At 38.9% G+C, this 143,704-nt stretch overlaps 6 protein-coding genes and 1 long non-coding RNA gene across 8 annotated transcripts; 5 read left to right on the plus strand and 2 right to left on the minus strand.

Moving 5' to 3' along the window:
- Window positions 1-204: 204 nt before the first annotated feature.
- SLC7A13 (solute carrier family 7 member 13) lies at window positions 205-9,396 on the minus strand. Its single transcript, XM_014870779.2, has 4 exons — window positions 8,568-9,396; window positions 5,965-6,096; window positions 3,575-3,939; window positions 205-2,862 (listed from the first exon to the last, which is right to left on the minus strand). The coding sequence occupies exons 1-4, from the start codon at window positions 9,289-9,291 to the stop codon at window positions 2,617-2,619; spliced, it is 1,467 nt and encodes a 488-aa protein (XP_014726265.1). The 5' UTR covers window positions 9,292-9,396; the 3' UTR covers window positions 205-2,616.
- Window positions 5,003-10,870, plus strand: LOC148225522 (uncharacterized). The gene is made up of 2 exons (XR_015807877.1): window positions 5,003-7,232; window positions 8,379-10,870. It is a non-coding gene; the product is annotated as an uncharacterized LOC148225522 (long non-coding RNA).
- An 864-nt stretch (window positions 10,871-11,734) lies between these two features.
- On the plus strand, window positions 11,735-30,544 carry LRRCC1 (leucine rich repeat and coiled-coil centrosomal protein 1). Its single transcript, XM_014870742.2, has 19 exons — window positions 11,735-11,992; window positions 12,067-12,272; window positions 12,624-12,689; window positions 13,440-13,607; window positions 15,429-15,598; window positions 15,696-15,908; window positions 16,626-16,819; window positions 17,539-17,698; window positions 18,014-18,162; window positions 19,207-19,411; window positions 21,727-21,866; window positions 23,131-23,332; window positions 24,386-24,571; window positions 25,729-25,903; window positions 26,622-26,785; window positions 27,632-27,840; window positions 28,036-28,173; window positions 29,508-29,643; window positions 30,256-30,544. The coding sequence occupies exons 1-19, from the start codon at window positions 11,916-11,918 to the stop codon at window positions 30,385-30,387; spliced, it is 3,090 nt and encodes a 1,029-aa protein (XP_014726228.2). The 5' UTR covers window positions 11,735-11,915; the 3' UTR covers window positions 30,388-30,544.
- A 3,923-nt stretch (window positions 30,545-34,467) lies between these two features.
- On the plus strand, window positions 34,468-49,339 carry E2F5 (E2F transcription factor 5). Its single transcript, XM_014870743.2, has 9 exons — window positions 34,468-34,687; window positions 40,694-40,803; window positions 41,503-41,664; window positions 42,873-42,916; window positions 44,692-44,756; window positions 45,682-45,946; window positions 46,668-46,868; window positions 47,297-47,341; window positions 48,607-49,339. The coding sequence occupies exons 1-9, from the start codon at window positions 34,562-34,564 to the stop codon at window positions 48,714-48,716; spliced, it is 1,128 nt and encodes a 375-aa protein (XP_014726229.2). The 5' UTR covers window positions 34,468-34,561; the 3' UTR covers window positions 48,717-49,339.
- Window positions 49,297-55,129, minus strand: RBIS (ribosomal biogenesis factor). Its single transcript, XM_014870744.2, has 3 exons — window positions 54,971-55,129; window positions 50,901-51,017; window positions 49,297-49,464 (listed from the first exon to the last, which is right to left on the minus strand). The coding sequence occupies exons 1-3, from the start codon at window positions 55,088-55,090 to the stop codon at window positions 49,396-49,398; spliced, it is 306 nt and encodes a 101-aa protein (XP_014726230.1). The 5' UTR covers window positions 55,091-55,129; the 3' UTR covers window positions 49,297-49,395.
- Window positions 55,130-55,933: 804 nt separating this feature from the next.
- Window positions 55,934-75,445, plus strand: LOC106849877 (carbonic anhydrase 13-like). Its single transcript, XM_014870780.2, has 7 exons — window positions 55,934-56,020; window positions 61,676-61,873; window positions 65,554-65,672; window positions 69,001-69,096; window positions 70,233-70,295; window positions 71,140-71,295; window positions 73,426-75,445. The coding sequence occupies exons 1-7, from the start codon at window positions 55,990-55,992 to the stop codon at window positions 73,537-73,539; spliced, it is 777 nt and encodes a 258-aa protein (XP_014726266.1). The 5' UTR covers window positions 55,934-55,989; the 3' UTR covers window positions 73,540-75,445.
- A 44,278-nt stretch (window positions 75,446-119,723) lies between these two features.
- On the plus strand, window positions 119,724-132,963 carry LOC106849879 (carbonic anhydrase 3-like). 2 transcript variants are annotated; one of them, XM_014870781.2, is made up of 7 exons: window positions 119,724-119,760; window positions 119,842-120,039; window positions 123,385-123,503; window positions 125,424-125,551; window positions 127,159-127,192; window positions 129,380-129,535; window positions 130,726-132,963. In XM_014870781.2, the coding sequence occupies exons 1-7, from the start codon at window positions 119,724-119,726 to the stop codon at window positions 130,843-130,845; spliced, it is 792 nt and encodes a 263-aa protein (XP_014726267.1). In that variant the 3' UTR covers window positions 130,846-132,963. The 2 variants fall into 2 exon arrangements, with proteins under 2 accessions (XP_014726267.1, XP_014726268.1); XM_014870782.2 differs by having other exon boundaries at window positions 125,424-125,516; window positions 127,127-127,192.
- The last annotated feature ends 10,741 nt before the right edge of the window (window positions 132,964-143,704 follow it).

Below are 143,704 nucleotides of genomic sequence, written 5' to 3' on the forward strand. Positions count from 1 at the left end.
TAATTTACTTTCAGCAAGCAAAGATGATACCACTGACAGAGCTCATGAGAGTCAAGAGAAATTAGTGGTTGTTTATTAAGTGCTTAGGTGCTGTCATGAGGAACATGATAGAAAAGTCTGTAAGATATCAACACTGTCTATCAAGAACAGCATTTGAGAAGAGAGTGATAAATAAAATGCAAGATCATATGTTGAAATGGGGAGAAAATGATAGTGAATTATTTGGCGGGTATATAGAAAGAACAGTTTATTATCTGATAATGCAAGCAATTGAAAAGTGCCTTTGCAGAGGGGCTTAAGCTTGCATGGACATGTTAAATTCTGACCTACTCTAAACTTCTCATCTTATATGATTATGGGCCATTTCCTAGATGTTTGTTAAAATAAAAACTATCTACTATCACACTCCAGAAAGATACATGCAATTTATTTCATATTACATTTCACTGGGACTTTTGAACTCCCTGGTTGTTTGGAACTGCTAAGCCTCTACATTTGAAGTTTGTATCATTAACAAATACATGCTTCAATCACCCAAACATACCCTGACATATGTAATGAGTAGTTATGGAATTAAACAGATAGTTGACACACTGACAAGAAATTACATGGAAATAACACACTCAATTGAGCAACTTCCTCTGGATGCTGGCGTTTCCCAACCATCTGGTCTACAACACAGTATTATTGTTACATAAAATTTTTTCCTTATAATTTCCACTTTTCTTTTACATATTAAAATATAGATTTAAATAAATTACTTGAAAGTTCAGTTGCAAATCTGTGGCACTGCCACACCTGCATTTACAAATCTGTGATGGATGGTCACAGTAAAATCATTTCTTCCTTTTACAATTCAGTCCTTAAAATATAACTCCTTTACAATGTTGATGAGTCTCATGATTTTTGAATTTAAATAGCAAGATAAATGTTTCTCCAATAGCACTATTAAGTTAAATTAAACATTGATTCCTTTGTTGCATTCAGCGGGATCCAGCCTCCAGTTCAGCTGTATACACTGCAGTCCTCACTTGTATGAACTTTTCTTCATACAGCATTTTAAAAGGTAAAATTTTTTCTTCAGATTTTCATTCTGTGTGCAATATCACCTCGAGAAAAGCCACTTGCTTCATCTATTTGTTTTCATTTGGGGGCTCATTCCAGTGCAAAATCAAATCCTCTTAAACCTTTGGTTGACTCCTGGTTTTATTAATGGCCACCTTAGACTTTGGGTAGCTATGAAGAATTCTTTATCATTCCGATCTCTAAATTTTTATACATCAGTGAATCGAGTATTATAGCAAGATTTTTTTTATTTTACTGTGTTATAATACAATGCCCTGTAAGACAGTTTCACCAGTACAACATCCATCAAACCAGAGATCACGATGTAAGAGTGATGTTCGGCTGGGGCCATCTACTGGTTGTGATGCTCATCTTTCATTGCCAGATTTGGAAAATCACATTATATTTGTAGTTCTATTTTAATTACAAAAATAGCGCCATATATTAATAATCACCTACATACATGATTTTTAATGTATTTTTATTTGTTTTTAAGATTAAATATTCTGTGAACTTTTTATCATCCAATTATGAGAAGAAAAAATAATTAATTTATCTTGTTTTCATAAACAAAATAAAAATGGGGGGGAGAAGGCCTAAAAAAGCTCTTTCTTCTCAATAAGACCAGAAAGAAAGCAAGGAATAAAGTAATATTAAGACTAGGATGTAAATTATTTAGTAAAGGAATCTACATATCTTTAGCTTTTATTTCTGTGATGAAAAGGATAAATGATTCTTATTGTCTTACTTGATGCATTGTAAGATTTCACCTTGAATTTGTATGTGGTGTTATAAAATTGCTAAGATGCACCATATCCAGTTTTCTTGGGATTTAAAAAGATCTCAGCCAACTTTATGATATTTTTCAAAGGCTTTCATTAAAAATAAATTAATGCCAAAAAAGTAGCAGATGAAAAGAAATACAAAGTCTGTAAAACCAGAAGTTCTAATCAATGAGCTAGCGCAAACTAATAATCCAGAAAATTTAGTTCAAAGTATGAAAGTGTACTTTTATAATGATGCTATTATGTATTTATTCACTTATTGTATGATAATATTGATCATTATTTGTGCTGTGATTGAGTCTCATTTGTATTATTTCAAGACTTTACACAACTTTTAACTGTGTTTTCAGGAGCAAGAGAGCATTTTACAGATTTTGCAAGTTTAAGATAGATCCTTTGCACCTGCTAAATTAGTATATATATACACTATTGTATTTATACAAACAAAACCAAACATATATACATATTAACTTGTTATGCTAATGCCATGGTTTAGTTGATGAGGAGGTGTTAGGTTAGAGGTTGGACTTCATGATCTCAAAGGTCATTTCCAACCTAGTTCATTCTGTGAATCTGTAATTCTGTGATCCTGTGTCTATACATACATATATGTGCATGTTTGCAATATATGTGTATGCATCTACATATGTATATGCATGCATGCACACCTATATATCACACCAACATCTAAATTGTACTGTTTACAGTCTCAGATAAACAAAATCCTCTGCTGGCTCTTAGTTGCACTGAGATTAAATATCTGCCATTATTCACATTTGCCCTCAGCACATCCATCAGCAGGACAAACTTCTAACAGGAGCTGTAGGTGGCAAGTAATTTTATCAAGAAATGCAAGACGCAATTTAAAATGTATAAAAGGTAGATAAATAATAAGACTTCCAAGCATAAATAGGAAAGCATAAACATATTGCAAGTTTGGAGACCAGATTATAGGAGCTAGAACTAGGAAGAAAGACATCGCCACCATCATAAATGGAATTGGTAAAAACACCTGAAAGAGAAAGAAAAAAGTGGATTAGGAAATAAACAAACCAACTGTGATTTTATGCCTCATTCACTAGAGTAACAATGTGTTCTTTTCCACAGTAAAGTACCATTTCTCATGCTGCTATAAATTCACCCAGGACAGGAGTCATCTGACTCAAATTGCCTATATGAGAGGCATCTTTTTAAAGTATTTGTTTAGGCTCCTTCTACTGTCAAGAGGGAGAGACAATCTATTTGTTCACATATGATATTGTGGGTTCCTATAAGACACTCAGGGCTGGGTGCCTAGAAGCCTTCACAGCAAGCATACACTTCTAACCCAGCTTTCTGACTGCCAGAGTAAGAGGAAATTCAACCTATCCTTAATGCCTGTTATTGTGTCAGGGAAGATGAGAGCAGATCAAAGTTTAATTAACTGTGAATGGCAATGGGTCTTATTCTGTTCTTGTTACTGCTCCACACTGGTATGGTTCCACATTGTTTGCACATCTCCCCCATTCTGCAAAGAACCATCTCCTGTTTTCAAGTTCTCTGGGGCAGAGACCATCTGTTTGTTTCTCTTCTTTTTACAGTGAAGCAAAATTTTCAAATAAGGCTCTAAGCACTGAGATTATTATTTGTATTTTTGTGACTATCTGCTTTGGATTTGGACTTCTTCTATAACCTTTGCAAGCTACCCAGGATATAAAAATATTTTGTAACTTAGACCCATTTACTTTGTATGGTCGGTGCAGGTGAGGTTCCCGGTATCGAAGTACAATCAGGCTTGTGCAAGTCAATCCAATCATAAGCCAGGCAGAAAATCCAAAGTAATTTGTTAACATAATAAGGTCAGAGGGGATGATAAAAATGGATGCAATGGTGGTTGAAAAAATCATGGCTGGTGCTGGAGTACAGGAATGGACATTAAGCATGGATATTAAAAGAGGTAAATGTCCTGACTGACTTCCAGCATAGCTTAATCGACCGAGTGTGAACATGCTGCTGTTGAGGGCACCAAATATTGAGACAGCAACAGAGAGAGGAATGATCCAGGCAACAGAGGGGATGACTCGATCAGCCCAAGTGACTGCCACAGCAACTGCAAGAAAGCAAAGAATTAGTGTAGTACAAGTAGCATGTTCTGAATAACTGACTGGCTCAACAGGAACTAAACTTAAAATACAAAAAGTACCCATTATTTACCAGCAATGCCTGCTTTTCGTTGCAGTAGTCAAACACTAATCCAATCCTAAGGGTATTTCATTCAGGAGCTAAGTATTTCCTAGGAGGATGACAGCAAGGAGTACTGCCTGCAGAGCAAGTCAGGGAAACCACAGGGGCCAATTCCACAGTCATGGACTGCCCAGCAGGAGTGAGCTGCATCTCACAACCTGCATCACAAACACACACACCTGGGCAAGGAAAGAAAATTAACTCCTTGGTCCCTGGCATGACCACGGTGGTGACACAATCTGCTGTTACAGGAAACTGTCAACAGGAGCACATGTACGTTCAGAGATGAGCTATTAATGAGATTTTGCTTTGGGTAGAACTGGGAAATGTGAAAGATTGTTTCTAAACAAGAGATATTCAATATTGCTTGGAAATAAGCTATAGTTGATATTGTAGTGGGGACAATATTTAGTGGGTGTATAACCAAATGCCACGAGGAACATAGGTCTTGCAGTGTCCTGTGCAGCAAAGGAATTTATTAGAGATGGGGTAAACAGTACCCTCAACTTGGGAAAAAAAAAAACAAAAAGAGGAAAGGAAAGGAAAGGAAAGGAAAGGAAAGGAAAGGAAAGGAAAGGAAAGGAAAGGAAAGGAAAGGAAAGGAAAGGAAAGGAAAGGAAAGGAAAGGAAAGGAAAGGAAAGGAAAGGAAAGGAAAGGAAAGGAAAGGAAAGGAAAGGAAAGGAAAGGAAAGGAAAGGAAAGGAAAGGAAAGGAAAGGAAAGGAAAGGAAAGGAAAGGAAAGGAAAGGAAAGGAAAGGAAAGGAAAAGGGAAAGGGAAAGGAAAAGGGAAAGGAAAAGAAAAGAAAAAAGAAAAGAAAAGAAAAGAAAAGAAAAGAAAAGAAAAGAAAAGAAAAGAAAAGAAAAGAAAAGAAAAGAAAAGAAAAGAAAAGAAAAGAAAAGAAAAGAAAAGAAAAGAAAAGAAAAGAAAAGAAAAGAAAAGAAAGCTATAATTTTAAGGTTATCTTCTCAGCTGGCATAGATGAACACAGTTCCCCTGGCATGCATGGAGGTGGTCATGCCAGCTGGCAGCTGCTATTCATGGATAGTCTGGTATTTGCTGCCTCCTTCATTGTAGCATGCAAATGATCCATCTCTCCCAGGAGACAGCCTGACACTGGCTGAGCGATAATATGAGGTTACTGAGTGACAGGTACACTGTTCTCATTTATATTAGTGAGCTTTTTTCATAGGAAAAAAAAAAGATTCATCCATCCAAATGAGGTATGGTTTTTGTCAGGCCTGTAGGCAAGGTCTGACAGCTCAGTCTCATTACAGTGGGATTTAGAAGGTGCTTCTTGGACAACCAAGGAAAAATATAGTTCTCTTTGGAGCTTTTCATGGCCAGCTTATTGGTACAGGATCTGAGACAGTCTTTACATACACTGGAATTTTGTACAGGCTCTTCTAAGAAATCACAATATTTATCATGAATAATACACACTCAAAATAGCTACATTTTTGTGTCAAGAGAGTGTCCACAGTCCTTTCTATATTCCTGAACATGTTAGACTTATCCACCTCCTAAAGAGTAATGGCATTAGTCTGAGACTTCATGAGATAGGGAAAGAAGGAGGAGATAGGATTAGAACTACGGAACAACAAATATTATCTTTATACTTGGGGCCTGCCTTTCACCTTATTTTCTAGGTTTTAATGCACTTCTGATTTTTTTTTTAGACAGTGTAGGGAAAAGTCAACAATTTCAGCAACCTGCTTGCATTCATCCAACTAGTGTCATACAGTAAAATTAAAGAAAAATTCTCTTAAAAGAAAATGAACCCAAATTTCTGGACTGTGAAGTTAGGTGAGCAGAAGTAACCCAGGGCATTGACATCAGATGGATATGTCAATGGGCCATTCATTTTTAATTAAAAAAATATTTAATACATACCTGAGGAGACAATTTCCTTAGGTGTGAGCACAGTGAGATATGAGATATTCACTAGTAAATAAAAAACAATTACTGCAGGAACAGCAGTCATCACAGTTAAGGGGATATTTCTGCTGGGTCTTTTCATCTCCTCTGAAAAATACAATTAAAAACAACAAATGAAGCAAGCAGTGTAGCTTCTGCAAGTGTTTTTCAGTGGTGAAGCTCTGAAGAGTTTGGCAAACTGATACCAAAGTCCTGCCCCAATCCCTAATCATGGCTGCTAAATTCTCTGCTTGTGAAGTCCTACAGTGGTTCTCAAATATGTTAATATCAAGGATTCTTAAACAATTTATTTTTATTTAGCTATTGTTTAACTATTTTGGAAGGAGGGCTATATGAAGAGCTGATTGATTAAAACAATTACAAAAGAAATTATAATTTCCCTTTGATTTATCACATAATTGACTTACATTAGAAAAGTGATTTGGTAAGAAATTTTCAAGTACCCTTACTTGAAAATCACTAGTTTGAACATGAAACTCTTTAGTCATGTTATTTATTCTTACGTCTCCTCATGAATCCTGATCTGAAACTTATTGAGCATATTTGCCTACTCCTATTCAAAACCCTTCTCTTTGCTCTTGTATCTTGTAAATACAGAAGAAGTAACAGAAAAGACTGAAGGTATAAACACAAGAGCAATAATGCAGTGGCTTTAAAAGGGGACCATTCCCACATGGATTCTGATGATTATTATGTTTTCCAGGGCAAAGATGGTGGAGGAAAATTGTTTAGTGCTAATAGAATAGCTGATAGCTTGGAACTACTCTTACGTAACAAGAAAAAAACCCAAATTTTGCAGGTGAATAACTCAGGCACCGGCACACATTCCTGGGCGTCATAGTCCCAGCAAAAGATGGAGCTGGTTTCCAGAAGCTTAATCTCAATCACCCTTATCTCAATCAAAAAGGTTTTTTTAATCTCTTTCACTCTTTCCTCTTGTTCCACTTCCCACTTCCCTCAGCATTTACAATTTCTTGAGTATTACTAGCAAGTAACTGATAAGAGGAAGGGAAAGGTGAAAAGTCAAATGTGCAGCTTACTTGAACTTTTTAGGAGACAGAAACCTCTTTCCTCCTTCACATTTGATTTCTATCTTCTGATCAGGACATCAGCCTTGAGCCATGATCCCTGTGCTAGCTGTAGTGCACGGAGACAATGGAATAGTGGAGTAGTGGAATAGCGGAATTCAGATACTATCAGAGAATTTGGGATTTATTTCAGAGGTAAGAAATACACTTAGTAATTTTTAGCACAGAAGAGGATAATCACCAAAATTGCCAATTTAAATTTCTCTTTCCAGTCGTTTTGTTGCTTGTTGCAGTCTTGCCTGCCAGCTGGCACCTGATCCATCAGCTGAAGCTAACAGAAATGAAGTTATTGTTGAAGAATAGGAAACTCAGTTTAGTTCAGAACTATTGCATAGTTTACATCTGTCTAAACAGCTGTGCTGCCCAGTGTTTGTCATTTATTAGTACTGCTAACTGATCAGAATAAATCAGTATTTTACCACAAGGCTCGTATTTTCTCAGGTTTACAAAGCCAAGTGCTTGCCTTTAAGGAATCCCTAAGGTTTCAAAACCATACTTTCATGATTTATATCACTTTTTAAAAATTGCAGCCTATTTTTAAAGCTGGAGTACCTGGATTATAAAGACAACAGTCAGGTTTTTAAACATTAACCAAATTTTCACACTATCCTCACCACTGAACTTTGTGGTATGCATTTAACACATTCGGTTTATTTAATATTTTACACGATAGAGGTCAATGGATACAAATGGTTAAAAGTATAACAGCAATATCCACTTGCTTACAGTGTAATTCCATAAAACTGATGATACTATAAAATTCTATTAATTTAAATTGTGATGTGAATAACTAACGTTATGAACATCATCTCTGTAGCTTTCATGAAAGAATGCTCATTTATTACTGCCACATGTCAGCAGATACAGAATAGGGAAGTAAATACATTTTCAAAAACCTTTAGAATGTTAAAATTGAATACAGGTTCTATTAAAAAAATTTATACCATCTTCTATAGACCTCTCTTTACCTTCTATTAGACTTCAAAAGTCTATTTTCCCAGGAAAATATATCCCATAAAATTACTAAATTCTAACAAAACTCAAAATTAATTTGTCCATGTTCAAACCAGCTGCATAACCTCAGAAAAGGCACAGATATTTAAATAGAAATGATATATGCACAGTTTGGCATGGATAACTTAAATACTTTCCTAAAAATAAACTGACATGGACACTGAAAAAGACAAAATACAAATTTTTTAAGGCATGAAAAATTCTGTTTATGCATGAGATTTTAAATTAACTATTATGATTTCTCTTGTATTTCCCTGGAAATGTCAGCTTGATTCTGCACAAAAAGCAGGAATTTTCTCTAGAGAGGAACAACGATTCTTACCAGCCCCAACAAACACCCATGTAAAATGTGAAGGACCCTGTGGTCTTGAAGCAGAGACAAGTTCTCCCAAAACAGGCTGAGGAACTCAAGAATGAGAAGTGCAGAAGTAGATCTAAAGAAGAGGAGCGCAATACCTGCCATGTAATTGAGGGACCACCATCCACCGTACGCGTACAGCCCTTGGAAGAAGGCTTCGGCAACCTGTGAGGCGTTGGGGATCTCGGAGCCAAACATGTCCTCAAACCTGGCCAGACTCTCCTTTTGCCTGGCAACCAGGAGAACTATGCCACCGACAGCAATCACAGACAAGGCCATCATCTTCAGCAGAGTGAAAACCGCCTGCACCCACGCAGCCATTTTGACACTGAGGCCATTCAAGATCCCCAGGGACCAGAGGACGGCCAAGGCCAAGCACTTCTTCAGCACGTCTGGTGCAGGACAAATGCCATAGAAAGGCTGTGTGGCATATTCAGCAAACAGCAAGGCTCGAGCAGCATTTGACGCCGGCTTGGTAAACGTTGATGTCCAGATAAACACGAAGGCAGGTAGGGATCCGAGGCCTCTTTTAATATGGCTGTATTCTCCTCCGGAGAAGGGCAGAGCGGTTCCAAGCTCTGCATAGCAGAGGGCACCCATCAGAGAAACCAGCCCAGACGCGGTCCAGATTGTTAGTGCAATGCCAACATTGAGTAAGGAATGTTTTAACACCCCTGTGGGAGACACGAAGATCCCTGCTCCAACAATTGATCCTATAATAAAACTTACCCCATCAAAATAACCTATATTTCTTTTGAGTTGCATCTTGTCTTTTTCTTTTCTTTGCACATCTTTGGGGCCATTGTTTTCTCCTTTTCCCATTTTTTCCTGCTTCTTTTTCACGGCAGATTTTACTTTGTTTTCAGCAGTCTGTCATAGCCCTACTTTCTAGTGAAATGTTATGGGAAGCTTGGCTTAATCATTCAAAAAAAGAGCATACTTTGGGTTTTGATGCCTCCTGTGTGAAGATAATTAACCAAACACTTCAAAAAGCACTGGCAAATCATGCACATGTCGGTTTAATATGTACTTCAGGAATTATTAAGGTCTGCAGATATTTTTAAAGAAAAGACTATAAAAAATAATGCACAGCAAATGCTAATTTCTCAGATTATTTTCATCAACAGATTTCACTTTGTTTTATGAACATCTTCAGAGACAATCACAGAGGTAAATGTGACTTCTACATCAACCCTAGGGAAAGGGGGAGGATATGGCAGCACGAGGAAAGAAATCAACTTTCTGTATATTATTGACAGTGATGTGGACATTAGATGAACAGCCTGGAACTATTTTTCCACCACGCATATTGAAAATAGACGGTGATAACCAATGATCGTCAGTATGTTTTCCCAAAATCTCGTCAATCACTGAGTATATTGTTTATATTTCACTTATTAAACACTGTCCTAGGAAGAAAATTACCAGTTTTACTCCCAGTTTTTTTCTGAGCACTCATTGTTTGACTAGTACTCAAGCAGGTCCTAAATGGCACTAATCTTCAGAGAATGCTGTGAGGGAAAGAAGCTGTATCATAATTTTAATTTCTGCACGGGGGCTGTGGAACAGAAAGAGGAAGGTTGGAAGTTCCCACCAGTGTGGCATGTGTCTTTTAAGGTGTGGCTGCTGATTTTTCTACATATTTATCAATCTGCGGTATATTTTGTGTTAGGAGCTTCTCTTCAATCAGATGTAGAGATATCATAAACCAATTATTTTTGTACCAAAAACCCACAATTTTTCTTTTAAAAAGATGTAGAGAAATATGGGCAGAAAGAAGAAAACTAACAGAAAAGAAGCTCAGCTTGGACCCTAACGGCCTGTGTAAGTGCTCAGACTCTTAACTTCGAAGTTCTTACTTTTGTCAGTAAAGTTGCAGAACCAGTTTTGTCCTGCAAGTCAGAGGTCAACAGTGCAGTGAACAAAAGTCATGCTTTTACAGGGACCAACTTGAAAGCACAGTGGTTCACACCAGTCCTGAACAGGATTTTCACTCAAATACAAAATATATTAATCTGAAAATTTAGTTTATATAATATGCCATCGTGTAAGAAACCTTTGGCTGAAATAGGCATGTGCACAAACTGTTCTTTTAATTGTTTCAATGACTTAAAGTGGGTTTTCTTCACCACACAGAAACTTTGCAGCATGGTCAGTGACAGAATCTACAGCTCCAGAGCAGCTTATAACCATTTTCTCCAAATCCCTGTGGTACTCACTAAATCCTTTCACCCACAAAAATTGTAGTTCTATAAGAAGCACACCTGTACTTACTAAAACTTGCATACATTTTAAATTGCACTTATTAATTTCATAAATTGTAGCATGTATCAAGTATTCACTTACCATGCATTATTAATAATTAATAATAATTAAAATATTAATTTTCTAGTATTCATGATTGGGAAATCCAGCATGTCATATGTTTTAAATAGTTAAAATACAATTTTTTTTTGTTTTATTTCCGTGTCTTTTCTGAGTCTCCTTCTCTGGGAATGCACATGTATTTTTTGACATCCAGCAGTCTTCCAACTCTGTGTATTCTGCCATGTGCAGCTGGATTCGGATCACTATCTTAGAACAAATCAATATAACACTAAATGGCATCTTAAAGTACACATGCAACTGATTTTTATTTCACTGATCATCCTAGCATACGATTTCTATACAACAAAGGATTCTACAGAACCTCTCAGATAACATATTAATAAGGATTTTTTACTTCTGACAAAGCTGCCTGATCTCAGAAAGCCTCACTGAGGTTATCACTTGGTGGCTGGGCACGGGGACAGGCTGTCCAGGGAGGCGGCCACAGGTCCGGGCCTGACAGAGCTGCACAGGCACAGCCTGTGACTCCTGGGGACGGCCGGCGATCACTCCCGTGCGCTCCGTCCACCTCAGGATATTCCGTGATTCTCTGAAACTTAACACCGGGTGAGCACTGTAAACTACCAAAGCCCCGCCCATGTCCCCCCGCAAAGAATTCAAACCAGCCCGCTCTGTAAACCCGGCCCCTTCCTGGCCGGTGGCTGGAAGCGGCAGGAAAGCGGCAGGAGGCGGCAGGAGGCACCAGGAGACACGGCGCCCGTCCCCCGTCCCCCGCTGCCCCGCGGGCTCCGGCAGCGCCGCCTCCCTGCGACCGTAGCGGAGCGCGGCAGCGGGGCCGTGAGGCGGGGTCCGTGGCGGGGGCCGTGAGGCGGGGCCGTGAGGCGGGGCCGTGAGGCTGGGTTGTGCGGTAGGGGCCGTGAGGCGGGGCCGTGAGGCTGGGTTGTGCGGTAGGGGCCGTGAGGCGGGGCCGTGAGGCTGGGTTGTGCGGTAGGGGCCGTGAGGCGGGGTTGTGAGGCTGGGTTGTGCGGTAGGGGCTCTGAGGCGGGGCCCTAATACGTTTGTGTCCCGGCCTAAGGCGGGGAGCGCTGCCGTGGGAGACGAGGGAGGTTTGAAGCGAAATGCAATCAGCGCGGGGGCCCGGCAGGATGGCGGGGATCCCCGGCGAGCTAAGCCTTATGGATAAGGGCATTAAGAGGTGAGTGTGGACCGGCTGGGGAGCGCGGGGAGAGGCCGAGCTGCCTGGCTGATGGTGGGCGCCTCTCTCCGCAGCCTGCGGGATGTGTCCCTGAGCTCGGACCTGCACACGCTCAACGCCCACTGTAACCTCATCGCCAAGATCCAAGGGCTCGACCACCTCCGGAATCTGCAGCACTTGGATCTGTCATCAAACCAGATCCGCCGCATCGAGGGGCTCGGTTCCCTGGCTAAGCTGCGCAGTCTGAGCTTGTCCTGTAACCTGCTAACCAAAGTGGAAGGTCTGAAATGTTTATTTCTGTCCATATAACAAATTGCAAAGGTTTTCTAAGAGTCGTCTTAAATTTACTTCGGAATGTTTGCATATAATTAGGGTTATACCAAATTAGAATGGGTTAGTATGCTAACCGTTTTATAAAGTAAATTTTAAGATGTATATACAGTCTTCATAAGCCTTATCATAGCAAAATGCCTTAATTTTGAAGGAAAACCTGATTATTATGGTTATAGTTTAATATCATAATTCGTAGTTATGATCTTCAAAGGTTCACTTTGCCAGCTTTGAATTTGATGAAAGAAGAGCATTCTTCTGAAAATCTTACTGTTTATATTTTTTCCCTCATTTTGTTTAGGACTGGAAAAACTCTTCAATTTAACTTTGCTGAACTTGTCATATAATCGCATAGATGATCTCTCTGGTAAGTGATGTTGCCATGTGCTGTGCAGTACAAAGCATTTGTCTCACTTTAATTTTTAAAAACTTGACCTAGTGTATTTTGAGAAGTTTCTAGCGCTTCAAGTGCCAGTTCAGTGAATAATTCTAATAAAGGTGGCAATTGCTGCTCTTCTCAACTTTAAAGTTTTTAACACCAAAGATTGTTCTGAACTGGAATTTATTATTTAGTGTTTGGTGAGGCCAAGCTTGTTCAGAAAGTAATACAGTAAACGTTTCAGACTTACTTCAAAGATATTAATACCTTTCATTTTTATAGAATAAAAATGCAACTTTACACATGATATGGAAGTTCTCTTCTGTATCTCTTTGTTGAAATGGTCAGCTCTTACGATTTCATGCTAGAAAATCAAGAGACCTTGTAATGGAAAATTAAAATAACATTGGTAGCAATTTTGTTAGTCAGCTTGTGTTATAAAATGAAACTTCAAGGAAAAGGTTTATTTTTACATGTTTTTTAACAGTCAGATATTATTAATCTGTTTCTTTAAAGTTAGCTCACATAACTAGCTTAAGTGTTGTACTTTGTGGTAGAGTAGCCTAGGTAGTTAACATGTGGACAAGGATATGGAGCAAGTGTTCTCTCATTTCTAGTTATGGTATATTATTTAGTGAACATTTTTCAACAAGATGCTGTTTGTTCAAAACGCCACAGTCTAGGACTGTAACAGAAAACATTATTCTGTGGTTGTTTGTTTTTTTTCTAAATTTCCAGGATTTCAATCCCTTCATGGAACCAGACATAAGATTAGGCACATTGACCTTCATAGCAACTGTGTAAGCGATATTAATCACTTACTGCAGTGCACGAAGGGGTTGCGTTGTTTGACAAACCTCACGCTGGAAAGAAACGGAAAAGCCAATCCAGTTTGTCACACAGCAGGTATGGATCTCAGCTTACGTAGATAATTTGTGCTCATTAGATCAGTGATTTCCTTTAAGCTGTGAGCCATTTAATGGAGCTTACAAGTTCATTCATAAACTGGCTAGACTGCAGTAATCTAAATTCTGTTGAAATTATTTCATTTTCCATTTTAAAAAATCTTCCCCCCCCCGCGATGTATTCTCAAAATTGTAACTTGTATGCTTTGATGAGGCTCAACATAATCACTTGTGAGTCCAGAGGAGTGCCACCAACATGAGTAGAGGGATGGAGCAGCTCTCTTATGAGGAAAAGCTGAGAGAATTGGTATTGTTCAGCCTGGAGAAGAGAAGGCTTCAGGATGACCTGACTTTGTCTTTGCAGTACCCGAGAGGTGTCTACAAGGAAGGAGAGAGACTCTTTCCAGGGGCATGTAGTAACAGGACAAGGAGGAATGACCTCAAACTGAAATAGGTTTAAATTAGGAAAAAATTATTTACTGTGAAGGGTGGTGAGGCACTGGAACAGGTTGCCCAAAGTGGTTGTGGATACCCCACAGGTTGGATGGGGCTCTGAGCCACATGGTCTAGTGGAAGTGCAGGAGTATTAATATTATAAGCTGGAAGGGTGGAGAACTCAAAGAATGTGCGTAGAGATATTGAAATTTATAGACAGAGGGCAGGCACAGGAAGTAGGTAGTCTGCTACTGATAGAGACTACAAGAGAAAGATCAGTAACCGTTGGCTTTTCCTTCTTTTCCCACTGCTTTGGTCAGCAGTGACAGACTCTAGGATCCTCTGCAGTAAGTAGCATTTTCATCCAAATAGGTGGCAGGTGTTTCACTGGGCAGCATGGAGACAAGCTGTGGACGCATCACTTTCAGTTGCATTTGAGCTTCTGGTTTGGGGGTAGGTTTTTCAGGCCATTAAGATGTTACACTCTTAAGTTCAAACAAGTTAAATTGTAGCATTCTAGATTGCTGTAGGTTTTTTTAATTTTATTTGTGTGAAAGAGGAAGAATTCTTGCAGGAAGTCGGAACTGGAAGATTGATGCTTTTGTGAGAGTTTAAAGATAATTTCATTACAAAGAGTAGGACAGTAGGAATTACAACCATATAAAATAGCAACCATATCATAAGCATACAATTGATACAGGTGTAATGTATGCACAGTTCAAAAGAAACATCAGAGTTTATCGAGGAAAGCCAAATAAGGTTTTAAGTAATGTTTTTAAATGCACTCATGTTTTACAAATACATTCAGGCACTACCGAAATAGTAACAGGACTATTAAAGGTATCTGATTAACTTAGAAAATGGCACTAGTTTTCTTCTGCAAGTATTCACATGCCTCTTCATACATATGTATTTTGTGGCACTTTCAAAACTGCAGTGTTCAGCCCAAATTCTAATATATTGTAAATGCTAACTTCAATGCTTTACAGTTTCATAATGCCTTATTTCATTCACTGACAAAGACTGAAGTTGTCTAAGCCCTTTCAGAACTTTTCCATTTCATTTGCCTGCCCTTCCACTTGGTACAGCTGTTTGGGTGCAGTAGGCTGATGTTGAAAGGTCGTCTGTGCAATTGCAACGTGCTGGTGGTGGCTGGGAAATCCCTGTGTAGATCCGGACTAGACAGGCAGTTTCCCAGTTGATGTAATTTGTTATGTTGTCTGTTGAAAGCCTTAGGTGGGGAACAGTGAGATAATTGTAGATAATTCACTACTTTTTTTCTTACATTAAAAATGCAACTAATCATTTAAGATAATGAGGTACCTAAAATACACCAGACATCATCTTGGAAGATTAATTTCAATTTAAATGTGATTTTTTTCTCAAGGTTATAGAGAAACCGTTCTTCAGTCATTGCCCCAGCTAACAGTTCTAGATGGAAGAAATATTTCTGGTGAATTAGTGGATCTGACAGAAGAAAACTGTTCAGATTTGCAGTGTTTAGAAGACATTTTGGGCTCTTTGGTTTCATCTGGATGCCCTTCTTCTAGAGATCAGGTGCCATAGTTTGTGTATACTGGTTTTAAAATTGACACATTATGCTTTTATATTGCATGCAACATATTAATGCTACGAGGGTTGTCTTTTCTGGTAGAACAATGTTCCCTTACCGCTGGCGACACCGCACATCGACCAGGCACTGGCTCAGTTTCGGCAGCGTACAAGGATGCCACCAGTGCAAGGTGCCACCAGCTCCTCCACAGAGCTTGTCTCATCTTCTGAACCCGAGAAGACCCAACTTGATAAAATATTCAGTGAGATGAGGATTAAAAAAATAGAAGATCAGATTTTACAGATACTGCAAAAGGTGATTTTATTTTTTTTTCTGATAACAAAGTAATTCCTGAACCAGACTAGAGCATTTCTACTGGTATATGTGGACTGTGCTAATGTGTTCCTAATAATTTTGAGAACTTGGGAATAAAATAAAAACAAGTTCTTAAAACTGAAGATTGCACTCGGTTTCATGAATCATTCCATACAGAATAAAAACCATAGTGTATGAGAGCTATCTGATCATGTTATATTAGAAAATTCTTTTTATGTTTGTTTGGGTTTTTTTTATCCTGAAACTATCAATATACTAACAGAACCAGAGTAAAATATGAAATGCACCAAAGTGCCTGGATTATACAGTTGGTGAAAATTAATTTCACCAATAGGTGAACTTGGTCTGATATGTTTGTCATGTAATATAGTTTGTGTTGTTAACATAGGTAACATAAGTTTGTCAGGTTTGTTGGGTAGTGGTGTTTGCCACTGCCTGAGGATTTTACCAAACCTCAAGTATTTCAAAATGAAACAACTATATGTTCTCAAGCATCATGGGTTTACTTTAGCTTTAAAACAACATATTTCAGCAAGGAAGGAAGGGATTGTAAAAGTAAAGAACTGGAAGCAATTGTTTCGTTTTTGTCAAAATTATTTTGTGTGAACTTTTTTAAAAATATCCCCTGAATAAGTGTTAGAAATTAATCATTCAGAAATTGTAAAATTTCTACCTAAAACTTTGATCTCTTCTTAGGTATCTGAAAGTTCAAGACAGGAAGCTGCTCCAAGTGCTCTCAAAGCTAAGAGAGACACAGATCCAACCTCTGAGAGTGAAAATGAGAGTGGAAAAGAGAACAACAGAAAGATCATAAAAGGAAGCAAGATCCCCACTTACCATAAAAGTGCCTTATCTACAAAAGGTCATCGAAAGAAGAAAATAACTGACAGGTATCTCAGTGTTTACTATATAAAGCCAAAATTAATTAAACTGAATATTATCAGCATGAACATAGTTTTAACTTCAAACATTTCACTGAGAGTGGCAGGTTGAGTAAATCACGTCAGTTAATAGTGCCCTGAAAATGAGTAGCTAATGAGTTCAGTTGTTTCTCCAGATGAGCCATTCCATTCTTCAGGTGAGAAGGAAATTGAACTGAAGATTCCAAAACACTTTCAAAATCTTAACAACTTATATTTCCATTTTTTTAAATTGTGGTGACAGAAGAGTTATCCACAGATGGCACTGAGTAATTAGAAAATGAAAGATTCATGGTGTCAGAACAATGGTCAAGAATATATATCCTTGATGAAGCTGAGGAAGCCATTGTGATTTGTTTGATTTATTTGGTGAATATCAGATGTGATGAGTAGAAGACAATACAAATTGGAATATATTTGTTCAGTCAGCCACAGCAGTTCTACAGCTACTCTACTCTTACGTAATTATTTCATGTGTATGTGATCACGAGATGGTTTTGGGTAGCATCTACTAGTTGTAAGTGTCTTTTAGAGCTGAATATTTGAATTTAACTGTCTCTGTGGTTTGATTGAAGATTATTTTCTAAATGGTTTTGAACTCTCTAGTATTCAGCTGCTGCACAGAACTGTAATTTTTTTTCATTTAGAAGTGTCTGAATCTGCCATTACTGTTTAAACTCTGCATATAGGGAAGAGAAGAAGAGTTCCTCGAAATGTTCATGCTCCAGTGAGAAAGACTTTAATTTTAAAGTAGTGGGAAGAAAAGCTGAAATACTAACTGGAAAACAGAGGAATATGGAAAAAATAGAAGAATGTAATTCGAATCCCATAGAGGAATCAACATACAGAGTAGGTTTTGCATCATTTCAAGTTAAATATGAGTATATCGTCATCTGAAGCCTGGTCAAACTAAAACTGGAGGTGACAAAAATAATTGCATGTAGATATTACCAAAAGTAGTGGAGTTCTTGTAGTGTCAACTGGGAGAGGATATATTTTTTTCACTTTTATGGGAGTTTTTGGCCTGGTCACTTGCAATTCCTTCTGTCATCCATGAATTCCAGAAAGACAAAATCTTGTTCTACAATTATAAATATTGTTTGTAATTTTTGGCTATACTTGAATGTTTCCTAGTAAGTTGATGCTTATCACATTCTTACTAAGGCACTGATTCAAGAACTGGATCAGGAGAAAGAAAGGAGGTGGAAAGCAGAGCAAGCAGAGAAGAAATTATTAGAGCATGTCAGTGAGCTACAAAAGCATGCAAAAGAAGAAAAGAATATTCAGAGTATGGCTATATACAACACAGACAGGTAGGGAAACAATGCTGTAGTCCAAGAGTTTGTTTTGGGATTTTTTTTGGGTTTCCAGTAATTCATTTCATAGGCTTAAGAAACAAGGACAGCTTTAAAAAATATACTTGAGAATATAGAGAAGTAGAGCTTGAATTTCTCTCAGTATTACCTAGTGAAATTCCCTTCTGCAGCTTTTGTCTTGTTCTTGTCATAGAACAATATCAATGTGCCACTTTCCTCCATTTTTAGCCATTGCTTTCCAAACAATCTGTATCATAACTGTACCTTCAGTTCAAGCTCTAGTAGCTGTCCCGTATCATACTTCTGCCTTCTGTGTCCCAGTCTCCCTTTCCATATATACCTAGAGTGTTCTTTTCTTTTTTCTGTGTGGCACGTTAGAACAAAAATATTTCTGGCCAGCCAGAGTTGGCCAACAGGCAGTGCAGGGCAGGCCTAGCACATCTTCAGAGACTTGGTTGTCACCATGTTTGTGTGTTCTGAGCATCAGCCTTTTTTTAAAAGATCTCCTTACTTTTTTTTTTCAAGATCTCCATATTTTTGGAGATGTCTGCTCCATTTGTCTTTTTCTTAACTGTATTTGTCAAAGCCATATTTTCTTTCTTTTAGGAAGAACCAAGTAATGTGCTTCCTGAGTTACCATCCATGATTGACTCTGAATATTTCTTCTTTTTACCTTTTTGTTTTAGGTTAACTTCCTACCTTTATATTGTACTCATCTAATTTATACCATCTTCTATAAGAGGCTTATTATGTTCCTGTAAAGTAAAGTAATACTGGAACGTCATTTCCTAAAGATGTATCTATGAGGTTGTCTCCATCTCAGGTTTTTTAAAATGAATCTCCATATAGTAATGCTACACATGACTTAAGTAATAGTTTATGTCTCTTGAAACAGTTTTATATGACTGCTATAAATAGTAGAACTCAGTAAAAAACAAGACATGTTGTTACAACAGCTGCTAATGCCTTTTTCTCAATATATTTGGCATCAAACTTATAAGTAAAATGTTTGCAATACAACTTTAGTGTGTTTATTCTCAGGTTAAAGGAATTGATATTGGAAGAAAGAGCTGCCAAAGCAAGACTGCAAGCATATGTCCAACAGTTGAAAGGTGAAACTGAAAGGCTTACTAATGAGCTAAATCAGGCAAAAAATAAAGAAGCAGAATATCAGAAGGCCATGCAAGCTTTGGAAGAAACACTATCCAAGATGGAGACACAGAGATTGCAGCAACGAGCAGCAGAGGTAAATATTTTTCATGACCAAATAATGCAATGGCAACCATAGTTCCTGAAAGAAATACTAAATTTTACTAGCATTGAGTCTGAGTTGTCCACAATAAAACCTGGGGCTTTTTTTCTGCATAGTAGTAGTTGATAACAGGTATCCATTTTAATTGTCAATGAAGGTATTTTATAGATGGTGGCCTTAAGATAAAGGAGAACAAGTCCTATATACTTAACACTGAGAGTTGATATTTTCTGAAAATACAGAGTGACAAAGACAAGTTTTTAAAGTTCTAAAATCAATAGACATCTTACTACTGGGATGGAAATCTGGTGGTTCTGTTTGCTTTGCTGATCTAAAGAATTTTAGATGCTTCTAATTGCAACCAGAACAAAACACTAATTGCTGAGAACGTTAAAGATTCTGGTTAGTTTATGTGATGTTTTGTGTTTGTTTGGGATTTTTTGGTTTTGTTTTTACAGCTGGAGAAAATAACAATGCTTTTGTAGTGAGAGGCTCTTTGTGTATACAAATATGAGATGAAGATGGACCAGATACTGCGACTGTTTATTTCTGAAAAATTAATTGCTGAATTTTCAGTGTCCTCCAATATCTATTCCTTTTGTTTGTTTATATTACTGTGTTAGTCCATTCCTGTGTCACTGAGTTTAGAGGAAATGAATATTAACACATCCATCCTGAAAAGTCTTTGAACTGATAGTGTGGCGCTCTAGAAGCAGTGTTGTTCAGGTTGCCTGAAAGGAATGCGAATCAGGGAGTGTGCTGACAGACAAAGTGCAAAGTACCATCCAAAACACCCTCTACTTAGGCTTCTCTTTGGGCACTTGAGTGGCTCTTCCATTTCTTCTTTAGCTGTAGATATCCTAGAGCTACTATGGAATCTAGAAGTGGCCTTCAGTTTAGATCAGGTATCCAACTGTCAGTTTGAAAAGTACTAAATTTAGTGATTTGGAGAACAGGAGAGTGGGATTTGCATATGTGTGTGTGTTTTTCTTCTGTCCCATAAGAATGGAAATGCCTTATTAATGTATGAGGCTTTTATTTTCCCTTCAATGAGTTTGTAGAAATAAGCAATCTCTTTTGGTGGTAGTAACATTGTTTTTATTAAGGGAAGGTTTTTATTCCTGTCTTTAAGATTTGTAGCAAATACTCCTTAATAATTATGTTTCAAAGAATAATCACGATGCTCTCAAAACTAAATCCTCTTTTTGAATGTTCAGATTTAATATACTTTGGGCCTCTTATCAATTCCAAGATTAAGATATTCTAGAACATTTCATAGAGCTTTCTTATTGTACATCCTGGCATTTACTTTCAGTGGTAAATTATGGTTACTCCACGTAGCCACCACTGTTTAAAGCCTTCAGTCAGCATTACTAGATGACTTCTTGAAGGGATTCAAGATGAGTAAGTTTACTATGCATCTAAATGTGTATCCTATTCCCTTGTTCTTCCTTTACATTTTTGTCAAAATGTGTTCCTGCTTCATATTTTTAAGTGCTTCAATTTAGGAGAGAATTGATTCTCTTCTTCCACAAAATAAAGGAATACAGTGTGGTGTGTCTAAAAGTTACTCATTAAACTATTGATGAAAAGGCTTAACATATAGAACATAAGAACTTAGCCTTCTGAAGTGTCCTGATTTTGAATTACCATTTAATGAGTAATCAAAACCCTTTTTATAACTTTTTTCATGTCTTTTTTCTTCATATTGAATCAGAACTGAGTCTTATAGACTTAAGCCTTTTAAATACAAAATGGAATTACTCATAAAAGCTTGGAAAAATGGAAAAAGTGGAGTATGCCATCTGGTGTTTATACTGATTCTACATTTTTTGTAAAATCATTAGAAAGCAGCTCTGTTCAGCAACTCTAAACTGTACAAATCAGAAAGATGGAGATTTTTACAAAAGTGGAATGTTAAAAAAATGAAGTTAATGTTGAATACATCTAAAAATGTTTCGTTTAAAACTAAAACAAGTCTTACAAGAAAAGAGTTTCTAATTGAGGAAATCATTATGCCAATGCACTTCTTGCACTTCTGCAGGACACCTTAAAGTTCTTTACAAATTAAGTAAACACCCTTGGTTCTTTGTTAAGGTTGCTTTTTGAGTTGTAAGTAAGTCTTTATTTTAAACATCTTGTCTTAAATTTCTTGAAGTGTTACAATATATTAAGAAGACAAAAAACCAAAACCAAGCAAAAAACCCCAATCAAAAAAATACTTAGAAAATACCTGTTCCTTTATGTTCTAGTATAGAACCTGAAGACTAAAGTTTTAAGAAAATCTTGCTCTTGTCTTTATGACACAGATGAAACAGGTACAAGAAGCAGAACTCAAAGCATCAGCCAATGAAAGAGAAGTACAGTTACTTCGAATATCTGTCCGACAACAGAAGGAGAAGGTAAAACATCTACATGAGCTTCTTGTATTAAGAGAGCAAGAGCAAAGGTATGGGGTCATTATGTTCTTTTCACAAGTTAATAGAGATGCTTGTGTTGCCAACATGTCTTTTTAAATGTGTCCTCCAGTATGGATGTGTTTTTCTTTGGGTTTGGTTTCTTTTACGTTTTTTTGATTAATGGGAGAGATGGTCTTTGTGAAAATGTAGAGGCCTTCCCACACATTTTCTTGCTCATTTAAGAATATCGTGTAGATTCCTGACTCATAAGTTCATGTAGGTGACTCCCAGCCTCTCATGTAAAAAGTTCTTGTCTTATAATATGGCCTCATTCTTTATTTTAAATACTTGATCTGTAATCCAGGAATAATCAGATAAAAATAAATTGTATTTGAATTGCTGTCTGAAGAGCTGTATATGCTACAGTAACACAAAGTGTTCCAAAAAATCGATCAGCCTCTGCAGTATCTTTCTCATTGGGTAGAGGGTGAGCTACTTCCCTGGCTGTTTTCCTCTTTGAAAATTTCCATTTTCTGGAGAATACTTGAGGTCAAGTTCTGTGGTGTTCAGCTAATACAATCAAATATATAGACAAGCTATATCAAGAAGTATTATGTATGGAAGGTTCTTAATAAAATAAGGTGGTTAAATTTGCTAAATTTTACAGGGAAAATGTATTCAGATACCAAGAAAATTGCACGTTTAGATGGGAAGAATCTTACAGCTTTTGTTTTGAAAACTTTCAATAGTTACCTCATAAAGCTCCAAAAGATATAACATGAAGGACACTGGATGTTTTTAAATTTTTTTTTTTTTTTTTTTGCTTTAAAGTAGATGACCAGAGTAGTTTTGAAGGGTGCATTTGCTTCAACATTGACCTTTTAGGTGCCTGTTGCTGCTATTTTTCAGTTCTTGGGTCTAAGTGAATAGCAGCAGTTGTTGGGTGAGGGTGAAAAGAATGACTGCAAAAGAGGGTGTCTGGCTGTACAGGGCTTTTCTCTGACTTCCAGATGTTTGTTAACAGGAGAGCAAACAAGTGCTAAATCACAGCAAAAGCACAATTGAATAATTTCTACAAATGTTTGAATTTAAAAAATAGGATATTCTTTTGGGTGTTTTTAACAGTAGTCAATAGAATTTTCCTCATGCCAGGGCCATTGTCAGAGATGATTGAAGGCTGTCTGTGAGTTGAAGGAATTTATCTTATTTATTATGTAATTCATCATCCTTGTTCAGTAAGACCAAGGAAATGAATTAAAACAGCATTGTGAGATCCTGCAGTTCATGTCTCAAGTGTATGCTTGATAATTTCAGGAAAGAACTTGGAACCCGAGTTACTTTAAATGGACCTGAATTTCAAGATGCTTTGTCAAAAGAAGTGGCTAAAGAGGAGCAGAGGCATGAACAGCATGTTAGAGAACTGCAGGAGAAAATTAACATGTCAAACCAGAAGTATAAAGAGTTAGAAAATGAATTTCATTTAGCTTTAACTATCGAAGCAAAAAGGTTTAATGAGGTAAGACTAAGAGAACATTTCATCTTACACTAGGTGGGGTTGTAGTTTTCTTAAATGTGTTGAATTTGGGTGGATATTCTGGGTGTGGTTTTTTGGTGTTTTGTTGGATTGGTTTTTTGTCCCTATGATCTTTGCTCCAAGGATTCATGCAAAAATACTGGTAGATAGGTTTGCAATATCAGTGATTAGAACAATGACAGCAAATGCCAAGTCAGCACTCAAAAACCCCAAAATCAAAAGAAATGTTAAAAATCCTTTCTGATGTTATTAATTTCTTTTAAAATATGTTGACCTTCAATTAGAATATATTTAATTACAGTAAAATCTCTTCTTTTGTTTTTATCTTCGTAAGGTTATAATTAAATATATACAAGCGTATTTAGTAATATAGTTCATTATTGTGTAAATTTTCAAAATTGAATTTTGGATATGCATTTTGAAACTCAAATTCAAAACTTACTTGCTAAATTCCTTAGAGTATTTATTTCTGTGGCTAGTATTTACATGTTTTATATGTTGAATAAAATATTAAATACTTCACCTTAAACTTGGCTTTCTTTGTTTTAAATAAGTTTTAAGTAGATGGGAGAAGAGGGGAAAGAAAAGACAGGGGTTGTACCCTTCAAATCTTTCTGTTGCAAGAAAAAAAGGCTTGAATTGACTTTGTCCTTCTTTTGAGATTTTAATGTCAATTTTAACAATAAAATTAAATGAAGGCATTGCTTTTAGTTTCCAAGTCTGGTTTTTCTGCTCTGCTTCCCATCCACCCATGATTTTTTTTTCTGTGTCTGGGGGTTCTTTTTGTTTGTTTGGCTTTTTTTGTTATGTTTTGTTTGGTTTGGGAGTCTTTTTACAAATATGTAGCTGGGTAGGACCAGTTTTTCAAGTTGAAGTTTCACGAACAAACCAGGAGAAAACCGGTTTCAGATATTCATTAACTTTTCATATACATTTGGTGTCTTCACTTGAAATTCAAATGTCACTTTTGTTTATATATGCACTGTTTTTTTCCAAATGTTAGCATTTTTCAAGTCTTGTCTTTTAAAATTTTAGGTAAAACAGGGTTTTGAAAAAGTTTCTGCTGATCTAGTTGAACACAAACAAGCCCTATTTGAGTTAGAACTACGGGAAAAAGACATGACAAGTCTGATCCAAGACCTGACAAATTTAGTGGAAGAACAGAAAACAAAAATTGCAGAATTAATAAAATCAAACGAAGAAGCCACTGCAAACCTAAAGGTATTTGTTTCAAAACATTTCACTACATAAATTATTTTTTGTGATGTTTCATCTATAAAAGTGAATGATTCCATACAAGCTTGATTAACTAAAAGACACAGGCTTCCTGTTGCACTAAAACCCAGTAGTGCATGTCAGCCTTTATTCTTGCATCTTGCACTTCTATTGCTCACAAACACTGCTCGCCGTACAGAAGAACGTTGACTTGTTCATGAATGTGCACTCCTTGCCCTGTGAGCAGTAGCAGTTTGTATATATCAGTTGGTCAATCAAAATTGCATTAATATCCCTGACCCCTTGTAAATTCAAAGAAATGGAACATGCTTCTGCATTGCTCACTGTGTACGAAGTAAACATGTAATTGAACAAATAATGCAGCTTAGTATCTCCTAGTTGTATAATATTAGAAGTGTTATTCATTATTCACTACTTGTCAGATTTTAATCTTAAATACCGTGGGCAGTTGCTTTGTGGTAACATATTCTAGTACTATTCTATTATCTGTAAATAATTTTTTTAAATCTAAAGGATATAATTTTGCAATGGTTGTGAGATCCAGTCCAGCTTTGTGATAAAACTTGAGTGCAGTACAACCTCTGCACAGCTGTTACTAATCTCCCCTCTACATGTTGTTAGGGTGCCCAAACATTTTGTTGTTATGCAGAATAGGATTCTGCCAGTCAGTGATGCTTTTAAGAAAAAAAAATTGAAAAATACTTATATTAAATAGCTGTAATCTGTAAAACAAAAGGTAGATTGGATAATTGAAGATACATATGTATCACTGGAAGTGAAAGTACATCCCAGCTTCTGTCTTCTGATTCAGTTTTTAATATCTTTACTTTCTCTTGCTTTTCTTGATTTGTGCATTTATAATTCTAAATGGGTTTTTATGATGACATTGATATTTTAGAGTGGGTATTTAGAAGTAACCTTTACATTTTTCTGGGATTGAAGTATGTCTTTTTGAAGCAAACATTTGTGTTTCACAACTGGAATGAGATGCAGCTAGAACCCTCAATGCAAGCAGAGTATTTCTCAGTTAACTTAATTTGGTGTATATAAGGATTACTTTCCTAACCCCTTAGTATTGATTTGAAATTTTGAATATTGTTTTAAATTATCTTACTGTCTTTTCCCAATGTTTGTTCATACAGTGTCGAACTGGAGAACTTGAAACTGTGGTTGAGGAGGACAAACAAAAGGCTGTTCAAGTAGAACTTCTAAAAAAGGAAAATGGAAAACTTATTTCCCAGCTGACAGCCCAGGAATCTGTGATTGATGGATTAAAAATGGAAAGAAAAATATGGGGGCAGGAGTTGGCAGAACAGGGTAAAATAGTGGGGTTTTTTTCTTTTGCAGAGAAAATGGTGGTGTTCAATATCTTACATGTTAAATAAATACTCCAATATAGTTTTAATCATGACAGGGTCCTTGAATGCCTTCCTGATCTTATCCAGTTGTAAAGATGATGTGCAAAAATAGATGTTCTGTGGCACATGGGCTGATACAGGATCTGTAACAGCAGTTGTGGGAGTCAGCTGTGAATACAGTTTATCTGTTTCCTGAAAACGTGAAAGTACCATAAAGTTGTACAAAGAACTTTTAAACATGAAACTAGAAAAACAAGGATTTGTAAATAATGTTATGTAATGCTTCTTGTCTAGCAAGGAAGTCTAATATGGAAATATCAGGATATATCTTAAAAGAGTGTTAAATGCTGAGACGAATAAAAGTTTGGGCATTTTTCTCTGTTCCTGTGACTCAGCACCACCTTGTGGTCTTTTGGGATCTGTAATAATTACTGTCAACTATTTTTCAGAGAAGTTTTTAGAAAGGATAAAACACAGGCCTTCAGTTCTGCTTTTTCTCTTAAGTGTTACCTACCTACAGATTCAATCCCTACAGTGCTTCCACTGGGCAAAGTAGTCTATACTTTGGTTTGTAAGGCTCTTACCTTCACCTCCCCCAGCCCAATCTCCCATTTTTCCACATCTTAAAATAATCTACAACATGAGTTGCAGTAATGTGAATATCCTGTTTTGTTCAGGAGCTCATCTTGCACAAGATCGAGGGAAACTGGAGGCAAAAATTGAAGCTTTAACAAATGAGATTGACACGTTAAAAAAGCAAAAGGAACAGGACAGTGATACCATAAAAATTAAAAACAAAATAGTGGATGATCAGACAGAAACAATTAGGAGACTAAAAGAAGTAAGTGCCATATCTGACAATTTGTATGCTTAACTTTCTCTGCAAGTCTTAATTTTAGCTATCACAAAGCCTATGATAAAAGCTGGGTCTGCACTCGTAGTTTTCCAACTCATAAATCACAATCAGACTGTCAGTGGCAATTCATTTCACTGAGAGCAGAAGAGGGTTTTTTATTAAATTGATGCACAATGATGCTACTTTGAACCTCTCATTGAACTATATTTATGTACAGACTTTCTTCTCTTTGCCTTGCTTCAGTTTATTCTTGATAATGATTTTGAGAGGTAAAACTAGGATAGCATAATTCTTCCTGAGTGTTTACAAGAAAAGGAAAAATAATTTTTAAAAGTTTATTTCACATTTATTTTATGACTTAATTTTTATTTTGTTCTTATAAAACAGTATTTTGGCAGCAGAGGTAATATGTTTTGTCCTAGTAATTCTATTTGTCTCATTTAGAGACTTAAAACTTTACCTTATTAATCAAAATTTTGTAGCATGTTATGTCAGTTAAAGTTAGATGCATTACTCATTGTTAGATTGTGAGCTCAGGGACTTACATATAAGTTGTTTATTCAACTCTTATGTAGAAGAAGAGTTCAAAATAACTTTTTTCTCGTCTTGCTTTCAGCCTCAGATTTATGTTTCGATGAGTTTTTTTAATTCAGACTTCTTTCAGATGAAGATGAAGTAACTATCACTTTACTAAGTGTTCTTCATACATTCAGAAGAGTAAACTTTTATGTTCTTCTCTGCTGTATTCTGTTGTAGACTAAACACATACTCTTAAGGGCTAACAATAAAGTTCAGGAAGTTTATGCATTTTAAAATATTTCTCTTCTAAAGGGCTTACAAGAAAAAGATAAACAAATTAAAAAAAAACATGAAGAAAATCGGGAAGCTCAGAAATTGCTTCAAGTACAGTTGGATGAAAAAGCTGCTGAATGTGAAAAGCTAATGGAAAAATTAGAAAGGCAAAATGAAAGAAAAGAGGAATTAAAGCAACTGCTAGAAGAAAAAGAAGTAGAACTTGATGACATTAAGAATGCACACAGGTGATACATACAAATCACAATAATTCTTTGGGATCATTGTATGTAACACTGCTCTGAAGTTATCCTATAATCAGAGAGTACTCACTTGCTATTAAAACCCACAGAAATGAGGGAAAATGGAAGCATGATAAAATTTTATGCCTTCCTAAGAAGTGGTGTTTACATTCATTGTAAATATATGCATTTTATTTTCAGTGCACTGAAAAAGAGGTGGCAAGGTAAAGGAGAGCTGTTAAGCCAGCTGGAGGTACAGGTTAAACAAATGAAGGAGAACTTTGATTTCAAAGAGAAGAAGCTGATTGAAGAGAGGAATAAAAGTCTTCAAAGTCAAAGGTGAACACTGTAACAGTTTATTTTGTGACTTCTCAGTTACTGCAGAGTTATAGTATTAATAACTGCAGAAATGCTTGATTATGTGGTGAAAGAATGTGTAATAGCTTTTTAACTACTTGGTGAGACCAGTTACAAATGGCCTAGAAGGAATTCTTGCAGTAATGGTGACTTAACTTCATGGAACTGGCATTCAGTTACAGCATTTGGCATCTGAACTTCTCAATTTCCATTTTCTTTACAAATAGCCTCATCCCATCAATCCAACCTGCCCCAATCCCTTCTGTAGAGCCTCCCTGCCCTCCAGCAGATCAATACTCCTGCCCAACTTGGTGTCTGTTAATCACTGTTTGAGTCTGACTGTTTCTAAATCACTTGTCATTCTTTTCCCATACAAATAGCAAGATTTTTAATTTATTGTCTTATTCCTTTTGTACTGTCAATTTCTTTGATCAATTCATAGTTAAATATGAGATGATACAGAAACAAGTACTCATAACCCAGACAATTATTTCATATGCTTCTGGAATGATGAAGAAGTGTGCTAGACTGATGCCTGTGATAAGTTTAGATTCTTACTGTTATTTTTACTTTATTCTTTGTCCCCTTCTCATGTTTTTCTTGCTTCCTCCCAACTATTCTTGAGAAAATACCAGCTAGTTAATAAGACTGCATAAAAAGAAAAAAACAGAACCACAACAAATTAACAACAAATAACAATAACAAAAAAAAACAAACTAAACAAATCACCTGAAATAGTCAATAGTATTGGGGTTTGGAATTGTTAGAAGATCAATAGTGAAACAGAAATTTTTGTTCTAAATAATTCTGGTTTGTTTCAGAATTTCGTTGTACATTAATTGTATAAATTTGCCTTGTTTATTGTTCCTGCATATTTAAGAATGATCCCCTAAAAGCAGAATTTGCTTGGAGTTAAAGAAATGCTTCTTTGCAGTGAAGGGCACACTTTTCTATTTCTGTGAGAGACAGGCTCACAGGCTGTTCACAGGATCACACAGTTCATTCACTCCTTGGGAACCAAAAGCATTATAAGGAGATGTTTGAAAAAAACAGGTGGACTTCTCAGCCATGTTGACAGTAGCAAGCCCTAATCTTCATATCCATTGCTAGTGATTAAATGCCTCTTCTAAGAGAATGCCAGAAGTCCTAAACACAGTGCATAAAGCTAGAACATCTACTTGAGAAAACAGAACACTTCTACCAATATATGTGTCTTCATGCTTAAGTTATTGAAACCTTATCAAAGGCAGAGTTGGACAAAGCAAAATACTTCAGTAATTGCAGGACTGTGATTTTTTTTTTCAATCTTTTTTTAGGATTGCTGTGGAAAAGCTTCATAAAATGGATAATGCTTTCAGAAAACAACTTGAGTCAGTGTTGGCAGCACATCAAGAAGAACTCTTGCACCTGGAAAATGAAAAGGAAAAACAAATTGAAGCAGCAAATGAAAAAGTAATTTTAATACTCAATTTATACATTTATTGTATTTGCATTTTTATTCTACAGCTGCTACAAGAGTGCTGCTTGGAAGTCTCCTGTTTGAATCTATCAGTCTGACTCTTGATGGAAACAGTCCTGGTTTAGTACTCAATCTTTGCATAGCAAGAAAATCTCTAGGCTTGTGCCATTGTAATGTTTTATATTCAGGCAAAGTAAAGCTCCATGCTAGGCAGCTATTATGAATCAATAACTAAACATTTCCTTATCTATACAGGCAAAAGTAATGATGACTATGCCAGATTATCCATTTAACTCACCTATGCCAACCTTAACTGTTATAGTTTCTGTCATCTACTGCATTCTTCCTTAACATGACAATTGGTGGTTTTTTTCCATAAGTTTTCTGGATTGATACAGTACTTACTACCTCCTAGCAGATTAATACATTTTTTTAAAGAAAAAATTCCGCTACTGCATCCAGTAACAAGAGTAATGCATTGTATATTCAAACATAAGCATATAACTCTTGCATTGCTTATCAGTGTTAAAAATTGCCAAGATTATATGGGTTTAGGTCTACTAAGAAAAGCAAGAATTCTACTTCATCTCTGTGTGCTCTTTCAGGTCTACTCTGTTGAAGAAGAAATGCGGGAACTTCTGCAAGAAATGGCAAACAATAAAAAAGCCATGGAAAGTAAAATACGACGACTTACACATGCGCTGAATGATATTCAACAAGGCTTTGAAGGTTATTAATATTTATATTAAAAATGTATATTACACAAGCAGTTTCATCCACTGCAATGCACATTTCCTTGTTTTGTAGAGAATTAAGTTTTTGTTGTATATTTTGATAGTTCAAGGAGCAGACAAATGTTTTTACATTATTTTCATAATAAATAGTTATTTCGAACCTTGGTTTACATTCAGCTGCTGTCAAAATAGGTCAAAACGTGTACAGATGAAAAGCATCATATGTAATTAGGAATTAGCATTTTTAATAAGAGAAAAGGAGGTTGGAAAGTTCTAAGCCAAGAGCTTGAAGCTTTGCTTCAGTGAGGTCAAGATTCTTGTAAAGAGAGAACCAAGAATGTTGAATCACAGAAGGGCTTGGTTTGAAAGGGACCTTAAAGATCATCCAGTTCCAACACCTCTGCCATGGGGGACACCTTCCACTAGATCAAGTTGCTTAGAGCCCCATCCAACTTGGCCTTGAATACTTCCAGAGGTGGGGCATTCACAACCTTTTTGGACAACTTGTTCCAGTGCCTCACCACCCTCACAGTAAGGAATTCTTTCCTATTAGCTAATCTACACCTACTGTCTTTCAGTTTAAAACCATTCTCTCTTGTGTCACCACATGCCCTTGTAACTAGACTCTCTCCATCTTTTTTGTACCTGAAAACATATTTAATCTGCCACTGTTGGAGAATGTGCAACTACTGCAACTTACAGTAGCTTTTTTGGCAGCATAGTTTGGTTTTCTCTGCAGCAATAAGCTTCCTACCAGGCTTTTGAAATAGAGGAGATAATAACCTACAAGCTTCTTATAGAAGCAAAACATAAGCCTCATGTTAATATTTTGTTATACTTATTTCATGGTGGAGGCTTTACCATCTCCACTGTACTCAGGCATTTACTTCATTTGCTTGTTCTCCGAAGATCATAAACTGTTACTGAGCTACCCTGTCCTCTGAAGCATTTTCATGCTGCTCTAGTAAAGAGATCTGTGAGCAGTAAAACCATGGGGACACGCTGGTACACCAGGCGGAGCTGCTTCCTCCTCCCCTTGCACCTCCCCCTTTCAGTAGCTGAAGCAGAGTCCTGTTGCTGCAGTGACCATAGCAGCCCTAAGCTGACTTTACCGTCAGTTGTTCAGAACCCAGGCTTTAGCACATTGGCACAGTCTAACTGAGAGTGCATTTTGGTGCCCAGCAGCCCTGTAAAAGTGCTTTATTTAGTGCTAGTAAAAAGCCCTAACCTTTGGGGACCTGGGGGTACTGGCCGACAGCCGACTGAACGTGAGCCAGCAGTGTGCTCTGGTGGCCAAGAAGGCCAATGGCATTCTGGCCTGTATTAGCAATAGTGTGGCCAGCAGGAGCAGGGAGGTCATTCTTCCCTTGTACTTGGCACTGGTGAGGTCACACCTTGAGTGCTGTGTCCAGTTCTGGGCCCCTCAGGTTAGGAAGGACGTTGAGATGCTTGAATTCATGCAGAGAAAGGCAACGAGGCTGGTGAGGGGCTTGGAACACAAGCCCTATGAGGAATGGCTGAGGGCTTGTTTAGCCTGGAGAAAAGGAGACTCAAGGGTGACCTTATCACTCTCTACAACTCCCTGAGAGGTGGCTGTAGCCAGGTGGGGGTTGGTCTCTTTCTCCAGGCAGCATCTAACAGAATGAGAGGACAGCCTTGAGCTGCATCAAGGGTTAATATAGGTTGGCTATTGGGAAAAAGTTTTTTACAGAAAGAATGATCAAGTACTGGAATGCCTGGGGAGGTGGTGGAGTCACCATCCCTGGATGTGTTTAAAAAAAGACTGGATATGGCACTCGATGCCATCGTTTAGTTGAGGTGTAAGGGCATGGGTTGGACTCAGTGATCTTGAAGGTGTCTTCCAACCTTGTGATTCTGTGTGAGCCCTGCTGGATTTGTTATCAATTTATTAATGAAAGCTTGTTGTGTGAACCAGAGCTTGATACTAGCTGCTTCTTGTTATGAGGTGCAACTTAAGCGTGGGATGAAAGGACCTTTGAAAACATGGGCACAAGTTGAAAGCAGAGGTCATGGCAGTGAAAACAACACCCTGATCATCAGTGACTAGTCTTTGATAAAGCACAACCTTTAAATCTGGGAACAGACTCTTTGTATTAAGAATGGAAGTAGCAGTAGCAAAGCAAAATTTTTAAAAGCAGCCCAACAACTGAATAAAGTACCTGCAACAGCGTGGGAAAACAACTCCCACTCTGCTTTGCACAGGGGGAAGTGTGTGGGGCTGGGAATTGTCTAGAGGTTGCATGGTCTTATAAAAGGGTAAAATTCCAAATTTGTGGAGGGGACAGAAAGCAGACATCTGCTTCAGCTCTGATTCCCTGCAACGAATTCCCACACCTGACCCATGAAAACACCAGGAGTGAGGCATCAGCACTGATGGGGAGGTGTCTGCACTGCGGTACTGTCAGGTAAGGTAGGAGAGAGCTGCTAAAGACTGTTTGGTTGGAATCTGTGCCATCAGTTCATAGTATGTGAAAATTAATAGTGGCAATGACTAGCGGGATGTAAGGACTAACTTTTAACTATCAGTTCTCTAAAGGCAGAAGAATTACTTTTTACTCTTGTGCTCTATGTACTCCATACACCGTATGAGAGAAATGCTCACCTGGAAAGCTGTTCAATAGTACTTTCATGGATACCATTGGTGCAGAAAACTTGCATTACTTCAGAGTGCTTTTCTGTCATGTTGATCAAGTGCTTCCTGGGGCACTTCTTTTTTCTTTGCTTATTATTTGACCAAGCTACACTTCGGGTGAAGTAATTGAATACCTGGAATGCACCAGGAAGTTAAAGGAATTTGTTCTTACCCTGATTCAATTTCTTAATTTCGCCTCTGAGTTTTAACTCCAAAACTGTTGTTCTGAAATTTATATTCTAATCTCATCATATGGAGTTGTTAATATTTTTAACATTAATTCATTCTATTCCTTGCTCTTGGCTCAGGAATTTCATATTACAGTACTTGGGAAAATGTACGTCTTAGTAGTGCTTGGAACATTTGTTTTTCTTGCAGATGACTCCATCTTTGGCACCGTTTCCCTCTTTATGCTTACATGGCTTCCTTAGAGCTTTTAAATAAGTGTTTAAATGATTTTTACCTTTTCAAAATGGTAAAATAATAAAGATATGGTGCAGGTGAAAGCTGTACCAAATTTTCCGAATTTAAAAATTTCAGCCCATCATGACTGAAAAACATAACTTAATAAAAGACATAAATAAATTTAATTAAATAAAAATAGAAAAAATGTGAGCACCGACCCTGTCAGATGCAAGTCATGTTCTTGTGCATTAATCACAAATTTAAAATCAATTCCATTGTTAGACTTGGTTTTCATTTCCCAACTGGAGAATGATCTATTTCAACACTGAGTATGGAACCAAGAAATTCTTGCCTTTCTTGAGACCAGGTCCTCCTGTGATGCCAGGTGCAGAGAGAGCGTGTTACCATGCACATATTGTCCTGAACATGCTATTGCACGTGCAGGTTCAGCTCCTGTGTGCCATGGCACACCCAGGGTACCGTACTCCTCTGTGATGGGTGCCTGAGGCTCTGCTTTTCTTTAAGTGCATCTCCGGAATTCTTATACAGCATAGATTTCAAAGTTTCTTTGCTTTTCTTCGATGGTAACTGAGGGAAAGAGGCGTACCTGAATCAAGGCCAAGTATATTTGAACACCAGTGGAAGGGGTTGGTAATTCCCTGTGCCCCTGGCCAGATCAATAGCGTGTCCTGCGCCTGGCCTGGGGGGTTGTGAGAACATCGTTCGCAATTAATGTGTGTGTTTTTATATCAAATACAAACAGTGAAATGAGCGACAAGGAGCTATCGAGGCGGGGGCAGGCAGGCTCGCGGGACGTATCTGGCCGCCTCCAGGCCTGCGCTACCCGTCCTGAGGACCCTGAGCGAGAGCCCGGAGCGGGCCTCGCCAGCCAGGTGTAATCCCCCTCCAGACCGCGGGGCCGCCAGCCCTGTCCCGGCCGGAGAGCGCCGGGCCCGTCCCCGCCGCGGCCGCAGCCCCGCGGCCGCACCGCGCCGGTGTCCAGGCAACGGCGGCGGCGTCACTTCCTGCGGGCCGCCCCTCCCGCCGCCGCGCTGGGCCGGGGGCCGCGCTCCCGCTCGGGCCGTTGCGGCGGTCGCGACACGTGGCCCCGCCGGCGGCATGGCCGCGGCGGCCGAGGCGGCGGGCGGCGGCAGCAGCCGCCACGAGAAGAGCCTGGGGCTGCTGACCACCAAGTTCGTGTCGCTGCTGCAGGAGGCTAAGGACGGCGTGCTGGACCTCAAAGCGGTGCGAGGGCGGGGGGGCTGCCGGCGGCACCGCCGGGCACAGGGCCGGGCGCGCTGCAGCCGGGGCGGCGCAGGGCTACCCCACTCCCTCCTTCCTGCCGTCCGTCCTGCCTTCCCTACCGCCCGCCCGGCGCGGCGGGGCCTCCCCCGGCCACTGACGGGCTGCGGGTGCCCGGGGATGGCTGACAGCCACCGCGGTCGGCTAAAATACGCGTTTCGGCTCTTTATAAAGGGGTGTAAGGGGCATCGTGCGTTAAGTTTAACTTGCTGAGAGTGGTCTTACTATCTCCTGTTCCGGGCTCCTCAGCAGAAGAAAGACAAGGAGCTGCTGGAGGTCCAGCGGAGGGCTGCAAAGATGGTGCGGAGTCTGGAGCATCTCTTTTACAAGGAGAGACTTCAGGAGCAGGGCTTGTTTAGTCTGGAAAACACTGAGAGCAGGTCTCATCAGTGCATATATGTATATATATTTTATAGGTGCACGCCGAGAGGATGGTGCCAGACTCTTTGGTGGTGCTCAGTGACAGGAGGAGGAGAAATGGCCATAAAAAAAGCTAAATCACAAGAAGTTTAACCTCAACACGAGGAAGAACTTCTCTACGTTAAGGGTGGCAGAGCACTGGAACAGGCTGCCCAGGGAGGTCGTGGTGTCTCCCTCTCTGCAGACATTCAAAATGCACCTGGATGAGTTCCTGTGCACCTGCTCCAGGAGACCCTGCCATTGTAGGGGTTGGACTAAATGAATTCCAGAGGTCTTTTCCTGCCCTAACAATTCTGTGATTTTTTTTTTTCACTGCCCTAAGTTACTCCCTGCGCTGATTCAGTGTATGGGCTGCTGTTTAAACCTATTTCTTGCCCACCCCCCTCCTTTTAGCTAGATAAATCATGTTGAACAACAGACCATTGCCGCCTTAAACTTTCTGTTATGCGTGAATGAAAGAAGCTGAATTGGCACATGAGTGACAAACCATTGTCAGCCAGCTCTGCAGCCAGCCTGCTGCTTCCATGAGGGCATTGGGCTGCAGGGGCTGGAGCATCTCCAATGATGCCCTGTGACCAGCCCACCTGGGCGAGGTCCTCGTGCCAGGAGGTCACTGTGTGGCAGAAGGTGTCAGTGTCACTTGGCACTGTGTCCTGCCAGTTCCCTGGAGCGTGCTGCTGCTCTGATTGTGCTGTTGGATATGCGGTGCATTGAGGCGAAGATGTGTTAGCCTAACTGGTTAAGGTCGTCAGTGAACAGCTGAGGTGTTCAGCAAAGTGCAGTAAGAGGCTGGCTTGGTGCTCTGCTTAAAGTCCTTTCTGGAAAACTGACCTGCTTTTTGATTACTCTTAATAGGCCTCAAGAGGTGAATGGTGTTCTTGGAGCTTTTTTTGTGCACCCCTGTTCAGAGTGGATGCACTTTGGTGATGTTACCGTGGCTAATGAAACTTCAGTGTGAATAGAGAAGGACACTGATAGGCTTTATATTCCTCATTTAGTTATGCTGTGGTCTGGACAAGTTGATGAGCTCCTTAGTATTAGTTGCCTCTTTATCTAGCAAAACAGAATGAAGATGTCCAGATCTTTGGGATTGCTGTGTAGCTTACTTTATTGTCTGTCATGTCCTGAGAGATGTTCCAGGTCAATCTGAGAAGCAAAACATACTCAGTTTGTAAGACATCAGGCCCAAAAGCTTGGCTTAAAGTGCCAAATAGGATTGACCTGAACAATAAAGTTGGGCTGTGTAGTGGGATGGAACAATGCTTCTTGTTCTCTTTAGTGAGGAAGGTATCTACTCAGAGGGAATGAAAGGGTTGATAGCCACGGAAAAGTTAAGTGGCCATTGCAACCAATCACAGACATTTCTGCTGAGACATATTGGAGACTGGTTTCTGAATGACAGGTTACAGTTTGTTGAAAGGAAATAGTAACTGCAGTGCATAAATTGTTGGTACTTTCATAAGCAGTGACTCAGAACATACATTTCTGTAACTGGTTTTCTCATATATAAGCCATATATATCTGAGGAAAAATAAAGACCACTTTTGTGTTTTGTCAGTGTGCTCAGCAAACTAAAGAACAGGACAGTCTTGAAATGGAACAGAACATTCCAATAAATGATTCGTGCAGTGAACACCTCTAAGTGTCTCCGTGCTGGCTAGTATTGACTGTCTCATGTTGTGCTGCTGATTAGTATTTCTGTAGCAAAACCAGCGCTAGAAGGAAAATAATAAATTTGAAAACAGGTGGACTTCCAGCTTTGTGATTTAGCAATTGAGAAGGAAAATCTGTTCTATGGGCCATTTTCTGGTGATTTTTAATGCCTCTATAATTATAGTTTAGAAGACTGTGAGAGGAAGAAGCTGTGAAAATATTTTAGTGCTGGACACTTCCCTGGTAACATCTGAGAAGTTATGAGAGTGGAAGTGAGAATTTTCTTTACTTGAAATTTGAATTTGCATTTACTTTAAAATCAAACAGCTATTCTAAAATAATGACATACTTGTCACAATAGCCCTGTATAAAGGAATCTAATTATGGAATTAAGTTTAAAACACTAAGATATAGATAGTGATATAGAAGGGAAAGAAAACTAAATTTCTATCTGCATCAACCCATGAATTGCAGGGAAGAGAGAAAAAGAGCAAGATGAGTGAATTTAAGGGATAAACCACATGAATGGATGCTGTTCATAGTGTATGATACTTCTGCCCTAATTTATTAAGTGGGCTTTGTTTCTAGCAGAATACCATCCCTGCTGTAATGATGGTTTAGTGTTTCTGACCATCAGTGCAAAACATGAGATATCTTAAAATCGACTTGTTTTAGAAGTGTACTGGTCAGGGGCAAGTAACTGCCTTACACTTGCTGTACTCCACAGAAGAAGAAAGAGCCTATCTATTAGATTTTACATTCCCTTAATGTTTATATTGCAATGACATTCAGGATTTTTACATAGAATTTGACAAGAGCGCCATTCTCTCACCAAACTGTTGACAGGCCTCTTGGGGAGAAAATGCTGTCATGTGGTACAGACAGAGTTTAGAAGATGCAGGACCTCTTTGCTTTGCCACATGGAGAGGGCAAGCAGTCAGCGCTGGCCCCTGTGCTTTGTTAAGGTGCTCCTCTGCCGGGGTTCCTCTGTTCTCTAGGGCTAGCACAGCACATTTGCAGCTGATGATTTCCGCTGCCTTTTGTCATCTCCCAGGGAGCAAACAAGTTGGGGGGGGGGGGGCGGGGAGGGGCCTACAAACTCTCAATTGCCCTTTTCCTGGACTTTCTTTCTTATTTCTGGCCATGTGTCTGTGCATGCCTACAGCTGAACCTGAGCTGTACAGTGTTTTCTGTATTCCAGGAGCTGCATGATCAGAATGTACACAGAACCATAGATAGCTCTGTGCTTAGATACTTATTCTAGCTCTGAACCTGTCTATGAGACACTCATGAGTCCTTGGTTTGAATACATACTTGATCAAAGTATGAGGGGATATTAGGAGGAATAATGATAGGAATTCAGCAGCTTAACATTAGAAAGATTTTAAGAAAGGACTCTGAAGGTGGAAGCTACATCCACCTATGTTAGCAGGGCCACTGTTGTAGAAGTCCGTTTCTTGACATAGGCTGAGAAGCAATGAGTTTTAAGTGTTTTTGACAACAGATTTGTCTCAGGAAGCTCTTTTAATTTACTTAAATTATTAGTGAATCGTTTATGTGGAGGACTGAACTTTATTTCTGATCCATGTACCAGGCAGAAGGTATCACACTGCTAGGTGCTAGAATGTCAGGGAGGAACTTCTCAATTGCTTTTTAAAATATCTGTGAAATTTTTAAAAGATAATTAGATTACAAAGTCTGTACCAGAAAGCTAGTGAATGTCTGTATTAAACTCCTCAGCTTGGGAACTGGCACCAGCTTGTGTTGGAATTCTTGTTTTAAGTAGTTGAACTTCATAACAGTGATTGAATTTTTTACAGGGCTAGTCAAGCCAAATAGATATGTAACTGTGTTGTTCATTTTCCTATGAAATGAGCTCCTGTCTTGGGGATCTGGAGCTAGTAGTGGTGAATCTGCTGCTGGTGTTCATGGGAGCTGTGCTTTAGGCATACAAAATGCAGTAGCATTTAGAGTGGAACAATTACTTCAACTTTGAAACATTTGAACTTGGACAGTCAGAAAAAGTTACTTCTTTTTTTTTTTTTAATCTTAAGCTTTGGTTTCATAGCTTCAGATTTATGTACATTGATATCTTTTGCTAGCCGTACAGTTTGAAAATATATTAAAATTATAAAGTATTGCTATTTTGTAGACAGGCCTTTGGGAAAATCTTAAGAGGTAATGAAATCTGTCTCCAGAGCAGTTTCTTTATCATTCAAGCCGTGAGTGGTAGACTAAGTCCTAGGTCAGTATGTGGAGCAGTGGGAACAAAGCAGAAAGTTAAATAGCATCTAAGTGTGTGCTGTCCGTTCCTTGCACTGTAATAATGTAAACAGCTTGTAGAATAACTGAAGACTCTGACATGTATGGGGTGCTGATTCAGCATTGTGCAAATGGCATCAGCTCTGTCACTTGCTAGATTTTTAAGACTCTCTTGCAGTCTTTGGAAGCAGTGTGTACATATGCAGCAAAAACAGCAGATTAAGGTAGCAGGTGCATACCTACTGAAACAAGTGATCGAAGAGCCAGATTACTTGGAGAGAACTAAACTGCACTTTATATATATTTGCATGCATCTTGTTTTGTTAGTTAAGAAAATATTTTAAAAGACGCATACAGGTGATACAAAAGATAAATGCTGCTAATGGTGTCAGTCAAAATAGTGTCAAGGAGAAAGAGCAGTGTTTATACTTCATCGCTATAAGAGTATTTTTTTAATCTCTGTTCTTTCTTTTTATCCTTTCAACTTTATTTTAGTAGCAAAAGGTAACTGTACTATTAAGCAAATAAATGTGGTTTTCCTTCCAGATTATGGTTGTCTCGAGCTGTACCTTTCTTTCATATAGACTGCTTACAAAATGCATACATTTCGTGGAGTGTTGGAACAAACCGAAATAAATAATTTTGTTCCTGTAGTAGAAATTATTTGCCTTTATGCATTAGTTCAAATTCAGAAGTCTTTGCCTACCCTGCTCTTTATTTTTCTTCTCTTTTGTTTTAATACATACAATCCCATGTAATCATTGTATTTAAGTGTCCCGACTAAATACAGAGTCAGTCTCCTCTCTGCTTTCCTGTCTTTTAGTGAGTAGTCTTTGAACTTGAGCTGCCTTTCAGGTGTGGAAGGCATGACTAGCCCATTTGCTTATTTTATCTTTACTCTTTGCATCAGTTACACAAAAGTCACCATGGAGAGAAAGCAGTAAGGCATGAAGTGGGTGCCGCTGCGTGACACCGCCTTGCTCGGAAGGGCGAGGAGTGACAGCCCTCAGACACGCTGCACGGCTGGCTGTGTCAGCAGCAGCATCCCCGGCACCTGGACCAGGCTCAGTGTCACAGATCCAGTGAGCCCTTGTGCCCTGCGAGGGGCGTTTGTGCAAGGACAGCGCTGGCCTGAAATCCCGCGGCTCTCCTGCAGCCACTTTGTGAAATTACAGCCCTGTTGTTCCGTATCCTGGCACCACTGAATCCAAACAAAGGCTGCAATACCTCCAGTGTCAGTGGAAGGAATGATAAACTTAGTATGTCCTTGGCTTCAGAGGCTTGCCCCACTGCAGGGTGTCGCTGCCTGCCTTCCAGACCTTTTCCTGCCCTCCAGAAAGAGCGTGGCAAGCTCCTCCATGCAGTTGAATGTGCTGCAGATATTGGCCACGGACTTTGTGACCTGTGAGCTCCCCTCTCTCGGGAATGGCCAAGGGACTTCTCCCTGTGCTTTGTAGCACTGTGTGCAGGTGCTGAACTCAGAATTCATGATGGTATCTGGCTCTTGAAGAGTGGAACCTTCTCCCTTCGAAGTTATGTTAGATGGCATTTTTCCAAGGGAGTGGTCTGTCTTTCCCTCAGCATGCAAGTTTCTGATACTTGTTCTCCCCACAGGCTGCTGATACGCTTGCTGTGAGGCAGAAGAGAAGGATCTATGATATCACCAATGTTCTGGAGGGGATTGATCTCATTGAGAAGAAGTCAAAAAACAGCATTCAGTGGAAGTAAGTTATGTCAGTTCTGCAGATTTTCACATGCCTAAGAGCAACAAAAATTGCCTCCTTCTACTTCTTCTGACTAGATATGGCACCATAAAATTAACATTTTGCTAATCAATGAGCAATATGATGTTGTAGAAGTACAATTAAGTTGCAAATGAACTGTATTTGTTTTCCCTTTAACTTGTGTCTGTGATACATAAAATCAAGTTTAAAGCACACAGAACGGAAATTTTCAGAAAACTTTTAGTGCTACTTTATAACTAGCATGTGTAGTTGAAAAATTCACCCTGAATGAATCTGGGGGGGGATGTCAGGACACACTGTCTACACCTACCTGCCCTACCACAGTCCTTGCCTATTTTCTCCTTGGTGTCTGAAGGTAAAAGCTCAAGATAAGAATTATAGGGGAAGGAAATAGACCCTGCCAAACAGTGCCAACACAGGAAAAAAAACTGCATTCCAAAAGATGTACTTTTGTAGAGGGAAATTCTAAATTTGATCTGAAGTTGAGCATTTTCATTTTCTTGTCAAAACATTACTGGGAGGTTAAATGCTCATTTCCTTCATATTGAATAATAGTAGATTTTCCAACTGATAATTTAGACTATTATTCTAAGACTATTAAAAATAATCTTAAATTATCACTGGATGTTTGCTATAGATTTTCACTTGTGATTTCATGAACCCTTATCCCTTTTTAAGAGGAGTAGGTGCTGGCTGCAATACAAAAGAAGTCATAGACAGGCTGAGGTATCTGGAAGCTGAAATTGAAGATTTAGAGCTAAAAGAAAAAGAATTGGATCAGCAGAAACTGTGGCTTCAGCAAAGTATCAAGAACGTCATGGATGACTCTACAAACCACCAATATCCTTTTAAATTAACTGTGGGCATTTTGGAAATAAAATTAAAGCAACAGTTGAAGTGTAGGTAATGCATAAAGCATAACATAACTCATGTTACCCTGAAACAAGGTAAGGCAAATATTTTATCAGGTTTTACTTCAATGAAAGAAGACATAAATCTTATTTACATGGCTTTTTTACCTTCTGTGACTGTGATTAGTAACATGAAAATAATTTAACTTATATATATGTGCAGTAGTAACTATTGAGTTAATAGTATAATCCTATTGTCTTACCTGGAGTTAGTTATATTGCTTTCCAGAACTTGAATTTATATTTTGTTACCAGTGCTTTACATGAATATTTTTTGTTGCTTCATTCTTTCAAAAAGATTAAGCTGTCACCTAAAGATAAATGGAACTGACAAAATCCTGAAGCTTGTTGAGGTTCAAACTGGAAAAAAAAATCTTATATATAAATACCAGAGGGTTCCAGCTGCATTGCTTGTAAGCATGTGTTTAGCTGTCTTGCAAAACAGACACCTGAGAATGGGAGCAGGAAAGTGCCCCTCTTATCTATAGCACTATTCATAAGAACTTAAAAATTACTGGAGTTTCTGTTCAGAAACTGTTTCTGTAAAATGGATTTAGTAGCACTGGAGATTAAAAACTAAATGTTAGGAGGAACTTTTGGTACAGCTAGCACTGAAATTGATCCCTCAGGGAGGTGGTGGAATATCTGTCACTGGAGGTTTTGCAGAGGAGGAAAGATAAACGTCTGTCTGGAATGTCTGAACAGTGGATTGATCCTGCCTTGAGGCAGAATTCTTGAGGATGAATTCTGAAGTTCCCCCTAGCAGTATTTTTGTGTGATTCTGGGAATTGCTGACATATATCTGAAATCTGTATTGTCTCATTAGCAAGGTAAATGGTATTCTTCGAAACAAGATTTTACATGTTCTCCTTTTTTAGAAGAATCTCTTCTCATTCAAGCTACACAACTATTTCTCCGTTTGTTTTTTTTTTTTGCTGACACAGGCATTTTCTTTAAAACACAGAATTTGTTATTTGTAACGAGCCATTCTGAACGTCAAAAATAATGCCTTGATTACACCTCTAATAATAATAATAACATTATAGTTTAGGCTCAGTTTGGACAAACTTCTGAAGGGCAGCAATTACCAGTTCTGCATTGTTTTAAGAAAGAAAAATGTTCCTTGACGTAAATTACATTTTCATATGTCACCCATGAAGATATCTGCAACTGTTTCAATGGTAAGTTGCTGCTAGGCTGTATTTCTAAAGTGAGGGATTTCTTGAAAAATAAATTGATAATTAACCTGCTTTTCTTGCACATATTTTGAATTGAGTAGTAGGTAGAGGTCTCGCAATGTTCATGGCTACCAAGTTCTGTCATTTTCTAGCTGTAGTCACAGGTTGTATAGAATGGAAGCTCAGCTGGAGTCCTGGTTTTGGATGTCTTTTTTGGTATTCATACTTTTCAGCAACTTGCCACAGGCCATTAATGGAACCAAACAGGACATGTTGGTCCAACCCTCCAGAAAAACCCAGGAAGATCCAAAATTTCCATCAGTTTTCTAGTAGTAACTGTGGCCAGACAGAACTTGTGGTGCTGTATAAATGGAGCCAGCAGAAGGTCAGTGATGGGGCATTGCTACTCAGTCTAAAGGATTCCTGTACAGGTAGTTTGAAGACATTCCTGGGAAGTGCTGGCAGAGGTTCCATTGACATCATCTCCTGATCCTGGGGCACTCAAGGGAAGATTGTTGTTCAGCCTCCAGCTAGGCTCAAAACCGTCTTTTCTTTGCCACATGGAAGATTTTTTTTAAATAAAAACACAAGATTAGAAAACTACTGCAGAATTTAACAAAAATGAACTGTTACTGAAAAGAGTTAGTCATTACAAAGCATGGAGGCACCTGGCATGGTGCTCACATAGTACTTCACCTCAGTGTTTCTTAGGAGGCAGAAAAAGAAAAGTGTTACTCCAAATTAGTTATGGACAAAGAGGAAATTATGTGCAGGTAGGCAAGTGATCTGCAGTATTGTGCCAGTGCTGTGCATGTAACTGTGGTCCTCAGTTTTAACCAACGTATTTTAATGTGCATAGTAAGCCACAGATGAGTGTGACAGACAATTGTTACATCCCAGTTGTAGGTGGTATGGAAACCACGAGCTTAGATACTTGGAAGTCTGGCACTGAAGATGAACATTAATACCTCTTCTTCCTTCTGTCAAATCTCTGTAGTAACACCATTCATCAAAGTCATAAAGTGAGCTAGTCCAGAGAGAGATCTGGTTTAGCTGAAGTTTTATGAGGAGCGGCTGAGGGAGCTGGGATTGTTTAGCCTGCAGAAAAGGGGGTTCAAGGGAGACCTTATCATTGTCTACCTGAAAGTACCTGAAAGGAGGCTGTAGCCAGGTGGGGGTCAATCTCTTCTCCCAGGCAACCAGTGACAGGACAAGAGGACATGGCCTCAAGCTGCACCAGGGAGGTTCAGGTTGGACATCAGGAAAAATTTCTTCAAGAAAGAAATTGGATCAGACTGGCCAGGAAGGTGGTGGAATCACTATCCATGGAGGAATTCAAGAAACAACTGGACATGACACTTAGTGCTGTGGTCTAGTTGACAAAGTAGTGATCAGTCAAAGGTTGGACTTGATGATCTTGGAGGTCTTTTCCAACCTAAATGATTCTTTGATTCTGTGAAAAAATGAACTAGTTAAGTATTTTCACTTTATGTTTTATATACAACTAGAAGAAAAATGGGTAAAGAACATGGTAAATCTTGTACTGTTGTGAGAAAATGCTTCTGGAACTATGATCTAAGTATTGGAATTCTGTCATTTATACTATGCAGTATACTTGGATCTTAGAGGGACTACACGTCCTACCATAAGTGTATATATGCTAAATTATGCAGTACTTTAAGTGGCCCTAGGGAATTTCTAGATCTCATTTGAGTGATACTATACAAGACTTAAGAAAAATACACTTAACACTTTCTTAAAAATTGCTGTTTAACCAGGAGATACACTTCTAGCAATTCAAGCACCTTGTGGTACACAGTTAGAAGTACCTAGACCTGAAATGGTATGTACTGGTTTCTTGTTTACCTAAGCGTTCTAGAGCAATAGTGGCAAAGAAGAGCTGTTTTAGAGCAGAGGACTTGCCTCTACCCATTTGCAAGAGGAGGGGAGAAAGGATTAGGATTGTTGCAGTTGAGAAGAGAGAGGCTGGACAGAAAAAAGTGGGTTTTGTACACTTAAATGAACTAATAATAACCCTGCCTTCTATTAAAACCAAAATATACAAGTGGGCTTCTTTTTCTCTCTTGCTTTTAAATGTTACGGCTTTCAAAATAATGCATAGTTGTCATGAATTCTCTTGAGAACTCAATGACTTTTATGTGTCAAGTTTCTCTGTTATATTGTTAAAACAGATGTCTTATGAAAAAGCCTTTTAGATTTAAGTTTTGATGTAATTTAGATTTAGTCTCATGATACTAGATTGGAAAGAGAAACAGACTGCAATCTTACTTGAGCCAAAAGGATTAAATTGGCAAGATTAAAATAGACCTAATTATTTACTTCTGTCCATCTTTAACTTTTTTTTGTTGTTGTTGTTGCAGTGCTTGCTTTTAAATAGTGTTTACATAGTTGGGAGAGAACATTGTATGAAGCATCATAGCCACTGTTCTTACAGAAGGCTGAAATTCACCTGAGAAGTTTCACAAGCTATTTTTAGTGAGGCTAAGCACAGTCTAATATCAGTAAAAGCATCCCAGGCTAAAGCCATGAAGTTGATCAATGGTACTGTCTTTGTCCGTCTCTGCTGAAATCAGTTCAGGCAATGGTAAGGTTCTCTGCAGGACCCAAGTTAGCAGCTGTGATGTTGGGTTTTGTTGGGTATTTTTTGTTGTTGTTGAGGACTAAAACAGCTGATCTAAGTCTTCATCACCTTGCACAGTTCCAAGTTCTCAAGGAACAGTAACTTTTGTAATACACAATCTTTACAGGGACAGAACGGACAGAAGAAATACCAGATCAATCTTAAAAGTAATTCAGGACCTATCCATGTGCTGCTTATAAATAAAGAATCGAGCTCCTCCAAGCCCACGGTGTTTCCAGTTCCTCCACCCGATGACCTTGCACAGCCCCCATCTCAGCCTGCAGCTCCAGCAACTCCGCTTAAACCAGCTGCAGCTCCTCCAAATCCCCCAGAACATGACCCGAACCAAGGACAGGAGTTACCACAAACAGCAGTTGCGGACACACCATCAGGTGGATCCAGGGGTTTTCCTACCTCTGATGGGTGGGGGAGGAAGGCAGCTGGAGGGAAAGAAGAAAGTGTTAAGAAAGGTGGTAGACAAATGAAAGATAAAAAATTTGCATAGGGTTGTAGCTGTTCATTAAAAAACTACTCCAGGAGCTTAGTAACAGCTGTCAGGAGGTTACAGACACCTCTTCCTCTTCTGTCTGGTGAAACAGATGCTTCCCTCACATCTTACCATCTTACACTGAACAGGTTTTGGATGTAATCCTGTTAATTATTCTGAGGTGCTTCTCCAGAATGCATTATGGAGCAAGATTGCAACCTCTTGACGGAGGATATGATTTGAACGTGTACCTTTTAATGAGACTGATAATACAGGCACCAGTTCCAGCTATTGTACCACAAGGTCGCTTACTTTCTTCCACATAGCCACAGTAAGAGACTGCCTGAATATAAAGTATTTTTTTCATAGTAATAGTAAATTAATAGGAAAATATTTCAGAAAATGCTGTATTACAACTGCATTCCTGAGGGGTCCTGGTTCCTTCATTTATTAACCTTTAATTAATTGACAATTAGTTAAATTGTGCCTGTGTCTGTGGAAGGGGAAGATTTCTCTCACCTGATCCCAGACATTGGCCATGCTCTCCTCAAAAGACAAAGCCAGGGCAGGTGCTGTGTGTTCTGTTTCACCATAACAGACTTGTAACACGCCTTCCTTCTGTGTAGATGGCAGTGCCCAGCAGGACAGTGCAGCCCCCGCGGCTCCCTACTCCAGCCTTCCGGAGCCAGAGCTGTACCCCAGCCTGTCTGGAGACAGTGCCCAAGCCTCAGCCAGCTCCAATGACTACCAGAGCTTGCTGCCTCTGGATGTCAGCTGTATTCTCAAGCCAAACTCATTTGACATTGCAAAGATGGAGGAGCCCGCAGGTAGGAAGCAGTAGTTCCTGTTTAAATATTTCACTAGTTCCCTAAGCCCATCTTTGTGACCAAATTACCAGTGAGTTACACAGAGGAAACAACAGGTCTCTGTTTATCTTCTAATGAAGCCACTGAGCCAGCTCTGAGAAGCATACTAATTTTGAACAAATTAGTTTCTTTGCCCCCATATAAGCTTCAGATATATAGCTCTTGGGTTTTAAGAGATAAGTGGGAAAAATGTACTGGGGGCAAAACTGAGGGATACAAAGATAAGTATATTTTACATGTATATGGCATAGTATCTCTACAGCTTCTACACTGCACAAGCCATAGCGTACTTTGCAATTCACTGTTTTAATGCAAAGAATGTGTTGACTGCTATAAACAGGTATTAAAAACCCCCACATACATAAAGCATGTGCTCCTGTCTTTCACAGGAAATATCAGTGGAGATATTATTGATGAACTCATGTCTTCTGATGGTAAGTATTTAGCATCTTTTCTAATAATCACAAGTAGCAGCATGGTTTTTGTGTGAATAGCACTTAGAAGGCATCTGTTAAATCTGATGCCAAGAGTCAGTATGAAACTATTTTCCGGTGTTGCCTCCTCTGTCACTCTTGTCTTTGCTCCCCTTTCTATTCCCTGCAACAGTTTTATTTAACAGTCAAAATATGAAAACCTTAATCCAACAAGCACTTACATGCATGAATAACCCACTTGTACTTAATTTAGGGACAAACAAAGAACAAGCTGATGATTATGTGCTGCATTAAAAAAATTAAGTCTGGTTTAATTCCGTTCTGCCTAAAGCTTTGTGCAGGCGCTTTAAGTATTTCAGAACATAGTTCTGGGTGCAGACTGATACATGTCCAGCTGTGATAAACTAACAGAACAAATGTCACCCATTTCTTTGGCCATAGTGCAGCACTGAACCACAGCTGCTACAGAATTCATGTACTTTCTACCTCTCTGCCTCTCACTGAGGTGCCAGGCAAGGAGCTGAACTCGACTTGCTTTGTTCCTTTTGCCCTGTGTTCTGTAAGGCCAATAATATCTGCCCCTCAAGCAGACAATCTCAGGGGTCATCCGGAAAGAGACATGTGGTTATAAGATCCAAGGGGGCAGTATGGGATTTTGTGAACGTGCCAGTATGTGGTTAACATGGAAACAGCCTCCACTTCTAAAACAGGGATGGCATACTCAGCTCATGTACACTGTATTAGATTTCCTACAGTGCAGTGAGAGCTGAGGCTTCTCTTCTTGCATTCCCCCCACAAAGACAGCTTCGAGTCCATGCCTGAAATGCAGTGTACAGACAAACTGCTAGCTTCCATTTCCCTTCCATAAAAATAGAGATAATGCCAAGTTCCTTACTTTTTTAAGGCCGATACATGCAATATTGTAACAAGACAAAGGAATATAAATTATGGCTTTCTAGCTAAAAGTTTTCAAAAGCTGCTCAGGAACTCCTTTGCTGCAGAAGAAATTAAACCTATATTCCAAGGCTGTCACTCCACTTCAGCAAACTGACTTAAAATACCAAGCAAAAAATGGCATATACATCACTTACTACCTTAGTTTGAATGCAGTACAGGATTTCATGGTATGTATCCCAGTGAGCTTGTCAGATCATCAAGACTATTTTAATTATTAAGACTAACACTGATGACAAACATACTGAATTATGATAGGGCTGATTTTCCGAAAGTGTTTTAATTTAAACTAAACTATTCCTGCTTTACAGTTTTTCCTCTCTTACGACTCTCTCCTACTCCCGGAGATGACTACAACTTTAACCTGGATGATAATGAAGGAGTCTGTGATCTCTTTGATGTGCAGATACTAAATTATTAGATGTTGTGTCAACCAGACTACTTATCTACCTCTAACTGTAACATTCTAGACTTCTTCATAACCTAAGTATTTGAATAATGAATGTATAACTTCTTAGTTCACTGACTCTGGGAGTATATTTCCTTTTGCTTCCTTTTAACTACTTCACAAAACAATTCAAAAACAAGAAAAGGGCTCTTATCAAAAATTCTGGCACTTTTTCACCCGAGTGTTTTTCTGTCTAAGCCAATTGGCTGGAGCTTTCTTTAGTAAGAAAAGTGAAAATACTTCATAGCCTTTTGATAATTAAAAAAAAATGATTAGGCTTCTTGCTCACAATTAACAGCATTTTCTTTGAAGCTTTACTGCCAAGAAGCTTTCTATATTCTTTCTTAATTTTTCAAACAATTTTGAAGCTTTCACTGCCAAGTTGAAAAGTGAAGGGTATCAACTTGAGTTATGCTAAATTGTTTCAGTGAACCAATTTTGTGAAGTGCCTTCTGTTTTAGCACTTTAAGTTTCTCACACTGACTTCTGACATTCCACTTTCCTAGATGATAGGAAAGGTCTGTTTGTAGTTTGTATTAAAGTGTGCCAATACTTGTATATTAACAAGATTTTTTTAATAAAATTGTGCAAACAAAGCCATCAGTATTTGTAGTCTTTCATTTCTTGCAACCCCTTCATTGTCCATTTTGCATTACAACTGAGATAATAAGCTTGCGGCAGCATCCACATTTGCTGGTTCCTTTTCCATATTTGTGGAAACCTAGGGGAAAAAAAGAGTTTCAGTTTAAAGAAGAAAACAATTTTTTTTAATTCTGCTTGAACCCTAGACTAATACTCATTGTCCAGAAGATTAGTTCGTCTTTTATATATTTCATTTAGGCTAATTTTGCAGTCTTACTTCAATAATTTGGGGGGATTGCAGAATACACTGAGGTTGAGACAGAAGCAGGAAATGCTTTGTGCTTTGAGAGCATTCTACCAGTAACATAATTGTTCACAACTGCAGTTCACAACTGCTCTCAGCAACACTTTTGCAACTTTGGAGAAAATACTATTACAGCCTGAGTGATTAAATTCAGCAGTCATGTAGAGCTCTACTAGCATAGGAGCACAGTCTGAGTTCTTGGAGGAATAAATGACAAGCCAGCAAGGACAGGATCACTGACTCCAACTGCCTTGAAATCCTGGCTTGGCTTCATCCTGTGCTGGTAGCACTGCCACTTATGTTTCATTTTTCCCTCAGCCTCTCCTTAAGGTATATGACACTTGTTTAGTTGCTCCCAGCTGTACAGAAACTTGATAATCTCAGGCACACTTAGAACTCATGTCCACTTCTCCAAACTCCACCTTCCTCCAACAGCCAGGATGGATTCTTCTGCATCTCATTCTGAAGCACTGCTTTCTCTCCCTGAAACTGTGCCTAGAGCATCAGTCAGCAGAAAGAGTTTATATGGAGGAGCTTGTCAGGAATTAAGCTTTATTAATTAATTCTTGTGCAAGACTGCAAGTAGGCCTGTATTAAAAAAATAGACAAAGGTAAAAGAAACACTGTCTTGAACTTAACTGCTGCAGGCAAAAACTCTACTACAGAAATTGCTGTTTCACGTGTTGCTCCTTCTGATGAGGTAATATGAAGGCTCAGGAGTTGGGAACAGAGAGGCAGAACTGTTTGTTTCAAAGCACTGTCAGGTGCTTCAGGTAGTGAATAGCCAGGTTCATCCTCTCTATGTATTCATGTGGAGCTAAAAGTTTCAAATCAAGGGGACGGAGCTGGGACTAACTTAAAAGAAGCAATTGGAAATCAGCTAGAACGTAAATTAAAATTATGCTTTTGAAGCCTGCTTCAGCATGGCTACCCACCCTCTTCTCTCTCTAATTTAATAGAATTTTAACTTGCCAACCAGGTTTCAGAATTACTACACAAATGAAATTCATAAAACTGAGATTCTAACTTTAAAGCAACTGCATGAATTCACAGATTCACAGAATATTCTGAGGTGGAAGGGACCCACAAGAATCATCAGGTCCAGCTCTTAAATAAATGGCCCTTACAGGAGTTATACCCAACACTTTGGTGTTACCAGCACCATGCTCTGCCCAACTGAGCTAATTGCCTGCAGTCTTAGAGACACATTATAATGCTTCAAACACACACATTCATTTCACCCTCCTCAGACTTTTACAAAGGGAAATTACCTGCTGAGTCTTCTGAGGTTCAGCCGTGGTACCTTTTGATAGCTGCTGGATTTCTTTCTGAACTTCGTCAAATGCTTTATTTATTGCGCTAACTTTTTCTGCATTTTTGATGTTTATCTGGGAGAGAAAAAAATACACACATTGGTATTTTTAACAAAAATTCCACTGATGTGAAACTGCCCCATTTTTGTGCAATTATTATTCAGCCAGTGTTACATGCTTTTCAGTATGTTTTATTGGCTACTTCATTAGGTCATCTAGCTGTGTACTAATAAATTCAAAATTAAGAGTTAAACTTGCTATATTTGAATGAGAGCCCATAGTGATCCAGAAAGAGAACACAGAGAAAACAAAAGTCAGGCTTCACAGGCCCTGCTACACCACCCTCAGCTCCTCTTAGGTGGAGTAAAGAAAGTTGCAGGAAGGGTTCCTTCATCCCTCTGGTGGACTGACCCTGGCTGGATGCCAGATGCCCACCAAAGCCACTCCACAGTTACCTTTTTCAGCTGGACAGGAGACAGGAAATACAGTGAGAGGCTCATGGGTAGAGATAAGGGCAGGGAGAGATCACTCACCAGTTGCCATCGTGGGCAGAACAGACCCAACGTGGGGGAAAAATGAATTTCATTTGTTGTCAAATGCTGCAGAGGAATCTCAGCTCTGACACCTGGAGCACCTCCTCCCCCTCCTTCTTCGCTGACCATGGTATCTTTTAAAAATTCTCACTCCTCTGTTCTGACTGCTGCTGGTGGTGTGTTTCATAATTATATCATCCCTGAGGCACTGCCAGTACCTGATGGGCTCTGCCCTGGCCAGCAGCACATCCATCCTGAAGCCAGCTGGCATTGGCCCTTTCAGACACGAGGGAAGGCTGTGGCAGCTTTTTTGAGGAGCCACACCTGTAGCCCCTCAAACCAAATACAATTTGTAAAGGATTTTACTATTTTGAATTTCTTCCAGTAGCTTACCTTTCATCATCACGCCTTGTATCCTCATTGTTCATACTATAGGTCTGGCCAACAATGTCTACCAGGTTTTACCGCAGTACTTAAAGAAACTGTGGCTGTAGCAGAGTGGAATGTGTACCTCAGCCTCTCTTTTAGCCCAAGTCTGCCTTTGTAAGTTATTGCATCAAAGATTTTGCTTTCAAAAAGGAAGTGCTAGAATATGGACATGTGTTGCACTCTGAGGACAATTGTCTGTGGTAGAGGAGCAGGTTGGATGCAAGAGGGCATAAACTCCCACCACTGCAGCAAAGTAAGATTCAGCTGATCTCAGCCCTAGCACCTGCTGCTTCCAAAGTCTGGAAGAGGATCATAGCCAGGTAATGACCTATTACAACGCAAACATTCCAAAAGCATGCTCAAAGGTCTTCGGGCAACCCCTAATTTCAGGACACCTACTGCTGTTTCAAAGGCTACCCCTGTAATTCATCTCTGAGCAATTTAAACAGGCAGAAGCAAACTGTGAATGGTTACACGTATTCGTTTTGCTTTCAAAGCCTCCATAATTTCAGAGCACGTATACAGTAACAGTAACTCCATTCTGACTGACCACGGAAACCAGCATTAAAAAAGCAGTGGCAATGAGGCTGATAAAACAAGTCAGATGAACACTTTAACTGGGACAGTGACTGGAGAAATACAGCCCGAACTCCCAGCTCTGATCAGAGTGGATGGACTGTTGGTAATGATAGCATAGGGTTAAAATGTTTCTAAAAATCATGGGAATTGCATACAATAGATTCAGGAGGGTGGAAGGGAAGATTGGGTCTGGTAGGCCTGGGAAAGAGAACTAGGCCCTGGGAACGAATATTGAGCTTTGTTTTTTCTAGATCATGTGAAGCTACACCTGCGTAATCATCACATGATAAATGATATGACTGTTAAATGTAACGATTGTTTGGTAACTGAATGTGATTATTGTTTAATCGTAGTAAGAATCATGAGAAACGATGTAATCATGAGAAAGAATATTGGGGGGGCCTAATGAAAATTACAAGAATACATGCTTGGGTAAGATCAATATGTATATAGTATAAAATAGAACAATATGAGTTCAATAATTAATATACAGCTATATAACGAAAAGGGTATAAAAACACGTTCATCTCGGATCCATGTGGGAGTCAGATTTGGGTCTGCACCCCTGATTCCCAGAGCTCTTCAATAAAGTACCTGCATATAATCATTCTGTGATTATGTGTTTTCAACGCTATCAGTAACACGAGGTACAAAGACCATGTGTTCAATCAGGGCCTGTCACCATCTTCCAGCTTCACAGGGGTTTTAGAAGGTTCCAGTCGGTTTTAATACGGCATATCCTCAGGTACTCAGGCAGGACTCCTCCAAAGAAAGCACAGGTATAGCTAGCACAGGTATCTACATCAAAAGTTGTCTGAACAATGGGCTTTTAGCTATTAATGAATAAATGTATTTTAGTGATTTTCTTTCTGAGCATCTTCCTATACTGCTTAATGGTAAGTAAATCACATTAAGCCCAAAGGCTTAATGCATTAAAGAATACAGCTTAAAACATAGAGAATAAAATTTTACTCTTAATAAGCTACTGACTTTTCATGAATATGATTTTAAACCTGTTTCTCTCTTCATTATACAGAACAGTCTAGACTAGGAGGAGATGCGACGCCAGCAACATGAAATTGTTTTTCTGAAGTTTGTTACATTCCTGTCTGTCCATCAGATTAATTTATTGAGTGGCTTTGGCTTGCAGGAGAAAATCTGAAACAGCCTTCTTTTAAAGAGCCTTGACTTTTGTTTGTCCAGCAGACTGCAACTGCACCAAATGGAAAAAAATAAGCCACTATCTGCTTTTATTATTTTTATTAACAGATGCTTTTCTAGAGGGACAGCTGAACACCTGCAGAACACACATCGCAGGCTGGAAGCAGGGTTTGAGAAGATACCATATAATGACTCACTGCTCACAATAAGAAAACTCTTGCTTACATCACCCCCATCCCTCTTCCTCTGAACTGCTCCCTGCTCTATGACCCACCCTCTCCCTCCTCTGGGTTATGCTCCTCTACAAACAGGAAAATAACAACGTTATTTTTGCTTCTTTGTTTTTCCAGTGCTTTAGTATGTTAAACTGGCTCACAGAAACATTTACAGAACATCACAGCCCATGTAAGGTGCAAGAAAGGGGTAGAGAGGAATTAAGAGCAAAGCATCCAACAGTGCACACTCCTGTCCACTGCATCTCACTGACAGTGTAACTTGACAGCTGAGGCAAATAAAACAGCTACTGGATCAGAAAAGGCTCCATCCTTTCCGGTTCTTCCCCACCAAAATGCTTCACTCTGCATTCATTCATTCATTCATAATTAAGTTTGTTTAACTCACCAACCCAGCCCATAAAAACTCCTAATGTATTTTTAATGGCTTTTGCTGCTGATTTAGCAAGTTGAGTCACCTAGTGAGCGAAGAGCTCCTGAGCCAGCATCAAGCAGAGCTGTGGGAATACAGCCCAGAGCCTGGCAAAGGGATCCTTTCCTGGAACCAGGAACGTGATGGAAAGGAGCAGGACTTCCCCTTGTTAGTTGTACTAACTATGCCCGGTGGTTTGGATCAAGGCATTTTGTTAAACTGTACCCTGAACTACACCCTCAGCGAAGCTGTGAATGCAGCCCAGTGAAGGCGAACTCGCTGAACTGCTGATGCGCCCTTTAGCATCGCATTCCTGAGGACAAGGCGAGATACTATCAGACATTTCCCAAACGACACCCCTCAAGCACAGCCGGATGCCTTCTGTGGCATATACCTGCAGATTAGTCAAATGAACTTGCAGTGCTTCTCTTTTTGCAGATGATACATCTGCATATAAACCTAATTTTCCCATGAAAATCGTGCACTTTGCCGTTTGGTGCCCGGACGCACACTGCCCCTCAAACAGCTCGATTTAACCAGTTCCTAGGGCTTGCTCGGTCGAAGGGGAAGAAACCCCGCCGGGCCGAGGCCTCCCGCGGGCGCCGCAGCAAGGCCGGGGCTCTCCCCGAGGTGAGGCGCTACCGCAGCCCGGCCAGCGCCTCCTCCCGCCGCGGCACTCACCTGCTTCAGCCCGGAGGTGACGGGCCGCGCCTTGCCCTTGGCCTTGGTCCTGAGGACGCCGCTGCGGGCGATGCGGAACACGCTGCCGGCCTTGGCGGCCCCGCCGCGGCTCTTGCCCATGGCGGCGGCTGCGGCGCGCGGCCGGGTGACGTCACGCGGCGCTGTGACGCGGAGAGCGGCCAATGGCTCACAGCGCTGTCACGGGCCGGCGCTGTGGAGGCGCAGCGGGGGAAGTGTCCCTGTCCCTGTCCCTGTCCCTGTCCCTGTCCCTGTCCCTGTCCCTGTCCCTGCCCCTGTCCCTGTCCCTGTCCCTGTCCCGTCTCGGCCTCAGACTCGGCCCTGCTTGTCTCTCTCGCGTCTTCCGCAGCCAGCTTTTGCGGCACGGGAAGGCTGAGAACTCCTCGGTGCGCGCCCGCAGCCCAAGTGCCGATCCCAAAGCTCCGCGTTGCCACAAGCACGTGCCCACGGGCAGCTCCTGCCACACGCTTGGATAAATTCCCAGTGGGATGTGGGATACCCTCTTGCTTCAGTGCCCCACTTGGGAAAACGTGAAATCTTCCTGCAGCCTATCCCAAAGGGAATTGGGTTTACACCCCTGGGAGAAAAACGGGACGGGATGCAACGGTGCGCACTTGGCTTTACTTTCGGGGGTAGCCCCAGGAATGGACACTTCGGTCTTTCCGTGCTGCGCAACTCGTGCTCTGGCGGGACAGGGGCTGGCGGAGCCACCTTCCCTCTGTTGGAGCGGTCCCTTGAGAGATGGCACTGCCTCTCCCGGGCCACCCCGAAGGTGCTGGGGGGAGGCTGGGGAGAGCCTGGGTGACGAAGGGCTTGGGGCGACAACAGGCACGGACGGGCCGGGAGGCCGGAGCGCCGCAGGTCTTCTTATCAGCGCCCGAGGATCGGGGCGTCGCCGCCCGTCGCCTTCAAATGGGGCGCAGCCGCCTCTCCCGCCCCAGCCCGTCCCATCCCATCTTGTCCTGTCCTGTCCCGTGCCGTGCCGGCAGGAGAGCAGAGCCATGCTGCACTGGGGATACGACGAGCACAACGGTAGGGAACGGCGGCCGGGGCCGTCGGGGCGGCCAGCGGGGTCCCACGGGCGGCGCTTCCCGCTGGGCTCGGCAGCTCCCGCGCCCTCGGGAGAGCTGGATGAGCTGAAATGCTTTCCAGCCTGAGAGCGATCCTGTTTTTGTCTCGACAATCTGCAAGGCAGGCGGCTGAGAGGTGTCCGTGCGTGCGGCATCGCCTGCAGAGCCGGCCGGGCTTGGCTGCGGCTCGGGTGTGCCGCGTTCCCGGTTGGGATTTCGTTGGCTCGTTTAGCTGAACAGTTGCGTGCACAGATCGAGTACGTGGTAGACAGCTGCGCTGATCGGAACTGCTGTACCAGCAGTGCTTTTCTGATTCCAGCTGTGTTCTGCTTCTGCTACACGGTGGGAAATCCTAGTTACTTGACGGGATTATTTAAATGTATAACTATGCACCTAAGAGGAGATGCTTTTGGATTTTAGTTGTTCGTGGTTTCCTTCATCTTGTTAGTCTTTGAAGTCCCAAGATGGGCTCATCGGCAGGCTTAAAGACTTTGCTCTGTTTTGCATCTTCAGTCATGCAAACGCTACTCCAATGTGCACTCGGTCTCACAAGTCATGCAAGTAGAAATGAAAGTGTTTTTGTAAATTGTAGGTTCAACTCTGATAAAATACATGGAATATATTTTATTGTCTGTACACAGAGAAATGAAATGCCGTGACAGTAAAGGGAGACAGCTATATATTTGCATATACTACTGCCTATAAGAATATGCTTTGTGTATGTTATTACTTATACTTTGGAATACTGTTTGTGCAGGTACTACCTTTCCTTCCTGGCCCTCTTGTTCCTTCTTTTCTGGATGGATGTACTTTTCCTGAAAAACTGGGTGGTGGTGGTGGATCACAGGGATGTTGCAATGATTGGGTGTGTTATCTGCTGTTGTGCAGTTTACCCTACCCCTCCCCTGAAGACGTAAATGGGTCTTGTTTTTCAAATTTTTTTCTCCGTACGTTTGTATGCTTTGGGCTTCACCTGCACTGTCCAGATAAGAAGCCCACTTTCACTCCTTTATCCTATCTCTTCTTGTTTGCTATTCTCGACTTCTAGCGAGGGGAGGCCACCAGAATTTCTATTGGGGTGGCCCTGGACCTTGCTTGAGGCCCCATGTCTCCTATAAAACTATCTACTCCTATGTTTCCTCCCCTTCCTCTTGGTGTCTGCAGAGCTGTTTCTCTCTTATTCTCACTCCTCTCTTTTGGCTGCTGTTGCACAGGAACTTTTTCCTCTTCTTAAATCTGTTATCCCAGAGGTGCCAGTGCTGTCCCTGATGGGCCCAGCCTTGTCCAGCAGTGGGTCCATCCTGGAGCCAGCTGGCACTGGCCCTTTTGGGCATGTGGAAAGCTTCAGCAGCTTCTCACAGAAGCCACACCTGCAGCCTCCCTGCTACCTGTATTGTGTCACACAAACCTAATGCATAAGTTCTCGGTTACTTTGATGCACGTATTTCTGAAATGCAAGAAGGCATTATTTCATATCTGTGAAAACCTTGGCCTTTGCTGTCATGCCACTTTTCTTACCTCATAGTTTTGATGTGTTTATCTACAGAGACATAGTACTGAAATCTTGAAAATTGTTTTCAGTGTGGCATCGTGTACTCTTTTCACTGCTGCTCAAGGTTCCTGTCAGGATGGGAATGTTCTTGTCCCTTGAGTCCATTTTCGTTTACAGGAGAATTGATTTAGTTAAAGGCAAATCATAGATGAGTAAGGTTGGAAGGGACCACAGTGGGAAATCATTGCCTTCAGTTTACTATTTGTTTAATGAAATATGTAGTAATTATTTACATATATTATCTTTTACTGCGAAATTTTCTCTTGATCTAGTTACTACTGTAATGCTGAGGCATCTTATCTATAAAAGGGTTATTAATTCATAGAATCATAGAATCATTTAGATTGCAAAAGACCTTTAAGATACTTCAGTTGAGCCGTGGCTTATACATTTTTTCTGTCTGAGAATAATCACATCATTTCAATATCTGCTTTAAAATGGTGCTTAATTTTACCCATAATGAATTTTTAATTGCTTTTGTTTGAGCTCATCTTGCTGTAACCTAATATGCAATCAAATGACTTGCAAACCTAAGTTTATAAATTTATGCACTCTGTGTTTGATAAACTGGGCAATGGGTTCTCTTTAGAAATAAATGAGGATGTGATCCTGTCAAGGTCAGATCATACTAAAATAATGAATTTTCTATATATAATAACAAACTGGAAAAAAGAAAACAAAACCAAAAACACACACAAAAAAAAAAAAAACAAAACAAAAAAAAAAACAAACCCAAACCGAAAAAAAACATAAAAACACAAAAAATCCAAACCCTTTTTCACCTGCACATTCTCCATTTATGCACTTATAGAGGCTCACTGAAACTCAACTGTATCCTGCAGTGTCTTCACTGGGCTTGTCTCAGGTTATCCTGTTGATGAAATTTGTAATCTTTAGCTTCAGCTGGATCAAAATGCGACACTGTGAGGTGCTATTGTGAGTTCTATTTCTTGTCAAATTCCTATCTGCCTTCATTGTCAGATCTCTTTCAGGAACTGGATGTGTGCAGTGCTGGTGAGTGGTATGTGCAGTGATTGCCTGACCTAAAAGTATCAGACAATTCATTGCCTGTGGTAATACTGTGTCCAAAATAAAGGCATGAAATCTTCAGAGCAGATGGTTCAGTTTTTTGTCATAAATCTCAGTCACCATGGCTTTGATTGTTAAGAGCTACTAGAAAATTGCCTCCAGCAAGAGAACATTTTCCCAACAGCAGGAGAGGATTTCATAAGTTCAAAAATTGGTATATTAATCACTTTCATTCAGTAAAGGAAAAAATGAAGGGAGGTGAATTAATGAGTTATGCTCACTGGATATATCCTAAAGTGCTTATTTAGAAAACTGAAGTGTATATTTTAATATGGAGGGATCTAATTCAGAAGAAATTTTCACCCTGGAGGTCCCGCTGGCTTAAATTTTATTGTATGACATGTATTCGAGCATCTGTTTCAACAGTAATGACTTTTTTTTTACAACACCCATTCACAAAGTTTGCATTGAGCTAGGGTCTGTAGAAATTAATTGAGTCACAGATTACCTGGAGTGGCAAAAGCATGATAATTGTAATAGATTGCTGATTGATTACCTAGTAAGGAATACTTCTTGATATAACCTAATGGTACAAAATGAGCTGAAGTTTCTTGGTATTTTCCTGTATATTTTGAAAGGTCAGATGTCTGGTAGTTTGTTTACTGGTAGATGTTTAATCACCATAGCAAAACAGTATTTTGGTCATCTGATCCAAGAACAAGTGCCATACCAGCAATAATGTCTTTTTAGAACTGGATATTACTGTTAAATAATTTGGTAGTGACAGAATCACAGCCTCGGGTCTTCTTTTTGGCAACTTTGTATTATTTCTGAATGCAAGTCATACTTTTTTTTTTAATTCAAATAACTATAGTTATTTCTGGGGTAGAACAATAGGAGACCAAGTAGTTAAGCGTATAAAAATATTTTTGCCTTTTCTCAGTTAAGGAGTATTAGAAATATTAAAATTAAGTAGCAATAAGCTTTTTCTAGGCATCCCAAATCATCCCAAATTATGGAGTGATGCTTCTTAAAAAATAAAATTTTGTGTTGCATCCCTAACTATAGGGTACTAGGATCTAAATACAATTAAAATTATATTCTAAGTTGTATCTAATTAGAATATTGAATAGCTTTGATGACCATTCGTGAACTGAGAGGAATTAAGTTTAAACAGTTTTATGTTTCAAACCAGTAGGATTTTTATCTTCTGCCTTAGAATCTATTTCTTTATTGAGTTTAGTTAATGAAGTAATTAACAAAAGTACTTTTTAACAAATCAAGACTGAAGTCTTTGTTCTGAGGCTTAAGCCTTAGGCTATTCTTTACAAGTTTTTCCCACTTCTGTTTTCCAGTGCTGCTTGGGGGAGAATCGTTCTCTGCCCAGGTGCTGTGCAAGCTGCAGCCCCCCAGCGCCGTGGGCTCTTCCTCTCTGATTTATTGTTGGGGTGCATGGGTGCTTTTAGCACCTGTGAGTTTCTGAGATGTGTTCACTTCTATTGAAGTCAAGGAGAGAAAAATATCTAACAGCATTTGATGTTAGACTATTAACCACTGCATCATATGTTTTCATCCTTTTTTGTCATCATTTTTATTTAAGTGCTCTGCCATCCAGAAATACTCAATCGAAATTTTTACACTGAGGTCAGTTATCTTCAGTGTAGAGAGTTAATTATGACGATTTCCAGTGATGCAGGTTTTATTTGACCAGGTTCTGATGCTCATATTAAGTTTTTCTTATATCCAGTCTCTCAGTTGATTTATTGTGCTTCTTACCCATTATAAGCCTGGAGGAAAAATAAGTGCTTTGCTCTTCTTAATACTGAAAGATCGTTTGCCCTGCAGACTTTCACCTTTCACCTTTCTCTTTTTCCTTTCTTCTTTCCCCTTGCTTTCCCAGCCTTTCCATCCTAAATCTTGTTTTCTGTCCTTATAGAATATATTTCCCAGACAACTTATTGTTCATATTTTTCTTTACCCTCTTATCCAAATATGTTTAAACAGTGACACATATATTCTTCTTGTGAAATACTGTGTTTAGTAGGTATTAACAGATAAATCACACATCTTATCAATGACGTTTTTCTTACTATTTTAGGATGTTATTTCCCATTTTCGTATATCCATATTATTGATTTATTAGCTTTTCAGGTGATGTTTGGCTTACCTGCTTGGACAGAGGAAGGTTGAGATGACTACTGTTGATTAACAGCTTCTTTAGTCCTATAATTTGTACCTAAGACGGGTGAATAGTGCTGCATCTGTGTCTGGGAGATCTACTCTCATCAGCTGAAGGCAGTAGAAATCCAAACCTCATGCAGGCACCACTGTCCTGAGTGTACCTGTTCTTTGATTTTGTCAGTGCTACACTAGTGTGTGTGTATGTGTGCCTGTGTGCATGGACACTTCATGATTAGAGGGTGACAGTCTCTCTTGTGACAGCTGGTGTGCATAGTTGGTGGGCTGGGAAGAGGTGATCAGAGGTGCAGCAGTGTTTAGGTTCTGGGCACTGCCATCAGGCTCCAGGAACCACTCAGCATTTTCTGACATCACCAGTCGCCTTTTTTGACATCTCGCCATCTCATTCGGAGTGATCAGTGTTCTCAGGTCTTTTGCAGCAAATGACTAAGGCATAAAAAAATTCTTAATGCAGGGATTTGCATAGAAAAGAGGTAATCCTTAAAGACACAATGAGACATGATGTTAGGCAAAAATGGCATGTCAGAAATTTACTGGGACATAGTGCCTGTTGGATACAGGATGCCTGATTTGAATGAGCATTTGTTTTATGTGTCTTGTGCATAGCCGAGTCTTACCTGGGAATAATTATCTACGTGGTGCATGCAAGGTCCATGAAGGGGTCCTGAGAACTGCTATTGCAATATGATGAAGCAAAAGTAGCTGAATATTTTGATTTGTGTTTTCCTGATGCATCCTTTTTGAATTTAAAAGATGCAGATGAGAACAATTCAAGCAGTTTTTTTTCATAAGAATGAGGGTGCTGTCAGCAATTTAGACTTCTCAAATGCATTGCAGGGCCTGCCCACTGGAAGGAGGTTTTTCCCGTTGCTAATGGAGACCGTCAGTCACCCATCGACATCAAAACTGAGGAAACCAAGTATGATCCCTCCCTCCGTCCTCTAAATCCCAGTTATGATCCAGCTTCTGCTAAAATCATCCTTAACAATGGGCACTCCACCAGTGTGGAGTTTGATGACACCGTCAACAAATCAGGTTTGTTCCTTTACTCTAGTACTGTAACTTCCTCCACCAATTCCTAAACAGAATGCCTACAGCCTGGGCACGTCTCACTGCTGGGTATTAACTCCTTATAAACAGTAAGGCTTTGCTCTTCTGGATGAGAGATTCCTTTTTCCCTGTTTTCAGCATGATACAGTGTGGGAACATATTAGGACACAAGTTCGAGGTTGTGTTTCTCAGAAAGTGCTGGATTCCCTACTCTCAGGAGTGGTGTGATCCAACCCCATCAGCGGGATAGTGCCAGCCCCCTGTTTGAACACTGTTGTGTACAATTTTTCAAATGCTGCTCTCTCTCTCTCACTGCAGGTGAATCCTTTATGTCTCATTACAGGTTCATTCCAACCGAATCGCTCAAATCTCTTATCTGAATTTAGCTGCAGGTTTGGTTATATGGTTTTCCCCATTTTACAACTTCTACTCGGACTTTTTATGTCAAGTAAGATCCAATACAGAACAAGTGAAATAGATCCCAAGTAATACCTTTTCTTCTCTGAAGAGTATTATTGCCCCAGTCTTTTCCAGCAGTATGCAGCTTCCCTTTTTGCGAACAATATTTCTTATTTAGAAGCTCTCTGGTTTATCATAGTCTTTGTAATGTTAGTGCTTTCATCTTTGAAACCCTCTCTTGGATTTTGGGCAAGCCAGCATGCCTCCCCTTGAAGCTGTAGGAGTGCAGAATCTTCAAGCAATAAAATCATTTTGTGGCTATGTGAGGCTTAGCTGAGGATCCAAGACCATATGAGTCTTTCACAAGTGTCAAAGCCAGAGAGAGATTAATTTTTGATAACCAATTAGTCCTGAGGATTAGAGATAAGAGGGAGAGACATAGATGGAGACACTGTCATGTTTTTGTTTCCTGAACAGTATTAGTTTTAAACTTTCTGTCAACATTGGATGTTGCCTGAAAGCCACCAGCTGACCATCAATGATCAGTCTGACCTTGTGTCAGATACCACGGAGCTTCCCAGAATTAATCTCTGCTTCGAGCCTAGTAGATGCTGGTGAACTAAAGCACATCTCTTAGAAAAATACACAATCTTGATTTCAAATTTTCCAGCGATGGTGAACCTACCACAGCCTTTGGTAAGTTGTTCTAATTGTTAATTACCCTCACAGTTTAAAAGAAAAACAGGTAATGAATGTGAATACACCAAGAACCTCTTCCACTCTCTTAACTCCATCCATGAAGTGACAGGGCCTGAACACAGTGTTTCTCTAGGCTTCTCCTGGTACCAAAGCAATGGTAATGCAATCCTCCTCTTACTGCTTTCCTCAGGCTCTATCTCCAAGGATGTAGTTCATATTATGGCAAAGCAATGACAGATGTTGATTAGATAATTAACAGATGGAATCCCCAGTCTCATTCAGTAGACTCCATGTCTTGTATGCATGGACCAGATTCTTCAGTCCACAGCCATAAACTGAGTAATTCACTATTTTCCCAAATATTTGTCACTGACAAACTTTATCAGTATTGTTTTTGTTTTCTTTCAGGTCATTGCTCAAAAAATACTGAATTTTCTAGGGCCCAAATTTGGCTTCTGGGGCAGCTGTGTGAAGTAAGAACTCCTGCCATGTGTTGGTTTCATGAAAAAAATCAAATTATTTGGTACTAAATACCTTGGCATCTTCTAATGCACTATTAACTGACTCCCATATGAACTATTCCCTCACTTTGGTCAGCATTGGAACTGGGCTGTCAAGTCTGTAACTGTTTGTGTAAGTCTGTTTATGCTCTTTGGTACCACGTTAGCTCCATTCTTTGAAATTGTTCTATTGGTCTTCTTCCAGCATTTTTCAAAATTCGAGATACTGATATTTGCCTTAAAACTTCTGGCTACCCTCTTCCTTAATTACTCTTGTAATAAAAGGGTTTTACCAGCACTATGTGATGTGGCACGAATACAACAACAGGCCGTTTTCCACATTTTTCAGCATAAGTATTTAATGCTGGTGCATTTCTACATAATAGTTTTCCTCAGCCAGTTAGAACACTGATCTTTACCGTTTTCTAGGATCATTTGCATCCAAGTTTACAGTGCTTAAAAGAAGGAATTTAAAAGTGCCACTGCCCCATCTCCTCTGTTTGCTAACTTTATAGGCTGTGTAAATGCATGTTTTTGAGTTGAAGCTTTAAGGAAATTAAATATTTTTTTCCCAGAATAAGCAGTCCCAGTTTCTTTTCATTATCCAAGCTACTTGTGCTAGCAAATAGGCTACTTAAAAAATTCTTCTTCCATCTTTATTTGGTGTATTTTTTTCCTAAGAAAATTTAGGTTTTGGACTAAACCTAGAAGAGAGAAAAAATTGCTATCAGCATCCCTCCTGCTCTTAATTAAAAAAAATCTGGTTCAATCTCCTCTCATTTATCCTTTTAAATTTCTATAATGAGCCAGTAAGCTATTCCAGACTGATTCCCAAACACTCAGAGAACATATGGAGCTGGGAGAGTGGAGTGACTTGTTTTGCTGTGAATAAAGAATCTTTCTGAGTGTAATTCACATTCAAGGCTCTGTGAAGAGATATTTTGATTCTAAGTCTGACTAGAAAATTATGAGCACTTGCAGAAGCAAAACAATGAAAAGCCCACCCATATGCATGTTAGTTTGACTAGAATTAGAACAGAACAGAATAAAATTAGAAGGAATAGAAATGGAGTAGGCTCTTTCAGTTGCAAGGGACCTGCAGCAATCATCTGGTTCAACTGTCTGAGCAGTTCAGGGCTAACCACAAGTTAAAGGATGTTGTTAAGGGCATTGTCCAAATGCCTCTTAAACTCTGATAAGCTTGGGGCTTTGACAAGTTGTTCCAGTGTTTGACCACCATTGTGGTAAAGAAATGCTTCCTAGAATCCAGTTTAAATCTTCCCTGGCAGAGCTTTGCACCTTACCCACTTGCCCTGTCACTGGATACTTGAGAGAAGAGAACAGCAGCTCTCTCTGTGCTTCCCCTCGTCAGAAGTAAAGAGAAGTGAGGACACCCCTTAGCCTCCTTTTCTCCAAACTAGACAAACCCAGAGTATGTAGCTGCTCCTCATAGGACGTGTTTTCCAGCCCTGGCTAATTGTCAGTAATATTGCAGTTGTACAATGCATATGCAGCATTGGCTTAATTTTATTTAGGTTAATATAAGCTTCTTTTCCTCAGACTTTAGTCTGATATAACTGGATCTAGTTGCAAATGAAGGAAAGAACCCTGAAAATTTAAGCTCTGCCTATATTCCACCAAATTTCAAAGAGGAAAATAAATTCTACTGATATTACCTTTTTTTGATCCTGTTCCTTATTCATAAAACCTATATTTTGAGTTTAATTTCTTAGTGATTCTTTTGAATATAACCAAGAGAGGAAACTCCTGAGTGTTGTAAAATAGAAGTGTTTTCCCATTCTCTGAGACATATCCAACCTTGACAGTAACAACATACCCTTTAGTGGACTGTAACACACTAATCTGCCCATAAATGCAATTTTTGTAGTCATATCCTCAACAGGTGAGGGTTTCTGTAGTTCTTCCAAGAAATGGGAAGCCATCTGAGACAACTTATGAACAAGAGCAGAAGAGTGTCCGAAGACTGAAGTCTGGTGTGAGGTTAGAGGATGTGGGTAGAGACTCCTGTTCTCTCAGTGAAGCCTTCTCTTCTGCTTGGGTTTCCAGTGCTGACTGGGGGGCCACTCAGCGGGACCTACAGGCTGCGCCAGATTCACTTCCACTGGGGATCCAATGACGAAGCTGGCTCTGAGCACACAGTGGATGGGATGAAGTATGCTGCAGAGGTAAGGCTTTACATGGAGTCATCTGTACCTCTGAGCTTGTGACTAGTTTTCCATTGCAAGAATACTGTTGCCCTTCCTCTTCCTGCTTTTCATCTTCCCCTCATTTTATCAAAAGACAAGCAGTCTTCCTGGAGTTTTGCATGTTTGGTCCTTTCTCAAAGGAGAACCTCTTTGAAAGCTTCGGAGAGGATTAAAAAAGGAGTACAGAAGACAAGAGCTTGATAAGAGCAAGACTTAATGTTCAAGAGTTATTTTAAAGTTTATCTTTCATTGTTTCTTCCTTAGAGAACATTTTCAAAGTCATCTTCAATGACAAACCACAGAATTACTGGATTTGGGGCCTGTGTAGTGTAAAGTTTATGTGATACTTAAGAATGTTGCATTTTGTGGTGCACTTAGCAATGTGGTGGTTATGACTCTGAGAACCATGCTTTAATATCTGTGGGATGTCTGCTGTCTATGGGATGACTGCTGTCTGTGGGGTACTGTGCTTCAGTGGAGGTGGTGTGCCACAGGGAGAAGTGCACCATGTGCTCTGGCATGGAGCATTCACTCCTGCTCTGTCTCCTTTGGTGCATTTGAGTAATCTGCAGGAGAAAGTTCTCAGTATGAGATTCCTCTTTGCAAATGGAAGTAACATGGAATATTTTCAGGAGATTGAGATCTTTAAAAACATATGATTCAGACAGTGTCAGAGTTTTCTGGGGTTGAAAAGAAGTAAAAAGTGTAAAAATAAACGGACAAATAAGAGGCATAATACTACAGAAGAAAAAGATATAATGTATGCACTGTAGTGTGATCAGATTTTACTGGAAATGCTGTAAGAGATCCTGGTCAGGAAAAAAAGATCAGTTTTCTAACACTAATGGGGAAAAGTGACATTTGCAGTGTTTAAAGGCTTATGTTTTCCACAGGACCCAGGTGAGATGGAATATAAAGAATTAATACAGGTGCTTTAAAACCATTAAGTACCAAACCCAAATTTCTAGCTGAGAAAATATATGTTTCCCATCTAAGAAACCAAATGGAAGGAGAAAATATCTCTGAATTTCTAGCCAGTCTAAAAGCCTTTCTGTTACCTGTTGGTTGGGTAACCCTCCAGAAGAAGCTCTCTAGATGTCACTTTGGCTTTGGGATAAGAAACTCAGAATTAAAACCAAGGCTTCTGAATATTGTTCACACAAAACAAAATACCTCAGAAGGAGACATGAAGATGGTTTCAGTGCTCACCTTTGTAAGGAAGATGTGCAAAGTTTCAAGAAAAAGCATCGACTGAGTTGAAGAAAGAATTAATGTATAGGTAAAGAAAACTGCAAGGTTTTGCCCTGAAGCCCACCAGGAAGCAGAAGAGATCTATGGCTCCATTCTCTGTGACAACATACGGTCTGATCAAGGTCTGTCTTCACAAGCTGCAGTGACACAGAGGTGGTAAGATGAGATATGTTCCTTGGAGAGAAGTTACAAGCCATTGAGAATGGGTCTGTACCCAGAAGTGTTTCACACTCTGTTTGGGGATTTTGGTTTTGGGAGGGTACCTTGTTGGGGCTTTTCTGGCAAAGCTATGAGGGAGTGGGAGTGGGCTTTTAGTAGCTGTGGGAAATTACCTTTTTGTTCTTTGTTAGGTTGGTTTTGGTGTTGTTTTTTTTTTTCCAAATCCACAATAAAAGTAATTTCTGACTTAGAGTATCTGTTTCTTTTTTGCATATGTAAAAATGTAATTGTTTAAAAGTTGTTCAGCATAGGTTCTGTGAACTTACAATAGGGAGCAGTGCAGACACTATGAGCCGCAGAATATAAAAGCACTTGAGAAAGGTTTAGTGGACTATGTTCTCCTCCTGGTTTAGTGTATAATATTCTTAGCAACTTTCCTTCAAGGATTTCGAAAGCTGTGAGCCAGCATGCATGTCATCGTGGCTGTACATGTATTATTATTGACAACAGCGGGATTCCTTACTTGCTGCAAGTAATGTTTCAGCACTTTAGAGCCCAAATGCTTGACAAATATTGATATCAAGTAAGACCAAGTAAGAGTTCCATTTTATAGATATGGAAAATTGAAACTCATAGAGGTTAAGCAAGGATTGATATTTAGAATAAAAATCTTCATACTCCAAAGATCCCTATTTCAACCATGCAGCTATGTTGCTTCACACAGAAATCCTTTAAAGCGGGTTTCAGCTTTCCTAAATTGTTCTTACTTTACTTGTCTTGTAGGTGCTGTATTCCAAAAGGATGCCTTTTTTTTTCATGGGTTCATCCCAGTTTAAGCCATTCAATGAGTTGCTTTTCATCATTCTTGAAGTTCAAATCTGAAAAGATGGTCACCAATTTTAGAAAAGCCAATCTCACTCCCTGCTTCTGAGCATCTTTAACTAAAAACTATGTGTAATAAGATTTACTAATCCATTGAGGATTTATGAAAGTAATTAATGTTTGTGAAGTACTTAGAGTTAAGTGCTGTGTGAGTGTGCTCTCTCCAGTTTGGCAGTCAGATCACTGCTTAAGGCTGGAACAACCTGGCACTTCCTGGGAACCAGGAGCTCCCATCATGAAGTGTGGTCAGGAATTAGGAAACCTGATTTAACAAGAGGGACTTCAGTTGCAAGGGAATAGACATTGCAGGCTTTTCCTCTTCCCTCCTGGCTGAGTAGTGTCTTTAAGCTTCTTAAGCAAATATGACAGGACACTTCCAGAATAATGCATGTTGGAAATGGAAATGCTCAAACCTGAGATAATCAAGCTGCTTGTAAGGGTGTCTTTCTACGACTGGTAGTCGTAGAAAATAACATTTGAAAAGTGTCAAAAATTAAATGCTGATGTTCCCTTAAGCTAATCAAGGGAAAAGGAGTCAGTGCAAGTTTAATGTGTATTTGCCTGTTTTCTAGCTATTTATGTGGATGATTAATGTTGCTGAAAGCTTGATTAAAGAAAAAGAGGGATAAAATACTAATGGCATCCTCATGAATTTCAATCACTTTTTAAAATCAACTGTACTAAAAATGGATTTAAAACCTCTAGTTATATAACCATTGGCTTTTGTTGTCTTAACTTCTCGTTTCAAAATCTGGGGACCCAACAGCAATTTGACAGGCACTGTAGTGTGCTGATTGCTGCTAAATTTTTGATAACCTCAGCCACTGGAAATGCTTTTGCCATTTGTGTGAACTACATATTTACTGATTTCATGAAATATCTGCATTTAGATCACTGAATGATATTGCATACCTAAGAGTGAAATACAGTGTCAAACCCAGTAAAGTTGTAATATTCATTTGTTACTACTTGAGTTCAGCGAGAGTTGATGCTGTCTCTGTCTCTTGCTTTTCAGCTTCATGTGGTCCATTGGAATGCAGAGAAGTATTCCAGTTTTGTTGAGGCAGCTTCTCAGTCAGATGGACTAGCAGTCATGGCTGTATTTCTGAAGGTAAGAAGAGAATGCTTCAGCCCTCAAAACAAATCTGCATTATAAGCTTAAAGAGATGATGTGATGGTTGGTGTAGTTATTGCTAAAGAGATACTTACTTTATACTTATTTCCTTCACAGTGTTTAGCTGCCAATACGGAAAGCTGTGCTTCCTTTAAGAATAAAAATATCAGCTTAACAGATTTTTCAAGACTGTCAAACTCTTCAGTTTGCCTAGTCTGCAAGCCCATATAATATTAGATGTGGAACTTAATTCAGCTGCCTCCATTTGGATCCCAGTAACTTGTTTTTGACTAGCTTGTTCCTTTAGGGGGACAGCTCGATTTAAAGGGGTTTTTTTTAATGGCTTGTTTGTGAGCTGGTAGTTTCTTCTAGAAAATAATAATAATTTAAAAATGCAAAACCAGAAACTGGAGAATTCCCTTATAATTATTTTAGACCTTTTTGCCTTCTCTACCTGTTCTAAGATTAAATTCATGCAACAGCGTCACTAACTTTTGTATGAAAAAGCAGATGGGGAATTCACTCAATCTATGACAAAAGATAAGGCTTTGGTCAATTCTGTGGTTTCTGGTGGCTGACACAGCTTCCTGAGAGCAGCTAGTGCAGGTGCTGGAACAGTGAGAGAGCCATTCCATGCAGCAGTTGCAAAGAACTGCTTCAGCAATTTAGTAATTCTGCCTTTCCAGTTTGCATTACAATGACTCAAGAGAAGTGTCACTGGATTTCTTAGCACACAAATTCTGTTTGGAATGTTCTTACGTAAGAACAGTGTTTTCAATGTTATAAGCAGTTTAAATTTCTGATGTTGCTCTGCAGCTTTTAATATCCCACATATTAACACATGAAAGATAAATGGTTTCTATTTCCCTACAGTGAAAAGTCTTTTTCTAATTCTTTTGTAGCTGAAGTAATTACTCTGAGTAGCCAGAATACTATCAGCAAGGGAGTGGATCTTTTTAGTGACCACTATAATTTCTTAGGACCAGCTAGTCACAGGCTTGTACTCAGAAAATGCATCAGATATTACAGTCACGGCACATATATAAAAGAGTTTCATTACACATTTGCTTTTTATTAATTTTTGTTGCTTTTCTCTGGAGCTCCAATGTTTCTTTTTTCTTTGGTGTTAATAGATTGGTGAATGCAACCCTCAACTGAACAAGATTACTGACCGCTTGGACACCATCAGAATCAAGGTGAACAAGTGCTTCTAAAAGAATACTAGCTAATATTGGTGGTTGCTTTTGTTAGGATTTTTTATTTTTTGGTAGGGTTTTTTATTTTCTGAAACCTGAGTGCTACTCCTTATCCCTAGTGATTGATATCTGATTTGAGACAGTTAATATGAATTCTATTTAAATTGAAAACTAAGTAGACAGAAAATAATGTTTATACAGTAAAAGATCAGAGGAAAAGGCTAATTCCTCACAGAACCCAGTCTCTGATAAATCTCTTTCTATGAGGATAGTAACAGGGGAGAAACATACTTTATGGAAAGTTTTAAAAAAGATGAGGGAAAGACTTCCTTCCCTGTTTTGCTGAGATACAGGGTGAGAAATAACCTATTGTTTGTGTGAGAGAAATTGGCCAGACTCTAAACATGATGTTTTAGACAGACTTCTCTGGACTGGTATCCAGTACAGGGAGAAGCAGAAGTAACTCCTGGGAGGAGTGAGTAGGGAGGGAAGCAAGTGGTAGTAACCTGTGAGGTAACTGCCAGCCCCACAGAGACCACTTTGAAAGTCTAACATCTTCTGTCTTCTCCCCACAACTTCCATCCCATGGTCATCTGTAACTTTGGGAAGCCTGTGCTAACATGACACCTTTCATGGTGTCCTGCTGGCATAGAGGAAAGTCACAGCAAAGCTGTCACTGAGGTCAGACTTTATCAGAAGGGCAGTGATGAGGACCTCCTGTTTCCACCCGAGATGCTGCCAGCCCATCTGATAGTGGAACAAGCTCTACCTCCTTTGGCATGATTTACCTTGGCCTTTTGCTTTTAAATAATATTGCCCTGACATTTCTTTTATTTTCTTCCAGGGAAAAAAAGCACTATTCACAAACTTTGATCCCAGCTGTCTGCTTCCCAAGTCCTTGGACTACTGGACTTACTTTGGATCGCTCACTGTTCCACCTCTTCTTGAGAGTGTCATCTGGATTGTTCTGAGAGAGCCAATAAGTGTTTGTTCTGAACAGGTATCTTTGGATTTTTTACTGCTATGGAAATGTTGTTTTTGTAAGAATTGAAATGGTAAATGCCACCCAAAATTACACTTTTTTGCAGATCTTGGCACTGCAGACCTTACAAGATTTTCAAAAGCTAAAATTTGTATATCAAATTTATTCTGACTAGTTGCCTTTCTTGCTGTAACAGCTACTTATTATTCATTTTTTAAAAGAATCTGCTTACTCCAAAAATCAATAAACAAAAATAATCCATTGGGAACAATGGGAATCAGAGCTTTCCTAAAACATTTGGTGATGCTTAGAAATTCCAGTTGATTTAATTATTTGCATATTTTGCTCAAACCTCATCTTTGGCATTTTTACTTGGCAGACAAGTAGTAAATTTCTTCTTGCATTCTAAATACATAAAACTTGATGAATTTACTAGAATTGTGAAAAGGAATACTATTGTAATAAATTGGAGTTGTGCTAGGCTGTTTTAGGAAAGCTGTGATTCGACATAAGAGTCTATTTACATTTCTTGTTAAAGCTTCATGCTGTGTCGTAACTTGCCAACAGTGACACCCAGCGGGCTTATCCTCCCAGGTGTAAAGTATTTCTGAGTAGAGACCACATACTGGGGAAAATTGGTGACTTCAGTCTCTGCTAAAGATGTTAAGACAGTTCCTTGAATGGGTTGCTTGTTGGGAAGCCTGAGATTTCTGTTTGTAATTGATTTGAAGTAATTTATTTGCTCAATATGTGTATTTTTCTCATCTGTATCTCTTCCTCACTCCTCTCAATCTGACTTTGTAAGACTGACTGCAATGTGTATGGATCTAGGATTGAAAACTTGTGTTAAGGTATCACCTTTCCAAAGACAAGCCATTTTTCAGGTTAAAAGCTTTTTATTTGGGCAAATCTATAATTAACACGTTCTAAAATGTGAAGTGCTATATATAAAAAGCCACATGTAACAGGCTCAGAGAACACAGTGTGAGAAAGTGTCAAGTATAGTCATCCTTTATTAGTCATTTTTCATAAACTTTAGCTATATCTTATGTATTAAAGCAGAAACTGCTATATTCTTATCAATATAAACATGCATGCAGCTAAAGTGCTTGTTTCCAGTAATGTCCACTATTGTGATTGATCAGTCAGCACTGTGACTGACACTGTTCCACCACTTAATTTCATTCCTTGAGTTTATATTTCTTTAGGGCTTTAGAGTTTACTCCTAAGTTTTTGTTGTACTTCTCAGGTTTAAAGAAATTAAAAATAGCTTTTAAGTGTTTAGAAACTTACAGGACCCTGAATTACAAATGTTGGTTTCAGAATGGGGTGAAGCAAGATAGCACTGACCTTTTCTGCTCTTAATGTCATTATGATGCAATGTGCCATATGACTAAATGCCTTATTATAATGGAATGGTTTTTGTGCTGTCCTACCTTTGGTAACCTAGGAAGGAAGTAAGGTGTTATATAGAAATACTAACAATTGGGAATATTAGAAATTAAACAAAATTCTATACTTAGGTCAGAAATCAGGCTCAGATTCCCCAAGGTTTAAACATGGAGCTCTGATGGGGTTTCTGCTCAGATCAGCATATGCTGAGTTATTAATAACTGCTTGTCCTGTGTCTTCACAAGGGAAGAATTTGGAATCTCTCCTGGTTTGAGTTAAGTGCTAGTTGCAGAAGCTTTCTGTAGCACCACACCTGCAATTCCAAGTTAATTGTGAATATACTCTTTGAAGAAGCAAACATATACAGAATGTTTGTATGATAAGAAACAATCTTTTGGCAAAAAGCATTTCAGAATCTCCAAACTATGAAATCCAACTAAAAAAATAAAACACCCCCCCCCCGGTTTAGATCAGGTTATGGAAGACAAAGTGTGAATAGAGGAAACAAGAAATCCTTATGCACAGTTTCATGTTGACTTGTACTTTGGGGTATTTTCTCAGTAGTCATCCTTTTTCATTTACAAGGATAGAAATGGTGAAATTGCCATTCCCCTCACGACTTAATAAAATACAGTTCTGTTCTTTCAGGTGGAAAAAAAAGTGACAAGTGTCTTTAATATTCTCATTTTCACATGCTTTTTCATTAGTATTGACATGAGGGTTTTCTCTGAGCCTTTATGTCTCTTTTGATTACAGCTGGCCAAATTCCGCAGCCTCCTGAGTACTGCTGAGGATGAGGTCGCCTGCTGCTTGCTGAGAAACTTCCGGCCTCCCCAGCCTCTAAGGGGACGAGAAGTCAGAAGGAATTAAAGGAGTAAATCCAGAGTACCCTCCCTCCGAAACCAAAGGCTGAATTAATTTTAATACTTAATATACTTTGAGATTTTTCCTTTTTTTTTTTGGTGAGTTGTTTTAACAAATAGGTGTTGTTTTATTAGTGGTTTCCATGCAGTCATTTCTCACAGGCAAGTATGTCCAGAGTTGTCACAGGTTCATTGATGTTAACAGGTCTGACTGGGTTTGAGTGAATTGGCTTGGAAGCACTGAGCCATCAGCATTGCATACACAGAGGTCACTGCTAATCATAAGGGTCAGATGTGGTGAAGGAGTTGCCCAGATTTTGCCACCAAAATTACTGAACAGGATTCCTGGTATTTATTGACAGTATAGGATGTTCTGGGATTATTCTTCTGGTCTCTAACATAATATTTATCTTCTGAAAAAACCTCACATTGCATTTTCTCAAGGAAAAAATATTTCAAGGATGATGTAATTTCATTGCTGACTTCTGCAATACCATGATTACTTTCCTAGAAAAAGCAGTAATGACTAGCAGCATTTAAGTAATACATATTTATATCACCCTGTTATTCTGGCTGCTTCATAGCAGTAATTGTGTACTGATTGATGTTTTTTTTAAAGCAAATAGTAAAGATTTTGTATATTGCAAGATTATGTCAGGTAGATTAAGTATTCCTGAATTAGGTGTTTCACAATGTCACAAGATGAAATTGTCCTGAAACCTGAAAACTGCAAGGTGGAAGGGCATAGAGGGAGCTGTTTGTGCCTAAACCCAGAATTTTGCCACTTAAAAGCAAGAGGCAGGGGTAGCTGTTGTTCCAGCTGTTGTTCTGTTGCACGCTGCAGTGTGAACCACATGCTGCTTACCTCTCATCTTGCTGTGGAGCACAGTACTGCCCAGGTATAGAATGTTTCAAGGTGCTGGCTGAGGTTCTGCTGTCATAGTTGAACTTCAGAGGTTGCACTTATATTCCAAGACCAAAGAGAACAGTGAGAGCCAAAGAAATCGGAATCAAGTCAACATCTAATAAAAAACTCAGCCCTCAATAGCAATATATTGAAATGTCTGTCTTTATGAGCTGACTTGAGCCTATGTTTTCTCTCAGGAGCTTTTTTATCTGAATATAATTGGGGTTTTTGACACTAAATATTTTTGTTAGTGAACATGCCATAGGATGTAGCTTAGGATAGAATTCAGTTTACTCTCAAACTGTGAGAACTACGTTGTGAAATCCTGTGATACCTGAAAGAGGCAGCTAGAGGTTTTACTGGCAGCAACTAACCCCAATCTCTGTAGTACTTCTGACAAATTAATCTTCCATAACTGTTCTCCTTGATTTCGTTTTTAAATAGGTTCTATATGCTCTGCCTTTTACCTCAAAGGGTCATTTGATCTTAGATGAACAAACATGAGGGAAATCATAATCAGGATTGACTTTATATGCTGTTTTAGAACAATAAATTAGACATAGAGATATAGATATTTTATCTTAGTTAAGATATGTGGACTTTTTTGTTTTCTCCTCCCTAGAATATAGCTATTATATCCTGCAAGGCCTCCCAATGACTTTTGAATATTTTCTGAGGAAAAGAACACAGACCATTGGAGAAAGAAAAGGCATTTGGCAGCACTAAAAAGAAAAGTGGGAGTGTGTTGTATGTTTTCACTCCCTTTTTTAGATTTAGGATTTGATCTCATATGTTTCCCTGATATGTGAGTAGCAACAGAATGTGGAAAAAAATATTCACAAATTGCAGGAAGGATACAAAGGATTTGTTTGTCTCAGAAGAGAAAGGAATAAGGCTACTGCTTCATATTGTAAACAGAAGTTTTACATATTTCTTACATATTGTAAACAGTGGAGTTGATTCAATGCTTTTATAAGGATTTTATCAAAATAAAAAATGGATTTTATGAATGTGTCTTGTATTTTCTTTTGAGGAGCCTAAAGTTTTACAGAGAAGGCTTTACTTCTGTAATTAATACCTGCAGCTTTAGGTTTGGAAGAAATTCTCACCCATCATTTGAAGTCCGTCTTTGGGCAGTATAGAGATGTCTTAATGTTCCAAATAAAAAATTTTTGGCACTGGTAAGACAAGCAATCAATTCTGAAAGTTTCTGATAATGCATTTTTAAACTATTGACTATTTTTAAAGTTATGCTAATACGTTTTAGAAGAAGTCATCATTCAAGTAATTCCCCTTTTGTGGAGATGCCATGTTCATGTTAGATTGGCCTAGCTGAAAGTTAGTGGTGACATCTGAAAAATATTAGAAATGCTCAGTTGCCTGAGATCCCTTCGGAACAGCTTCTCAGGTTATCCATCCCCTACAACCGTAAAATGAGGATTTGGACAAAGTCTTACCTCGGAGCACTTGGTTGCATCCTCAGTCACTAATTTCCTCAACGCCCAAGCTACACTGAATCTCAAACAGGATACTCAATATGCTCCCAGAGAATCTTATCTCAAGTGCCAACTCCATGTTGTCCTCTACAGCAATTGAGGCTGAAATATGTCATCAGGCCCCCAGCCCCCCTGCAGCTGCCTGTCCCTTTGATCAACTCTTAACGTTCTGACACACTTGGAGCCTTTATATTAAGAACGAAATGCTCAGTGACCAAAAAATACATAGAGTGTATTTGCTGAAAATAGTAGCTGTCAAGAATTGTGGACTGCTGGGAGGCTGATGATCTAAAAACTTATTCTCAGAATTAAATAAACCACATCAGAGCCCTGGGGTCAATTCTGCTGATTTTGGCACAGGAGGGAAACAGTCTGCTCTGCTATGCTTATAGCATTTGCCATCGTTCTCATGATGTTTTTAATGTTGCACATATTTAACGTCAGCTGGGAATTTTCTTTATGTCCAACAAAAAGCTTGAGAAGTAGCGATCTTCCCTTCTGGAGTACAGTGGGCTGAAGATACACCAGACGTCTGTTTGATGCCATATACCCATTTGCTAAGTACCTATGTTTTCTCTGCTGGTTTAGAGATTTGTCCCTCAGTTGCTTCCAGACATGAACCGGGACATAAAGGAATTCTAAGAATTAATTTGAAGAAAAAAAATACCCAAGTTGTCAATTCATAAATCTCAAAATAACTTCACAGAAAAAAATAAGTGGAATATGGCATATGAATAAAATAAATATATATTTTATACAGTTTCTATAAACTTAATGGAAAGGAAATTCTGGATTTAGATTCTTGTAGCTTCAAATATGCAAGGGGCAGATTACGAGAGATGTTAAAAGCTGAAAATAATTGAGAAACTTGGAGCACCTTCAGGTTGTAAGCTCAGCATGAAGGTATGAATACCAATCTTGCTCAAGTGATGTGGCCCCTTTTTATTATCTATTATTTTTATCTATTTATTAGTCTAAAAAAAGCATGGTGACAATCTCCCTTATCAGTCTGCTGCTAGATGGACTGCAACTAACTTCTAACCTAGCTGTTAGTTTTTTTTGTTCTCCCACCCAATCTGATCTTGCTTTCTAGTTACAGATGTTAAATACAAAGATTTGGCCTGTGATTTAATATCTTAGATTCTACTATCTCTTACTTGTGAAGTGCTTGACTCAGTGACAGAGGACCTTCTCCATGTGAGTAATGTTTTTATGAGACAGGAGATAATACTGAAATGCTGAAACAAGTATATTTCTAAATTCATGTTTTATTTCCTATTTCTGTCAACCTCTCTGTCATTTACGCCAAGTACAAGTTTTCACTGTGGTGAAACATTTGCATGTGTGATCTGTCTCTTCTCCTGTAGAGCAGAATTTGAGCACAGGAAATATCTCTGACAGGAGAATACTGGATTGTCATGTGAAAACAAAGATTCTCTGCCTCTGATTAACAGAACAGATGTGCTGCACTGTCAATTCCTGTGTCTGTTTCTATTTTATCAAATTTCACCCACATACTTGGGTAGATAAATTTGATTAATTTGTAGATACTACTGACAGTTTAATTTTTCAGATGAAAATCATATAGGTAATGTGCAACAGGTAGAAAAAAATATGTATCTTGTGAAAATCTGATTTAATTATTATTCTGTCTCTGGTCTGTAAATATTTTGAATGAAATACCAGTTGTTTAAATGCCAACACTTTGCTTCCAGTTCTTTCCCTTTCTAGAGTTGTATGAACAACAGACAGAAATATGGCCTCAATATTTCTTCTTTTTTTAGCAACATTTTGGTGATTTTGAGGGAAAAAAGTGAACCCAGTCATTCTTGGTGTTTTTCAGAGAGGTTTTTCTTGATTTCTGTTTTCCCTTTGTCCTGTTGAAACTTCAACTTCTTTTATAGTTTATGTTCTCATTAATAAACTGGCAAATGGTGCTGATGATATAAAATCTTTCCATCAGAAACAGATGAATGATTGATTGAGAACAGGAATATTGGGTTAGAAAAGGTGATAACAGACTAAGCTATATTAAGTAATCTAAGATTCTGAATTGACTGGGAAAAAGTGAGTGGTGAGATGCAAATATAAAAATGCTAAAGTTAGAAGAGGCACTCTGAAAGCCTTCTAAGAGAAAAAGAGGCCCTTTGCATATTGCTCTTGCCGATAGATGTCACTGTGAATCAGGCAATGTCACCTGACCACTGACATGACATCCTGAGTAAGACCCACTGTGTCCTGAAGGCTCAGCCTGTGAAAGACTATGCAATATAACTCACCTATTAAGGATGTGCTGTTGATTGTGATTTACTCCCTTAAAAGTGAAACAAGGTTGTGAAAAAAAGAAAAATAAATAATTACTGATAAGAAATAATTTTGATGCATAACAAAAGATGCTCATATTTAAAAGATCGTATTTAAGTGAGTATGTGCATTTAAATGCTCCCCTGTTTCCCATGAGTAATTGCTGCTGCATAGTTTCACACTGCCTAAAGACACATGCCAGAAACAGCCACTATCGGAGCAAAGTAAGTTTTTCTGTGTTCTCTTCTATCTGGAAGTTTCCCCAAGCACTGAGGAAAAAAAAAAAAAAAAAATCAGTGTCATTTGTGTGCAGGGAGCCTGGATGGTGCACGACCAAACACGCTGTGTAGATCTGGCACATTCTGTCTTAGCTGGACATCCCTGAGCACATGGAAAGCCACTGGGCAAATCATGGGCAGCAGAGCAGACTATGGCAGTGCCTTAAATTCTGTCTCCAAGCTCTGGGCAAGGACAAATTCACACATACAGTCAACACAGATGAGCATAGGTAATCATTAACCAGTTGTGGGTTTTTTATAAAGGGTGCAGTGAAGATTCCTATGGAAAATCTGATCTATTATCTGTTTTATTATCTTTTATCTGATTTATTTTGCTTCAGTTTTCTGGATCAGGTGAATGGTGGAGCTCATTTCAGCCATGGCACCACTGTTGCCTCCTCTCTGTGTGAGGTTCCAGAGAGGGCTTCTCTGTCTGTCTCTCTCAGTTATGAGATATTGAAGTATTACTGTGGGGACTCAAGGCAGGCTCCTTGGTTCACACAAGCACACTGTAAATGTAAATGTAAATATAAATGTATATTGAAACATCTTTGTGGTATTTCAAAAGTTACATCAGTCAGGTGAAGCCCCTGGTGTCTGAAAAAAAGGAAGGATTTCACCCATTTTTAAAAAGGGTAGAAAGGAACACCCCAGGAACTACTGACCTGTCAGTCTCATCTCTGTTCTGGAAAGATCATGGAAGAGATCCTCTTAGAATCTATGCTAAGGCACATAGAGGACAGGGAGGCAATTTGAGATGGTCAGCATGGCTCACCAAGAGCAAGTCCTGCCTCACTAAACTAGTGATCTTCTAGGTTGAAATGACTACATCAGTGGACTAGACAGGAGCCATGAATGTCATCAATCTGGGCTTCTGTAAGACCTTTGACACAGTCCCCCACAGCACCCTTCTAAATTGGAGTGAGATTGATGGGATGGGTGGACTGTTCAGTGGATGAAAAATAGGCCATACACCATGCAGAGGGTATTGACCAATGGCTCAGTGTCCTGATGGACACTGGTGACAAGTGGTGTCCCTCAGGTGTCTTACTGAGAGCAGCACTGTTTAATGTCTTCATCAGTGACACAGACAGTGGCATCAAGTGCACCCTCAGTAAGTTTGCGAATGACACCAAGCTAAGTGGTGCAGCTGACACAGCTATAGGATGAGATGCTACCCAGAGGGACCTGAGGAAGCTGGAGAAGTGGCCCCATAGGAATCTCATGAGGCTCAATAAGACCAAGTGCAAGGTGCTGCACCTGTGTCAGGGCAACCCTTGGAATCAAGACATGATGGGGATGAACAGACCAAGAGTGGCCTGGCTGAGAAGGATTTAGGGGTCCTGGTGGATCAGAGGTTGGACATGAGCTGGCAATGTGCACCCACAGCCCAGAAAGCCAATTGTGTCCTGGAATGCATCTCTTTGTTTGTTTAATTTATTTGCATATCTGTAATTTTTACTGCTCTGGATTTCCTCCTTCAAGTCAGCATACAGAGATAGGTAAACACAGCCTGCATGGCCCCCACCTCTAGGTTATGGCAATCAGTATGTAATCTAGCAATCTACCCCTGCAGTGCAGCCATAGCTGAGTGGGAACACCCAGGATATCAGAGCTGAACAGCACTTGGGTAAACATGCTGCTTAGGTGTGATATTGCATAAATATATCATGATTGTGCATCACTTTTCCCTAGTGACTGGTGCATTGAGTTCAGAGGTGCTTGTAGAGGCATTCACACTAAATTCCTGCTAAACTGGGTTGAGATTTAAAAAATTATTCAACTAAGGACTTTCTCTTGCATCCAGTAATTCATGCAGGAGGAAAACATGACTGTTTGAACTGCTGTTTAATGAATTAGAGAAAGCTCCATTTAGTTTTCTGGAAAGTGTGTATTGCTGTTCAGTTGTGCTTTACATGCTGTTATTTATATGTCTGTAATGGACTTGTTTTCTGTTATGGCTTAAGGCTCCTTAGAATCAGTAGCCATTCCAGCCTGGGCAGTGGAGCAACTCTTCAGCCTGCACATCTTTGAGTGCTAAGATGTGCTTCACTTCTAGTACCTAGCACTGTCACTGTGGTAGGCATTGAACACTCATGAGATAATGCTTCTTACTGGCACTAAGTGTTACTTTTCTCATTTGGCAGTGGAAAAGCTATCTAACCAAAGAATAAAAGCATTAACCAAAAGAGAGGCTAGATGTCTAAAAATAACTATATTTAGCTGCATATTCTTGCTTGCTGATACTGTTTTCTGAGTTTACAGTGAGGCAGAAAATCACACTCACCATGTAAGTACTACCAAGTTACATCAGTGAAGAGCTCCTATTTAAAAACAACATAGCTGGTTCAAAGACTGCCCATCAAGGCACTTGCAGAGGCAACAGGGATGCCTCAGGCTCAGCAGGGAAGAGCCACCTACTTCTGGAATTAATGTGCTAGCTACCAACACCCCCTGCTTTTCCAGAGGGCAATCAAGTGTGTCTGCTATGCCTTGCAGTGAACTTATTATCTGTGCCTCTCAGGGTAAATGCAAGAAGCCAGGACTCACTTTCTGGTTCTGGAATAAGGGCCATAACATGTCCTGAGTTTGTACAGCTGAACTTCCTTCATATTGTATTCCATACAGTCTATTGGAAACCATCATCTCACTTGGTTTAGTGAATTTAGGCAGAGAGTTCTCTTGCAGAGAGTTCTAGCTGACATTTGCCAAAACCACACTGGGGAGCTTCCACTTTACCAAAAGTGGCCAAAACCTTCCTTCTCCAGCTGTTAGTATGGGCACAACTAACACTTTTGGCATGTTCTTAGGGTGCTGTGTACAGCAGTGCGACCCAGGGCTCCACCACCACCTCTCCTCTTTCTAAATCCCCCTGCAGTGGCTGTGTGACACCTTGTCCCTAGTCTGTCTGGACACTTAGGTCTCCACAAGCTTGCTGCTGTGTGAGCATCACTGCACATGGCATTCCTGCACAGTAGAGGTATTTAGATGTCTCATAAATGAGAGAGTCAGCCTGGTGTCTGCTTTCTGGAGTTCTCTACTGAATTTAGCCACTGGCATTCATCCTAAGTTTCATTATAGGTGCCAAAATGCAGCTTCTGGAACCTATTGTACATTTTCTTGTGCCTTTCCTTATTTGTAAAATGGTGCATTAATGCTTGTTCCATTCACTGTTGTCTTGTGTGTGGTCATTCATGTTGTCTTTCAGTAAAAATTCCATTTTTTTTTTTTTTTACTTTTGTGCCACAGAAGCCAGCACTTACATGAATGCTATTTAACCACTGTCTTTGTTAGGTATGCAGTCAAACTAGAACCAGCTGGTCCTGCGCTCTGAGCCAGGAGCATGAGGGTGAGACTAAGGATTAGAAGTTGAGTCCCCTCTTCTTTCTCTTTGGGCAAAGGTTTGCAGCTTGGAAAACTAGATATATAGAGAGAGTTGACTATGTGCCAGGACAGATCACATATCTATTTTAGAGAGAGCACTGAAAGGTGTTTTTAGAATGCTCTGTTTTAATGGCAGGTCTGCTCTAGGGGATTGAGCTGTGTCTAGGATGGGAGCCTTGTGCTCATTTGTGCTCATTTCCATTCCTACCTTTGCACCACTTTTCTCTGTGGCTTTGCAGGAGTCACATTATGTTAGTATTTTCAAATAGATACTTAACTCCTTGTTTAGCCATTTAAAAAGAAGCTTTTAATTTCCTTGAAGTACAGACTACCTAAAAGATCTAGTTAACAGAAGCTCCAGCCCTGTGGATCACTTCTGTTGTGGTGTTTAGAGATTCTAAAGTATAAGCTTTAAGATCAAGTGCTCAGGAGTAGCTGCTGAGTCTTACTGTTAGACTAACCATTTCACTGGAATAACTATATCCCCGTATGTTTGTGGATATACAGAAGAACATGAATAAGAGCACAATATATGTCACAGCTTTTAATACAATTATAATATATAGTCTTTTATAATTTTGTTCTGTTGAATAATTTATTTGAATTCCAGCTATCTTCCTTTCACAACTGACACCACTTGCTGTAGTATCACAGAAATGAAATTTCAGAAGTATATCTAGAGCTCGATCTCCTGTACATAAGTGTCTGGTCTTGCAACTGCTTGAGCCAAATATTTGTTCTCTACCTCCCTCTCATCAATCAGCTATTCTCAAATGAGTTAAAATGTCAGTTGAGGAAATAAATATGTCTACAGCAAATGCTTGGAAGCAGAACTAAAGGATCACAGGATAGGACAGCAATGTTCATATCAGAGGAACCTAGGAGGCAAGGCAGGGTGCAGTGAGTGAAATAGGAAACAATTCTGTAGGTCTTGGCAGAGCTTTCCTTTGCAATAGTTATCTAAAGCTGTCTGGAGGCTTTCCCTGAAGCCTTTCTCTCTCTTGAGCCAGTAACGAAGTCATGTTACAAACTTTGTTGTGGGATATGTAAGAGAAAAGCAAGCCACCAGATTGTTGGCTGACAGCCTTGGGAAATCCTGCCTTAACGTTAATTCTGCAGGACTTGTTCAAGGGCTAAAAGCACTCAGAATAGCTGGACTGTGGCTGTTTCAGGCATTTCTCTTAACTATGTGCATTTTTACAGACAGAAGACACAATGGATCCATGGGACCAGAACTCCAAACTATGTAGCAGAAACAGCCTGTATGATTCCATGAAGATAATTAGGAATAAAGGGTCTTGGTGCAAGAGCACACAGCTTGGTGAGGGACAGAGGAGATGTGCAGACCTGGCCTCTCCTGAGGAGTGCAGGGGAGCCTGATCACACACACAGAAGGGGCTGTGGATGTCCCCTCCTTGCTCTTCCTCATGGGGACCCTCCTGATAAGACAGGGGTGGTTCCATTGCATCAGTTGCTGACAGCTTTTTGCGCCATTGCTACCAAATCTGTCCTAACACATTTTTAAAGGGTAAATCTAAACATTTCCTGATGTCATGTTGCAGGGGTGCCAAGGGTTAGTATCTCCTTATCATGAGGAAGCAGTTTGGTTTCAAGGGACAGCCCAGATGACCAGATTGCTCCAAGCCTCAGCTGTCTCCTGGTTAACACCCTCCAGCTGAAGGATCGAGCTTACAGCAGAGCAGGAGAAGGCATGCTCTGAGATACTATTTCTAAAAGTATTGGCAGTGCATGTCTTGGTTATTTATATTAGAATCACAGAATCATTTGGGTTGGAAAAGTCCTCTAAGACTAAGAAGTCCAACCATTAGCGATTCACATTATTGCATTGCTCTGGATGCTGAATGTCCCAAATTCACCAAAGATTTAATTGCATTAGCCATGCCAGGCACTAACTTGTGCAGTCTTTTGGTCCCATTCACTTCTTTATCCTGTTCAGCTGTGGTTAATGAGCAGTTTTCTGAAGACTCTAGTGGCACTATGAGCAGGCCAAATCACCACCACACATCAATTCTGTGCCCTCAGAAAAGCACACCCTTGTGCCACTGGGTTTTCTGTGAAGAGATGATGCTTTTGTGACCAAAGGGTCAAAAATGGTGCTTAGGGAACTGTCTCACCTGGTGTGAAAAAGGGTGGGCCCAGCAGGCTCAGCCTTGGCTGAATTCAGGTGTGGGCCTGGCCTGGGTCACCACGGCCGTGTGGCAGAGTTTGGCAGATAAATTCTGCTCCTCTGCCCCCTAAATCTGGTCTGGGGCTTTTCCCAGCTCAGTCTTAGATTTCCGCCCTGGTATGTGTATGAGTATATTTATGAGAAAATTAAGCAGAAGTTACACGTTGTCCAACACAATGAATATCAGAGACATCATGGATATCCTTGGAAGTGCTCAAGGCCATGTCTGCACGGAGCTCTGAGCAGCCTGATCTAGTGGAAAGTGTCCCTGCCCACGGCAGAGGGTTTGGAAGCAGCTGATCTTTAAGGTCCCTTCTAAGCCAGGACATTCTATGATTCTAAGATATTCCAGCTTCTAGATTTCACAGATTTGTCAAATTTGAGCAGTAGGTCTCCAAAGAAAAAATGGGACGTGAAGGTAATGGATATCTGAAAGGGAATCATCAGGTGGCAATGGATTGGTGGTGAGGGAAGTGCTCATTTCAGGCTGCAGTTTTTACAGTATGATCTCCTGGTTACCTCACAGTATTGCAAAAGACTTAATGACTTAAACAGTGGAAAAAAAAAAAAAAAAGCACTTTATATGAGCTCTCTGCTAATTCAGACAAACTTCAATAAGGCCTGCAAGGAAGCTAGAATACATTACCATAACATAGGCAGCAGTATAGTGGGAAGGAATCTTGGTGGCTCTTCTCTCTCTTCTCTCTTCTTTCTTGAAATTACCCATTCAAATTACTACACTGGGTAATTTTCTTTCCATCTCTTTTATATTGCCAGTAAGTCCTATTAGATGTCAATATAGTCATAGCTTTATGTCCTAAACTGCAATCCTGTTTGTATTTTATCTTTCTTTGCTACAAAGATAAGAGAACTCTCCTATCCTGCTAGTCAAGTCTGGACATTTTGTGAAATGTGCTTGCCTTTCTTTGATCAAGTTAAGAACATTTCCTTTTCCTTACTATTTCCTACACTCTCAATCACTTATTCATTTTCTTTTTCATCATAATAAGGTCTATTTGATTTTCAAAATGGTTTCTTCTCAATGTTTTCACTTGTATTTTATTAAAAGTCATTTCTGAAGGAGTTACACTAAAGGATGAAGGGTGAAGTCTTTATGTTGGAAAAGAACTTGAGATAAACCAGTAGGTGAGCTGTCCACTTCCTTTCACCCTTGTGCACACGTGCAAAATTTTTCAACTGATTGAATCCACAGCTCTGCAGTTTGGGCCCACTCTAAATCTGAGAAATTACAGGACATGGCTAGTTAGAGACATTTTTAAAGGGGTTATAAATGAAACAGTTCTGTATAGAAAGCTGTTGTTCTGCCCAACAGATTTTTTTTCCCTTTTCTAATGGTGTTCCACTTGTGATCCCTTTGCAAAGTTTAGGTTTTTTGCCATCATAAGGAAGGTAATTGCTTTGAAATCAGCCAAAGTGATGCTCCTGTGTCTCTGTTCTCACTTTTTCCACAAGCACCATCAGCTTTTTTCTGAAGACTTGAGAGGAGTGAAAATAATTATTCTTTTGTTCATGGCAGTTCAAGTGATGATGCTGCGCTATGGCAGAGTAAAGAGCTATGGTTTCAGGATTGCTCATAAAGAAAATATCAGTTACCAGGGAGAATTATTGGCCACTTCATAACTGCTTTTTTATGTTTTATTATGAAGAGAAAGAGGTATTTTGAGGATTGCAGGAATATCTGGCTGACTGTTACTTGTCTGCCTTTTAATTAGCTTAGAAGTGGAGAATGCTTATGAATAGAGTTCCTCATTCCCATATTCATGGATGAGCTTCTATTTTGTTCATGATTCTGCATCAGAGATTGATATTATTAGGAAAATACACTTTTTTGACAAAAGGGAAATTTTCCTTCATCAATGTGGAGGTCTAAGGCTAAGCTGAAATATTGCATTTTAGCTGCTATATGCTTATCTGCAGTTTGTGCTCTGTCTTCTGCACTTTCAATTAACAAATGTTTCCTTAAATTCCAAGCCAGGAGAATAAGACTAAATTATCTCTGGTTTTTAAATTTTTTTTTCAGGTGTAAATTGCTTGTGATATCTCAAGCTCTGTTTCAAATGAAAAATTATCCATAAATGTAGAGCCTGTTTTGGAATGGAATAAAGACAGGGCTCCGTATGATTTCATTGTGTTTCTTACAAATGCATTACACTCAATTAAGTTAGAATATTGACTTCAGTCATCATGCTTAACAAGTTAATGGCACAGGGCAGCAATGCTACACAAGCCAACCAGGTATAATGTAATTTCATTCATTTCACAGGTTCTGATATACTTGTTGCTACTATATTGCGGTAGCAAGTCACTGACCAAGGCCTTGGTGATCCAGTTGCTGGTTAGCTGAAAGGTGGTTCTAGGAGTATGGCTCAGTAAATGAAGCTTACTGCAGCAGAGGTGTTATTTTCCATTTAAAACAATTCAGCTTTAGAGTATGTTTGGAACAGGAATTTGAAATTTTTGTGTAGTTTACAGTGGACGTGTGAAGACCTGTGAGTGTTTACAGTGCTGCTGTATAGTCAGAGGCATGCAAATGTAAAAGAAGCAGCTCTATCTGTAGCAACATATGCTGTAAAACCCTAACAGATAATGTTTGCTTACATAATTTAAGGCAGGTACTTCATTTCAAACAAAAAACATGTAAATTACATAGTGGGGTTGATTAGAAACCTAATTTCTTTTCTAATGCTTTATGTTGTTGCTTGTGGAGTCTGACGATCTTCTTCAGACCTTTGCCACTGCTAGCCATTAAATAATTCAGTTGTCCTGGCTGGAGCAATTTCTAAAGCTGAGAATTGCTGTGCTTGAGAAACAGTGAAATGGGTGCTGCAAGTGTGTGGTGTAAATGTACAGCCAGACTAAGGCTTGGCTTTATTTTACATGGACATATGCCAAATAATTATTTAGTAGATGTGCAGCAGCTATCTTAACTTTTAAAACACTGATAGCATAGCACCCTTACAATACTGTTCCATTTCAGATTCTATCTCTGGTTATCTTGTGCCTTTATGAGGGAATTAGTGTGAACAGTTACTGCTTTGCAAGACAACATAAGAAAAGTGCATTTCTGGTGTTCTTTCTCCTTGTTTTTTCCTTCTTTTAACTGAGTGAAATTTCAGTGTGGTTATTGTGAGACTGTGCTGTTGATAAACACCAGGATTAATTTTAAATAGACAGATGGATGGAAGTGCAGGATTAGGTAGGAACCAGTAATGGTGAACTCTTACTTCTAAACAAAAAACCCATATCTGTCTACACGATGAAGCCCTAACAATAGAAAATTTCTCATGGGATGCCATAAACTCATACCCAGGATCATGCTTTCAGCTCTCAAATATCAACAGCTTCATTCAGATGAACTCCTGCATTACTTTGAAGTCTTCAAAAAGGCAGATGAGAGACAGCACAGATTTTAATGTAACTACTCTCTGTATTATTATAATCAGGCTGTGATTATGTTTACCCTAGTCTTTACTGAACTCAAGACTGTCAAGATACCATTAAGTTTTTCATTGCATAAGCCAACTTGTAAGTAAAAACATACTTTAAAATCCTAAATACATAATGATAGTTTTATTTTTATAGAATAAAGAATAAGAATATGCTTTATATGTACTAATTAAATAAACTTTGCAAACCTATTATGAACAAGACAAAATTTAGAACTTTTGAGAAAATAACAGGAATTTTCCTTCTGCTTTGCAGAGTAATACAAACAGTGGTGCAAAAATAATCTGTGTTTAGAAGTATATGATTGCATTGATCATATGTGCTTATTCTTGAAATTTGCTTTGAAAACATTTTGCTGGTATCTTTTTTCAGTGTGTAATTATATTTTAGGACCATATAATATTGTATAATACTATGTTATAATGGTTCCTTTATATAAAAATTACTGTAATTATAAGGAATTATTTCTAGTGCCCCAGTTGGTTTTGAAAGTCTGAGTATGTCATGGATAGATTCAAGATTTCTTGGAGTTCTGACATAGAATTTTCTTTTCTGTAAGACAAAATTGCCACACATGACTCAAACAGTTTGTCTGAGAAAGTCCACATTGTTGTAAATTAAGTAGAAAACAAACAAAAGGTGTGAATATTTCCTGTTACAGAAGTAAATGAAACAACACAAGGTCACTAACACCCATATTTGAAAACACAGCTCTTCTTGAGGGGTCTGTGTGGCTTAAATGGGCACTTGGGTAAAACATCCATCTAGAAGCATGGGCAAAGGTGGAAATATTTGTTATATCAGGATAAGAGGCAATCATCTTCAGCTACTTAACACAAAGGCGTATTTTTTCTAGTCCTCATCACTGCAGCTTTGATAAGGAAAGGGAAGAGAAAGATATGTGTTTGCTGGAAAACAGTGACAATTGCCAAGCTGTCCTGCTTGTTGAAAGCCTCAGCTGCATTCAAATTCTTGCCTGCCTTGCAGTGAATGAGATAAAGCTAAAAAACCAATTAACAGGATCAATTTTGCTGGTTCTGTTACAAAGGAATGCCACGATTGGTAAGAAATAGAAAAGCCACTCTGCACTCTTAGGGTCTGATGAAACTTAGAGCTTGCTTGTGAATGCTTGCAGATTTATGGTTGTCAGCTGAATTGCCCTGGCATTGTCAGGACTCACTCAGGCTTTACCTTGGGTAGGCAGAACTGCAGGGATTCCTGAAACCATTTAGGGGTAAGTACAGAGACATGTGGGCAAGCACAGCTTACAAAAGACATACATTTTTCTAGCTCTGCTGCTAACAGTTTACAGTGCATGCCTTTAAAAATGCAGTACATTAAATAGCGTTTTGAGGAGTGTAACCACTTTGTTGCACATGGTGCAATATTTACCCACAGTAGTCCCATTTACTGCAAAACATTGCTGGTATGGCCATGAATGTCGTAGAGTTTTAAGGAACTTTTGTTTAGTCTCGTGTTGCATATTGTATGTTGAGGGGGTTTTTTGTTTGTTTGTTTGTTTGTTTGTCTTCCTGTAGAATACAAACTTCCAGTTTGGAAAGCATAAGAATTTCTTTAAATGCTGTCTCACCTATGAATATGCTTAGCAATTCTGTAGGAATTAAGTAACTCTATGGCAATAGACTAATCCTAGATTACTTGTATAATATTTCAGCAACATCACAAGAGAAAATATAAAGTGTTCTTAAAATAAAAGGAGGAGATTCTAAAATATAGAAACAGAACATGGAAATTATCATATAATAAACATAATCTTAAAATTCTGGTTTGAATCCCTTTTTGCTTCTAATTCCTCTTAATTTTAAATCTGAATTGCTGTATTTTCAACCTAACATCGTTACTGTTTCAACATATTTTAAACTATTGATTCAAAACAAACTATTAAGCACTTAATCATGCACTGCTTAAACACAGCTGAAGTGCACTATCTCTTTGCAACTGAAAGCAATTCTAAGGGGACACCCCTTTCTTATCTTGGCTGCATCAAGTGAGATAACTTCATTACTCTGACAAGAGAAAAGAAGATAGCTCCTAATGCCTGGATGAAAAATGTATAATCCAGATCTTTAGTTTGTCGCATTGGAGTGTTCATAAAATATTAAAAGTTGCCAAAGATAACATTACGTGGAATGAACATTAATAGTTTGTAGTATGCTGATGACTACTAGCAGGACTTTAAGGCACTGGAAAACAAATAAAATCTTTTATTTTAGAGATGGTTTTAAATTTTTTTAAAACAGACCTTGCTTCATTATCTGAAGACATTTAATGTACTAGACAGCTGCTAGGACCCTTACTAGATAACTTTTTTCCCTCTTTGCTTCATTAATTTCTTCTGAGTTTCCTTCTTATTTGCTGTCCTTGAAAATCCAGGAGGAACAAAACCAACAAACCCAACTACCTTGCAGTGATCATAATGTTTGTAGCTTCAAGGAGCTCCAGCTACAATTACAGTGGGACACTGGGTGATCAGGCTCTCTGAAAAGCAGATGATGTAGTATCAAGCTCAATGCACTTGTACAGCTGACCTTTTAAACATTTACCAAAGGTTATTTACTTTTATACCTGTACCTTACAGCCTTATTTCATTATTTAAATATGGATTTCGATTATCTAAATTTAGCTTTATAAGCACAGTCAACTTAACCCAATTTGCTCTTGCAAGGTCAGCTTTGCACATGCAGGGATGGTATTGCTTTTGTAAGATAAAATAACTACCAAAGCTATCTACAAAAGGTTGGGGTTTTTTTAATATGTGAACAGACCTTAAAAACTTGACTTTGGCTTTTCTTTCATTAACTCTGCCTCTGAGGCATATTTCCTTCCACCCACTGTATGCTCTGAGGCTTGCTCATTAGTTTGGAATGGAAATGAAACTGCTGCAAGGTTTATGTTCAGGAAAGGGGTCCTCTGGTCAGCCTTGCAAATGCATGAAATATGGCAAAAACTTTATCAATCAATAAAGTCTTACTGACAGCAAAGTTAGAGATTTCAAAGATTTTTATACTGTGCAAGCAGTTTTGTCCCTATTCACACCTTTTTACATGAGATTATTTTAAAGTATCTGGAGAAAAAAAACCTGGCAGATTATGCAGTTAAGCCAAAGCCATTGAAGATTTTAATTCTAGGTCTGTATATGAGTATTTCAGTCATAGTAAATCCACATGTCTCTTTGACACAGTTTCAAATATCAGGTGAAATATCTCTGAGTATATTCTAGTCCAGAGAGTATAACAGTGTTTTAAGGGTCTATTTCTTCACAGAAGTGACAGTTATAGGTATTTGATGTTTTCTGAATTTAGAGTATGAGCTGCCCCAGGTGTACTCAGATGTTATTGACACTGTTTATTGGTCATTGCCATTAATTAATTCTTTGCTTACAAGAACATAAAAGTATATTTATTTCTGCTCTAGTAATAGGCACCAGTAATTGTGCATGATGCTTCGAAATATGTACCTGGAGTTGTATTTGCAACATCACACATCTGCAGAAAGAAATCTCCTTTGCTATCAAAGTAATAACACACTTCAAGGGGAAAAAAAAACCCTAGTCCAAATGGGGTAATAGTATAACTTTTGCATATGTATAAACCTCCCACTGCAGATTAAAAAAAAAAAAAGGCACAATTGAGTAACTGTGTTTAGAAAGCCTCCTCCTGCATTCCCCTCCCCAAATCAGTGGGTATCCTGGAGGTTTCCTACTGGGAAATTATCTTTTACCATTGACACAAGAAACTTGCCAAAAAGTCCTAATTTTAAAGAACATAATTTGGATCTTCTCTGACATTTAAAAGGTATTGCTAACTAGTGTAACAGAATTAGCAAGCATATCCTAATCTATATAAGTACTCCTGAAAAGCAAATAGTCTTTCTATATAAATATTTTAAAAAGAGAATGAAAAAAGAAATTTCATATCCCATTCTCAGGTCCCCTTTTTACTAACCTGAGGGGTTGTCTTTATTCCTATCCTTAAATTTCATGTGGAATGAAAGCCCAATACCAATGATCTCATTGCATCTGGAAGTTTTTCAAGTGACTCACAGAAGACCCACATTGATCTCTTTTACATACTTAGTTTCAGTATCTATAGGAGACTGAAGGTCTTTACTGGCAATAGAGTATAACTTGTGCAAGTGGTCAGGTCGCAGACAAAATAAATAATTGAAGTTTTCTGCTTCTAATTTTGTACCAGTACTAAATTCATGTCACTTTCCCATGGAATTGAATAGGTAATAAAGATACTTTATATATAATCCATGTAGCTTTTTATTGTTATGATTAAAATAAATAAATATATTATTTAAAAATCTGCTTTTCTGTTAAAGATTGCTTTTACCACTGTGGCCTTGAAAACTGCATTTCAAACTTGCTTTTTTTTCTCCTTGCAAGATGCTGTCTTCTTCTAAAAAAATGCTACTGGTGCCAATGAAAACTGTTAAGAAAATATCTCTGATTTGAATTTCTTCTGAATTTCTAACTTACGTATGGGTTTTTATATGCCTGCTCAAACAGTAAAGACATTAGCAGTTTCTAACCAACCTTAATTGATTCCATATGACTTCAGAATGGCATGAGAAACTATGATAAAGGAATGGGTTGTAATAAGGAAACAGCGTGGTTTGCACAATCAAACAAAGTTTACTTGTTAATTCAGTACTTATATTAAAACAAATATGAGTTGGATGCCAAATTAAAATAGAAATCATTCTAACTGTTCAAATATTGTCCAAAGACCTTTACACTAAATAATCCAGAGGATAATTATGATACAAAAATGAAGACTACAGAGAAAGTAGTGGATGCACAGCCTTTTATAAAATTCATGTCAGTGATTTAAGAAATTTATATGCAGATTTTAGAGCATTGATTTTGAAAAATCTCTAAAAAATTGTCAATCTCCGTAGCTATTTGTGGTGGCAAACAACAAACAGTGTTCAAGGAAATGGTCAATATATTATTAAATACTACATTAACACAACCAGCAATGCTCTTAATAAGAAAGGAGTTCCAAAATCTCCTAAGTCCTACCAGCTTCAGATATTTTGGGAACGATCTCAGGCTCTTTTTGTACTGCTGCGAATCTTCACAGCAATCTTTTGGGGATTGATACCTGATTTTTTTAAGGCTAAGTTCTGCTAACACGTATGGGATTTTGCCTGGCTAAACTCTGTCTCATGCATACTTAAAAGCAGGATTGCATTTTTAAGACCTAATGCTTGACAGGTTCTGCACCATAGTCAAATAGTTATAGTATCTATATTTGTAAACATTTGAACTGACTGTATGGAGTAATTATTTCTACATAAAATAAGGTTTATCATAGATTATGTAAGTCTTGCCTTGTCATCCTGCGTTGCAAAAGTGGAACCTGTTGACATTTTCCTGTTTTTCTGACAGGCTATTCTCAGTAATGGGAAACTACTGATATCTGCTTTTGCAGATGTCCGCAGCTGACGTCAGGAATTTCAGACACCATTGTGCAAGTTGTGTTCCAACCTGTAAAACTCGTTGCAGTGATGATTAGGGATATGACAACTTTTAGGTACATCTCAGTCATAGGTGGACAGTAATACTATGTTCATTTTTTTGATTGTTCATAAATTATGCATCAGAAGAGAAAATGTTCAAAGGAAAATTAATACCACAAACGTCTGCTGAAAGACAGCTTTGCCTGCTTAGTCTCTGATCCAAGTCAGATTACTAAAATGGTATCAGCCATTTTGAAACAGAATGTGCATCTTGCAGAACAGAAATTTTGACTTTTGACCAGATCTGATATCAATTATCAATGTTCCTTTGGAATTATGTAGGAGATAAGCTCCTTCACTCCCATGAGAGCCAGAGCACCAAATCATCTGCAGTTCTTCACACCATGGCAGGGTGAGAGAGATCCCTCAGTTTCTTGTCTGCCATCAGTTATCTGTAGGCTGTATTGGCTACTGTGAATTAGTTATATAGATAATATCAAAGACCTTCTGCCTGCAGTCACGAACAATCAGCTGAACTACTGAAAAAGAAAGGGACTAGTTAGATGGGACTAACCCAGAGAGATGTGAAAATGTATTTATGGTATATGTGAAACAGATAGTGCATTACAGCATGATAGAGGGACAATATAATATAAAAATATTCAGTGACAAAGAATACAAAAGAGTGGGACAAGGTAATTTTGAATTTTCCGAGAAAAGAATGAAGTTTTAGGAATAATACCAAAAGAAAAATAAAAATTATCTTGCTATACATATGCAATGGGAATATAATTTGGAAATATCACCGTAGTTTCTTTTGCTTGATCAGATAATCAATGTAAATTTTATGACTGAAAAATATTCTTTCTGCATGACGTAAGCATGGCAGATATTCAGTAAAATGATCTCTTGGAAGAAGAGCCAAGCTTTCAGAACTGTGACCTTTTCACTGTCACATCAGCCTGGCTACAAAGTAATTCTAGACTCTGGTTTAATGCAGCAGATTGTGTGTGACTGACAGAACAACTGGTTTGCTTCTTGAAACCCAACACAACTGGCTTATGATTCCTGCCATTACTGTTTTCTGTTTCTACATCCCTGAGCGTACTTCAGCGTTTGGTTGTGATCCTACCACTGTTGTTAAAATCTAACCTGCTAGTTCTTGCAACTTTAAATAAAAACCTGTCAAACCCTTTTTTTTTCTTCTGCATGAATGCAGGGAGTAAGGTTAATGTTATGAAGGATTTCTTGACCTCATGCAAAGTCCATTACCCAGGATTCAATGAAAAAGAGTCCAGTGTTTTCTTTAATAGATTTCCCAATTTTTTTAAATTCTTTAAGTTACAGTGTGGCCATGCAACCAGCCTTTATCCAGATGGCAAAGAAATTAGGTTTGACTTTAAAGAAAGTCCTAGGAAATGCAGCTTAGAAAGGATGTCTGAAAGCTTACTGCTTGTTGCACAGCTCTTTCCATTTGGCCAACTTCTTTCAGATCCCTTATCCAGCTGACAAAACCCATTTCAAGGTTTTTTTAACAACTTCATGCTAGGAGGAAATTCCTGAACTCAAAGAGCACCGAAATATTTTTTCCAAAATAAGAGGATTTTGTAAATTGCCATAGGGATGGAAGTAAATTATTTATAAATTTAAGTCAAAATAATATGATTTAAAGCAGTTCATTTTTGTGGCTCTTGTGCATTCCTCCACTGTTCTTGTAGTCCATGTTGTCATGTTTTGCCAATCCCTTAGAACTTATGGGACTAAATTGCTGAGACAGCAACCACAAAAAATGTCCCAGCAGCACGGGGCATAAGAAGGCTGAGGGTAGTGTATGGTAATATGCTTCTTAAAACACAACCCTGTATTCCATCATCCACTGATTATTCTCTACACATTTTAGGCTACCCCACTCTGCAGGGAAAGTATTAACACCCTTCCAGGAAACTGGGATTAATGAAATGTAATAGCCTTGGCAAAACCTTCTCAGTATAAATAGAAGTGGATCTCTGGCTTTCTGGATGAATGTGTGCAAAGTGCAATGTCTAAAGCTCTGAACCTACAAAACATAGATATGTTTAACTATATGCATAGCAAGACACTTACTGATGAAATTTGAGAGCATGAAGTTAAAAATGAACATACTACAGAAATGAATGAAAAATAGTCTTATTTTAAGGATGCTAGTCAGAAAAAACCCAGAAAGGTCTTCCACAAAATATATATAATATTATATTATATATATGATGTTATATGATGTTATATGATGTTATATGTATTATATTATGTTGTTATGTTATGTTATGTTATATGTTATGTTATGTTATATGTTATGTTATGTTAGCATTGAAATGATTTTTTTCATTTTGTGAGTTCCAAATACTACATATCTCAATAGTGTATTGATTTGTGAAAAAAACCCGCAAAGATACTGTTATTTGTAATGATCTGGTCAAAATTAAATATTGCATTAGATAATCTTCCCATATAGCTATTGTAAGTAAACCAGTGGGGGGAAAGTTGCAAAGACTTGAAAGTTCTGGAGTGAAACGGGAGGGCACTTCCAAGCCACCAGTCACTACTTGATCTGAGGAAGCTCTGGCCATCCTGGTGCAAAGTATTCCACATGGTGCAAGAGATAAGGATCACCTTAAAAATAAAATAAGACATAGTAAACATTGGCCTATGGCATAAAGGTATGAGATAGTAGAGTTATGAAAGAGGTGGTTAGAGCTCTTGTCTCATATTACCTCACACCTGCTTCATGCACTGGGCTTTGCTGATGTCAGAGATACTGCTCAGTTTGTGTGTGCACAGCTGGTTATTGGGGATGGGATCAAACCTGGCTCCACTACAAAAGGGAAAAAGCGTCTTCTTAACTGGGGAATTTTATTTGCTATGGCCTATAGTTTTAGGCTTTTAATACTAACTGAGTATATCTTTTAAATTTTGAAATATAGTACATCAATCTATATAAAAAGTATAGAACTGTCTGTCCTGTAACTCCCTGTCCCAATTAAAAGAACAGACAAAGTCTGAAGCAAGGAAAAAACTTCTGTCCAAATAATGAAGTATTCATAATTTTTTCTTGTAATAGGTAGTAGGAATATGTAGTCCATATTTTCTAGCAAATAACAACAAAACTTTGTTATTGTAATCATGCACCTCATATTCAGGGAATATATTTAATTGCAACTAGTATGTATGTTTAGATAACAAGTGATTTGTTGTTGGAATGATAATAAAAACAAATTTTATATTTTGCAGTTATACTGACACAATATTAAAGAATTGGTATTAGAAATGATGGGGTAGTTCTATGTTTTTTAACTTTTAACTCTGTATCTTAATATTAAAACAGCATATATAGTGGCAACAGACTCGCAGATTTATAGATATAACATACAAAAGGGACAGACAGACTGGTTTGTTGGTACATTTTACTTAGGGGTTTTCACCAAGCAAGCTTGTTCTTCTTGTTTGGTTTTCACATTTAGAAGAAAATTCCATAGTTTTGGACCAGAATTTGAAAATCATATTTGTGTGTCAGGAGATTGCTGAAAATTGTTACTTGAATCATACATTTTCAGGATTTGCACACTTCATCTGGAACTGCTGATGAGTTTGATCTTAGCTTTGCCAGGTAAATATATATATATATGTATACATACACACACACACACACACACATACACATATATATGTGTCACTGCTATTGCTTGAGAATAGATTTGAGCTATATCTGTGGAGCTGTATGTATGGAGCAGATGTTTGTCCAAGGTAATCAAAAGTATTCAATTTTTGGAGTTCCAAAATTTTTAGTTTTTTTACTAGGATGTGTGGTAAAAGGAAAAAGGGAATGGCTGTAAACTAAGAGAAGGTAGGTTTAAATTAAATATTAGGAAGAAATTCTTTACTGTGAGGGTGGTGAAGCACTGGAACAGGTTGTCCAAAAAATGTTGTGAATGTCTTAAATTGTTCAAGGCCAAGTGTTGGATATGGCCCTGAGCAATCTGCCCGTGCTCATGGAAGGGGGTTTTTCTATGACACTTCAGTGATTTATTCTGGAAGTTGCATTAGGCATTAACTAAATCTCATGATTTTGTACAGAGTTGACTGTTGAATAAATAGCACAAGAGAAATGCCTTCTTTCAAGTGTCACTGACTGTTGAAACTGCATTGTTTTAATCAAAACGTTGCTCCTGATAGAAAAGGTTTTAATCAGAATAAGGCAGTCACACTAACTCCAGTTTGGAGGTTTTCGCTGGGGAGCTGTGCCCTCTGCTGTTGGCTTGTGCACAGTGAAGGAATAACAATTAGCAGCAGCCTGGTTACTTTTTGATCTGAAACATGGGTAAAATGGGACAGTTCAAAACCATCTTCTTGCATAACTATTTTTATAGGGTAAGGTTGTTGTCCAAAACCAATTTGTGATATGAGGATTTTTGTCAAAATGCTACAGAATATTTAATTCGAATTTCATTGTAAATTTCATCTGGTGACTAAGAATATTTTTTTGTTTCTCATCACCTGAGAGACTCATTAGTGAAACAGGAGCTTTTGAGATAGATTTATTTTTTTCTTTTCTCAGTGATGAAGCATTAAAATTCATGATTTCTTCTGAAACAATGGGTAGAGAAAGTACTAACTCTTCTATCAAAAGAGAAGTACAAAACCAAAAAGTTTATGGTTACTGGAAATGTTATTGTTCTTTTTATTATTGTTGAACCTTTTTTCATTAAATAACGCTTAAAACCAATTCAAATCTTATTTGTCTATATTACTGGCTGACTATTCTGCCTGTAATTTGCCATACCTTTTGATTTTACTATCCATATTGGTGATAGTCACAGAATAATTTCTATGAGCTAGTGAGGGATACAGTCCTTCACAATTTCTCAAATAGAGTTCTTAGTAACAAAGGGACAGGAGAAAAAAGTAATAATTTCAGTTTCAACTGTTTGCTGCTATTCTAAACTGTTTTTGTCTTTGAGCTACTGAGCTGCTGGAAACACACTACACAAGCAAGACATTAGTTTTGTTACAAATGTAAAATGCAGATATGTACCTATGCAAATAAACATATTTATGTGTCACAGTGGTAGTTTAGCTGATTTCCATTCTAAGATTTCATTACATAGGCAGTGTTCTCTCGTGTTATGTTCCACGTTCAACTCCACAAGTATAGTGCAAGTTGGAAAAAATATCCAAACTTGTGACCACTTGAGAAACCTGAACATACAGTAGTCTATGGGATGTTGAAATATATCCCAGAGACCTGAGGGAATTGGCTGATGTAGTTGCCAAGCCACTCTCCATGACATTCAAAAAATCACAGCAGTCAGGTGAAATCCCATGTGACTGGAAAACGGAAACATTGCATCCATTTTTCTAAACGGCATAAAGGAGGATCCTGGGAGCTACTGTCCTGTCAGCCCTACCACCAGGGAATATAACAGAACAGATCTTCATGGCAGCTATGCTGCATGGAGGACAGGAGGTGAATCAGAACATCCAGCACGGCTTCATCGAGGGAAAGTCCTGCCTGACTAACAGTGGCAAAAATAGTGGCCTTCTGTGATGGAGTTGACTACATCAGTGGACAAGGGAAGAGCCATGGATGCCATCTATTCTGTAAGGACTTGGGCATAGTCCTCCACAGCATCCTACTCTCTTAATTGGAGAGAGATGGATTTGATGGGTGTACTATTTGGTGAAGGAGGAATGAGGAATTGGTTGGACTATGGTATCATCCAGAGGGCAATGGTCAAGGGTTCCATGTCCTGATGTATGTCAGTACAGCTGATGTCCCTCAGGGGTCCATATGGGAACAAGTGCAGTTTAATGTTTTTCATCACTGACATAGGCTAAAGGATCAAGTGCACCCTATAGAAGTTTGCAAATGACATCAGGCTGAGTGGTAGGGTTAGCACACCTGAAGGATGGAATGCCATCCAGAGGGACCTGGACAAGCTTGAGAGGCCAGCCCACAAAGAACCTCAGGATGTAGAACTAGACCAAGTGCAAGGTCCTGTACCTGACTCGGGGCAGACTCTAGTATAATATAAACTGGGGTGTGAAGGGATTGAAACCAGCCTTGCCAAGAAAGACTTAGGGCTGCTGGTGGATGAAAAGCTGGAAATGTCCCAGCAATGTATGCTCACATGCCATAAAACCAACCATATCCTGTGCTGCATCAGAATATTGGCCAGCAGGTCAAGAGAGGTGATTCTACCCTTCTGTTCTTGTGAGATCCCACCTGGAGTACTGCAACCAGCTCTAGGACCCCAGCACAGGGAGGACATAGATCTGTGGAAGTAAGTTGAACACAGGGGAGCCACAGAAATGAGCAGAGGGCTGGAACACCTCTCCTATGAAGAAAGGCTGAGAGAGTTGTGCTTTTTCAGCCTGGAGAAGAGAAGGCTCCAGGGAGACCTCACTACAGCTATTCAGTACTTTAAGGAGGCCTATAAGAAAGATGAGAATAAACATTTTAGCAATAAGACAAGGGGTAATGTTATCATTAAAATTGGATTAGAAAAAAGGAAGAAGTTCTTTACAAAGAGAGTACTGAAACACCAGTTCAGAGAGGTGGTGGATGCTCCATCCCTGGAAACATTCAACTTAAGTTTGGACGGAGCTCTGATAAATATGATATAGATGAAAATATTCCTGCTCATTGCACGGGGGTTGGAAGTAGATGAGCCTTAAGGTTCCTTTCCAACACTCTATGATTTTATGATTCTATGATATTTGTATTCACTTGCTTGATGGTGCATGGTCAGCCTGGCAAAGTGTGACTTGTTGGTACCTTTCCTGTTTCACCAGAGAATGTTTGAAACTTACTGCATATGCAACCTAAGTATCATATTTTTTAAGAACCAGAAACAGTTTTAGAAACGTCACAGAATTCACAAGTACCCCAGAGACATTAGACCTACTCTGTCACCAACAGACACTCCATATCTATATTTGCGCTAAAAAACCCCCACCTTAGCCCTGTGCAGAATTTTTATAGATGTGCAACTAGTAAGCATCCTAATTGGGAAATTCTAGTGTGTAAACTGAAGTATGAGAATGTGAGGAATGATCAAGATTTAATGAGAACTGTAGGTAAATTGAACAAGGTTTTTTACAAGAAATCGTACATATTCCTTAGCCATCTTTGACGGTGGTCATCCCACAGGGATGTGAGCAAGCCTTATGATGCCTCCTCCCCTCTTAAACAGGAGGGGGAATTAATTGTTTTAATGGATAAATCTTGATATCTTTTCTATTTTTAAATGAACATCTGCTTTTGCAAATTTCTGATACAAGTATGATGTGCCTCAAAATGTCAGAAATATGGTATGCTTGCCCTGTTTCCCTGAGTTCCTGCTACAATTTAGCACATTCCACGCTCCCTGCTACCGTGAAATCACTTTGTACTACCTAGTTATCCTACTCCTCTCACAGAGGTACAAAAAAACCCAAAACTCTGGTACACTGCCAAAGCATCAGAGAGAACTGTGTGAGTCCCAGGCCAACAGAGCAGGCTGCAGGTCTCCTTTCAGTTTAAAGTAAGTTTTCTCATGTTTTCTTCCCAGAGATGGCCTTGAAACACTGAAACAATGTGAACAGACTGAGATGGAGGCAAGGAGCCAAAGAGTTGATCTCAGCTTGACAGCAGGCAGAGAGCAAGAGTGTTGCTGAATGGAGAGAGGAGCATGACGGCATTCCTGCACATTCATCCTCCTATTCAACTTATTCAGAAAAGAAGAAATCCTGAAAAAAATCTCCCTATCTGTCACCATCTCCCTGGACAGGCTGACAGAGCAGGAATGTGGGAGACCATGAAGGACTCTCCCAGCTATTGCACTACAGCTCTGAAGAACATCTTTACCTGACATGACACATAGTTTAAAAATCAGAATTATTACTTTTGTGAAAAATTAATATTCTGTTTGTTTCTTTGCAGTTTACCCCAATTTCATGCTTACCAGTAACAGTGTCTTGAAAAATGCCCACTCTTATTTGAAAGGACTATATCCTTGTGTTTCTTTAGTGGAAGATTAAAACCACTCAAACGATCTCAATAACATCAGTCTTTGACAGCTTCTTGAAGTGACAAGAAAACAGATCTAAATAAAGATATTTTGGCTTCTGTGTTTTAGAAACCGAACCAAAAAAAAAAAAAAAGTGAAGAGGAGGCTGTAAGATGCAAACAAGAAATGGAGGACCCACAGAAAACTATCTAAGATGTGTAGAATAATATGGAACCAGACTGGATCTGAAGACGTAGGAAGATGGAAAGGAAATGTATGTTAGGACAACCTGGCGAGATCAGAGTTCTAGCTTGTGCCTGCCTTACTTGCACACCTTGAGTACCTCTAATGCATACACACAGAACGAGGCCATCTCAGCTTTGCTTGATGGTAGAAACAGTGCTTCTCTCCTTTACAGTAATCATTCTGTACTTTGATGGACATAGTAATTTTCAGTGAAGGACAGTCCTTCTTTTTCTCATCTTTATATTGCTCTCCACCACTTGCAGCAACCACTGAATTTCGGTTCTATGTTTTTCTTACAGAAATATTGCTCTCAATGTTTTTTTAATTGGCCATATGATGCTATTGCTGCCTTTGCACTACACCTTGCTGTCCGTGTAGGAAGGTTCATCTTGTCCAATGCAAGACTTTGGACTTCAGATATGTTATTTTCCCTCATTGTTTTACTCTTATTGAACATCAGCATATCGTGTACATTAATAGTTCATGTACATTAACTCTACACATTTTTTTTACATGGCCAACCATTTTGAAAGTGTATTTCACCCAGAGACTACTGAGAAAACTAGTTCTTCTACTTCTTTCCCAAATTTATATCAGTAAGTGAAATCAAAGTTTAGCAAGCATTTTAAGAATCAATTACGAAAGCAGCTCTTATGCTAAGTAAAATTAATATAAATTACTCTATTATATTTTTTTTAAATATATGCAAGATAGTTTGAGGTTGTTATTTCTGCAGGAGGCTGGACTAAACAATTGTCTCAGGTCCCTTCTAATCTGAGTCTTTTTATACTTCTGTGCTGGAATGTTGTAAAATACTTCTCTATCACTATAAAAAATATTGCAACATTAGATAAGAATATTGAGTTCCTGGTTTACTCTGTTTATTTTCTATGATCAGATACAGGAATCACAGATTGTGCTGTATAGGAATATATCCAGAATTAAAGACAAGATGAATGAGTCAGAGATGCGGGCATCGCCTTGGGAATTTTGAACATGGACGTGCAGTGATTTTTATAATTCATTACATTTGGATAATGGCTGTTCTCTGAATTTTCATCTGTGGTGAAAAACATCATGTGAGTAAAGTAAAACAGCCAACAGTCCAAATCTTATAATTTTATTTGGATAAACTAATAAAATTGAGAGTTCAGATATGTGTATTTATAGAAAAAAAGACTATCCAGTAAGTGATGGTGTGGGATGTTGCAAGATGGGGATGATCTCAGTTAGTGCAAACAGGAGACTAGATCTAAATGAAGGGGATTATAGAAGCTATAATTAGCTAATACCTCCTAAAAGCCTAACCTAAACTGTTGAGGTTTTTCCATTCCAAAGTGCAATACCATACGGAGATCACATATCACGTAGTAAGTACATGATATGCACTAACTACATATCAACGTCCTATAGCAAGTTGATTTTTCCTGGGATATTTTTTCTCTTATTTTATATTTACATATATCTATGTACACAAACAACGGGACAGGAATGCTGCAGCAGCTGTCTCAAAGCTTCAGTCTATCACAATCATCAGTCTCGTTTTACAGAACCAAGCAAGGGAGAGGGAACAGCTTCAGCTGCTAGCACAGCAGAGGAAGTTCTTTTTGTTACAAAGTCCTTTAACAACTTTCTAGCCAATAGCACAATATTAAAAGTTGACAAGCGTTTGTTCAGGCCAATTAATAAAGCTGCACATCTTGTACATCTTGCTTTGAACAATGCTTGCTTGTAATAGCTTAAAACAAAGGATAAAGCTTCATTATTAAACTTACATATTTTTACTGTCTTGCTCAACATATTTTCCTGAGGCCTGTGTCTATACAGCTCATAGCCCTATTGTTTCTTGTCCTTGCATCTTCAGCATTCTTGCATTTCTCCATCCTGAGATTTGCTTTCACACAGCTTTCTTAGAGTTTTATACCTTTTCTATTTCCCACAATTCCCCTTCTCGGTTTAACCCTAAAGAAATCCTTTTAATGACCTTGTCGTACATTAAGTACTTTGTGTTACATAGTTCTACTACAGTGAAGTTTTCCTCATTTAGCAAAGCAGCGTTACCAGCTTTCTAAACAAGGCTATATCAATAAACTTGACATAATATATTGCTTTTTCACTCATCTAAGGCACTTTTTTTGCTCATTTTGAACCACAGTAGTTCTAAGGTTTCGAAAGATCTGGTCAATTCCAAGAACATAAGTCAAATCTTGTAGTAAGTGTTATCTTTTGGTTTGTTAAATCTCTGTACCAAGGCCTTAAATCAAAGGCTTCATCATCTTTTACACTATCATCCAGTAACTTGAGATCAGCAGACAACTGCATAACATCCTATGAATTCTCTGTATTTTCCTTTCCTTGACCATCACTTCCTTGAACAACAAAAACTTCCTTGGTGGTTTTGTCCATCATCTGTTGCACACACCGAAGTGCACAAGGCACTATTACTGATATCACCACCATAGCAATTAAAACATATAAACTTACTTTGCAGAGCTCCCTTTACCAATGTGCAAAGTTCCATCTCTCAAATAATCTAACCATGATCCATCATCTATTTTGATTTGAGATGTTTAAATCTTTCAACTTCTGTCTACTTTTGTGGATAGATTCGGAGCAATCAGACAAGTTCATGCAACACAATCCTTCAAATATATCACAACCATGTCCTTGTGCTAGTAAGAGAAAATCAATTGCTGCTCTGTCTTGTAGGGTGACATGTCTAACACTGCTAACATCTGTCAGCATATCACTGATTGCAATGAATGTGGCATCAGTTTGTTTACTCAACCAACATCTGACCTGTTCTCATTATTTCAATGTCGTTGTCAAAGCAAGCTGAGGTAATATCAAGCTTGCAGAAACCATTTCTGCAGCCTTCCAGGGCCTAAAATCACTCCTACAATTTTCATCATATTGATGGGCAAATCTTTTCCCCTATGTTTCTTCTTAATGACTGATTTAGCACTAGGTGCTATCACTGTGAGCCTTCCAATGCTGCATGGATCACCTTCAAGGTGTGATGGAATATTTTGCCAAGCCCTATCTCCACAAATGAACCAATATCCTTTTAGTAATTGTTGTGGATATTGGTCAACCCTGGAAAGTCCATCCCAACTGTCTGAATAATTACACCAAAATCTCGAATTTCTGTATGCAAAGTAATGGGGAGTAATATTGTGTTTTGGAGGATCATTTCCTAGCTTATCACTAGCTGAAAATGTAATGCAGAAATCCATTGTTAAAGAACCAAGGATTTCTAGTTCTTGGGGTTCAGGTAATGCTTTGGGAAGTTCTTTGGTCCAAAAGTTCCAGTCAGTCACAGGAGTGCTTCCATTGGCAACTTTGCCTAGTTAACTATTCAGTTGCCTTTTGGTCAAAGGATCATAATATATAGATATTGGCCAATCTCCTACTGGTACACCAACTAGACAGGTCTTCTCTAGGTTTGAACTGGACAGTTATATGGTGTCTGAACCTGCAGCCTGGGCCAAGGCAACCCAAACATTTGTCTTTGGTTGTTTTACAGGTAAATCCACACTGCATGAAGCAAGCAAGACTAGCAAGCACCAGTGCAGCAGTAGATTTTGCTCCATATCTTTCATGACCTATTTTTTGGCAAAAGACTTCTCCATGAATATCAATTCTCAAATTTATTTAGACATTAGCCAATTGTAGCAAAAAGGAGGTAATTCTACCTTTACGAATTTAATGGTTTTTTTTGTCTTTCTGTGGGTACCAAGCTTTTGACAAAAAGCTCTACAAAACCAACAATTTCCAAACTTTATTCATTAGCATAAAAATCAAGGTTTGCAGGCTCAACATGTGAACAAGGAATGTCAGTCATGGTCCATAGTCTTTCTGTTTGGCTCACGTCTGTGCAATTGCTTCTTTGTTCTTGGGATTCTCTTGTGCATGATATGGTTTGCCATTCTTTGCTGGAAATTTGGACCTGCACCTGTAGAAACACAAGAAAATCCTTTTCCCCAGGTTATCAGTCAAAAACGACCCTCAATTTGTCCTGTCTCAGGGTTTCTAATTAAAACAGCGGGCTTTTCTTTCAATTTTGCCTGTGGGTTATTTGAAAAATGCCCAAAAATTGGTGGATCGGGTTCTGCAAAAGAGCTATTAAAAAAATTAAAAGCATATGAAGCTTTGCTCAACCTCATCTGTGGCAGTTGCCTCTGGTCCCCTCTTCTGTTGATCAAGAATGTGTTTTAGGGTGTGATGTGTCCTTTCAACAATGACTTGATTTGTGAGGGAGTGAGGAATGCCAAAAGTATGGTGAACACCCCAGTCTATTAAAAATGTGGCCAATTTTTGGGCTGTATATGGAGACCATTGTCTGTTTTTATGTCTTCAGGAATACCTAGTGAAGCAAATGCTTGCAAAAATTGTTGACAGACATGATTGGTTGTTTCTCCTGTATGGACAGAGGCAAAGACTGAAGAAGTGTCCACCGACAAATGGATATTTTTTATTTTCCCAAAGGAAGTGTATTTAGTAATTGTGTTCTGTTTGCCATAATTGCAGGCTTTGCAAACCCTGTGAGTTAACAGCTCCTGTAGAGACAGGAGATTGCACAAGCTGACAATCAGGACAAGTATTAATGATGACTTTTGCTTGACTTTGAGAGATATGGAACATTCGCACAAGTGCTTGTGCATTTTGGTGAAAAAAAAAGGCATGACTCAATTTTGCTTGTTCAAAAATGTTTGGCAAGGTGTTTGAAACAACCATTGTCAGTTTGTCTGCTCTTGCATTTCCTTCTGCCAGAAATCCTGGAAGCAAAGAATGAGCCCTAATATGAGAAACAAAATAAGGGTTAATTCTGTACTGCAAAGCTATATAAAGACATTGAAGCCAATGATATAGGGTGTCATTGCTAACATCTTTTAAGAATGAGCCCTTATATGAGAAACAAAATAAGAGTTAATTCTGTACTGCAAAGCTATATAAAGACATTGAAGCCAATGATATAGGGTGTCATTGCTAACATCTTTTAAGATTGAGCCCTCTCTTCTTCTAGTTACATTGGCAACATAAGCAGAATCTGTAATTAAATTGAAAGGCTCAGAAAAAAGCTGAAAAGCTCTGAAAAGCTTGGCAGCTAATTCAGTAATTTGAGGGGAATCTTCCACTGTTTGAATAAGTGATTCCCATGGTTTTTTGTGTGGTACTATTACTGATTTGTGGGTTTTGCCAGATGCATCAGTGAAGACTTATAGCATTTAAAGGCTCTTCACTTAGCATAGGTTTTTTTCTCTAAAGCGCAATTTTGCTTGCAACAATTTGTGACCCAGGTAATGAATAGAACAAATGCCTGAAAAATTTAACAATGCATTTTGTAAATCATCTGAATTTTGCAATGCCCAATCAAGATAATATTTTTTCACAGGTAAATAAATAATTGCAAAGTCTTGGCCTGCTAAAGTTAACAATCTTGCTCTGGTTTTGATTATAATTTGTGCTATCATTTCCATACTTGTAAAAATTGTTTTCAGGGACCTGTAAGGAAGAAAAACCCATTCAACTGTTAACAAAGGATCTTTTTCAGAAAGGTCCCATTGAAAGATAAGTCCATAAATTTGCAGTCTTTCTCCTAAAACTGGAAGAAAGAAAGGTTTTTCCAGAGAACAATAATGTGCTTGTCTCTTCTGGAAATCTTCTGTGACTTTTTCAAGGGCTGCCTGTGCATCAGGTGTTAAAGTCCTAGGAGCTTTGATGTCACAGTCTCCTCTCAGCAAGTCAAAGAACAGGGCAAGTTCATCATTGATAATTCCCAAGACAGGTCTGACCCAATTAATTTCTCCTAAAAGCTGTAGATCCTGCAAGGTATAGATGCTGGTCCAAAGCTGTATCTTCTGCATCTTGATTGTCTGTTCTTATCATCCATCCCACATATTTCCAGGGTGAGTTTTCTTGTATTTTTAATGTAGAAATTTCCAGTCTGGCTTTCTTGACTTCAGCAACAACACTATCACAAGTTTGTTCCACTTCTGTTTGTGTTGGGGCTGCAATGAGCAAATTGCCCATGTAGTGTAGAATTATGGATTTGTCGAGCTGGAGATAAAGTTTATGTAACAAAATACTGGCAAATAGCTGGGGAGTTCTTCATCCCTTGTGGTCAAAGTTTCCAGTGATATCTTTGCAGTGGCTCTCCTCTGTTGATAGCTGGAACTGAAAAGGCAAACTTAGGGGCATCCTCTGGATGGATTGGAATGTTGAATAAACAGTCTTTTAAATTGATGATGACAAGGGGATAATCTCTTGGAATCATTGACACAGAGGGAAGTCCAGATTGCAGGGATCCAATGTCCTCGATCACTTAATTGATCTTCCTCAGGTCGTGAAGCAATCTCCAGGAGTCAAAAGTCTTCTTATAGATGATGAGAATTGGAGAATTCCAGGGACTATTGGTGGGCCTGATGTGTTTTGGTTTTTTTTTTTATAATTGCTCCTCTACTAATTTTTAAAGAATCTTTAATGTTTTCTCTGATATAGGCCATTGGTCAATGCAGACAGGGGGATCTCTTTCTTATGTCAGCTTCAGAGTGCTGGAAATCGACTAAGTCCCCATTAAAGGCCCACTTCTAATTTGTTTCCCCACTGGGACAGAACATCTCTCCCCCATACCGTGATGGATCTGTGCACCACGAAGAGACAACTCTGGGCTAAGACAGCTCTGGGCAGCACAGTCTCGTCCTGGGGCTTATCATAAGCCATATGATAAGCATTAGTGAGTTGAGCATTGGGACTGCCAGCATAATTTTCTATTAGTCTGTTAAGATGCTTTCTCCACTCTAAGTTCCACAAGAGATATTGACTAATATCAGAGAAGCCACATTACGACAATCTGTGAAAGTGAGATCATAGAAATTAAAAATACTTTTCATCGTGTTATCAAAACAAGGAGAAGCCAGGCCACTCTCCTTTATAGCTTGTCTGAGTTCTTTGATGTCATGATGAGAGAGGGCCTCATATTGTGGATTACCATCATTTTTACCATATTTCACAGGCATAGCAAGAAATTGCCCCTTTGAGGAATCAAAACTTTTATCTTGCTCAAGATTCCTTTTGATTTCTGACCAATTAGGCAAATATAATGGAGTATTGTCAGTTTCGCTTTTCAAATCAGATTCGGGTAAGGCAAAATCTCCATCTGATCTTACTCCTGATCTAATGTTTGAGCAATAACCACAGGCTGTCTCCCAAATTTGGTGCTGTCTGGCATTTTTACTGGGAAGACAGGCTGTTCCGAGTTAAAAGCAGTAACCTGCATTTGTGCTGTGGCCCCTTCCCCCTCTCTCTGAAAAGCAGCAGCAGAGGAAGGCAGTGGACCTGCAGATGGAAGAGATTGTTTGAAACAATACAGTCCCCTGGTGTGGGGGCAGTGGGACAGGCTGGAACAGCCTGAGGGAGGGAAGGGAGGAGATGCCTGGCTTGTGGAGGGAGAGGAGCCACTATGCTGAGGCAGGGAAAGAGCAGCATGCCCTATCTGAGAAGTGGGGGGAATCAAAGAATTGATCTGGTGTGCAAGGGAAACCACGGGTAGATTTGGTTGTTGAAAAATGTTCAACGTTGAAGGACAAACAGGCAGTAAGTTTGCAACCCTCTGGTCTTGACTGAGAGTAACTGAGTCATAAAGTTTCCAGTTAGCAACATCCCAAAACTCATATGTGACGACAGACATAGGGTCTAAGTTTGGAAAGTTCATCTTGACGCACGTTAGGAGATCTTTCAATTCATTATCCAGAATATTAATATGAGGTTTAGTAGTGATAATTGTCTTTAATTGTCTGGTGATATGCATCCCATTTCTCTACAGACAAATCCTGTCCCATATTGATTTCCCCAGAGCTCACCTCTGTACGTACCCACAGGGTGTCTTTCTCGAACTCAATCCTCTGTGTCCAGCAGCCTCAGGAAGAGACAAGAATATTATCCATGTATAATCCGAAAGGATTATTCGACAGATGCCCCTTTTAACTCTCTGGGGATTCCAACAGTTGTTTCGTAAAACGAAACAGGGCACCATCACTGTTGATTTTTCCTGGGATATTTTTTTCTCTTATTTTATATTTACATATATCTATGTACATAAACAACGGGACAGGAATGCTGCAGCAGCTGTCTCAAAGCTTCAGTCTATCACAATCATCAGTCTCATTTTACAGAACCAAGCAAGGGAGAGGGAACAGCTTCAGCTGCTAGCACAGCAGAGGAAGTTCTTTTTGTTACAAAGTCCTTTAACAACTTTCTAGCCAATAGCACAATATTAAAAGTTGACAAGCGTTTGTTCAGGCCAATTAATAAAGCTGCACATCTTGTACATCTTGCTTTGAACAATGTTTGCTTGTAATAGCTTAAAACAAAGGATAAAACTTCATTATTAAACTTACATATTTTTACTGTCTTGCTCAACATATTTTCCTGAGGCCTGTGTCTATACAGTTCATAACCCTATTGTTTCTTGTCCTTGCATCTTCAGCATTCTTGCATTTCTCCATCCTGAGATTTGCTTATGATGTAGTGCATATCATGTAATAAGTACAGAAAGAAAAACAAATCTTATACAAACAGTACTGTCTTCAATTATTTCAGAGCAATCCTTTAAACTTTCTGGAACAGATACTTTTCCTTTAATGATGTTGTGATTGCTGAAGGACTGTTTACTTGTTATATTGGAATATAACAAATTACAATTAAATGTCACCAAGTTATGTTGATTTTATTTACATGCTTATAGATGATGCTTTAATCTTTAATCTGTGCTGTAAATTCTGAAGAAGGCAGATGGGTTGGTGAAGAAAACAGAATCCCTTGTCTTTTGCAAAAGCAAGCTTACTATTCTCAGGAGTGATTTCAGTGCTGTTTAACTTTTTGTTTACAAATATTCACGTTAACATAAAAACTCAAGGAAGGATGGCTGTGTCTGTTCTGCATTAATCTTATTCTCTGCCTGGAGAGAGTTTTCAAAGTGTGCAAATTTGCAAGAGTTCAAATCCTGACTGAGAAAAAGTGAAGGGGCATGGGAGATCTTTCTGTTCACAGAGAGCCAGAAAATGTGTCATGTCCTTTACTGTCAACACGTTGGCAACAGAGAGAAGCACCACAGAAGAAGGAGGACCATGAGCAATGCCAAGGCTTTTCAGAAGTGTGATTAATGCTGTCTTACAAAGGACAGGCAGTTTGTACTATCTGCTACAGATGTGAGAGAACAAAAAGTGCATTGCTGAGACATACATAGGCTAAACAGCGAAACTCAGGCTTGATTCTCCCAAGTCTCCTTCAGAACACCCAAAGAACATCTGGTAAGCTAATTCAGTAACAAGATCAAGTTACATTAATTTTTAAAATAAATTCATAGTTTCTTCAAATGCAAATTTTTATGTGACTTTAAAAACAGACAACTGCTATTTAAAATAAACCTCCAATATCTGGAGTAACTAGAAATGTTGTTTATCTCAGCTGTGTCTATAACCTGTACAAGCACTCCAGCTGAAACAAAGGATCTGGCTATGAACTTTAAATTCTTCACGTGCTTAAATTCTTGGCTAGGTTGAGCTTTTGTGCTAGATGACTTAGCTGCCCAGGAGCAAAGCTTTTCTCTAATTTGGGAAGCACAGGAAGGTCTTGCAACCATTCAGTCCTACACAGCACAAATGTGCCACTGTAACAGTGTGTCAGTGGTCCATTGAACTCCTCTTTTCTCCCCCATCGCACTAAATAAATGAAAGCTTCAGTTAATATGCCATAGAAGCAAATTACTCACTGAGTATTTCACTGTCTAGTAACAGCCAATCTTAGTCTTTCTGAGTCAGTGCTAAGAGTTGTCTTTTGTTTGAATGGTAGATAAATACAGCTTATATCTGTGATCCATAAGGAGGTTTTCTCCACCAGGAAGATGTCTTGCCTTCACAGAGGCACTAAAGCCATAGTGACTTTTGAAGCAAAGGTGACTGTTGAAGCAGACATCAGTTTCTAATCTGTCTTTTTTCTGAAAACCAGCAGAACTCTCATAATACAAAATGGCTCATATTTATCTTCACTTTTGAAGTTGGGTTCTGTATATAAGCATAACTGACTATAAAATATAAACCTTTTGTGGAAAAGCACATCCTGAATGTCTGTTTTGCAGTATTGCAGGATGTTTAGCAGCCAATGTTATTAGATGTTAGTCTATGTACTACCACCCAGAAAAGAAAAGTCATAATATTGCCAAAAGCAAAGGACTGTTGTCAAAGCTGATAAATGCAGAAGGGCTTAATGAAGGCGTGGTCTGTCTATGATTAAACAAGGACACTTAAGATGCCTTTTTAAAAATACTTTGAGATCATTGCTAGTCCACATGAAATTGCTTAAGCTCTCAGAAATTGTGTTGGGTAAGGATTGCTTGATATCATGGACTATGCATCCTGCTATTGAAATTAAATTCTTTGTATTTCCATGTGGTTTGGCTAGATTATCTGTTATTTTACCATAATAAATAATGTTTTGTGTTTTTTACAAGACTATAATCTATTACTTTATTGTACTCGAAGATGTTGTCAAACTCAGACCTTTAATAAAGTCAGAGAACTAGAAATATAATGCATTCAGCATCTCTGAATTTATAGCTAAACAAATGGTATTGGTCTTGGAATACACAGATGAAAATTGTTGGCCTGTTGCCCAATCGTCTGTGTAAGACCTATAATTGAAACACTAGGTTCATTGCCTCTCTCAAAAAAGGTATAGTGATGCAAGGTTAGAAAAATATTTTCCATGTGCAATGCTTTAAAATACTTTGCTATAATTTCTGTAGAGAACCTTTGCAAAAAGCATGTGGTTAAAGCTGGAATGCCCAGCCAGAAGCACATGGAACAAGACTGAATAGTGAAACTAACCTTACAAGCACCAATGTTTAGGGACACAAACTGAGAAGTATTAACATGTATTTCAGGTTATTGTGGGTGCTTGATCTGCTGTTTGTTCCATCCAGCATGCTGCTTACCCACTACAACTCTGCAAGAAAATAATGAAAAATTGATTGGTGATGTTCTGCAGTGGGGACACCCAGAACAGGCCAAATTTACCCCTTCAGTAAAGATGCTCTTGTAACAAGTAGTTATTTAGCATTTGTGTGGCTGTTTTGATGAATAACAGAGTTTGCAAGACTCATTCATCTTTAACACAGCCCTGTGAGGCAGAGAATAGGGAGCTGTACTCTCTGCATGGCTACAGCAATGTGAACCCTGGCCAAGGACTGAAAACCACAGCTTCTCAGAGGACATCACTGTTTGAGATGGGACTAAATTTAATGGCTTCTCATTTTTTGTCATATCCCTTTCATTACAGTTGTGCTGTCCTGGAGGAATTTGTTTTTTGAATAGATGGGAAACCTTTCCTCTGTCCATGTGGAATGTTTGAGAAATTGAGAGATGCTGGTTGACTATACAAGCTGCCAGGATTGATGGGCTTGAGACTTCTTAAGACATTTTCTGATCTGTGATTCTTCATTATCATATATTTAATTCTTATTTCTCCATTTCAGCTGAGCATATTTCTTAGAATTAACCAGTAAGATTTACTAACAAATTAGGTCTGTTTCATTTTATATCTGGGTTGTGCAGTAATGAACTGGTGCATTATTCATGTCCTCAGAGAATGCACCTGAACACAAAGGTTACATTGATCTCAGTTCTGAGCAAACCAAAAACATTTTACAAGTCTAGAATGGTTGGCTATGTAGACAGTTTCATGACATCACTAGAATTGAGGGAAAGACATCAACCCAAGCACCAAGCAAATGTGAAGAGCCAAAGAGAATTATTTATATTCTCAACGTGTTTTCACAGTCAAAACCACGTTCTCCTCCAATGACAGTGGCTGGGATCCGTGCCTGTGACAATCTGGGGAGGATGTGCAATCACCACTGCTGGGAGGGCCAAAGTCTATAGATCCAGATGGCTACCAGCTCTGGGGTAGGAGTTCCAAGCTAGGATAATAAAAAGCATTTCATTGTTCACTATTACTGAACTCTTTATGTGTTAGATTATAAACCATTAACATTACTGCAGTGGCAAAAATAGCAAATATCAGAGGGACCTCTTAGTGTCACTCCTCAGTATGATGCAGATAGTGCTTCCAAAAAAGTCTGAAGTGCAGCCCAGTGCAACAGTAGGCACTGTCTTTCTTACAAGGATGAAGCATAATTGCCTTATTTACTTCTAGTTTGTCATATCAAAGCCCTTACTAATCTTCTTTGCAGACAAGTTAGGAAAATCGGAGAATTTGTACTGGAAAATATTCTGTCCTTGCCTAGGAGGAATAGTTCCACAATGACATAAAAGGCTTACTAACAAAAAAAGTCCCCTCAGTCAGAATATTCAAACCGGCCTGTTACATTTGACTGCTTTTATAGGTACCCTGAAGGATTCTTAATGTCAAGAGCAAAGAGTTTAGTTCTGAAAAGGTCTGAGTACTTTGTCGCCATACTTCAAATGTATTTCTGTACCTCAGCAATACTGTAGTATGTATGTAAGTTCACTGAAATTACTATGAGAATGGAAGAGTTTGATTGGATCACTGAAAATATGTCTGGCATCAATCTTAAACCAGAAATGAAATCTTGGCATCCATTCAGGTAAATGAAAAAAAAAAAAAAACAGTAAGATTGTCTTTTTCTTTTCGAAATATATAATGTAAAGATGTGTTAAGCAACCAATGCATTTGTGGAAAATGAAAGGTAACACCACAGAGAAATTTTTAAAAAGAGGCTGAGGAACATGAAGACACAAAAACGTAGGACTAGTAAACGGTAAGGTAACAAAACCTTTTTTTTTTTTTTTGCACTGACAAACCACTGTGCTGAGTCATGCTAAACTGTGAGACGAACAGCATTTCTGTTAGCTGCACTGGCATCTTTAAAGTAGAGATGAATTTTAGAATCCATAGCCCAAGCCTGTATGTGGCCATATTAGAGAAAGCTGAATATTTCATTGGAGCCCACCAAGATGCATCAGTATAAATTCAGAAAAATGAGACTTAGAATGCAGAAGATGGAATGTGAGGATTTTGTCCATCAGATTGCAATGTACTCCCAACTGCAAAATGGGGTACTGCTCTATTATTGAATGTCCAGATTGATTTTTAAAAATTAGATCTTAGGATCATTGCATATCATTCTTTCAATCTGCTTCTGTAGGATTTCTTAAAAACAACTCAATTTATGATAGACTGTTAATTTCTTAACCTGCTCTGAGAAGAACATTAACATTCCCAGTCAATATTGTTTCTAGGTTACTAAAGGTTTTTGTTACAGTTTTGCTTCCCCTCTCTTCTGGTAATACCTGCTGCTCAGTATGTGTGACAAGCATGGGCTTCCTAATAATGACTCCTTTTTTATTGCATACTACTTACAATTGCAATGCACATATAAATGTTTATACTTACACACACCCAGTAACCTTTTCATTATCGACAGATGATTCTTTCAAAGTTGCTTTGTGGTCTCAGAGTGAAGCTTTGACTCCATTGAAGTGAAGGACAGATATTGATAGAAATAAGATGTTATGCTCTGACCTTTCAAAGTGCACAAATTGTATGGATTCAGAAGGAGTCTTTCTGAAAACTTTGGGAAACACACATCTCACGGAATTTCTGGAAAAAGTCTATGAGATGAAAACTCTTCTGCCTGCATAGACCATTTTTCAACGGCTGGAAACACATTATTTTCTTATAAAGGGCTCTTTTAGGAGGATGTATTGCACTGGAAAATATGCATGAAATATTTCTGATTTTCTGCATCATTAATTATATCTATATAGATATATCTAGATATATCTATAGATATTATCTATTATAGATCTAATTGAGATGCCTCTTATAGAAACTCTTATGAACCCCTCCAGCCCTGTTAGCATTTCTGTGGCCTGGTTAGGACTGTTCCCAGGCAAATGCTACTGCCAGAGTATCATGCAAGATAAAGGTCATACATAAAACTCTACCTCAATATAGAAGAGTTGCCAATCTGCTGGAATTTCCAAACAAGCACATACGGACCTTGTAAAAGCAAACAGTACAGGTCAAACTCTCATACTTGGATTATTTCAAGTCAGACTGTGCCAGTGTATATAAAAGTAGACATCCCAGCTCAGATTTGGATTTCAGTGTGAGTGCCATAGAAGCTAAGTCCTACGGGAATCAAGAGGAGAGTCATATTCCTGCAGAGTTTATCTGTTTAGCTTTTCAGATCTGGAAGAGGTGTCTGAAATACACACTGTATTTTTGTTGCATCAGCTTTGTATGTGATAAATAATAAATCAATTTTTTTTTTTTTTTTATATGCCAGTACTTGTCCTTCAATCTGCTCATTTTACTAGACTGCTACAAGGAAAGATTGTTCACCCTTTTGTTCCTTTTCTAAATCTACAGTCTGGCTTGTTGTTTCCATGTTTATTGTATCTCATTGACTAAATATTAAGTTTTGCAAATAGTAATGTAGGTTCTAAACCACAATAGAAGGATGATGGGATTTTGTAAGCAAGGTCCTAAAGTCTAAACTGCAGATTGCTGAGATACACACCTTCTGAATTGGAAAGAAGCAGTAAAAGTCTGCCTAATATTTGTCTAGAGGTGCTACACAAATAAAAGTATTAATGAAGCTAAAAAACTCATTGTGCATAAAACCAGCAAAATCAACCCAATATGCTTCTCATTTTCCTTTGGCAGATCTTCCAATAAGAACTGGCTGTCAATAGGGGTTTCCATTCATTCTTGCAATGTTTTCCATACTATGGCATCTCAGTGGAGGCATATGACGATTTGGTTTTTGGCTATGGCATGCCACCATGGCATCCCTCAATCAAAAACACTTAGTGACATGCTTTTCTTGCACTGCCTGGCATGCAATGTGCAATATGTCAAAAAACACTGCTGCCCCTTCCATACTGCGTATCATCAAATTCCTTTTTGTTATATTGTTTTCTTCCACAAGCTATTAAATATAGCTTATAAATATAGCAGAATACACTTTATATTTAGATTGGCCACAGGCACTGAGTAAATGCTTTTGCTCATTTAGCATTGTACTGAATGTGGGCACACTCTGTGCTCCAGCAAAGCCCTTTGCATGAAATCACCCATGGGAAATATCCCTGAGCATGGTGAAACATGGAAAACCTTAGCTTTGAGCAGAGACATTCTTGAATTACATGATGCTGGTATATTTACCTCTATTTGTCCCCTTACAGACAGCCATTCCTAGCTGTCATGCTGGCTCCTGGAGACAGCTGGAAATTGGCATGCTGAGGGGAAGCAGTATTTTGGTTGTTCCAGTTATTTCAAGGCATTGGCCAAGTCAGCCATGGCTGGAAGAGCTCAAAACTGCTGCCAGTCACTTTTCCATGCATCATTCTCCTGTACATGTTTTGTGTGCTCTGGGTAAAGTCATGGCTCTGAGCCATTTTCCAGACTCTGCTTATTCCAGCTTTCCATTCTCAAAAAAGAAATTCTCAATGACTTCAGGTATGATATTTTTGTTATATGATATGATCATAATTATGCTTTTTGCTTGTTTAGCAGAAGCAGATGCAGCATCTGAACTTTACATCCAACAGATGGTGTTCCACAGGTATAGCATGCTACTTGTACTGGAGCCTCTGTTTCAATCATTCATTTAGGTAATAAATGTACAAACCCCTCTTTTGGATGAAGAGCACCTTATGTGTTAGGTATCCAACAGGACAACCATGTTTTCTTTATTTCAATAATCTTTTGAATAAACTGTGATTCTGTGACTGTGTGCCAGTTTTGGGAAAGATCATCTCTGCAATTACTGAAATCCTGAACTTTTTCATGAATGGTGTAGATTGATCTTGTTATGCTCTTGCCTTTGCTATTTCAGATGGCTTTTACAACATGTCCAAGGTTTACAAAATAGAAAGAAATCACTGTAATAAAGTTGTGAATGCACTAGGTAACACCAGTCCTCTTAAATGTTTGAAGCTGTGACTTTTTCTTAATTATAATGGCATTTCTGTGGCAGAAGTGTTTATTTCCTTGAAAAAGCAATTTTTTACAAGTTAGATGATAATGAATTTCTGAGATAATTTCAAAAGAAAAGAATAAAGGTAGATCCTAAGGAATGTAAAAATAATGTTATTCTGATCATCTCTTCAGGCAGGTAATGCTACTACATTTGCTTTTTGATCTACCTTTGATGAGGAAAGCAGCAGGAAAAGAAAGGAGTCAGTGAGACACTGTGGGATGACTCAGCACCTGGGGCTGACTCCAAGTACTTACATTTGTCACTTGTGTGTAAGTTACTGCCTGGAAGGCACAACATGCAGAAGCTGACAAAAAGATGCTCCTCTGGGTGCAACAGGACCAGCTCACTGGAATGCTAAAATATGAAGACTTTCACTGTTGAATGGGGCTCTTTAATAAAGAAGATTGTAAAATTCTCACATAGAGCAATGAATTTAAATACCAGGGGAAGAACTGACTTGCATCTTTTTCTGTGTAAAACAAATCATGTTCCTCACCTCCACAAAGGGCTCCAATAAGCATTCTTTGTGTGTATGAAGTTGATTAAAAGTCTCTCTGAGAGTTGCACGAACAAGGCCACTAAAGCTGTCTGCTTATGGGGACAGAAAATGAGCTGCTCCAATTAGAATTTCATGAGCTCACAAGTGTTTCTCTCTAGTCAGATAAGGTAAAAACCAATTCAAAAGGATTAATGTCTAAGCTTTCTGAATTAAAATTGCAACAGGTGTCAATTTTACGTGCCTGCCCTTCCCACAGATGTGACATTATCCATTTGATTGATGACAGAGTAAAAAAATGTTTTTTCTTTTGTCCCATTGTTCTCTTTTGAAAGCAAAAAGATGTATTTTTCCACACCATTGTACCCAAGCCACCTCCTAGTATGTTCTTAATTGAATTCTGAAGATATGAGGAACTACATGTTTTGAAGGATACTTTGATTATGAACATATCTCTGTTCCTTTAAGCATAGCAAAAGGATGCTTCTTACAATATCGTGTAAGTTGCTACAATTGAGTCTCAATTTGATGTATCTTCTCTATGTAAAAATACTATCTACATCACTACATAAATTTTCTCAAATGCAGATTCCTATGTGAGACATCTTGTCCTGACTTTGTCTCAAAGGATTCAGGATGTCTACTTATGGTTATACTCCGAGCAAGAAGAATTTTCTAAACAAGTTTAATAAAGTAATTTTAGCTATGCTAAACAAAGTTCATATTTAGGTATTTATTAGCCTAGCTACACAGCACAACTAGAATGGGAGACTTTATCTTCCAGCTGGTTTTGGGACATCAAATAGGACTAAATTAGTCCCAAGCTCTGTATATTGCAGCTTCTCAATCTTTTTCCTGTACCTTACCAACACAAATGGTAGAACCTCTCAAAGCTGCAGGTTTATTTCCATGCTGCATTACAATGTTGATAGGTACAAGGAGCATTTGAACAAGTTCACCTGTGTTGGAAATCTCCATGGGTTGGGATGTTTCATGACTGACTCCCAAATATTTATCTTGAGATAGTATTTAGTTTGAGTTATGTAGTTTGAGGTTGTAGCTCAAGGTAGACAGAGTTGCAACAATGTTAGCATGGACTGACAAAGCTATGGGAGATTGCAGTGAAGCTGGCATTTGAGAGAAAAGCTCTGAGTACCCAAAACAGATGTGTGGACAAAGCTAACTCCTCATCATCTGAAAAACAAATACTTTCCTGACTAAAATACCCACTGCTAAGTTGCCTAACATGAGAAATGTATTTGGTATAAAGCTCCCTGCATGAAGAACTGACCGGACAACATCAAACCCAAACTTGAGCCAGTGGTCAGGAATGGCCTCCTTTGGGGCTGGCAGAGTGTCCCTTTGCTCAGTGTTTTGCAGGCTGTGAGATATCCTTTCAGGCATTTCTGAGCTGTTGCATGGGAGCATTTGTGAAAGCAGGGAAGGGGGAGTGGGGGAGCCTGCCCGCCCTGGGAGCTCGTCCAGAACCCCCGGGTGTGCTTCACGCCCGCGGAGGGGAGGGAAAATCCAGTTCCCTGCGTCCGCTCCCGGGCTGGTGCGGCCGCTGAGCGCCCCAGGCAGGAGCCTCACCCGAGCCGGGACCGACAGCCCCGGGGCTGCGGGGCGCTCCCGCCAGCAGGAGCCACCCTCTGTCCCCGGGCTGTCCCTGCGGGACGGGATGGAGGGAGCCGCCGGCACGCCCTGCCTCGGGGGGAACACGGCTCTGCTCGGCAGCCGCCCCCAGCCCTGCCCAGCCCTGCCCAGCCCTGCCCAGCCCGGCGGGGAGGACGCGGAGCCGCGGCGGGGCTATAAAAACCCCCCGGGCCGGGAGGGAGGGGACCAGGGCAGGACAGGGAGCGGGACAGGGAGCGGGCAGCGGCAGCATGGCCCAGTCCTTGTGGGGCTACGACAGCGACAACGGTGAGCGGGCTCGGGGCCACCGGGGGGACCGGCATGAGCCCGGCTGAGCAGGGGCGACGTTTCTTTGTCTTTGTCCCGCAGGACCCGAGCGCTGGCACGAAAACTACCCGCTGGCCAAGGGCGACAAGCAGTCCCCCATTGAGATCAACAGCAAGGACGTGCAGCACGACTCCTCTCTCTCCTCCTGGCACGCCAGCTATGACCCCGGGGCTGCCAAAACCATCCTGAACAACGGGCGCACCTGCCGCGTCGTCTTCGACGACACTTTTGATCGATCAGGTCTGTTTGGATTTTTGGGGGGTTGCTAGGAATCAGGGTTTGCAAAGCGCCGGGTATCAAAAAGCATCCTTTAGCCTGTGCAGGCCAGCAGAGAAAAGTCTCATGGGAACGTAAAAAAGGTGCTCCTGGAGTTTATTGTGGCAGATCTGAAGTGGGACAGAAAGGCTGTTAGCTGCAGGGGAACCCCTGAAATACAGATTCAGCTGGATGGTGGACTTCTCCCTATGTCACCTCCTTCAACACAGCCACCACACCTTCAGGTTTTATGTAAGGGACAAGAGTGGTGCCCAAAGGGGTTTAGAATGCTCTGAGGCACTTTGTAAACAAAAACCTTGCATGTACGTTTCTACTGACTGTAATCTTCATTTCCTCTGCATGGCAATTCTTCAGGTACTTCAGAGCCTGAAAAAAGTTATGAAAATAGCATTCATGTAAACAGCATTATATAGTTTCTGGAAAACTATGAAATGGCTTTGTTATTTAATTGAGAGTGAGCAATCTCATGTCTCTAAATTAAATTGTTCAAAACTTGATTGCAGAGCTCTATCTGTATAGCTCTGGATGCAGATAGGCAACAACTGTCAAAATGAATAATAAATTCACAATATCATATAATGCAAAGAAATCTCAAAAGCACGCACGTATTGATTAGTCCTTTATCAAGAAGGAAAGCAATCTAATTAATGGAAAACAGTTACTTTCCTTTGGATTTCTGTGCATCTGTTTTGATGGCACTTGTATTGAGATTTTGTTCTTAGTAAGCTATATCACTAATGAAATACATCCATAATATATTGAAAGATCACTCTCCTGCTTATCTTGATGACCCCCTTGTTTCCTTGGATTTCTTTATTTATCTTTACAGCTACTTGTTATTGTTCCATGTCTCTCAGATGGAATCTCAATTATTTAGGACCAGGACTGTCTCTAAGTTATGTATTTTTATGGTCCTTTTTTACTGTAGTTTCTGCACAGTGGTCTCATAAATTGCACTTCTATTACCATAGAAACACAGAATGGTTTGGATTGGAAGCAACCTTAATGATCGTCTAGTTCCAGCCATACCCTCATCACCACCTTCCATTAGACCATCACTAAAGATGCATTCAACTTTCTCTTGAACATTTCCAGGGCTGAAGCATCCACAGCTTCTTCAGACAACCTGTTCCAGTGCCTCACCTGCCTCATAGTAAAAATTTTCTTCCTAATATTCAGTGTAACCATACTCTCAGTTTGAAAACATTCTTCCTTGCCCTATCACTACCTGCCCCTGTAACAAATTCTATTTATAAGCCAGAATGCTCTGCCAAAAGCTCTGGATAAAATGAATGCCATGACTGAAAGCATGAGAAGGAAATTGGTAATGAACATTTTTACATAGTGGTTCTGTTCTTCTTTACAGCTTCCTAAAGGCTGAAATGCTTTAGGCTGCTCAAGAAATTGTCTGCCCAAGAACAGTATTGCAGAAAGATCCAAATTTGGCCAAACCAAATGCAGCCCATGGTGCAGCACTTCCTCTAAATCATCTTCCCTCCATTTCCTCCCCGTATCTCCCCTCTGGATCACCTCTGTTGTTTCTTTGGACATGCAGTGTGTACATTCACTCCTGACTGCCCTTAGTTTCTGCAGGTTGCTGGACAGTAATTTAGGACTCATGTGTTTCATAGGCACATGATCAGAATCAAATACAATGCTTGACAGTTCTGAAAGACCATGAGGAAGAATTTTGTAGGCATTTTATCACCTTCATTTGTTTGCTTCTGCAACGCAAAAAGATGAGGATAGGTAGTAGTCACAGATTCCATTTTAACTGGAAAAAGAAATATAGTTGAAGGTATTTTTTTCCCAATCACATGGAAAAATTTGAATCTTAAAAAGATTTGGTTTTATGCTGGAGAGATTTGTATACTGTTATGAAGTTCTATTTTCAAGTACTTCACAGTACTTTAGCTGGAAAGGGCCACCTGTAAGAAATGAGTGGTGAATGAGTTTCCAAATCTCACACTGATTCAGCTTGTTAATGTAGGTAGATCACATAAATTCAGCTCCAGCCTTCCATTGATTCCAATGTGAAATGGAAACCAAATACTTCTGAGGAGTTGGGCCTTAGATCCTATGCCTTTTTTGTCCTATATTTGAAAGTTAAATAATAATAACAATAATAATTTTTCAATTGAAGGGTTCTACAGAAGGTTTGCTCAATGTTACCCAATACTATACTGAGTTAGGATTATCTATGTATGAACAAAGTAAAAAAGAGGAATTGCATGCTTAAGTCTCAACAGTGCTTTTTTTCTGGCCCTCCTCTTGATGGTTGTGACACCAACTAAAAAGAGAAACTGCAAAGTTAAACCTCTTGCTCTATGTAGGTATTCTTGTAGGATATCAAGAATTCATTTGAGACCATTGGGCAAAAGAGGATTTCAATGTTAACTTTGAACTTCAAAGCTATTGGTAGAATTTCAAACTTGAATGCTATTTAAACAAGGCCTTCTGGCACTGCAGTTGTGAACTACATTATCAGCTTTCTGTGTAAGGAAACACGACTCATTCCAACCTTAGGTAATGAATGAAAAATACATTTGAGAGCTTATCCTCTAAGCAGTCCCTGCTCTAAAGAATCTCCAGGCTGAAAGAGCAGGTGTGATGTTTTGAAAGTCAGGGTTGATGTCAACTGTCAGACTGATGCATGGTCAGCATTATTTGGCTAAGCACAGCACAAATAACAGCTTCTTAGTTTCTCTTGCTGGTGGATCAAGAACAATTCTGTAACTCACTTGACCTAAACTTTATCGTCTTTATTGAGGGAATATTGATTATTCTCTCACTTCCAAGAAATAGATAATTTTTAAAAAATTTAATTTTTGTTAGAAGCCGCTGTCTGTAACCATTGTTTAGTTGTCGACCTGTAAAAGGTATGCCTGTCTTGGACTGGAGGTACTTTTTGAAGCACCTTTGGCTTAATTTAACAGCACTAACACCAGTCTTTCTTAAAAAGACCCTTTCTGGACAAGAATCACCTGTGAACACCATCCTTCTCTCTCCATACCAGGAACTGTAGTGTGTGCACTTGCCAGAACAGAGGCGTGTTGGGCAGCTGGGGTTTGATTCTGTGCTTGCTTCACAGTGTCCACATCAAACAGAAGAGAATTTAGCCGCAGCCACGCAGACTGGCCAGTGGCTGGCTGGGGAGAGGAGCTGCGGGAGGAGGGTGCGGGGTGTGCGGGGTGGTGGCGGTGCCGATGCCGTGTCCCGGTGGTCCCCCCGGTGCTGGTGCCGTGTCCCACGGTGCCGATGCCGTTCCCGGTGGTCCCCGCGGTGCTGATGCCATGTGTGTCCCCGCAGTGCTCAGAGGGGGACCGCTCACCGGCGCCTACCGCCTGCGCCAGCTGCACCTGCACTGGGGCTCCTCCGACCTGCACGGCTCCGAGCACATCATCGACGGCGTCAAGTATGCAGCAGAGGTGGGATGGATTTTTGACAGCACCATTCCGTGCTGATTGCAATTTTGCATCTGAACAAACTAACCATTCTCCCTCTTGAAAGTATTTAGTTACTGATTTTCCTCCGGCTGTGGAACTCGTGAATACTGCTTAGCACGCGGCGGGATAAACTGCATCTGCCAACAAAAGTATCCCTGCAAGTATCTACTGACACGGACTCCTTTTCTTCATGCCAGAGTTTTTGCTGGTATCTTAGAATGTTTTAAAAATATTTGCGACAAAGCAATCTGTTGTTTCCAAATAGGAAGATCTGCTGAAGTTTTTTTTGGCTTTTAGGCATTTCTGGTATAGCTTGAGTTACCAAGCTGTTTTCAGAAAGAATAGAAAAACTCACTAAAAGCACATTTGATAAGATGACATTCAAAAAATTAGATCCATCTTAAAACTGAGTCAGAGTATGTTTTAGTTCCTGAACATTTCTGCTTTAAAATAACTGTGTGTATTTTCAGGATTTTCAGGAACTATGGAAAATATAATGTTTGAGTTTTGTTTGGGTTTTTTGTTTGTTTGTTTGTTTGTTTGTTTTTAAATGTAAACCACTGCAGGGCTGTTGTCCTAGTGTGTTAAAATTCATGAATGCTTTAGGGCCTGAATACTTCTTCAGGTCCTAAATGTAAGTGAATTAACTATTGAAGCTAGAGAACTGCTAGCAAATGCAGCCTCCTTCCTCCACGTTATTTGAGAATAGGCTCAAAAGACATACCTATACCCACAAAAATCCTGCACTAGTGTTTTCCTGCCTTCTACCTGTATTCTCAAGGCTCAGAGCTTGGGGAAGCTTTGCCTACCTCTCACAGGACAAAACTGAGGCAGATATTTTCAGGATCAAAGTGCACAGATATTGCAGAGATGACTGTGGATGATGGCTTAGTAATTTTTTTCCAGTTCCTTAACCACAGCCAATCTTTGCTAGTGTTCTGCTTTCTGTGGCCAACTAAAGAGAAAAAAATCTGCTTCCTCAAACTATTTCTGGGCTAGTTCAGGCACAGACTTTTTATGTTACTTTTGTCAGCAGTACTTGTGTTAATTGACAGGAGAAGAAAGCCTGGAATATATGTACTTAGCTCCATTGCAGCCACAGATACAGGATTCCTCCAACTTTATCCTTAGCATTAAAATCCTTGTCCTCAAGAGAAAAGAAACAGAGAGCAATAGATTCATTTATATTCAATTTTATTTTTTTTAATATTAAAAGAACTTTTTTAAAAAGACTTTTTTTTCCCACCTGTATGACTGTGTTCCAGATGCTCCTTAATCTGAGATTGCACATTGCTGGTTGCAGCATTTGTAGCTACATGCATGAGCTAGAGATTTTCTGTACAGGGATGTAAAAAATTTGAAATATATCCTGAAAATGCAGCATTGTTGAAAGTAGGTATGAGAAAGAAATGTCAGATTATATCCCACAGTAGATATGAGAAATGTCAGATTATATCCCCACTCCCTTCCAGTACAATGTGCTGAGAGTAGTAACAGATACAAACCAATAATGTGTGCACTACATACAACCCAGTGTAAATAACTTGCATAACCTGAAGATCTAAAAATGTACTTGAGATGAAGTGCATGTCAGTAGGTGTTTTTATGCACTGCATGGGTGCATGTCATGTGCTTGGATTAAACTATTTATAGTGGCATTGTCTGATATTGTGTGGTAAGGTAAACTCCATTTTCTGTGTCCTATGCTTCAATTAAATGCAAAATAATGCTTTATGGAAAGTATGGGTACAGCAGTAAGAAGTACTTACATAGAGTTCTCTTTCTCATGTCCATTCCTTTGCTTACCATGTACCAGAATTTTCTTAATTTAATTTAAAGTGAAGATTGTGTTGTTGACAATTTCTTGTTTTTATAACTGAGGTTTAATTGACTTTTTTTTAGTTGCATATGGTACACTGGAATCCAAAACACGGTAATTTTGCTGGAGCTTTAAAACAACCTGATGGTGTAGCTGTTGTGGGCATTTTTCTGAAAGTAAGTGGCAAATATTCAGTCTTTATAATTTTTCTGTATTTTTTCTCTTTCTCTAGTGCCAGGGAAAAAGTGACCATTGTTTTTCCTGCACTGCAGGCCTTTCCTGTGGTGTGCACTGGGTGAGGAGGAGGGTCTGCATAGGCTGAGTGTTTCCTCTCTTCTTTTGTCTGCTAGCAGGTGTTGTATCTGCCTGTCAGCAAGGTTATGTTGACTGATTCCCTCCTCTGCTCTCTTGTTGATTCCCACACAAGCCGGGAATCAGAATGAGTTAAATGAACCTACTCAAAAAAGAAAGAATTGATGGTAAAATAAGATCACTCAACATTCTAACCTTAAAATACAGAAACTTAAACAAAATAATACTGTACCAGTATTTTCAGATTGATTTTTTATAAACTCAACAGAAAGAAAGCAATCAAATCTGTATGTAGTCTAGGACATTGAGAAATGCTAATGGGCACACAGCCTAATAGTAATAAATTACAGAAACTTGTCTTTTTAGTGCCAGGTGGGCATTTCAGCTTCAACACACCATCAGGGAATCAGTGTCCTTTTATTGTTTTGTCACTAGTAAGTGGCATTTGTACAAGCAAGAATAAGTGGATGTAATTAATTTTGCTACAGTGTCCCTGGACAGACTAGATGCTGTGTCATTTTAATTCTATTATATTGTGAGCCAGCCTGACCTTTTCTCTTGTAGTTAGTCTAAATTGAAGGTCAGCACCTGTCCAGATTCTCCCTTATGACTATGTCCTTCAATTATTCTTCCTTTGTCATTCCTTTCGGTCTATTTTAGGCTAAAGTTTCATGTTGTAAAACACAATACAAAGCACACCGTTATATTCCTCTTTACCATGCTAATGTCAGCTAAAAGGTCTAGAAAAGTCAGTAGTATCACTGTCTTCTCTGTCCCTCTTTCTCTGTTTCCTCCTTGCTCTTTGGTGAAGGAGCTGTTGTTTTTCTCTGAATTTGTCATGTTCCATTACTGGGTTTTGGGATAGTACAAAAATAGGATTGAATTATCTTCTGAGGAATTGAAGTTAATCTATTTTGGAACAAGACATGGCAATAACAGTACATCTTATGCATACTGCCTTTACTCCTCTGGGATGTCAAAGCTTTTGGCAGTGCTAAAAGTCATGAACACAAGCAATAAAGTGACCCCATAGCTTGAGGTCGTCTAGACATGAATTCACATGTCTTACATCAAGTCTGATCTGACTGTGTATGTGCTGCAGAATGAAGTCTGCAGGAACTACAGCCCTTCAGGCCATCAAGACTTTGCCAAGCTCTCAGACATCAGTGGCTGTGGGTTGCTTTTGAAGCAGGAGCCAAGGGTTAAGCCCTGGGTAGTGACACTGAGTGTGCAAGTCCATTCCTCAGACAGGCATGATGCCTTGTAGGGTCCTTCAACACATGTTCAAATTACAAAGCCAGCTACTGGAATTTGCTATTTTGGATGGTCTTTGAACATACATAATTTTCTGTCAGTCCCTGCTGAATTCTCTGAGACTGCTGTTGCCTAATGTGACAGATGGGATGTGCTGAATTTCTTTCAAATACTGTGGAACACGATGAAAAAGATGCAGTATTTGTGCTTTGCATTACAGGTTGGAAAAACTCCCAAACCAGAGATGAAGAGAATTCTTGAAGAAATTGAAAACATTAAGACCAAGGTATCAAAACAATTTTTGTGATATAATGTAGCTGGAAAGCCACAGAAGCAGAAATCAGTAGTTCAGATTCATATTTTGGCATCATTTTAATGTCAAACAGTAGCACCAGAGATGATACATTGGACTGTGGAGCAGGATACTTTCTTTGGCTTAATAAATATTTAACTCCTCACTTCTGCAAGTATTCTTGTTGAAGAGGATTTCTTAAATCCTTGCATACACAGTCTTATTGGTCCTGTTCTGTAAAAAAATATGCCAGTGGGCCAATACCAAGAAGAAATGAAAATCTTTTGAAATTTGTGGACAACAGTAGCCAAAAAAATGCATATCGTAGAGTCAGAAATTTAGTTAGTCTAAAATGAGCAGAAACTAGTAGGAATGTGGATCAGGCTCCCAGTCAGTATAAGGGAGATTTAAAATACTGTTAGTTCTAAGAAGGAACTGTATTTATAAAAGGAATTACATGGTGCAATTTCTGCACCAGTCCTAAGTTCTCTCTTCCTATGATACTAGCACAAATAGCATTACGAATATATTCTAAACTGTTTTTCAGTTTAATTACTGATCTAAGGCACTAGTCCACACGTATTGCATAGATACAGCCACTGAAGGGAGTTACTTGCAGGGAACTGCAACATTGCATCTCTTGTCGTTTAGCATTATCATTTACAATAAACTTCATCTCTAGGGATACTTTAGCAATTCTACTTAATGATAAACTTTATGATTCTAATAATGCTAAAAGTTGTTGGTTTTTTTCTCTTTATTTCACTTTAAACATGCCACCAGATCACCAAATTTGTAGGCATTTTCTTGCAAATTTACCAGAATTCCTTGTATTTAATGTATGTATGTGTGTAGCGCCATTGATGAGTAGGTCTGAGCCTGAAAGCTCTTCTCTCCTTTGTAAGAGTCATATTAATTTTATTTTTTCAACTCAGATTTCAAATTCAATTAAGTTCTTTCTGCTGAGGGAACTGAAGGTTATTTTTTTCACCCTATCCATGCCTCTACCTCGAAGTGTCAATGGTATCTCTTTTGATGGCTTTCTCTCATAATGCCTATATAATTTTTTTGGCCATTTACAAGTAGAAGTTCTGGAAAAAGCAACAGTTGAAGTGAAGCAGAGAAAGACAAGTGCATATGCAAAGAACCATATGTTGTATATTATCTCTTATTTCTTTTCTGTCAACCCAGACATTTTCCCAAGATTACTTATCTTTCAGAAAGATTAATGGGTGGTATCACTGGTGTATTTATCACACATGCAGTTTCAATTGCTCAGATGCATTACAGGCAGAGGAGTTTCTCAGTCACTGTATTTAGTGTATTTACTGAAAAAGCACAATTTTATGAATTTATTTGCAAATTCATAAGGAGCTTACAGAATAATCTTTTCAGGAAGATATAATTGAAGTCACTCCTTCTACTCCTAATTTGTGCAAGGATGCATGAAAATTATTTCAGCTTTTGCTATTCACTTTGTTCTAATCTAGAGAGAGTCTCCATGATAGAAGATGGAAATAGGAATAATATGTCTCCCTTCCCAGAACTGCATCCAAAATATCAATAGAGGAGTAAACTGCATTTTCTCAGTTAGTTTTTATTGCCCAGAGGGAACAAGGAATACTTATCACAGTCCCTTGAAGTCACTATCCTATTTGGTGGCAGACAAACAACAAAAAGACTGAGAGTGTCACCATGAATATACAATTGGAGGCACAATCTTGGGAGGAGAGAGGTACAGATTTAAATTCCTCCAGATAGAAGAGAAGACTGTAATGGATCTGGGATAAATGCCCGGCCACCATCCTGTTGGATAAAAGGGTTATCCTGTTGGATAAGGGTTATACTGCTGGATAACAGTACCAGTAGTGTCACAGGCTTAAACTTTTATCCCAATGGCCCAAAATAAAACACAATTTTGATAATTCCAGAATAGAAAGGTGTAAAAATGAATTTGCTTTGATCCCACACAATTCAGTTTGTAATTTCTTTTAATTTATGAATGTGATCAAAATGTCAGTTATTATTAATTGCTGGAAAAGTGCTTGACAGGAAGGAGATTGATTTCTTGCATGACTCTTGGTATTTAATTACTTGCTTTATAATGACATATATACTGATGACTTTTAAGATGCATATCTACTCTAGAGTTACCACAGAGAATTTTTTTGTTTCCCTAAGGGGAAGGAGGCTCCTTTTCAGCACTTTGATCCTTCAATTCTTTTCCCCAAATCTCGGGACTACTGGACCTACCACGGTTCGTTCACCACACCCCCCTGTGAGGAGTGCATCACTTGGATTCTCCTGAGGGAGCCCATTGAAGTCAGCTCAGACCAGGTAAACTCCAGCCAGTTCTGCTCCTCCTTCACCCGTTCTCAGCAGTGTCTCGTGTGATGATTTGCAAGCCCCGTGCACTTTTTGGTAGGGAAAGCTTTAACTGTGGACAGTGAGAAACTGTCTGCAGAATGGACTGCTGAAATGGGCTGTAAAACTGACCCTGAGAATCAGGTGCTCTTGCAGGACCTCTTGAAACAGCCTCAGCAGTGGTGTTCTTGGGATCTAGAAAACCTGCTAAGGCAGAAGTGCCCCTGAGCCACAAAATTCAGCCATCACAGCAGCCTCAGTTCATTCTACGTGTTTTACAATTAAGTGGCAAGTGAGACTAATACCTTGATGGTTTTCTGGTTTAAGAAATTGCTGGTCCAGACCTTTACTTCTTAAAAGCTGTCACTGAGAAAGAGCAAACAACGTACAACCTGAAAATCTGAACATTCATAGAAATTAATGTACCACTTGCATCCACGTAGCTCAAATATACATTTACAGAGGGGAAAAGGAGAAAAAAAAAGCCTGTCTGGATAAGGTGACGTTTTTAGTTCTTGTGTCCAAAATTCTGGCTATTTATACTACTTTCTGCTTTAGCAATACAAGTCGGAGTATAGCCTTTCTACTGAAATGGCTGTTTTCAAAATAGATTTATTTTGCATTTGGATGAAAGGGTAACAATTAACAAAGCAACACTGAAATTAAGTTAATTTGCATAACAGCAGCTGAGTGCTGAATTCATGATACAACTTAATAATCCAGTTGGCATATCTCTGCCTTGTAGAACAAAATACAAACTTCTGCACCAGTTTTTTCTATCACTGCCTTGCACTGACATAGGTCTGGATCCTCCTTCACAGACAGCTGTATTTTCACGAGGTATTTCCCTGCAGTCCTGCTCCAGCAGAGTCACAGTAGGGCCCTATTCTTTTTCCTCACTGTGGTAGTGAATCAGAGAAAAAAACCAAAAGATGTCCAAGGGTCAGACGATGAAGTGTTCTGTGGATGAAGAGTGTGAAGATCCACAGAAATTGTGCAAGCTCCTGGGCTGCAGAAATCTTTGTCAGTAATCTCAGTGTTGTTAGAGACTGTCATTGTCATTGTGTGCTTGTCACTATATAAGAAAATTCCTTTTTCATCTCAGAGTTTGCTCTAGGCAGTAAGGTCCACAGTGCTTCCACATGAATTTTTCTTCCTTGCAGATGGCAAAGCTCCGTAGCCTTTCCAAGAATAGTGAGAATGAACCCCTGAGCCCTCTCGTTGACAACTGGCGCCCACCACAGCCTCTGAAGGGCAGGATAGTGAGAGCCTCATTCAAGTAAAATCTCAAGTCTCACCCGCTGAACCTGAGTGACAAAATCCCTACATCACAAAAGTGTAGTTAGTTTTTGCTGTCTACTGCTTTTCCTCTGGATCTAGGTCTGTGTTTCTCAGTTTGAAATTCTGAGTGGTAAAAGTGAACATGTTTTTAAAAGCAGGAAAATACTGTATGCAAATACTAAGCAAAATAAGGAAATGTGAGAAGTAATGATTCTTGACCACAAATACCTCAGCATTTATGGTCACTTCTCTGCCTTGTGGTCTTGTAAGAAAAATAGGCTCAGTTTCAATATTTAAAATTAATTTCAAAGGAAATATAGTAAGGCAAAAAATGAACCAGTAGTTCAGGAAAGCAGAAGTAACAGTAGATGAACAGAAGGGAAATGCCTGTCTCTACAGTGTGATCTTGCTCAGACACCCCTCCCTCAGAGGAGACATCCAAAGAGTAAGCACCCCTTTAATATACCAGATTTTCCCTTCCCTGTCTTGTTTACAGTTTTTTATCCAAGATCAGATTAGTGTTCTGAGGGTAAAATGAGGCATACTCCGTTTCTGTTTGAAGAAGAAGAAGAGAAATCTTGCTGTCATTTCAGCATTTGTGGTCTTTGCCATATCCTGCTGCTGCCATTGTTGATCTTTTCTTTTTTTCACCTGCTGCTGTTACTTCAGCCAACCAGGGTAGAGTTCTGCTGGTAACATATTGCCTTGTATTTAGTATGCCAGCTTTAACAATGCTGAGGGGTAAGTGCCTTTCTTGTGCTGCTCTGTGTTATCCCCCAGAATGATAGATTTTTGATGCTCTGCCTGCTTTTTTTATTTGACACCTTAATGGTTTCGCCTATTAGGGACTTTGTTGCATATGGAAAGGATCTTTCTGGATGATTCATATGTGTCATTTGTCATCCCCACTGCTGAAAAATCCAGGTTAAGTCACTTAAATTTATTTGACTGTGTTTATTTGACTGTGTAGCTGGAGAATATAAGTGGATTCTGTTTGGCTCAGTTCCTTTCTGGGGAGACACATCAGTTTTCAAATATGATCCAAGCAAGGTATCACTGGCAGACAGAAACACCTAAATCAACTTTCCCTGTCCTTCATCATGTAAACTTTATCATTTCAGTGTACAAGAACCATCTAGGCTGAGCCCACATAGAGATCATGTGAATAAAGATCTCAACGCCTAGGTGATTATTCAGTATTGGATATACAGGAGGTTGGATGGACAAAGATGGTGCATAAATCCCACTGCTCAGGAAGCTTCTGGGTTCTCTGTGTTCCTGTAACTCATCAGTAGGTAGCAGTGGGTGTTCTTCTGGAGATGTTGCCACAAACATGTTCACAGCAGCATTTATAAGGGATATGTTAAAGTCTGAAAAAAAAAAAAAAACAAACCAGGCTACAAATGGCTGGAATAGGCATTACCTAGTTCTCATTAACTATTTCACTTTCCACCTTTACTAGAAAAATCGTGCTCCAACAGGGAAGTAATGAATGGGCAACACTGGACAAATTCTGCTGTTATTACCAGCACAATTTAATGAGAATTCAGAAATTAAACTGACAGCAGATTTTGATCCTTTTTATTAATTTAGAATTGTTCTAAGGATTGCTGAACCCCCACTGAAAGTTAGTAATTTAGTTTATTAGGAATGTATTTTGCTTAGTATAAAGCAGTTTCTTTTTAAAAACTAAGTTAATGTGAGTAGAAGCTAAAGAATTACGGAATTCTGTTTACAAATGTTTTAGCACTGGCTTAATTTTATCAGAAGATCAGCTTTTGATATTATGAGTGCAGAACTTGCAAGGGTATTGATTTTAGGACTCCCTTAGGTCTTCTTTAAACTCCTGAATCTGTAAATCTTTTCAACACATAAAAATGTTACTACAGAAAGCTCATAAGCAACAGGTTTTTTTACTGTACTATGTCTTACATGTAAAATTTCTTCTCATATCCATATGAAGTTGATCTTGGTGATGAGAAAATTTTAACACAAGTATCTGAGACAAGAGTTTGAGTCTTTCAACCTAAAAGCCATTATCTGTGATGTTTTAATCTCTTGTTATTGAGGCAATAAAGCAAGGTTAGTTGTCTGCACTTGAAATAACTGCTTTTATGTCTTCGGAGAATCAATAAATTGACTTACATAAAAAATAAATTGTTTGTTGTTTTTATGCTTAGTGATGACTGAAAGTAGCTTAAGAACTTAATAGAAAATCTTGCTGCTCCTTTCTTTGATACATGTTCTTGTAATACAAGGGAGAGAGACATTTTAGTACTTTTTAGCTGTTGGAGTTTAGTACAAGAAGCACATCAATCAGCTGAAATGTTACATAATTCTGAAAATTCCTGATTTTGAAGCACACAAACTTGTTAAAGAATAATTGCCTAAAAATCAATTGCCTATTTCCTCTACTACTTTTGAAAGGTAGAATAGGCGGAAGTTTATAAACTACTGAAAGAGTTGTTTTGGTTCCAACAAGCAACACTTGGTTTGTATGTTGGCAAAAAGGAAAATACAGTCTGAAATTTATACTGCTTCCTCATGCATCTCCTCTGATTCCATTCTGTCTTCAAACTGTTATTACACAAAAGCATCAATCTCACTGCAAATATGCTTTAAAGTTTTGGTTTTCCCTTGAAGAATAAAGTGCACACAGTTTTGTACCATTGCCTTTCTTCCTTTGATGAGCAGTGTAGCTCAGCATTGATTACCTTAGTGAAAAAAATCAGCATATGTGGATTCTAATCCTGCTGTCTCACATATCTTAGAGAAAACAAAACAGTAAAAATTACCCTAATCATTCTGGGGCATGAATCATTATGAATTTAGTGCCTATAATGTATATATTAACTACAGCAGGGCAAGTGATTCAAATTAATTACCACCTACTAGGTTGTGATAAATACTTAAATTTTCCCAGTTTCCCATGCCTCACAAGAGAAATTATTAGAAAAATGCAAAGCTTATTCCTATAGCTTCAAAGCTTTTTTTATTAACTGAAACAGGTGTCACCATCTTTCAGTCAGGTGTTAATTCGTAAATGAACTGTGAATTCCTAGTATGACCCTTGTGTACAACCAGCTATGATTCTGCATTTCTAATAAAAAGAACTTTTTTTTTTACTTTATCTCAAAGAAAGATGTTCCTGGATGTCCTTACTGATGGTTTTCTGCTGAGTAATCAGTGTTGAAGAATGTTCATATTGTCAGGGAGTTGGAAAAAACAGAACAATATCTATTTCTTCCTGAGGCATTTTGTCCCATGCCTCAGCAAAGGGAGTAGTTGTGTGGTGTGTGTTCCACCTTGTTTATCGGCCTTTCAACTCAATGAGTCCTGGCATTTATCTTTGTCAATATTGGAACACAAAGCATGTATTCAGGAATTATTTTATATCCAATCCCATGAACTTAATATAATATTTTATCAGATTCCTCACTCCCAAGAATTTAATAGAACTTTTTATAACATTCCTCACTCCCTCAAGAGGCAATGTACAACCAACAAAGAATCAGAGATCAAATCAGACTCAATTTTTAAATTTTTTTTTAAACCATATTTTTAAAAGCATCTTCTTCTTTATGGCTGCTGCACATGTTGTTTTGCAAAAAAGTGCAATAAAATTAAATTAACATATTCAGTGTTATTTGTGAGGGAGAGACAGAAAAACTGTAGAGTTTTGTGTTCATTAAAACACCCAAACGGATTTGAATACAGATAGAAGACTTGTGATATTACTGGGAAAATAAACGCCAACAGAATATTGCTATTACAGAAAATTTTAACTATATTTGGACTGGATAGCACAATACTTGCAAGAATGTCCATAAACTTAAATGAGCAATACACTTGTGGAATCATAGGCCTGAGCTGGACCTGAATGATCATCCAGTTCCAACCCTCATGCCATGGGCAGGGACACCTTCCACTAGACCATTATTTGAAAAAAAAGTACATAGCAGATGGAAAATTTTCTGTAAAACAGGAGGATGGAGAAGAAAGAAATGCAATTTGTACTGCAAACTGATGAAGTGAAGATACAAGTCCACAGTCTAAATTAATACCTCACTTTCAATGACAACTGTGAAGAACATGAGTGAAAATCAAGAAGGGTTAATAGGAATATATATATATATATATATATATATATATATATATATATATATGTGAGAATGAAAACTACCATTAGGTGAGATGGTAAATTGAGTTGGACAGTGGAGCAAACTTCATACAGATGGTGTTGTCTCTGCTTCAGAAAACAAAAAGATCGGCATAATAAATTGCAACCCTTCTGTTAAGCACTCTGTTTCACAAGCTCTCCCTGGAGATAGCATCCTGCCTCTCTATGGGAAATTCCAACAGGAAGGTTGGAAGCAATGATGCCATCAGGTATGTAAAAGAAAGGTTTCAGTCACTGATGAACCACACCTGTCGTTAGCAGAAGCAGGAGCATTGACAGAATGTTATCTGCGTGGGAATTCTCAAAGTAAGCCTCACTGATTCTGCCACTAATTCTTCAAGTCAGAGGTTGACATTAACTCATGCTTTTTGCAGTTCTGTCATGCCATCAGTAAGCAGAATATGCAGTAGGTGTTAGGAAAAAATATGCCTTTGGTAAATTTGAGTAGCACATTGTCACTCTTTTGCTGTTACTAATATCTTGCAGAAGATCTGTCAGGAAACTGTTGAAGAATTTGAAACTCCTTCCTGGAGTTAGACCAGGTTCCTCACTACACTAGGCCAGCAAGACCATGGACCAGTTGTCTCTGACCTTTATGGTGGAGATCATACATCTTTACTAGACTAAGATTTTTAATTCTTCCAATTCTCATGAACTTTTTTCTTTTTTTTTTAACCGATATTCCCAGATTTATCCTACCTTCACCACATAGACAACACAAACATCCCTGCTGAAAACTAAAGTGAAGGATGCTGCTTCTTGCTTGGCTTGAAATGGTCATTTTCCAGAGCCCACACGGTGGAGCCAGTTCTTCAGCAGTCACCTTCCTGACACCACTTTCAGCTAACAAGAGGCCTGGACAGTGCAAATTCTTCTAGTCCTGCACAAGTAACTGAGCATTGAAACAAATGTAGTTTATTCAAGGGCTTCTAGATTTACAGGATCTGGTGTTTAACTAAATATTGATAGTAATGGACTAATATTCATTTCTATCTAAAATAATCTTCTGTATTTCGTTTGTATGTTTATTCATGCAAAGTCTATGTATGTAAGCTCTTTTGCTTTTATAGGCTGAGAATAGTCCAGATAATTCCATTCCTAAAGTCTCAAAGAATCTTTTCACAATGTAAGAGGTGAAAATCTCCTACTGGCATGCACTGAACTGGTTGCTGATTTGAGTAATTATGAGACCAAGACTGGGGGATACATTACCCTCCATACTAGCAGTGCCCTGGCTGAATAGCACTTTCAGTCTACATAGCCCTTTTCTCTCTGCACTCTCAGTCATCCTTCATGGTTATGATAATTTCTACACTGAATTAAAAAAACAAAGACATTTCCATTAAGGTTCACTTATTTCAGAGAACACTGACTTTTTTTCTTAACACTGCAGGCTACCAGCCATTAAGCCTTAATTTACGAGCTCCCACAATGTTGTGAATTGTCTGTGTAATAAATCTCTGCTGGAGAAAGAAAATAATCATCAAATATATTTTCTTGTCAGATATCATTGAGCAACAAATGGCAACAGTGTTAGCAGCCTATCTAAATTTACAGCTAAGCAAATGCTACTGACCCTTAAATAAACAGATGTAAGTTGATTTGTTGCCCAGTAGTGTGTAAGACCTATAATTGAAACACTGATTTCATTGTCTCTGTTGGGAAAGGTAGAGAATGCAAGTTTAGAAGCAATACTTTCTATGCCTAATATCTTGAAGCATTTTGCTGTAACTTCCACCACTGAAAAATTATGTGAAAGGGATAGTCAGTGTAATCTAAATAAAGCTGAGGCTATGGAGGATTTCTCCTGCCATTAAGGTAATAATTGTGACAGGACTTACATTAAATTACAGACCATAAATAGGGTACAGTATAAATTAATAGTGAAATAATTATGTTCTTATGCTGGTGTCCATCATCAGACTATTTAAATGCCACTGTAAGAAGTCCCATGAAATATTTAAAACATTTCCAACCAGATTTCCTATATGTTCCTCCCATAGCCTCAAAACCCTAAATTCATAATATTTGCTGTGTATACAGGTATCTTCTCCTCATCTTAAAAGTAATGGGGGTAAAAGTCCACTGCAGACAATCTTGAATCTGGCAGTTCTCTGTAAAAGAAACTACTTGTTCGACTCTGATTGTGACCTTTTACCCTGGATATGATCTGGGTTATAGTGAGGTTTGCTTTCTGGTTTAAGTTTCAATCAATTTAATCATTTAATGGTTATTATTTAATAGTATACAACAATTAAAATTGTATTAGTTAAAATTAATGAAAGTAAACATTGTCATTAAATAGCTATTTTTGGAATACTAAAAAAATCTGCTGCTTTTTCTACTTTGCTGAGCTTGACTGTCCTACTTAGTCTCTGTCATCCTTGCTGGAAGCACAGTGTTCCCATTTTACAGAATCTGACTGAAGGGTTTGCCATTTTTACATAAGTTTTTGGTGTTTTTTGGTGTTTTTGTTTAAATGCTGAACCAAAAGCAACACTAGATTAGAGCTCTCTTTTTTTCTTCTTCTTACTGTATTGAAATGTCTTTAATCACGAAACAAAGTCCCATGATTTGGAAAAGATCGTTCTGGAACAACTTCACAATAGCATCTAGTCAACAATATGGGTAGAACCTTAAAACTTCAAGTTAAACAGTGAATCCATTGTATTTGTACTGTCATATCACAGGATGCAGGGTCTAGTTCCTGATGCACCTGTTCAAGTGAGCGTTCTCTTCACTCGGCAATATTTATTGCGACTGAGCTGTTGAATAAAAAACATGCACTAAAATTTGTTGCCTGGATAGACTTCATGAATGTGGATGCACATATTTCCATGTCAGCAAGGGAACTCAAGGAACAGATTAATTCCATTTATGCAAGCATGGAGAAATTTTAGCAACCAGTAAATAAGCACCATAGCAGTGCCTGGTTATACCCAGACAGAAGAAGACAAGCTGTTGCACATCTCCTTGCTCCAGCTTCTGATTGACTGTATGGTCTGTCTGATGCACAAAAATGTCGAGTTTCCCTAGTTGGAACTGGTGAAGAGAATGTGTGAGAACATTCACATAATCTTAAACTAGGATGTGGCATTTTGCCAGACAGCCCAGATGGAGAGGGCACAAGGCTGTATTACCTGCAGAAGCTTGGCCGTCTGTGCCTTGTCACAGGGAATCTCTGTATAATCCATCTATCCTGTTAGCAGTTGCTGGAATTTAAGATCTGGTTGTAATTTTTCCTTTACTGCATAATTAAATAATACTGCTTAATTAAAGCATGCAGATTACTTATTTACACTTACTTCACTTGGAAACTACCCCTGGTTGCAGCTGGGGAAGGAAATGGCAGAGTCTTCATTATTAAGGCTAAACCCATCTCCACATACATGATTACACTGGCTACAGCCCAGAAATCCCTCTTGCTTATGTTTCCAAAATAATCTATGAATCAATGTTATACACAAGTATCAAGTCTTTCTGTGGACATGCTTTCTCCTCATGCTTCTTTTGTACGTACTTGGTAAGATCTACAGAGATTATGCCAGCCTGTCTCAATGGCTCTTACTGCTTGACTTGTGCCACGGTTGTCTCTAGCAGCAGGGTCTGTTCTACAGTTTCCCTCATGGATATGGGATTTTGGGGGGCACCTTCCACCTTTCTCCTGGTGATGCTTTCTTGCTCACCCATGTCTGGTCCAGAACACGCTGCTTCTCTTTCTGTGGGAAATGGTCACTGCAGGCTGCAAACTGAACTGGCATAGCCAATGTGGACTTGTTAGATTGTTTTGCCCTAGCAGGCAGACAGAGTTGCAAAACTTCCTGGAGTTCTTTAGAAGTTCCCTGCACTAGTCAGCTGTCTGGTTGACCCATCTCATCACCAGATAGACTTTCAGAGGTGCAATCTTTCTACAGAAATGCATGTTTCTGGATTATCCTGCACTTCCATCTCAACTGTACCAATGGCTGTTATCTTTAAGATGGTTCCCCACCCATCTAGTAATACATTTCTTGGGCACGCTGCAATTGTTCCACCTAACTGCTGAACAGTCACTGCAGTAAACCTGTTGGCTCCACAATTAAACATGGGTGATGTGCATGTGTGTGTGTGTGTTTGCAGAAACAAGTGTGCTTGCAGAAAAAAAATATTTTCCAGTGCTTTGAAAGGAATTGAAAGGTAGCAGACAAAACAATGCAGTTGACAGAAATGCCTGGATGGCATTCAGAAAGTATCCAAATGAGCTCACAATTATGTGTTGTAGCTGCACTGCATTGCAAAGTGGGTAGATGGGAACACATGCTGAAATGGGTCAAGTGCTTTACCCACATTCCAGCCAATAGTGCCAACACATTTTTAACATTCACCTAGATAGGTTTACTTGGGCTTTTATTTCTGGCTTTTCTATGTATAAAAGTTTTTACCTACAAACGTCACAAAAATACTGATACTAACAAAATATTCTCTTTTGTTTCTTGTTTCAGTATAGATTTTTGTCTATGTGCACTCTTAAATAATGTAAGTGGCAGAGTGTGCCATAGCAGCTCTTTGATTTTGTAGATGAGTAGCAATAAAACCATACAAAATCCTGGTAGAAAGATATTTTATAGAGCTATCTACTCCTAGTCTGTAAGTATCAGTTCCTTGACAATAAAAACCCTGGGGGAAAAATCAGGATTGTGACATAATAGCAAAATAATTCAACTCAGTATGTTGTTTTTCTTATTTTGGCAGACAAAGATCTCACTGTTGATAGGTTTCCATTCATGCCTACGATGTTTTCCATTGCCTGGCACAAATTTCAGTGAAGTGGAAGGCATATGACAAACTGGCTTCTTGTCTGTAACATGCCACACCAACTATGGCATGCCTGATGAAAAGCACTGTGTGAATGTCTTTTGCACAGTGCCAGGCATGCTATGCACAGCCCGCTGCAAAAGAATATGGAAGCTTTCTGAAGCTTCTTTTTTTGCTTTTTTATTTTTCACACATTTCTTATTAAAATAGAAGGTAGATATATTAATATTTGCACAAGGCACAAAACAAGAATTCCAAAACAGTTCTGTAATTTGGTTCACTTGCTCTGCAGTCTGGCACTGCACTGAAACACAGTTAATGCAGGTATATCTCAGCCTGCTTACTGACTGAACAAATCTAGTGAGCTCTGATTCTCCTTGCCCATGGTGCTCCAGCCCATCGTCTTTTTGGCCCTCCACTACACTTGCAATGATTATTCAATGTCTCTCTTGCAATACCAGGCTCAAAATTGGATTCTAGAAAGAACTACTTGCACAAGTGCTTGTACAAGTTGAAGATGGAAATTATCATTCCTGCCAACCTGCTGGCTACACTCTTGTTAGTGCAGCTCAGTGTGCACCACAGCAAGGACACACTGCTGGCTCAACTCATTTGCTGTCCACCAGGATCTCCACATCTTTATGTACAAAGGTGCCTGATGGCCAGCCCATCCTCCCCACGTGCAGGGCTTTGCAGTAACTTTGTTGAACAGCTTCAGGTTGTGGTCAGCTCATTTCTTCAGCCTGTTTGGGTTCCTCTGAAGAGCAGCTCATGATTTAATCCTTGAACTTGCTGAGGGTATATTTTGTGCCATTGATCAGGTCATTAAACTTCTGCCAGTAATACGACAAATGAAATCTCCTTCCAGAAAAATAATGGATACTGTGGTGGACCAAATCATGTTTATAATACCTGAATAAAGTTAATCTAAATTGTTATTATCTGTTTGACTTGTCTCTTTTTGATCAGAGGATGGGGACTCTGTGCATACTGGAGCCTTTTAACAATGTATCATTACTTTTACAGGATGCATTTATTGACCTTGCCATCTAGTCTTGTCACTTCTCCACTCACAGACATTGTAATACGCCTTAATTTTCTTCTCTCTGCTTTATGGAGTCCTGGCAACCAGCCTATATTCTATCATGTAAATAATTCTTGTACCACAAATATTTTTTCACTTTTTTTCTTCACTGCTGTTCCTTACCACTTGGCCCCCTTTCTCTTTTCTGCCTGCCCCAAGAATCTATACCAGTCTCAGTAACCCATTTACCATGCTTAGTTCCCATTCTCCTTATAGCAAGAGCTCCCTATGACCCTTGTCCAAGCTATTCTCTTTATGATACAAAAGAAGCTTCATATCCCTCTTTTTCCCTTTATTTCCTTCTTCTGTCTTGGCCAATAAATCACTCAGTGATTTATAAGTAAATATGCCCAATTGGGAAGATGAATAGGGAAGACATTCAGTTTATAGCTGGGCAGAGCAATATTAACTGGTGTGACCAGCTGGCTGTTTATTTGATCTGCAGAAAACTGCAGAGTTATTTAGACTATGGAGTGCTATGGTGCTGCCCATTCCATCGTTATCACATTACTTTCAAGCAGAGAGAAATGTCATCAACATGATGTCATAACATTCAGCAAACTGGCTTATGTGATGCTGATCCCAACATTTTTTTAAATATGCCACAGTTTTAGGTAAGCTTATATGTATCAAAGGTACTTAAATGCCTCCCATTTGTCAGCACATTTCTCTCATGTTTTTATTCTATTGCATATACATACTTTTCAAGTTGACTAGCACGCCTACTGTAGCACTGCTACTGATTACCAGTTCAGTAAGAACTAACAACCCTGGGATTTTATTCCAATTGGTTGCTTTTCATGTAGAGATGCAAGACTAAAACGTCACTTTCTGAGTAAATCCTTTTGAAAAGCGGTGTTTCATTCACTCATAATAACGAAATTACAAATGTCTGCTTAGTATTTTTTAAGCCAACCGCTCTTCTGGCTGTGATCAGCTGATTTTCAAATTTTTGTTTGTTTATATTCATTAAAGCTCAAACAATTGAACTATTTCTGCATTCCTTTCTTCAAGTAAAACTATAGATAACTTTGCCTGCTTCCTTTAGAAGCAGCTGATAGCCATTCTTGTGAAGTGGGACTTCATTCCTTTCTCCTGGTGATATATTAAGTATGACTTTATTGCTCTCTCCTGGTGATCCACAAAATATTCAGAGGACTTTCAAATTCCCTCTACTTAAGTTGTTATGTATATTTATCACAAAACTTAATATTTAAAGGCTCTGGATGCAATCTCTGAAGATAGTGTGAAGTACCTGCTGTACCCTCATTACCTGCAATTTGGGAACTACAGATAGGTTGGATAATTTTTCCCACAGATCTCTTTTCTGTTCCTTCTAGTCTGTGTTCCATTTTGTAAATACTATATTAAAAGTTTATTTTGAGGGTTAAAGGGCTGTTAAAGGGTGAGCTGGCATTCTCCATTTCTTGCAGAAATAATTCTAGAGAAGCAAGCATGGGCTTAGTAAGCATAGCCTTTTGGCAAAGGCTCAGCTCCTGAGATCAATGATTTCCATTGCCTTGTTCTTCTTTGCACAAACAATGTAGGATAAGGAGAAGGAGGCAAAGAAAAAAAACTAACACTATCTGGGAAAGAATGCTTGAATTAATGACAAAGTTCATATCAGTGTTTTTATGAATAAGCCAAAACTGCAGTTGGGATATGCTACATACGTGTCAGCATGTGATGAAAAATAGGTCTGATCTTACATGCAATCGCTATTGATCCGAATGGTAATGGAAAATTGATTTTTTTCTGTTTTAATAGTGGACTTTCTCAATCTCTGTATTTCTTTCTTCATTTAGTTCTAAATAAAAAACGTGCAAGGAACAAGATTCTTTGGATGAGAATCCTGTAATAACCTAATGCATCAGGAGCTGATTCTTCCAAGACATCATAACAGAAATTACAAAAGTACCACAGAACTTTCCTAAACTTTATTCTTCTGTTATGCAAGAAGGTGGCTGGTATTCATTAACTTCTATGGTTACACATTAAAAGTCTTTTCACTGACTCTATAACTTAACCTTCTGTGTGGCTGGTTTGTGTCTGAGCTTTGTCTCTTTTTTCTCATTTTCTCAGCAAAATGACAGAATGTGGAATTTTTGTAGAGATGAAAGCATCATAGTTGCTGAGATCTCTGCGAGATACAAAGTTAACCTAAAAGAATAAAATTACCTTTACATTTATAATCGAAACAAAATTTATACATTCTGATCTGATGAGTTTTGGAATTACATATGCCTAAATCCAGGAATGATGACACAATTACACTACAGGGAAATACAGTAATTATTAGATTGATGAACGTATCAATCTGATTTGAATGAACAGCCTTTTATTAAAGCATAGTTGTCTAGGCCCTGCACCTAAATTCAGAATAAGCTTCAAACACTTCTCCATCCCCACTGACAAATCCCTAGTTTTAAAGGTGATGAGTATTATATGGAAAAATATCTATCTGAAGTGTAAAGTCCAAGCATATGTCTGAGAAGTAAATATAACTGCCCAGCCTAAATCTCCTGGCCAACTATGTGCCTTTGCCTCTTTGAACAGGAATTATCCTTGTACTTGGTCAAAATGAGACTACAGGCTCTTGTGAATCTTTTGACTTATGTATCCTAAAGGAGAGATGAATAATCATGAAGGATGGGAACAATACACAGAGGTGATAGTCTGCTAATCAGAGTCAAGGATCTTGTACTAATTCGTAGTCCCTTGAGCAAAGCCTAAATAAAGTCATTTGGGAGGAATCACTATGTCAGGATTGCTAGAAATAGCAACCTCCTCCACTTTCTGAAAG

The sequence above is a fragment of the Sturnus vulgaris genome, chromosome 1 (genome assembly GCF_052056855.1).
Source record: "Sturnus vulgaris isolate bStuVul1 chromosome 1, bStuVul1.hap1, whole genome shotgun sequence".
NCBI classification, from domain to species: Eukaryota; Metazoa; Chordata; class Aves; order Passeriformes; family Sturnidae; genus Sturnus; species Sturnus vulgaris.

Bases quoted from the DNA above. Each gene is read 5' to 3' on its own strand.
- SLC7A13 (XM_014870779.2), bottom strand. From the start codon at position 9,291: ATGGGAAAAGGAGAAAACAATGGCCCCAAAGATGTGCAAAGAAAAGAA. The intron at 3,940-5,964 runs GTATGTATTAAA...GCTTTCTTGCAG, and splicing joins TAAGGAAATTGTCTCCTCAG to TTGCTGTGGCAGTCACTTGG. The intron at 2,863-3,574 runs GTAAATGGGTCT...TTTCTCTTTCAG, and splicing joins ACCTGCACCGACCATACAAA to GTGTTTTTACCAATTCCATT.
- E2F5 (XM_014870743.2), top strand. From the start codon at position 34,562: ATGGCCGCGGCGGCCGAGGCGGCGGGCGGCGGCAGCAGCCGCCACGAG. The intron at 34,688-40,693 runs GTGCGAGGGCGG...TTCTCCCCACAG, and splicing joins GCGTGCTGGACCTCAAAGCG to GCTGCTGATACGCTTGCTGT. The intron at 41,665-42,872 runs ATATCCTTTTAA...GACGTAAATTAC, and splicing joins GATGACTCTACAAACCACCA to ATTTTCATATGTCACCCATG.
- RBIS (XM_014870744.2), bottom strand. From the start codon at position 55,090: ATGGGCAAGAGCCGCGGCGGGGCCGCCAAGGCCGGCAGCGTGTTCCGC. The intron at 51,018-54,970 runs GTGAGTGCCGCG...TTTCTCTCCCAG, and splicing joins TCACCTCCGGGCTGAAGCAG to ATAAACATCAAAAATGCAGA. The intron at 49,465-50,900 runs GTAATTTCCCTT...TTTTTCCCCTAG, and splicing joins AACCTCAGAAGACTCAGCAG to GTTTCCACAAATATGGAAAA.
- LOC106849879 (XM_014870781.2), top strand. From the start codon at position 119,724: ATGGCCCAGTCCTTGTGGGGCTACGACAGCGACAACG. The intron at 119,761-119,841 runs GTGAGCGGGCTC...TTTGTCCCGCAG, and splicing joins GGGCTACGACAGCGACAACG to GACCCGAGCGCTGGCACGAA. The intron at 129,536-130,725 runs GTAAACTCCAGC...TCTTCCTTGCAG, and splicing joins TTGAAGTCAGCTCAGACCAG to ATGGCAAAGCTCCGTAGCCT.
- LRRCC1 (XM_014870742.2), top strand. From the start codon at position 11,916: ATGCAATCAGCGCGGGGGCCCGGCAGGATGGCGGGGATCCCCGGCGAG. The intron at 11,993-12,066 runs GTGAGTGTGGAC...CTCTCTCCGCAG, and splicing joins ATGGATAAGGGCATTAAGAG to CCTGCGGGATGTGTCCCTGA. The intron at 18,163-19,206 runs GTAGGGAAACAA...GTTTATTCTCAG, and splicing joins GCTATATACAACACAGACAG to GTTAAAGGAATTGATATTGG.
- LOC106849877 (XM_014870780.2), top strand. From the start codon at position 55,990: ATGCTGCACTGGGGATACGACGAGCACAACG. The intron at 61,874-65,553 runs GTTTGTTCCTTT...TTGGGTTTCCAG, and splicing joins TGACACCGTCAACAAATCAG to TGCTGACTGGGGGGCCACTC. The intron at 69,097-70,232 runs GTAAGAAGAGAA...TGGTGTTAATAG, and splicing joins TCATGGCTGTATTTCTGAAG to ATTGGTGAATGCAACCCTCA.